At 40.9% G+C, this 144,179-nt stretch overlaps 1 pseudogene; it reads left to right on the forward strand.

Moving 5' to 3' along the window:
• Positions 1-28,592: 28,592 nt before the first annotated feature.
• Positions 28,593-78,161, forward strand: LOC139218347 (uncharacterized; annotated as a pseudogene).
• The last annotated feature ends 66,018 nt before the right edge of the window (positions 78,162-144,179 follow it).

The following is a 144,179-nucleotide window of genomic DNA, read 5'->3' on the forward strand; positions in this document are numbered from 1 at the left end:
ATGTGTCTGAAACTTTAACCTAACCCTTAAAATTGATGACTATTATAGAGAACAATCATTTCTCTGCAGGTAAATATTGCTTTTCTGACAAAACTGGCCTTCAGCCCCCAATCTGACAGTAACAAATACATTTCAGGAAGCAGTGAACACCACATCGCCTTATTTCTACCTGAGTGTATAAACTGTGAATATTGATTTACCTTTGGCTGGCCTGCTTAGGAGGTGAAAAAGCCATATTGCAAAGAGAAATACTATTTAACACAACTGCCACAGTTATCAAAAGGAGGACATTTGAGTTTATAAATTATTATGCTTTAAATACAGATGGTGCTCTGTTTTAACACGAACATTGACTGTTATGGGGATTGTCTACACTGTAAAAAATGTCTGTAAAATTGACAGCAAAGTGCTGTAAAATCATGACATCATAAAAATGTAAACAGAAAAACAAAGAAGCCCTGTTTATTTGACAGTTACATTTTGTAAAATATAGAACAAAACAAAACTGTTATTTTTAAAGTCAAATTATGTGAAAAGAATCAAATTTCTTTGTAGAATTTAAAGTAACGTAGACAGAGAAAACCTGTAATGCAATAAACAATACAATGAGGTTAGAATTACAGCATTAAAGTGTTAAAGTAATGGGTAAGCCCTGTTGGGAGCTTCATTTTTACAGGGATAAACTGTAACATTTAAGAACATTTATTCATGTTATATACCTTTTAAAATAATTAAAATATAGGTCACTGAAAAAATGAAAACTATCATAGGATTAAAAAAGTGTATTTTTAACAAACATAAAAGAGCAGAACTGATAATTGATACTTGATACTTGGCTAAAGGTTTAAAGCTACCTCTTTGTGTTTTTTTTATCACTTATACATAAATTATAATACTACTGTCATTAACTACAACAGATACTACTGAATTCACCTTGACTTTAACTAATACAAAACATATAGCAGGCCTACTTTAGCCAGTCCTGGTTAAAATCACATAGATAAATAAATTAAGAACATATAGTGTGTCTGAGTCATCCTGTTCTGTTATATTTATCACCATTCTCAAAATCCTAATTCATATTATATCCCTTAATAAAACTAACATTTATCACCTTCACTACTTTTACATTTCTCTTCTAAAACCAAAAATTCCGTTTCTTGATCTGTCGTTTGAACACATCATAGCACTTTTTTTTGGGATGATATGCAGTCGTTCCTCATTTGATGGAGTTGACATTGAATGCATCATATGCGACGTCTTTCCTCTCCTGAAGATTTCAGCTTATCCTCCATCAGTCTGCCAGCATTGGAAGCGACACAAAGCACTGGTAAGTTAAATTATGCTTTTTAAACTTAAACCGCTTCATCATTGACTCCGTTGTCCTAAAGATAAGATACTAGCTTAACATTTTTCACTTTTCAAATTTTGGCGCTCACTGGATGCAGACGTTATGTAAGCTTGTGGTTTTCGCTGTAGCTGTGTGTAAATGCTTTAGCAGTGTGATGGTCATCAGAGGAAGGTAAATACTTGGTTGGCTTTTTTATTTGATATAATTATTTGCCATTTTCACAGTATAACTATCGACTCGTGTTTTTTCCTTGTTTAATTGAATGTTGCTGATGTTTAATGACACAGTTATCAAACGCTGGTGTATGCTGTTCTTACCTTAGTTATTAAAAATGATTACCTGTGCTTTTTGCAGTAAAACACTTGAGACAACTAGGGGTTATGTGCTGCATTATAGAGTTCATAGGAATGAACCACATTGTGTTTTCAAATGTGTCAGCTATGACTGCAAGCGAACATTTTGTACGTATGCAGCTTTTAAAGCTAATTTTTATCGTGTTCACAATGCTCCAGATCCCTCTGTTACTGCTAGAGCTGTTGTTACACACCTAAAATGTGCCATTTCCATGTGTGAGCGCCAGTTTCACACAGTGAATGAACTTGTAGCCCACTTAAAGGAGCATATTATTGAGGGGCGACCTGTGACATGTCCTGTAGCTGGTTGTAAAAATATTTTCACTGTGAAATCCTCCTTTACAGCTCATATGTCCAGGAAACATAGAACATGCTTGATTGATAGCATAAGTGACATATACCGGGAAACTATCCCTCAGACTACTGTTGTCAGTGCATGTGAACATGCTCCTCAGAGCTCAGATGATGCACCAACAAATGAAAACACTGAAATGCCAGAGAATTTTAGTGATACCTTTCTAAGGAATATGTGTTTGTTCTACTTAAAACTGCAAGGGCAGCTCCTTCTTCCAGCTTCAACAGTACAGACGATTGTTGAGGAGATTCAAAATGTCCATGAGTTGGGTCAGGATTATACACTAAACAAACTACACTCACTTCTAAAAAATGACATGTGCCTTGCAGATGATGCTGTTGCTAAAATCTGTGATTGTGTCAAAGATTCAGATCTGTTCTCTGTTTGTCATCAGGGACCAATGAGAACAATATATTCAAGAGCTCAGACATTCAAAAAAATGTTTAAATACATAGAGCCTGTAAAAGTACCATTGGGAAATGATGAAAATATGACACCACGGTTTGCTTACTATGTACCAGTTAAAAAAACACTAAATAACTTATTAGAATCCCAACTCTGGAAGAATTCAGTGTCACAACAGTCTTATGAAACAGATTCAGATGTTTTTGGAGACATAACTGATGGACAGAGTTTTAAGCCCAACCAGTTTTTCAGGGAGAACCCCGGATCCCTAGAGCTAATCCTGTACCAGGACGCATTTGAGGTTGTCAACCCCCTCAGTTCCTCTAAAGAAAAAAACACAAAGTTCTTGCTGTCTATCTGTCTGTTGCAAACTTACCTGTCCATGTGCGGTCCAGTACTGATCACATGTCCCTTGTTTTGTTGTGTGTAGAGAGTGACATAAAGCAGTTTGGATGGCCAAAAGTTTTTTTAGAGATGTTAGCGGATTTAAAAGATTTGGAGGAAAGTGGAATAAATGTGGGGAGTGAAACTGTGAAAGCAGCTGTTTACTGCATTGCCGGTGATAATTTGGGTTCACATGGCATTGGGGGGTTCACTGAAAACTTCAGTCGTTCTTGTGAAATCACACGACATGAGTTTGAAAGTAATGATCCTAATGTCTGTGGTCCACAGCGCACCCCTGAAAGCTACAATACTGCTGTTGGTGACCTTGGAGAGGACTGCCAAGAAGTCAAAGGCATAAAGGTAAACTCAGTCTTTGATGCTTGTTACGGCCCTGGCCGTTATTGTTCTGCCATGTGTTGCTGTCTTCTGTGTTGTCCTTTTGGTTTGGTTTTTGTTGTTGTGTCGGAGTGAGTGCTCTCTTCTTTTGTAGCAGCTGTGTTGGTCCTGCCCACCTCCGACCAGTGAATGGTGTCGCGGTTCCATTGGTTCCTCCAGCAGCAGCCAGGGATTTAAATCCAGGGAGTTCCAGTCCCCGGGAGAACCTCGACTTGACAGCAGCTAGATTAGGAACTTGATTGTGAACTTTGTCCTCAGATCGATTTTGTTTGTTAGTAGTGCTCTGAATAGGTTTGTAGTTTGGGTGGTGGTTCTGTTTTTGATTGCTCGTTTGTTTGATTGATGTCTTTGGTAGTCACTGTATATATATTGCACTATTTTGGTTTTGTTCGTGGAACTTTTTACCTGCACGTCAGGCCTCTTTCTGTTTACAATAAATTGGTACATTTTGATTTGGAGACAAAGTTTGCTTTTTTCTCACTTGTTTATGTTGTGTCCCAGCTCCCCTAGACTGGGTCGTAACAATGCTCTTAAAGCTTTTCATGTTTGCCAGCCTGGACTCCCACCTTGTTTGGGCCATGACATCTTTGAGGGTATTTTATCCTATGATGTTGCACTGTACTTGAAGTACTTCATTAAGAAAAAGAAATGGTTTACATATTCACTTTTAAACCGACGGATTAGGCAGTTCAAGTACAAAGAAGCTGATGCTCTCTCAAAGCCATGCACTGTCAACTCAGATGCATCCAAGCTCTCAGGTCAGGCCATTCAGAACTGGAACTTTTTAAGGTTGCTGCCTGTATTAATTGGTGACAAAATTGAAAATGCAGAAGATAATGTGTGGCAGTTAACTCTCCAGCTTAAAGATATTGTTGACATGATTTGCGCACAAAAGATTTCACTGTCACAGGTAGCCTATCTTGACATTATAATCCAAGAATATTTGGAATCACGAAAGTGTTTATTTCCTGGAAGTCCACTAAAACCAAAACACCATTTCCTGCGACACTACCCAGCACTAATATTGAAAGTTGGTCCTTTAATCCGAGTGTGGACTATGCGTTTTGAAAGTAAACACACATACTTTAAGAGATGTGCCAGGCACCTGAAAAACTTTAAAAACATCTGCCTTACTTTGTCAGAAAGACATCAGATGTTTCAGGCATTTCTTTCAGCTGGAACTGGACTCGGTCAGCTTCTGCAAGTCATGGACAGTTGTACTTTTTATCCCAATCTGTACAGTGATACAATCAAACACGCAGTGAGGGAATTTGGCTTTTCAGAACATAATACATGTGTTTCCACAGAAGTACAGTACAAAGGTACATCATATAAAAAAGGCCATTTCCTTGTCGCAAAAAATGAAGAGTCAATGGAATTTGGAGAACTTCTGATCATTTTAATTCAAAATGATGCAGCTGTGTATTTTGTGATGGACATGCACAAAGCTAGCTACCATTCTGACTATCATCTGTACTCTGTGACAAGACAGAGTGCAAGGTTGCAGTGTCTTAACATAGACAACTTGGTAGATTTTTATCCGTTACCATCGTACATTTTCAACGGGCACCAAGTCATTCCTCTGAAACACAGTGTGTTGTCAAAATAAGCACAATCTTGGCTTGTTTGGTAGGAAAAACACACTAAAGATACACATAGTGTATATGCTGAGACAAAATGGCAATATTTGAAAAGAGAAAGTAACAACAGTTTGTGTATTTTTTAATTTTTAGATGCTGAGGAATAAGAAGTATTTCTTTTTATTTGAATACCGATTATGCACAATATTACTTGACTAAATGCTGCATTACTTGTGTCTTCTGGTTCTTTTGATCCGAGGTAAAGTATCATTTCACTTCAATTACAGAAAAGATGGACTTGGAGCAAACATTTCTCCGCATCGCCATCACTGAGGTCTTATCTGACCTTCCAGAAATGACGAAAGACATCCTGGAGGAGACCTTACAATCCCTTAGTGTGGAGACATATGATGATTTTAGATTTATTGAGGAGGCAGATTTGCTGTCAACGTTGAGACCGATTCAAGCAAGAAAAGTTCTTGCAGCTTGGAAGCTAAGATGTAAGTCAGGAATTACAGCACAGGCTGCAACCCCTTTTTAAACTAACCTTCGTACAAGTTAAATTTAACACAGAAACATTTGCATTTTGACTCAGAATTTTAACTCTTCTTGGTTGTGTGGTTTTCAGGCCAGACTCCCGAAACAAGCAACTCATCTATTTGTGCTTCTCCGGGATCTCCCACATCTTTGCCAACCTCTTCACCCCTAAGTTCACCCTCAACCTCTTCCAACAGCAGCCCAAGCCCCGGAATAGACTGGGTGAATAATTTTATTATACCATGGAAAGCAATGCCAGAGGAACTGATGCAGTCCCTTGAGAGTGAAAAGCGATCAAGTCCACGGCTGAGGAGAGAGATGGTCCGAATTGTGGTCCGTGAGATGATGCAAAAACATTCTTGCATAAGTAAAAAGCACACCGATGTAGTTGCCCAGAAGATGGTGGCAAAATATCCGAAATCTCTGCAAGATGTAATAGAAGGGGATATCATTGGGACAGGGTATCATTCTCTAGCCAAACAAATGCAAAACAGGATTGAGAATGCCAGGCGATCTACTACTGAAATGAAAGCATCGCTCTGAAGACTCTGAAGAGGTCCCTCTAGAACAGAGAGCAGTGGTCTAGGACACGTATGGGTGCATCAATTGGGAAGTAAAATTCCCGCCCCTTGGAGAGACTCTTGAGACACAGCAGGAGAAGAAAGAACAACTGAAGAGGATGTTTCAGCAGTGTGATGTGAATCCCCAGGAAATCAAACGTCTAATGAAGTTGACTTTCTACATGCAGCGTAAACAAGTCAACCAGGGAGAAAATCTGAAATGCCTCCAGGAGGAGTGGCCATTTTGGTTCTGCGAAGTTGGCATGGCAGTCCACTTTAAGGCACTCACAGGAATCAGTCTCAAAGAAACCTTCACACAGAATGTGGATCTGAAAGGGAAACGGCTCCTGGATTACTTGAATACTGTTTGTGCGAACAAAAGCAAAACATTCCTCCAGTCCCTAATGAAGATGAAAATGGCAAGAGGAGAGCTGATTGGTTGTTCTGAAGATATTAAGGAAATGGTGCTGCTTCTCCTGTCCTACTTTGATGAGAAGGAAGAAGCAATGTTCTGTTATGTGGAGGACACTAGCCTGGCAGTGGAGGTACAGATGGATCAGATTCCCTTGACCCCCACCATTGTTGTGTGTGGTAAGTTCACATGTCCTGCTTGTCATTCCTGTATTATCTTTTGCATTTAACGTGTTCTTTTTCCTGCATATTTGTACAATAATTCTTGTTGCACAACGTTGCCGATTGTGGTCTTAAGCAAGTCATGTAACTTTTTTCTTCCCTAATGCAACATAAAATATTATGACTTAACTAACCTTTAAGATTGAGAAGAAAATATGCTCAGTATTTTTCTAAAATGCTTGGAACGTATGCATTAAAAAATTTTTTCTTTTTGTTGTAGATCGATACATCGTGCATGACAACATCCCCTCCTTCGTTTCCATCCTATGCTTGCTGTTTGGGAGCTATTACTGCTTTAACATCCATTATCCATTGCCGGTGGCTTCAACCCTGGAGTTTCTGCAGAGGTATGTCCTATTGATTGACTTTATGCACCATTTTAATTTATTTGAGCTGACATAAATCTAATGTCACTGCTGTATGGGGTTTATAGGACTTGTCATTTTTTACTGTTTTACAAGGCAAAAGATCTTTTAATAATAGCTTTCAAAAAGCTGTGCTTTGAATTAAGCTTTTTTTTTTATCATCATTTATCATTTAGAATTTACAGTTTAGCCTGTAAAACTGTTTACATTTCTACCGTAATTTTTACAGAATTATTCTGGCAACCACAGCTGCCAGATTTTTTTCGTAAAAACTACGGAATTTTTTTTACAGTGTATTACACACTTGCTTTAGCTGGCAGTGTATAAGTGATGTGGAATTGGACATTAACTTTACTCTACAATCAATTTTGAAATCAGAGTTTGAATGTTCACTACTGGGTTGGTGATAATTATAACTTATGTGTGTTACAGTGATACAACTCACAAAACCTACGTGGAGAAAACATTTTTTCAAGCTGGTTCAAACTGAGGAAAAAACATCCATCCATGGTGGGGTACACCCTGAACTGGTTGCCAGTCAATTGCAGGGCCAACATATAGAGACAGACAAACATTCACACTCACACCTAAAAAAAAAAAAGCAGTCTCTTTCCATAAGTCAGAAATATAAAGGAAAATTCTAAAAAGATACAAAATACTGAATGTATATTTAAATCTTAATACACAAAAATAAAAAACTCTTTTAATTAAAAAAAAAAACCCAACTATAGACCTATATCCAACCTTCCCTTACTCTCCAAGATCCTTGAGAAAGTAGTAGCCAATCAGCTGTATAATTTCCTAAATTCCAATAGTCTATTTGAGGATTTTCTGTTAAGCCTGGAGGCGAACAGAACCAGAACCCGCACGCTCGACTCAAAAGTATCAAAATAAACTTTATTAAGAAAAGACAAAACAAACAAGCACGGTAGCAAAAAGCTAAGACTAAGGAAACAAAAACAACTCCGTAAAAGCAGGAGCGAGAAACAAAACAAAATACAATAAACAGAAATATTCAGGCCAAAGGCAATCTGTACAAAAAGTAACAACAAAAGGAGCAAGACAAAGCTGGAAAAAAGTATCAACACAAAGCATCAATTCAAGACAAGGTCCAAGGAAACAGGAACGCTGGTTGACAAGACAAAGGTACATGACAAACTGGCCCAGGACAAGGGGAGACGGAGACTAAAATACACGAGGTAATGGGGAACAGGTGGAAACAATCAAGGCGGGGCCAGACAATCACAGAGGACAAGACACAGGAGGACAGGAAGTAAAATATCTGAAACGAGAGGAGGACAGGGAATTTCAAAATAAAACCGGAAGTTACAAGAGGCGAGACAATAACTAAACTCGAGATCATAACATTTTCAGTGGAGTTTTAGAGCAAACCATAGCACAGAGACAGCACTGGTGAAGGTTATAAACGACCTTCGCATCAGACAGAGGATTTCTCTCTGTACTTGTCGTGCTAGATCTGAGTGCTGCATTTGATACCATTGACAATCACATCCTATCACAGAGACTGGAACACTTAATTGGCATAAAAGGAACCACATTAAGCTGGTTTAAGTCCTATTTTACAGTTTGTACATGTTAACAATGAGTCCTCTGTCCACACTTAAGTTTGACATGGAGTTCCGCAAGGTTTGGTGCTTGGACCGATGTTATTTACCTTATATATGCTTCCTCTGAGTAATATTATGAGGAAACTGATAAAAAAAATTTCCACTGCAGGTGATACCCAGTTATACTTATCAATAAAGCCAGATGAATCCAATCAGTTGACTAAACTAGTCTGCCTTAATTGATTGATTGATTGATTTAATGAAATTAAATGATCTATTCAATTAAATAGTTAATTAATGTTGAATGTAAATGCAATTGAACAAAATGCAGGAAACCAAACCTACACCCCGTACTAAAGGTTGCACCTAATTGTATTGTCAGGATTATAAATATGTTAAGTGGACTTGACACCACATAACTGCATTTCAGGAAGCCAAGAGTTGGGAATTCCATTGCATTTTTCCTTTTTTCCTTTCTTCATTTCCTACAGTTTCCTACATCCCAACATGCCTGGAATGTAACATTTATTGCAGCTGAGGGCCAGAGAGGGCCACTGCCCCCCATGGTAATTACACTGATAGGCAGGTATAGAACTGAGTAATAAACCAAAAAAGTAGGGCTGGGGAGCTGTCCTCGATACTTATGTTGTACTTTTTCACAGTACATGGATTCACTGTCTTGCTCCATTAACGATGACCTTTCCTTTCATATTTTAGAGATGGTTCAACTGACTAATTGGACCCATTTTTCCCTGGACATGTGTGTTCCTGTCAATTCCCAGCACAACCATACCATAGTCTTGCTGTGCCTTTGGAGGTAACTTGATGCAACATCAGGAGTTAATCAGGAGGTTGACTAGAGGACCACTGCTGGTCCCATCATGAGGATAACTGGGAAGCAAGCTGTTTTCTCACCTGGAATTTGCATAGTTGCAACTGCATAGCAGGGAATCGGGAATGGCGGGCCTCGTTGTTGCAGAACAGGAACTATCAGAGGTGGATGACACCCACGTGAGATCACCTTAATGCTGCAAATCTTTATGACATTACACTGGATGGAAAACCTTGGAAATGTGTGGCAATCTTGTTTTCCATGTCAATCATCCTCTATGTTCATTTCTGCATGAGAGCTTTGTTTGCTACGTTGTGAGCCAGACAGCACTCAGACTGTAGCAAAGCAAGGATGAGATCAAGTGTACACAGCAAGTAAAGAGATCAAAGCAGCGTCTTATGTGGAGGACTTGACTTCACAGAAACCTGCTCTTACCATGAAACCAACCGCATGCTGACAAGTAAATGGACACCAGCTTTTCAAATGCACTTTTCTAAGGAGGTGATGGATGAATTCTTTTTATCATCCCTCACCTGTCAATTCCCATTGTAAGCCCACACTCTCTCTAGGGTTTAGGGGAGCTTGTCTGGGATTTTCCATATGCAGTGGACCAATTTTAAGGTACCCCCTCCCTGTGAGACCCTCATTGGCTGAGAAGCTGCACAAACCCCGTATAGAGAGGATTCTTCTGTAGCTGCCAGTAGGCATGTAAAATGTAAACTATGATTTTTAAAAATGCATGAAAATTAGTTAGCAAGCAGAGAGGTCTAAAGAGTTAGCTAGAAGTCATGGGTAAACAGCTAGAAGTTATGGATTATTTGCTGAGATAGATACCTAAAATGACTGAAATACATATCTTCAAGGTATGTATGTAGTAATGTATAAGGAGAATAACATTTAAAATCGGCCTCCTTTAGCAAAAATGGTACGTGTAATAGATGTAGTTATTCGCTGTTCTGGAAGCAAGGCTGAATTGAACAGTGAATTGGAAACGTGGTTCCACCGGGTCGGCCCGCACCGGACCAAGCATAGCTCCTACACCCTTGGCAGTTCCGAGCAGGCAGGAAGCCAGGGCAGTTGGGTGACTGTCCGAAGGAAGCACAGCTCTATGCAAAGGCCCATCGTCCACCACCCAGTTCATGTCTCTAACCGATTCTCCCCATTCAGCGATACACCCGCTGAGAAAACGACTCTGGTCATTGGCAGCTCCGTAGTCAGAAACGTGAAGCTAGTGACACAAACAATCATAGTCAAACTTTGCAAAGACAATGTCGAGTCGACTCCCGTCAAGTTTTCTCTGGTCCCTGCAAAATCTGACCGGTGATGGTCATTCAATCACTGGCTGTTAAGGTGGTGCCCAGCAAACGAGGTGGGCTTCATAGACAATTGGCAGGAAGACCTGGTCTGATTAGAAGAGACGGCATCCGTCCCACTTTGGAAAGAGCAGCTCTCTCATCTAGAATTTTGGCTCACTGTATTAGTCCCAAAACATGACAATCCAGAGTCAAGACCAGAGCTGCAGTCCTACACGCTTTGTGCTTCCATTAGAACAGTTACCCACCCAAAACCCATGGAGACTGTGTCTGCCCCCCAACCATTTAAATCATTTAAATCTATTAAGTCTAAAGCTAAAAAGAAAGGTGTTATACAAAGAAATTTAATCAAAATTAATACCACCACTGCCAAAGTTCAACAGGAAAGGAGAATTCAATGTGGATTTTCAAACATCAGATCTCTGCCATCCAAAGCTGTATTAGTAAACGATCTAATCATCATATTGATTTATTGGGACTTACTGAAACCTGGTTGCGCCATGAGGAATATGTAAGCCTTAATGAAGCCACTCCCACCAGCCATATTAATGCTCACATTTCTTGAGACACGGTGAAGTTGCAGCCACTTTGAACTCTAGCTTATTAATCATCCCTAGCCTTAAACTTAATTATAACTCATTTGAAAGCCTTGCTCTTTGTCTTTCACACCCAACCTGAAAAGGCTAAAGCCAGTTCTATTTGTAAGAATGTACTGTCCTCCTGGCCTGTACTCTGAATTTCTTTCTTTCTTTCTTTCTGAATTCTCACAGTTTCTATCAAATTTAGTCCTTCATACAGATAAAGTAATTATAGTAGGTGACTTTAATATCCATGTGGACAATGATAATGATGGGCACGATTTCATTATTGGACTCAATTAGCTTCTCTGAGGGTGTAAATGAACCCACTCACTGTTGTAACCACACCCATGACATTGTTCTGGCATATGACAATGAAATTGAACAGTCTTTCCACGAAACTATTTTATCCTACCATTATCTAATAATGCTCGATTTCCTATTACTGGACTATGCGCCATTTGCCAAAAAATATTTTCACTAAATACCTATCTGATAGTGCTGTTGCCAAATTTAAGGAACTGATTGCATTAGCATTTAAGCTAATACCATGTTTCAATACAACAGAGGACTCATATGTTGTTCTTAGCCTCTCCCAGCTTGATTATCAGGTCAATAGTGCTGCAGGCTCATTGTGCATGATTACAGCCCTCAACAGGCTCTGATTCAACCTCAAACTTAGGAACCATGGAAACAGCTGTTAGGCCTGATGTGCATTTTGACTGCTTTTCTCCAATTGATCTTCCTGAATTGGCTTCAATGATTTCCTCACCTAAACAATCAACTTGTCTCTTAGATCCCATTCCAACTGGGCTTCTTAAGGAAGTCCTGCCCTTAATTAACATGTCTCTTCTGGATACGATCAAACAGTTGTTATTAAATTCTGAAAAAGTCTCTTGATTCAGGTGTATTAGCCAACTATAGACCTTCATCTAACCTTCCCTTTCTCTCAAAGATCCTGGAGAAAGCAGCAACCAATCAGCTGTGTAATTTTCTAAATTCCAATAGTCTATTTGAGGATTTTTAGTCAGTTTTTAGAGCGAACCATAGCACAGACATCACTGGTGAAGGTTACAAACGACCTCCTTATGGCATCAGAGGACTTCTCTCTGTACTGGTCTTGTTAGATCTAAGTGCTGCGTTTGATACCATTGACCATCACATCCTATTACAGAGATTGGAACAGTTCATTGGCATAAAAGGAACCACTTTAAGCTGGTTTAAGTCCTATTTATCAGATCGATTTCAGTTTGTACATGTTAACAATGAGTCCTCTGTCCACACTAACACGCTTCCTCTGGGTGATATTTTTGGGAAACACTCCATTGATATTCATTGTTATGCAGATGATATCCAATTATAGTTATTAATAAAGCCTGATGAATTTAATCAGTTCACTAAACTCCATGGCAACCAAGGTAGTTCTGCTGCTAAACTCAGACAAAACTGAAGTTATTCTGCTTGGCCCTTAACACCTTAGGGACACATTTTTAAAAAATATAGCACCTCTGGATGGCATTACTTTGGCCACCAGCTGCACTGTAAGGAATTGGGATTTGTCCCGCATAAAACAACGACAAGAACTAGGAGAAGAGATCATATTTGTCCCATACTAGCTTCTCTGCACTGGCTCCCAGTAAAATCCAGAATAGAGTTTAAAATCCTTCTACTTACCTACAAGGCTCTTAACCCTTGAACACTAACGTCAGGTGATTTTCACCCACGTGACTGTGGTTCCCAGCTCCATTCTTTTTTTATCATTCACACAGTTGTCAGTGATGCAGAGAGACTGTGCCTTCACCGGGCAAGGCTCACATGTCCCAGGAACGGCTGGCCCGAAGAACAACAGTTCTGACTACTGACAACTGTGTGAATGATAAACAATAATAACAACTAGTGCCATGTGTGTAACCCCTTATGTTGCTGAATTATAAGCCTTCAAACATGCTCCATGGTCAAGGTTCAAAGGTAAGTATTCCACAGCAGGAGCCATGAAGAACAATCATACTGTACAATACATAATGTTACTCACCATGTCGAGACCTTTCTTACAATGTATTTGGTTGGTTTAGCTATATGACAAGTTTTTCTCATTTCTGGGACACAAGGCATCCCAGACCTAGTTTCAAAGAGCCATTTGAAGGCCCACTTCATGAAATGAAATAAAGTAACCCAATATTAAAGTTTAATTTTCAAATGTATTTGCAGAGTGGAATAGAAGGCTAATTGTTATGAAATGATAAAACGTAAAAAAAAAAATATTGACAGTACAAAGGAAATATAGACTGTACTATATGAAGGTGACATCCATCAATTATCTATACTGCTTATCCGTCAGGGTCGCAGGGGAGCTGGAGCCAATCCCGACATGTGACATGTTGATAAATAATTAAATAGTGTAACAGTGGAGTTTGGATACATATTTATGTACACACACACACACACACACACACACACACACAAAATGCACAACTATTGAAAATATCAAATATCTAGTACAGTGGAATTAGTAGTAACACTACATCTAGATCATTTATGATGTCATTCAATATAGTTAAACAATATAAAAGTATCATCATAATAATGAATGTTTTTGCAATGCAAAGCGGACTGTGTGCAACTCCATAGAAACGGCCAATGAGGCTGATAGATAATGACGCTGCTTCCGTTATGAAAAACAGACGACAAAACTGTTGATTGTTTCTAGAATCAAAGGAAATAATTAAATCTGATGGTCTTATTGATCGTCACTGGTGTTGTTGAGCTGTCAAGGACACTGTGGACAATATCAAAACATGTATAAAACATGATTTCCCAGGAATGAAGGAGAAATAAATGAATAGGGATGGTTATAGCATGTCCACGGACACGAATTAATAGATTACATTTCATGACTATTTCACTTGGGACTGGGTTGGCATTATATAAGGCTTCATGCTATAGAAATCAACAATTTGACACAAAATACTGACTTAGAAGATTTTATTCATTTAAAACATATTCTAGCTCTTCCACTATCAGAACTGCGGCAACAGCAACAGTCTGTTATACAAAGCAAAGGTCTGCTATACAGAATCAACTATTCAGCAAAGCTGTGTAGTAAATGAGGTTATTGGACTATAATTAATGAATGCATACGTTCATCACTTTAATGTTGCGGCTGGTAAAGGTGGAGCTCTGTTTAATTACTTTGTAGACTGCTGGGTAGTGTAGCCTATAATAATATATCAGAATGTATAAGTTGATTTATAATTTGTATTAATAATCTATAGCTGCAAAGTAAATAGTAATTAAAATGAACAAACAAAAAAAAAATAACGTGGGTTATAAAGTAGAAGATAAAGTAGCATGAAATGGAAATACTCGACTAAGGCACAAGCACCTCAAAATTATACTTAAGTACAGTACTTGAGTAAACCACCGCTGATGGATGACCTTTCGTTCAACTCTTTGCTGTTTGTCTCACAGCTGATTAGAGAGACTTGCATATCTGAAAGACTATTTATCCCCCTTCTTGTTTCATCTCCATCTGAAATTTCCTGACACGCCGAAGGGGATGTGAATCAATGTGAGATCTGGGGAAGAGTATTACTGTGATAAGTTTATTCCAAAGACATGAAAGGGAATGCCATAATAAGCCGTCTGCCCCAAAGTATTTTCGACTGCGAGAGCGCGTGAGAATTTTAATCTCACAGCTGTCTTCTTTTGTAGACCCGGCCCCTGCCGACAGATGACATCTTTTGCGTGACAAATGAGAACTTTGTGGCGTATCTAGGTTTCATTTGGAGTCAGACGTGCGTTTTGTAAGAGGAACAATGACTGTTTAGCCACAACTCCTCGTGTCTCTCCACGTAACAGATAAATATCTAAGAATACAATTTAATTTAGAGCGAGATCTCGACAGGCAGTAAGTGGGTTGATTTGCGTGCAGCTGTAGTTGGGGGGATTTCATCGCTTCGGCGTGCGCGCTTTTGTCAAGTGTGACAGCGGCACCTCTCACACAACTATTATAAAGCAAGCGTGGGGGTGACCCAGCAGGAGAAGTTTTCACTGGCATGAAACATGCTTTTTCACATTTCTTCACACTCTGAGAGAAAGACCGTGAACCACTGAATAGAGATGCACACAACAGATTCCACACGTGTTAGAGAGAGCAGCATGACAAAGGAGATAAGCGAATGAAGCTGTGTGGTGAGTGATTGCCGAGGGAGAAGCCAGATGCAGAAAGTTCTGCGAGTGAGCTTGATCAACATTAGGAATAACGATCTATTATATACTGCCGCTGCTCATAAAATCTACTGTAAACACTTCCATGTGTCAGAACCCTATGCTTAGGAAGCTGGGGCCGCATACAGCCTTCCAAGGTACAACTGAAAAGAGCTTTCCGGTGGCCAGTTGAACATCAGCATTGCTTCAAAGAGCGAAAAGCTGATTCAGTTATTATCTATTATCTAAATCTGGACTTTCTCTTACATAAGAAATGTGGTTACAACAGTCCACTCACACTAAAGTATTTATACTGCCTAGATATTAATGTTTTAGACAAGATAGAACTCGGGGAAGGAGGTGGGGGTGCTGCTATATATGAAAAATGGCACTGAAAGTGGTTTAAACTCCAAACAATCTTGCCACAGTAAACATCAATCATTATCCAGCCTGATCTCATGGATGTCCTATAAATTGCATGGCTTTTTAGGGACATTTCATGTGTCGTGTGTGCACACTTTAAGCTTTTCATGTGCCATTTTCGGCCGTTCTCATTCTATAGTCAAGCTAGCAATAATATTGAATTACGCTTTCAAAATAAAGCGTGCATGTTGAAGTGTCCTTGCTTCTGCGCGTGAATGTGATGTGATGAGCATGGTAGCTCCTGTCATCAGTATATGAATGGTGTCTGAATGGGTGAATGTGAACATAGTGTTACACTATACTGTTATCATCATGCTTTATTTTAAGTGAGCATTTATCACCTCAGTGTATCTGCAGGTCGATTCTGTGAGGAGAAATCCAAAAAGCAAGTTACATGAGCAAGATACATGTGAATTTAGTTATTGTGCAGGCTGCAAGCTACTGTACATGCCCTGACCTGGAGGGGGGGGGGGCTTTTACGCATCTATGCCCAGCGCCCATTGTCTCATAATTCACCTGTGCCCTGGTCAAACAATAGATATTCCCACTGCATACTACAGTAGGGCTTTTCTGATGGTTTCAAGCCAAAACACCCTCAATGCAGGAGGGGGTTCACTGCTGACTTCAAAATAATGTCCAGATCCAAAACACACTGTCCAAACCAACCACATAACTTCCTGAAACTAAATATTGGTATCCATGCAGCTTCAAGGCTTCAACGACCAGGTTATTTGGTACTATCTGATTATTCATACCATTGTGCTTTGACACAACAAACCACCGTCAGAATTCAAATGCGTTATCTTATTGCGTTGCCTACCTCACAGCATTTTTCCAAATGATTCCTTCAGCTCCAAAACCTCTGTGTTATCTATTTGTGTGTTCAGTTTTACTGTCGGGCACATAGAGATAACAAGATGACGTGAAATGATGGAAATGTGACACTTCTGTGTCGTTTATTCATCTGGGTCTCATCAGTAGAATGGAAGCTTCAGTCTAAACAAACAAACCGAGAGCCTCCTTATTAACATATCCTCCCTTATGAGTACATCACCTGTGGTAAACATGTTAATGGTCCTTATAGCTTCATCTTTTGTGATACTAAAGTCTTTAAGTTATGTAACCTTAATTTTGTACAACAAAATCAGCTTTGATTGTCTACAAGTATCACTATATTATAACAAATGGTTTCTGCAATGTCTTGTTGAATTTATTACATATCATATACTGTACTGTTACTCCCAAAATATAGGGCTGACGGTGTATTTTGGTTTGGAGGACTTATTTATTTCTCGGGTTGAGTCACTAGTTCATCTATCATTGGAGACTATAGTATTATAGCCTGTAGGGTAACGATTCAATTTGAAAATCGTGTATATTACAGTGATGATATGTCAACATTTTATTATGATTTAAGATTCACCCATACTAATGACTTGGCTGAAATCCCTCTGCTTGTGGTGATTGGCTTTCACCCAGAGTCTATGACAGATGCAAAGCTTTTTCCGACTGACGTACCACTTCTGAGGATGCTGATAAAGATAAATAACTTCCATTCAAGAAAATTTCCTGCTTCATTAAACATGGCAAATCTATTAGTTTGGAGAGGTTTGGAGGAGAATCCCACAAGAGATCAGCTGAATCAGATCCACTGCACTAATCATAAAAACAGGGATAGTGCCTCGCCAGCCCAACGGCATCAAAGGGGATAGAAGGAACTTAACATGGCTCTTTGTGCATGAATAAACAGGATGATGATTCACTCTGCGTACAGATAAAAGCAGCTCACAAGTGCTACCCTTTATTTTTTCACTTTCATGGTTATGAGTCTATTCACTTGATGCCCATAACCTTTGCCGCCAGTCTGGCTTTGAACATTGTCTGATGCTGTGTTACGTTTCCCCATTAAAATACCATAAAATCTCTAATACAATGCATTAACAATACAGGATTCAAAATGGGCAATCATGGACAGTTTTGTCTGCTCCTCTGATGGCTAAATGGTGCCTTTTGTGACTCGGGAGGCAGACAATGTGACCCCTGAGCTAAAAATCATTGTTCATTTTTAAGAGAGACTTACATTTGGCAGAGGAAGGGAAGGGGAATTTGCTACAGAAGCTGCTCCTTTTCTTTTCACAAACCCTATCTACATACCCATACCATAAAGTTATCCCTCTGGAATACAGGGCAAGGCATCACAAACAGAATAACTAAAATCATGATGATGATCCTGGACCTCCTGGCCCTGCACCATTTTTTTTTTTGCCTTTAAGGTGAACATTTGGTGGTGGTAATGTGAAACTTTGGGTTCGCCGACTGCTTGTATGTTCAGAGAGCAAGGGCTTTGGTCCAAATAAGAGCACCCGCAGAGGTGGACGTGCAGCGGCATACCTTTCGTTGTGAGTATATATTGACATTTCACACTCCAGTAAATGAGCAGGTCCTGGCCCTTGGCCCTCGGTGTGGGTGCAGTGCCACAAAGCAAATTAAAGGCTGTCAGGGGAAAAGACAGGAAACAGTTATAGCCTCTCTGTTAGGTTGTTTGTTTTTCACAATACCAATACAGTCAAGCAGGCCAACAACATAGTTTGTATGCTACATAAAGACGGAATTACTTCTTCGCTATTTCTGATAAGCTGTGTATTGTATCCCTCACAAGATCTATCTATCTATCGATCGACCTGCTCACAATGCGCAGTCAAAAGCAATAGAGGAGCATCAGCCCAACCTTTGTCCAAACACACACACACAAATCACACATTGTGTGTGTGTGTTTATGTCAGTACACTGTGTTGCTCTCTGCATCACTGGCCACAACTTTAGTTATGATATGAATCAGAATGGGCTGAAAAAAAAAAACTGTCAAATCTAATTTACAAAATGAAAGTCAATGGTGGCTTTAACTCAGGGATACATAAAACCAATTTTAAAGAAAATTGTGCATAGACCCAAGGAGGACAGGCTCAATACAAGTGAGTGGGAAATTCATCTGTGCATCTTCCAAAAAAAAAAAAACAATTGGTAGTGCTTGAAGCTTGGAGACTTGGCAACTACTTGCAGGACTAGTTGGCAAACTCCTGTATCAGGTAAGCTAAGTACTAGACTGTCGGTCAAAGGAACGTGTTAATCAGCCACAGTCGCTCTCCAAGCGAGGTGGATTGCTGACTGTCAGTTTACAAGCTGGGTAGCTTCATTAATTGATTAATAAGTAGGAATGTAACAATACACTCAACTCACAGTTGGATACAATTCACAAAACTGGCATGAATTTCATGCATTGAATTTCTGTGACTGAACATTATCAGACACATATTTTATCATGTTTTCTTTATCAAATTAAAGAATCGATTTTGTGGCGACCCCGTCTGTCCCACTAGGCGTCCCCGTGGTTTTCTGTTGCTTGTTCCGTTCATTGTCCAGGAACCAGGACGAAGGTCATCATCAGCTTCATGAGCCACACCTAGACCTGATGTGGTTGCTCATATGAGCTCAACCTCCTTCCAGTGCCTCTCTCTCTCTCTCTCTCTCTCTCTCTCTCTCTCACGTTCTTTTTGTTAATAAACCGCTGGTGTGCTGGTGTGCTGGTGTGCTCAGTACTCAGTACAGTATTGGGGCACCAATAAATGTTGGGGTTTGCACCATTTCTGGGGCTATTTCTTTGGCTATCACAAAATAATTGATAATTATTAAAGATAATCAATAATTATATTGATTAGTGGGACTTCCACAGCCACAAAATCCACAGCCTAGTTGAAGGAGTTCTTGACAGAGTATCTGGTCGCTCCTTGCTGGTTAGCAGCTCGGTGCTAACTTGCTGGTGTGCTCCTGTTGCTCTGAAGATCAGCTGGCAGACTTCAGGTCACACCTGCTGGCGCTGATAAGCTCCGTTCAGGCAGGGCTTCGTGTCGCTGCCATGAAAAAGGCGGTCTGCTCTGGTACGGGCCACGCTGGGGCTGGGGCTGGAGGAGAAAGCCACAGGCCTGTAAATGGACTCTCAGGGGTCCCGGTGAGATGAGGTGCAGCGCTGAACTGGTCTCCAGCAGAACCCAACGGGTAACCAGAGCTGGACCCTCAGTGCTCCAGAGGAGAGGCGTGTGAGAGAGAGTGTAGTTGGGGAGTTCTGGTTTTGTTGACCTGGTCATGTGTCACACATTGACCAATGGTGGCTGTAAGAAAAGGACTCTGGGAAACTGAGTTCAGAGAGGGAGCCCTTTGTTCAAAAGACAAAGAAACACGTAGTCCTCACCAATTTGGTGGAGCCCAACGCCGCTATTGATCACTTCCAACCTTGTGTGGTCTCCCATTTCTGTCACAGTTTACGAGCTGGGCTGTGACACTTTTTACTTGACAGCAGGTAACTTGACACACTATTCAAAACAATGAAACTGAAAATCTCCTTTGTGAATAATACAATACATATCTTCAATTTCAGGCAGAGGCTGAGATCTCTGTACATTCACAATGCCCCCTGCTGTCGAAAAAAAAAACAACCTTTCGCTAGGTGGCTGGAGAGGTAGGCTTTCCTCCAGTTGATTGGACAGCTTGTGAAGGAAAATGGATGTTTCAGTTCTGTACTTGGGCAGTTCTGCCTCAATTGCAGTAAAAGTCCCCCCAAGGAAATATTCCAATGTTGTTCTCGTGGAAGGAGGTTATTCCAGCTAAGCTCCATATGCTGTGTCTATCTGGTCAACAGGCTGCAGGTGTGGGGCTGCTGGTACCTGCTCCCCCCCACAACTGTTTCCTCCACAGTGGAATGGATCTGTAAATGGCATAGATAGAAAAGACTAAGTAAATCTAGATATAACAAAAGAGACAGGAGCCTCATTTTGTTTTCACAGACGCAAAATTTGCAAGACCTATACTTCTGGAAGACATTTTAAAAATATATAGGCCATAATAAAGCAAGTTATTAAAAAAAAAAAAATCCCTGCACACATTCAGACAAAGATAATAAAAGTAATATCTGTTTGAGTTGCAACTGCACATCTTTCCCCCTTCAGCCTGTACAGCACTGGTCCTCCTATAGACAAAGCAGAGTTCAGAATCTGTGATACAATGCAATGCACTCTAGCAGGTAGTTGTATTCCCCAGAGTATCTGCCTGAAAGGTTGTCGAGTATAGCTCTCTTCGTGTTGCTCACGGTTAGGGAATCTTACTCATCGCATGCTGTTCTATGCTCGATCGTATGCTTTAAGTGCACGATGTGAGACAGAGTTGGTTTATTTCTTTTTTTCATCGCACAGCGTGGTGGTGGATTTTTTTCAGAGGTTTAAAAAGTCTCACAATGTCCTCAGCATCACTGATGTCTGAGCCATCCAGGGTATCGATTCTCAGGAATATTTTCGGACATCTGTGTTTAGAAGAGCTGCTTCCACAGCTACTTTTCTGTTCAAGATAGCATTTGATCATATGCAGAGCGGCGGCTGTGGAGCTGTACTGGAAGAGGACCCCAACTTGCCTCACTCGACCCAGCAAAGACCTGACACAGGATGAACTCAGACACACTTGGGTGGCCAAGTTTTTAAACATACGCCAGTTCCCACACACACACTTTTCATCTCGGTGTTGATTTTTTGATTGATTCTTAATAAATCAATGAAGAGGTGAAAAGTTTATGTGCGGGAAGTAACTTTTTTCTTTGAAATGTTTTTTTGGGGGCGGATTTTGATTCCCTTCACCACAAAGGAGATATAGCAAATGCTGGGCGTGTTGCTTCTACCCAAGCTTAATGTATGGGCAAAACTTTAATGGGTGGTGCTAGCCTCTGTCACTGCAACATCCACAATCCTCGCATTGTCAGTAACAACAGCAATTTTGAAATTTGCTTCTCCTTCTGTAAAAGCTGATTTCAACACTTCAGCAACGTTGAAATCGCCGTATGTTTCGAAAAGAGGGTAAGTTTGAAGAACAAGACACGCCGATGGGACTGAAACTTGTGTCGTGTAAGCTGTGCTGTGAGAGCAGAATGATAAAATGGAGATGAACAGAAAACAGGATGCTGGACGCTCATGTTATTGAGGAAACAACAATGGGCTCCAAAAATGGAACAGAGCTGAGGGGGAAATACTTAAGCACTGAAACCCAGCAGCTTTGAAGAATGCTGTCATGGACCACAGGCTTGCCATGTTTCACTCTTTGAAGGGCCCAGCTGGAGCAGCTGGTCTGAGAAGGATTTACCTCAAAAGTTTAAAAATGAGTGGAAGGAAACATGTTGATGTTGATGAAAAGAACATGTATTGAAAGGTCTTGCACACACACACAAACACACACATCATACCAATCTGATCTCTCTAAAAGATGGACTGGCAGAAATTTTGGTACAGACATTCATGTTTCCCAGCGGATGAATCCTAATGACTTTTCTTTAATGACACCATGATTTTTACAGTTGTGGTTCACAATGTGTTGCTTCGATCCACAATGATTTGTCTCGTTAATCCATCTATCGGATGCTTAGTAATCCACCTGTTGGATATGATCCAGATTTACAAAAGATTCAGTGCAGGAATTCAAGGTTGTTTGTGAACTTCAACAGTCCTGACTTTTCATCTAGTGCGCTCATGAGGTCAAATTTTATTTTTGCCAAGCGCTTTGGTTTACTGTGCTTTACAACAACCTTTACTCTAATCGCTGACATGATTTAAGTAGATTCTTTATCTTATTTTTGTTTGTTTGTAGCACGCTAACTAGTAAAACTAGCCGACCATGCTAGTTTTTTCAGATTGCTTGTTTATTAGCTAGCAATATAATGTAATCTGTCTCCTCAATCTTATTAATCGAACCCACTTAATTGACCAGCAAACACGCTAGGTAGCTTCTTCTCCTTGGTATGTGTAGTCCATACACCGCAAACCTCTGCAACTGGTGATAGAAGGAAAGAAGTTGTCACAGGGGGAGGGACCCAAACGTACATAGTCGAGGCGAAGAGAAGGGCATGAGCAACATTATCTGAAACTACTGAATTTGAGGAGTTACTGGCTGGCTAATGGCCAGATTGATAAAAAAATACATTTGGCCCCTCTCCCAACAAATAAGATTCACGTGGAGCCATAAAACCTGTTTGACCCCTAAAATGAAGATAACATGAAGCATTTTTGACTGTCCAAATGAATGCCATGGTCATTTGAATTGTTTTAATTCATATTCATATACCAAAGTTTCTTCTTTGCCATTCATTTGTCAAAGTTAGCTAGAAGGTGCGAACCAATGGCTCCAACCACTGAATTTGAAAAATGGGATTATTTCTTTCTCTAGAGCAAAAAAGATCTGCCTCCAAGAAATGTTGTGTAACTAAAACATTAAGATACTGGCCGTACACACACACACACACACACAAAGAGCTGTGGTTGTTGTGGTTTTTGGCGACTTGGATGATGTATGAGATCTACGAAGCAGCACATCACAACAAACTGATACTGACAAGGGCAGAGTACAGCCAAATTTTTTGAGGGGGGCACAAATTGATACAAACGTCCACAACATAAATCACTAGAGAATATAGACAAATAAAACCATCTGAGAGCTCCTTTCCACTACAGGCACCTAAAAACATCAGGAGAGGGCAGATTTATTTCTACAGCTTGATCATCAAAACACTCCTATCAGTCAGATATCACTTATCTATAGGGCACAGTCCCATCACTTTTAATGTCCATGACTGAGACTAAAACGTTTGGACGCTAAAACTTCCAGACGCTGTTGTTTTTGTCTGAGAATCGGCGGTAGCCTGAGGTGCTAATGGAGCTCTGTCTCATCCCTGACAGACTGTGACGGCTGCAGATATGCAGTGGCTTTTCAAGAAGAAGAAAAAAAAAAACCAAAAGTTTGCAGACTTTGATAGTGCTGTGGCCGTCTTGACAGGCAACACCTCTGTCCTTGTGAGGACGCCGTTCATGCACTTGGTTCTGGCTGATGCAGTGTCTGGCCAGGTCTTTATTGTCTCACTTTATTAAATTAGCTGTCAATAAGCTGACAAGACTGCCTGTTTCCCCCTGCAGCATAAGGACCGGGAATGAATCAGGGAGCTGTTGAGAGGGGGCTTCTCAAAACAAGACTTTGTCCTCAAAACTTAGCTGGGTTTTTTTTAGGTCATAATTTTAGCATTAGTCTTAAAAGAGTGTGTCTAAACTGGAGGTTTGAAACCTTTCAGGGTGGTGGGGGGTCCTTTGCTGCTGTCTGTCAGGAGCACAGGATGAAGGACTGATGTTGCTATAGAGCAGGGGTCGGCAACCCGCTCTTTGCGGCTCTTTCATCCCTCTACAGTGGCTCCCTGTTGCTTTTGACGCAAAACAAAACAAAAAAAGGAATAAATATATTATTTAATTTTATTTTTCAGTGGAGTACCTCTTGTTTTGGAGATCGAGGTGATCGTGTAACATTAAAATGAAAAAAAATACTGTTTTAATATATTGCCAATCAAAAATATGCGTCACATCCTACATGCGTTAGAGGTCACCGCAGGTGTTTGATCTAGAATTTTCAACCGGCGGAAAGATAACAATGGAGAAACTTGTCAGAGGAAAATAGAGTGTTTAATTCTTCGTGGACAGAATTAATTGCGTTCACTGCCAATGATGCTGGCTTACCTGTTTGATTGATATGTGGAGAAAGATTAGCTAACAACAAAAAAAATGTAACGTTGAGAGACATTTCCAGAACAAACACACAGCCTTCGCTGAAAAAAACTGCAGATGCAAGAAACTACTGCGGAAAGCTGACGAACATGAAAGAGTTTACATTTACAGTACAAAGAAATCCACGTACTTATGGCAGCGAGTGTTCTCCAGCATGAACTCCATAAAATGCAAACAATGCCTCGAGGATGGCAGTTTGCAGTCCTGTGTGAAGTCTTACAGCCCTGATATGCATAGGCTCTGCAGTGATGTGCAGGAACACAAATCAGGCGAGAAAGCTATCATTAAGAAGGATCTAATTTATTATATAGGAACCTGAAATGGTGTTTTATGTTTAGGCTCGATGGTTGATCGCTGTGTGTTACTCAGAAAAACGAGGATGACGGCACGCTGAAAGGGACTTAGAATTAAATGTAAACTGGCCTATTTTTATGTTTGCGCTTTGTAAAGCTAGCACGCTGCAGCTATATGCTTTTTTTTTTTTTAAGTGGGCAGCTTTTTTGTTGTGTGTTTTTTTTTTCTAATGTCCACTGTGTTTTACAAACAGCAATAAAAAGTCAGGTGTGCTCATTGTGTAGTTATTTTTCATGAATGCAACAAACAAAGGTATAGTTCTCTTAGATGTGGCATAACTATATATAAAACTTTATGTGCGGTGTTATCTTCATTTTAGGGGTCAAACTAGTTTTGTGGCTCCACGTGAATCTTATTTGTTGGGAGAGGGGCCAAAATAGCTCTTTTGATGTTGAAGGTTGATTACCTCTGCTGCAGTCACAGAGGGAGGAGTTTTGGGTGGATGGATGGGTCAGCAAAGTTTTGGACTTTGATTTGGTTACCAAGATAGCGCCCATTGACTCGAGTGAAAATTGTCCACCAAGCACATTAGCCAAAAAAGTTTTCTAGGTTCCACATTGTACCCACTCTGTACACGCAAAGTAATGTTTGTTTGGGTCTACCAGACTGTGTCCACTTTACAATGAGAAGAATGCAAAACTCTTGCTGTTTTATAATGGTCTTCTATGGGAAAAATACTTTTTTGGGCTGCAGGTGTCAACTGGGACAAATTGGCAGCAAAGCTAAGTGGCAGGTTCCGGAAGTTTGGGAAAAGGCTGTGACTGATGAAAGAGGACAATGAACCAACTCCAAACGTCCTAGATTGAAAGGAAATACAAGAAAACACTGTATTAGGGGACTCAGTGGAGACTCTGCAGGTCAACCAGGCTGAGTTTACCAGCTGAACTCATTTTACCCAACAATCCTGGATCCTTGAATTGAACGGACATATCTCCACCTGGCTATAAATGACCGAGCATTTTGCAACCCCATCTTGTAAAGTTCTTTTGTCCTGCATGACAACTTGCAGCTGTGATTAATTACCACAAAGTCAATGTATGTGAATAATCAATCGATCAATAAATCAGTGTCACCTTTTGAGCTGAAAGACCGCAATTCATTTCATTGTGTAATCAGCGTGGTTACTTGATGACTCAGAAACAGTCGCCTCATTAAATACATACAGACTTGCTGAGTGTTAGAGTGCCTCTGTTCCCTCTAATAAGAATGATGCATGAAATTTGCATTAAAATTTCTTGCGACACTAGATGAGGTGTCACTGTGACAAACTGTGGGAAACACAGTGACAGTACAATTAATAATAATGATAATACGAACAATAATAATAATAAAGACGAATAACTTAGATTTATACGCTGCCTTTTAAGAAACCCAAGGACGCTTTCCACAGAGAGCAAGAAGAGAAAGGAGGAGACGGAGCAGAGGTTGTAGGCTGTGGTGAACAGGTGGTGTTTGAGGAGAAATATGTGCCAAGATGGAAGGGTTGCGGATGTCGGCAGGGAGAGCGTTCCAGAGGGTCGGGGCTGCAACACTGAATGCTCTGTCCCCGAAGGTGCTGAGACGAGTGGAAGGGATCGTGAGGAGGCCGGAATCTGTCGACCAGAGAGTGTTTTATGTTCATTGTCAACTGTTAAAGACTAAAAACACAGAACATTAGAATAAAAAAATACCGTTTTAATATATTGTCAATCAAAAATATGCGTCACATCCTACATGCGTTTGAGGTCACGGCATGTATTTCACAAATAAGACAGACAAAACCAAAAATCAAGTATTGGTCAGACCATGATTTATGCGAGGCAGAAAGTTTAGTATCTGACCCAGTAACCATTGATTGGAATTAATCTAAAATCCTATCAAACTCCTGCAGATATATTGCAGTCATTTTGTGTTATAGGGCAATAAAAAATTTTCTTTCTCGCTTTAAGTGTTGGAAGTCATGATTGGAGCAATTTTGAACCGTGACAGAGCAAATTACCTCTTATATTGTTGGCTTAGTACAGTGAGCCTTCACGTTGACAAAAGAACTTATCATTCAGAATCTTCCTTTTTTTTCACTGTGTGGTTGTATCATTTGCATAAAGCTGTGCAAATTTATAAAGCCAGGATCATCAGCGACAGATTCATACATGCGGGAAGCCAGGGGCCACGGTGTCATAGATGAGACAGAGGCGTCAGTGGACGAGACATGCTTAATGTTTTTCTCTGCAGGAATGAAGATTTTTACTAAAGTGAAGGTAGCACAAATCTATCCGGCTACAGAAAGCTGCACATAAACCCCCTGGAAGCCTGCAGTTCTCCCTCTGTCTCATTTGGGTAACATCCAGATCGGCTGCTGATTCACTCCCAGTTAAGTGATGATCTTAAGCAACTTCACTAATAATCCTCAGCTTCCTTCAAACTGGGTTCTTTCCATCAACAGGTATCCAATGCCTAAGTGCCTGCAAACCAAGGTGGACACGCAATTATTCTTCAAAATTGGAGAGTTTCTTCATCCTGAGAGCTCCCATGTACACCATATCCACCTAGAAAAGAAAGGTAATAATGTGTGCTGGTCCAAGGAGAGCGAGGCGAGCCGTTATAGCCACTCCCTCCTCCCCTTAGCTAAAACTTGCTACCACACTTACCTGCTGTACCAGCCGACCATAGTTCACCAGTGACATTTTGAAGCAATATCTACTTGGGGATCTGAAAATCCCTCATGTGTGAAACATCCAGCAAGCATGCCTGCTGCAATATTACTTTTTTGTCATCAGGGTTGATATGATAAAAATTTTGATCATGCTAAGGAGTGTAATTTGGCCCCCTCCCCAGATTAATTTCCTGTTACTTGTTAATTAATATGGCTTGCTGATAAACTTCTCTCTTTGGCTGCTTTCCCAAACAGAGTTGACCACAATCAGTCAGAGGAATGCATTACCACAATACAGGTTGGCAGTCATTCATTAGTCACTAATCACTGTGAGTAATACCGCTGTGGAGGCCCTCCATTATGAGAATATAAATCTCCTATATTAATACTGCATTGCAAAAATGGCTTATTGGCTAACTGAAAGGTCAGCTCAGAGTCAAAGTCACATCCACCAGGCCCTGAGTGAACAATTAGATCTGAACATTAGCATAATACAAAATATATTGGAGGAAGGCAGCAAAGTACAACTCTAGTGAGGCCTCTTCGGCAGGTGAACAGTGGTCTTCAACAGGTACTAATGACACATGAGTTAAAACTCAATAGCTATTTGTTATGTAGAGAGGACAAAGCTCTGTGCTTGCACATAGCAATCTCACAGGTCTGTTTTGCTATCTTTCGCAGCATTCATGGCGGTAAACAGTGATTAAAGGTGTGTTTTTGGACTGCGCTCTAACAGATTCAAACAGCCTAGTTCACAGTTTTCAATGCTTTGTCTACAGATTTGCACCTATTCATTGATTGAGCGTCCTACTTGTAAGCGTGTTTTTCGGTTTATCAGAGCTTCTGTGTACCGTGCTGTCGATAGCGTCTTGGCATTTCAGCTTTAACTAAATCTGCTTTATACTTCTTTGTTACTTTACTCTACCTTTTACCAATTATGTTCTACAGTTTAATAACTTTTTCTTATCAGCTAGCTTAAACAGCTAACATAGCTAAACACTCGGTGATGGCTTCTCTCTCTCTTCCATGCATAGCCACATGTCATCATTCAACCGCAAACAATGTGGGTTTCATAGATAATTGGCTAATTGGATAATTTGTCTTTTTGGGGAAGACCCGGCCTGATTAGAGGAGATGGCATCCATCCCACTTTGGAAAGAGCAGCGCTCTTATCTAGAAATTTGGCGGATTTTATTAGTCCCAAAACTAATTAACTCCCCCATAAAAAATATTTCCAGGACTGCCTTTTGCCATCTACATAATATTGCTAAAATCAGGCCCATCCTGTCTATAGATGATGCAGAAAAATTTGTCCACTCATTTGTCACTTCTAGGTTGGACTATTTTAATTCCTTATTATCAGGCTGCCCCAATAAGTCCTTAAAGACTCTCCAGCTAGTCCAGAACGCTGCTGCTCGTGTTCTGACAAGAACTAAGAGAGGAGACCAGTAAAATCTGGAATAGAATTTAAAATCCTTCTCCTCACCTACCAGGTTCTTAATGTTCAGGCTCCTTCATATCTTAAAGAACTCATAGTACCGTACTACCCCACTAGAGCACTGCACTCCCAGAATGCAGGTCTACTGGTGGATCCTAAAGTCCTCTAAAGTAGTGATGGAGGCAGAGCACAGATAGTCTAAGTCCCATAAATCATTGTTGGTTTCCATGACCCCAACAAACCCCCCATACTCTTTTCATTGCTTTTAAAACTTCCCATATTTGGTATTTCTGATCGAGTTCTTTTTCAGACTCGTAGTCTGATAAATCAATGCCTTCCCAAACCATTCTGAATCACTGCGGCAAAAATGATTCAGGGCGGCACCTGCTATAATTAAAGTTTGGTTTGCTTTAACTCTTCAGAGTCACGGACCGCCCGTCGGCGTCAAAGACACAAACACAAAGAAAGGCAAGCTAAACAGTTTTAATGGGAAACACAAAGGTAAAATGAAAAGTAGTAAAAAAAACGGCCATTTTACCCCAAGACTCTGGAGGGTTAAGGTACTTGATTTGGGGAACAGCATAATGGTTAAAAGGACCACAAGGGAAATATATGGTTGTGATTTAAGGAAACTAATGTTGGGTTTTGAGCTTGAAACAACCTCCCATTACAAAGTCACATTCTGTTTACCCATAAAGCAGAGGGTGACATAGGAGTGGATTTTTGACGTGTCTCATCCCACTTTCACAAAAATACTTCTGCCCCATCCCAGTCTTAGAAAAAGCCCCATCCATTACCATGTTGTGGTTTTTAGAGGGTTAGTCTGCTAAGATTTGTGTATAGTGAAGCGTTTGACAGGCACATTACATGTCTTACAAACAGCATACAGAGTTTTAACATCGTCACTCTCAAAATTTTATGAACTTGTTTAAAACATCAGACTTAGGGTTAGGGTTAGGGTTAATCACACTAACTCTGTCAGTGTGAAACATGACTATTGTCCTTTTTCTGTGTTGCAGAATAATGTTGACATCCCACGAATATGACACCAACTCCGTTGTTGGCATGTGAGTGTTGGTGGCTGCACCATGTGTCATCAGATCATGCACTCATCAGGTGGCTGCAATGAACCAGCAACCTGCCACCAGAGCAGACAGGAGAACATTAACAAATGAACTAGCATTATGTTCAAAATAAAGAATATAGCATTTATTTCTATTAGAATGGCATCTTTACATAAAAACAAACCTACTGTTGTTATGCTCCTGTGGACTTCCTGTCTTGTCCCAGTCACTTGATGAGTAGTGAAATCTGCAGGAATCCAAAAGGAAACCTGAAACAAGGTCAGCCTCTACCATGAATCCTGATCACCTCCTCCTCTTTATGAGGTTTTGTGGCTCTGTCACGAGTTCATACTAATAATCAAAACTGACATGGACACTAGATGACATTCTCAGTTAAATAGCTTGAAATCACCAGGATTAGGACTGCTTTGACTTTGTATTGGCTGTTATTGTCTGTATTGGCTGTTATTATTATACCCTGCGCCTCATCATTGTAAAGCAAATGCTTTTTTTGCTTTTTTTTTTATTGATTTGTTAAGGTTGTCAATCATTTAGTCTCATTAATCTCTTTGACTGAGGTTGTTTGTAAACCGAGGCAGTTTAGAGATAATCTTTTTCACCGTCTTTACATCTTATTTTATCATTAGATCTGTGTGTTTTAGAAGAACTTTTCTTTATTTCTCTGCTTTTCATCAACCCCCTTCGAATTTTAATCACAGCGAGTCTTTTCTTTGACCCACTATTACTTTGGACGAAGGTATAATACATCTACAGATAAAAATTCATCGTGTTAGCTTAATGTCTACTGGTTAAAGAATATTTTAAATTCCTGACTCTACTAAACATCCATAAACCACACCAGTGAGGCAACATTTATCGTTCCTGGAATCTCTCTGTGAACCGTCAATGATTTTAATATAAAACGCCGCTGATCACAGTGTAAAAATGTGGATATTAAATAGTATGTGGTATAAAGTATTTGTAGATAGCAGGGGTACTTTGACAAACTTTGATTCTGTCTTTCAAATAGAATGACATTTCTCATTCAACACGTCTACGATGCACTTTTTTTTATGCATTTTGTAATGCATGCATTTGAATGTATTTGTATTCATGCAGGTGGTTGTAATGGTAGATGTTTCGTGTGATTGGATTTGTGTGTGGCCTCACATATATTTTCTCTTTACCAGAGAAAGGAGAGACGACCTTGAACCTGACCTTGAGGGAGGGCTGTGATGTTTCAGCAACACTGTGTCACGTCATGACTCTGCAGCCACAGTGCCAATATCAAAAATATTCAAAAATAAGGATCACTATATATGGTGGATAAAATGGGAGAAGGCTCTGTCGTATTTTTTGTATTCTGACACTGTGTCTCTATGTAATGATTTCATTGTTACTGGGTTTAAAGTGAATTCCCCCCTTTTTTTTTTTATGGTAATACCATAACAATTGGGATGGTACAATGCCATAACAGTACCATGGTGCTGTACCATCAAATTACCATGCCACTGTATTTGTATAATACAACAATATGTACATGGTATTGTACTATACTATTGTAAAATACCAATAAAATACTAACATTAAATGAACAATGATCTAAAACAAATAAACATTAAGTGTAAATGTGATTTACTATAGACACCAATCATTTATCAGTTTCCTACACAAATACTGAAGCACTGATTTTTCAGTTTTATAATCAATTTTAAGATTTTACTGATTATTTTTAAAGCAGCCTCTGGCAGGGGTATGCTGTCTGTTCCTAAGTCCTGGCTCAAGACTAATGGTAGCTGTGGAGCTCAAACATCTGAGGCCTGCAGAGTCATCTTTCATTTTTTTAAAAACGTATCTTATAAAAAAGTCATTAATGCTGCCACCACTCCATTTTTCCACTTTTATTATGGCTGTTTTTAACTTTATTACTGGATATTCTTTAATCATTTATTTTGCATTATCTAAAATGTCTGATTCAATTTACCTCATGTCTTGAAAAGTTTTAACCCCGTCTTTAAACATGTAAAGCACCATGTCATTTTGTTTTCGAAAAGTGCTGCATGTATAAATGTGTCATAGATGCTTCCACAAGGTAATGTTTGTGTCCTTCGCAAAAAAAAAAGCACACATTCCTCCTTCTGAAAAACAAACTTTCTCCTCCTACCTTAGCTTAGTTTGTTTGTCACCTGTATTATAATGCAACAGCTTGAGCTCTTGCTACTGACGAGGCTCGGTCACCAGTTATTCAATCTGGAAGATGAAAATTGGAATCGCATGAATTCTGCACACCTGACACGTGGCATGTGTTTTGGGCAGCATGCGTAAGTTTTAGGACTGATTTACACCTTGATGGGATATATTTGTTTTTAATATTAAACCCAATTTATCCATCTGTTTGTCCAATTAGTAAGGTAGTAATGTATCATACATGACATAATTACCCACAATATGGCAGGTAGCAAACTTGAACTGTTTTGTTTTATTGTGGATAGTAAGGATTTAAGTCATATATAATACTTGTCATGCATAATACTTTACTTAAAAAGTCCCCCTTTCACTCAAAATCTCACGATACATGGCCCCATTCATTCTTTCCTTTACACGGATCAGTCGTCCTGGTCCCTTTGCAGAAAAACAGCCCCAAAGCATGATGTTTCCACCCCCATGCTTCACAGTAGGTATGGTGTTCTTTGGATGCAACTCAGCATTCTTTCTCCTCCAAACACGACAAGTTGAGTTTTTACCAAAAAGTTCTATTTTGGTTTCATCTGACCATATGACATTCTCCCAATCCTCTTCTGGATCATCCAAATGCTCTCTAGCAAACTTCAGACGGGCCTGGACATGTACTGGCTTAAGCAGGGGGACACGTCTGGCACTGCAGGATTTGAGTCCCTGGCGGCGTAGTGTGTTACTGATGGTAGCCTTTGTTACTTTGGTCCCAGCTCTCTGCGGGTCATTCACTAGGTCCCCCCGTGTGGTTCTGGGATTTTTGCTCACCGTTCTTGTGATCATTTTGACCCCACGGGGTGAGATCTTGCGTGGAGCCCCAGATGGAGGGAGATTATCAGTGGTCTTGTATGTCTTCCATTTTCTAATAATTGCTCCCACAGTTGATTTCTTCACACCAAGCTGCTTACCTATTGCAGATTCAGTCTTCCCAGCCTGGTGCAGGTCTACAGTTTTGTTTCTGGTGTCCTTTGACAGCTCTTTGGTCTTGGCCATAGTGGAGTTTGGAGTGTGACTGTTTGAGGTTGTGGACAGGTGTCTTTTATACTGATAACCAGTTCAAACAGGTGCCATTAATACAGGTAACGAGTGGAGGACAGAGGAGCATCTTAAAGAAGAAGTTACAGGTCTGTGAGAGCCAGAAATCTTGCTTGTTTGTAGGTGACCAAATACTTATTTTACCCAGGAATTTACCAATTAATTCATTAAAAATCCTACAATGTGATTTCCTGGATTCTTTCCCCCCATTCTGTCTCTCATAGTTGAAGTGTACCTATGATGAAAATGACAGGCCTCTCTCATCTTTTTAAGTGGGAGAACTTGCACAATTGGTGGCTGACTAAATACTTTTTTGCCCCACTGTATGTGCCTGCTCTTTTTCCGCCATGTTTAGTGCTTCTGTGCTGTCTTTCAAACCAGCCTTTTTCCAGCTACTGGTAGGATTTCTTGATATTAGCCACCTCCTCTATTTGACAATCGTACATGCCGTGTATGGGCTTGCCCCTCCGGGAAGGTTCATCCTACTCCTCTGCTTCATCAGGTTTTACGCTGCCTGAGGTATTCAGGGGCCATCTTCCTGGAGTATTTCTGGATATTGGTTGTTTTGTCCTTAATGTGTGTTACACAACTGTTGTGTTGGATCCAGAGTACCCTTTAAAACACCAAAGTCAAACAATAACACAAACTAACTAACCACTCAAGGCAGTGGCAGACCAAAAACTCCTGTGTTATGTGAGGTAGAACTAATGTTTTTGACATTGTCTAGTGGCTTTGAACAAAGTGATATAACAGCTGATTCTGCTTAAACAGAAAGGATCTCGCTGTCATAGTGACGGCAGTGAAAGTGGTCATTTCCTGGTATTCCTTATGTTTTTCCCTTTGCCCTTGGGTCTCCAGTCTTACCATATATGTTGTCAGTGTTCTCAGTGTAGATGGTCAGTACTTGTACGGCACCTTTCTAGTCTTTCCAACCACACAAAGCGCTTTCTTACGACATCCACATTCACCCATCATTCATTCAGGGGGAATCTAAGTACGTGGGACTATTCTTTCAGACACGTTACAACTCCAAAGCACAGCTTTAGGAGCAAGTTGGGGTTCAAGGATACTTCGACATGAGGACATGCAGTAAATGGTAAATGGTGTGTATTTGTATAGCTCCTTTCTAGTTATTTCAACTACTCAAAGCTCTTTACATCACATCCTCATTCACCCATTCACACATCATTCATACAGGAGGAATGTAATTTGGAGGAGACTATTCTTTCATACTCATTCACACACTGAAGCTCAGTTCAGTGCCCAAGGACACTTCGACATGTTGACTCTTCGACATGTTGACTCATAGGAGCTGGGGATCGAACCCCTGATTGAGGGACGACCCACTCTACCACTGAGCCACCGTGCTTTGTGGTGAAGGTGGGGCATTCCATTCACTGTACCAGCTACCAGTTTGCTCTTCCTTCCACTCACATGCCCTTAGCTGCACACCTGTGATCATCTCATCAGCCCTGCAGCTTAGCTACACAGTCACAGTGCTCACTCCAGGTCACTTTGTAATTGTGCTCTTCAGAGTTTTTTTTCCCAATATTTTGTTTGCATGTGACTAACCCCCGTTATCCCTTTGTCGTCAGGATCACACTCTCCGGTTTTGCCTGCCAGCCTTGCCAGCTCTCATACCAGCCACACTCCCAAGCCTCACTGGCTTCCATTCCAATCTCACCCCCTCGTCTGCCTGCACACCAGCCCTCACACAGGCCCCACGCTCTCTCTCCCTCTACCATCTCCATTATGCCCTCTTCCCCCAGCTCACACCCCTCATCATCCCTCCACACCTTTTCCCCTGCAATAAACCTTTTGAAACTCAACTCCAGACCTCGTTGAGCACAACACTTACAGGTCTATCTCTGCAGGGATCTTTGCCATAATGTTGTCAAACAGTTTGAATAACGATCTGAGCCTGTCAGGGGCAAAAGCAAGCACTTTCACTTTTAGGGGCGCGGTCGCCCCAAAGGATTACATTACAGCCATTGAAGCCAATTGGCGCATAATTCGTAGCTGCCATCTGAGGTGTTCTACTGGACCAGTTTCAAAACTGCAGTAATGAAGTTTTACTTTAATCAGGCATTGTTAACTGGGAGATAGTTGAATGTGGAACATTTTGTGTTTATTCCTTTTTAATCCATCGTTCCAATATTACATAGCATGCACAGGAGAGAGACAGACAGACAGATATGATGGTACAGAGAAGTGATGACACGTGACAGGGACTGATAGATGCGAACCCATAAAATTACGATGACAGCATGTGCAGTGTCATCTGCTCGGCCATCAGGAAGCCCTGATTTAATTAATCTTTAGTCAAATTTAGCTCTTTCTTTTGTTGCCCTGACACCTGTTTGCCAAAATCAGTGTGGTTCATCAACAAAAATCACCTGCTGCCATTTCATCTAGTTCCCTCAGATGTTGGTTATTTTACAACAAAAACAACAGTTTCTTCTATTTTGCATGTGCGTGTGTAAGCGGATTACTTGTTCCTGAGCTAAAGGTGGCCTCGCTGCTTTCCGCACAGAACAGTGGGAGATGGCAGATATGACAGACAGAGATTAGAGGATTATGGTTTCTAGGAGATGAAACAATCATTAAATGTTAGCAATTCTCACTGTTTTTAGGAAGTGGACAGGAGCAGGTTACAGATCGTTCAAAGCGTGGATGGCTGGGTATTGCATTCTCTGCTGGTTGCTTTACTTTGTGTCCATAAGATGACAATACCGCAGCATGTGTACCGTGACAATACTGTGGCGTCATCAACTGAGCGGGTCAATAACACTGTGACACACAAATCTGAAATCTTATAAGCACAAATCCCTCTCAAACTGAGGTTTTCAGTTGGTGAATGTGTTCCAGGCCCAGTTCACTTTGGACATAGTTACATTGTTAATCCTCAAAGTTCAGTTCTGCTAGAAAATTGGTTAATATGTGATATAGCTTCTTGTACACTGTGTTTGATCAAAGAGGAAGAATTTATAATTTTATTAATTTTTTCATCAGCGATAACGCCCCCTTTGTGTTCTCCAGTGGGGATAAATATTTTGGTCCGAACCATACTTTCAAGGATTCAAGGAACTTTATTTGTCATACCAACACACATTTACACATGGGGAGGTACGAAATTACGTTCTCAGGTCCCGGTTTAAGCCACGATAAACATATAGAATAAGATATAGAAAATAGAGGCACTATATAAAATAGAAGTACTGAAAGAACAGTGGAGTTGCCCCCTCTGGTCCATTTAGAGACGCCTCAGCATTGGCTTCACTTCTCAGACTCAGAAGCTGCGTCCAGCTTCTTCTATACAGTCTAAGGTACCAACTGAAGTGCGTATGAAGTATTGTGAAGTGATCTGCACCAAAAAAGAGTCAGCTATATCTTTTCAACAAGCTGGTGGGCTAATATTGATAGTTGTTACTTATGCCATGCCACATTCATGACAAACATGGATGTGATGAATGGTAGAGTTGTGAAACAACTGTGACGATTGCAGAGATTGCTGTGTGAGAGTTACAAATACTGTGTGCTGACAATATACTGTAGCTCTGCATTCTTTAAGTATGGGTTTAATTACCTTGTAATTACATAAAAGTAATTATGACTTTACACTAATTGTACTAGAAACCACTATTACTCAGATTTAGGTGGACATCTTCAACATCTTAATGACTTTAATTAAGCACTGAGGTAGTTGACAGTATACTCTATCTGCATATTGGTCTTAAAATCGATTCTGGCACAAATTAATTTATTTTTTAGCATATAGAAGCTTCCTGTAGATAGTTAAACTTCCCAGTTAATCAGCCGTTAAGTAACTAAAGCACTTACTAATTAAAGAACCCCATTAGGAGCTGAAATCTTGCCAATTAATGGGTCCTTCCTTAAGTACAAAGATTTAGTTCTTTGGTGAACCACTCGACAGTCAACATAGGTGGCAGCTGTCAACTATGTTTCTGAACTTTCCTCTGTCCTTGTTTTGTATTTAGCATGTTGAATAGTTGACAGTCCACACTGGAAACGCGATACATGATGCATTTGAGTGCATTTACTTACTCTTGTATACAATAAGAATAAGGACCTTCATCTTCAACATCATATGTGATTGTTTGTTATGATGGACGTGTTAACAAAGGGCTGCATTTTGGCACATTGGAGCAACATTAGTGTTTTGGGTTCAATCTGAGCTCGTTTGGTTTTCATCAACTACTCAGAAATATGTTTTGCTCTGTGAACAGCAGCCAGTTGCTACTATGAACCAGGTTGACGAGAGCTGTGAGACGGAACCACAACAGGGAAGTTGCAGGCAACTGAGCCAAAACAATGATGTGAAAGAGGCTAAAATGCTCCACAGGTTAGAATTCTCCCTGGATTGGTCACTACAGCGAACCTTGTCAATGACTCCTTGGTAATTATTAAAATACACTGTTGGAATAAACTGTTTTTTACCTCTTCTCATGAAATGATTGTGACAATGTGATTCATTCTTGATAAATAAAGTGTATATCTTCTCTACTTTATTGATCAAACTCTTCCAAACATATCACAGTGAAACTTAAATCACAATTAACCTTTGCAAACTGTGTATTCAGGCTTTAACAAATATTGGGGGTATTGAACAATTATTCCAACTTTATGGGCAACAGTGTGTATATAGGAACAGCTTTAAGTAAAAATGCAATTAAACACTGCAGTCAAGGCAAAAAGTGCTTCAAGCTAAAATAGTAAAGACTCCCACACACTAAAAGATAGATAAATGCATGCCAGACTGCTTCTTCATTTTTTCATGCCAGTAGATTAAAACCTTTAGTGGGAAAAAAAAAAAATGCAATGTTTTTTTTTTCCACTGGAAAAACCCTCCTGAAATTGAACTTCTTCAACTGTAAACTACCCAACATGACCTTTCAGTGCTACAAACACTCTGACAGCAAATGTGCACTACATGCTGTTGCGTACAGATGCACCATTAAGGTGTGTTCAGACTGTTTTTTAACCCAAAGATGATGATGCACCAACTGTCCAGATGTATGCTGAAGCCTTCTTAACTTGTCTGCACTGAGCACACACACAGAGCAAATCTGTTTGCACTGACATAAAATGCAGTTGTCCTTACTCCAAATGTCCACACTCTCAATAATCTATAGATATATAAACACTACAACACTTTGATTTTCTTGTGTATTTCTTCTATTTATACGAATTCACTACTTGTTGATTCCTACAAAGCTACTGAGAGCAAAACGACCATTATAAGATAGCTGGCGGACAGACACAATATGGTAGCAGTGTTTAGAATCTTGGATTTTCTTTGAGTGAAGGGAAAAATAAGAGGTCCTAAAGGAAATAATAGCAGGGAAAAGACCTTATTATCACTGCAGCATTGTTGTAGCACAGTCAGTGCTACGGAGCACAAGGAAGCAAATCAAACATAACGCTCTCAGAAAAATCTCTCAGCTCTCAGGGCCACAGGCAGTCATGATCCACGTTGTAAGCAAATATTCTTTAGTCCAGCTGCTGTTTACAAGGTCTGAACACATGAAACACTTAAGAGTCTAATCATTCCACTTCAGTGAGCACCTCTGCTCAAAGCGTCGGTCAATGTCACTGAATTGAGTAAAACTTCTGTCTCGACAATCTCCCTTGTATCTCATGTACTGCACTCTGCCAAGGTTGCATTGTCTCCGCCGTGGAATGACAAATAGTCGGGCTGCTCTCGGCTTCACCTCTCCGGGGATGGAGCGGCTCTCCACTCTCAGCAAACAGGGACTTTGTTTTAAATTATGATGACACAGAGTGTGGGCAAAGAAAACAAATTCCACAGAGTGATCGGATGTGCACGCCGCTGCCAGACCAGGCGCACTTCCTTGCTTGGGTAACAATTCCAAAAAAGAAAAAAAGGTTGAAGCAGCTTGCCATAGCAGCAGAGTGAAGCAGAAAATAAAAGATGCATGTGCCTGTCTGGAGGGCTAACAAGCAAAGGCAGTGTGCTCACCTGGGGATATAAAAAAGTGAATTATTGAATATGCGATTGCACAAACGTGACTGAGCAAACAAGCATCGGATAATCATTGCTGCTCTGAGGATGCCAGAGTCAACAAGACTCATGTCAATTATTACTGGCGTCAAGTTCAGCAGAACACAAGTGAAATGATGGTTTGGCTTAATTGTCATGGGGTAAATTACGCCGCCTCATAATTGCTAGTGGTATGAGCTCTAATGTTTTTAAGCGGGCTGTTTTTCAATCATTAAACCACAAATAAACCACGAGGCACATAATTGAATCTTTCATACTTTATGTCATTATTGTTATTGGTGGTGTGCGAATAAAACCCACAAGCCCCACAGTGGCTGTTATTCTGAGTTTTAGGAGGGAAAATTTGAACATTTTGTGGAGTGAAGTGTTTATTTGTAGTTGTTATTGTGTTGATTTCAAGATTGGGGTAGATTGTCTTTGCATCCCACAATGGGGGGGGGGGGGGGGGGGGGGGGGGGGGGGGGCATCATAGTGTAAGGGAGTGACATCCCAGGTCTCAGCAAGCAATTTTTCAAGTTAAATCCGCTCCTGCAGTAGGGCCAGACGAAAAAACAGTTTGTTTCCAGACACGGTAATTGTGCTGATCTTGATGATGGTCGGAACTCCAGGAAAGCTTTTAGGCGTAATGTCTTTCCAAAAAGCTAAAAGTGGAGTTACCCCCTAACGTCCACTGGATGTGACTATGTTGTGGGAGTTGATAGTGATTCCTTTCTTTGCTCCACTGTCTTTATGCTGCAGCTCTATTTTTGCAAACACACTTACATCCCGAATGCTAATTCCTCTGTGAATGTATATAAAAGCCTTCATTTTGTGTTCTTTATATGTTCAATGATGCGTTTAAGTTGCTATTACTGCCTTTATGTACATCGTTTTTCTTGTTTGTAGAGTCTGTAGAGCACAACAGGAACTATTTGTTTTCTGTCTACGTGGATGCACCATACAGGAAATACAGAAAAAGAGGATCATATTTAGTAATGTTTTAATGACTGTTTACATTTTCTTTCTTTGTAAGACATCTGTGAATGAACTGTGAAAAGGGGCACGCTCAGCAGATGCACGATGAACTTGACAGCACAGACAAACGATGAGACTGATAAGTCAAAGATGGCTTATTGACCATCGGTCCCCATCAGCAGGATTCCCTACCCAGCAGCACTAGCGTTCGGGGACAGATGCAGATTCAGCACCCTGGACAGCAGTCGTGGCACCAAGACTTGAGCAAGCGTGGGGGAGAAAATATTCTACAGGGTTCTCTCTCAAAGCAAATGTCTGAGCATCACACAGTTACTATACAGGAAGCTGAGTATAGAAAAAAAAAGGGTATCACAGACAGATGCATGTATTATTTGGCGATTTAGTTACTGGACTAGATGCATTAAGAGGCAAACGGAGAGAAGACATGTGCACGGGATCTTGATTTTCATGCCACACCCCCTTGCATCACAGACTGAAAAATTCTGAAGTATCAGCTGCTGCACTTACTTCAGCATGTTATCTGACATAATGAATAATATTCAGCGTTCATTGCAGGAAAATCAGCCTGCCGGTTCCTCCCATAAGTTGCTACCAGCAGAAAAGCTAATGTTGACTTTAGTCTGTCTGCACAGTGATCGCCATCATCACTGTAGTTTAGAGACAGACTTAAATACTCCGTAATGCTCATGCTGACTCTTGGTGAATATAAAGACCACAAAAGTTCCCTTGCAATGGCGACATTTGGTAGGTGTTTGTACAAAACACAATATAGCTGGAAAGAGATCTATTTATCCCGAGACCCGAAAACTTACTGCAGCCATAAACCTTCGCTATTTAGCATCAGACATTTGTGCTGAACCTTGACTTTTTTCCCTGGGAATCTGCAAAGCTGCTTGGCCCATCTTGAAAGTGCATGAATAGATGCTAGAGCAATTAAAAAGTGTGAGATGAAATCATCCCCCGCTCAAATGTTCTGCTCTATTCCCTTGTCAAGGAAACGTGGCCTCTCCACAGTAATCCAGCGTTAATAGGACGGGTTCAACTAGAGTGTCAAGAGCAGCCAAAAGCTGGGGATTTTCAGAGCTGTCTGACAGCTAACCCACTTCCAAAAACCACTCCATAAGAATTGGGATAATGAAGCTTATACGGCAGCCAGAAAGTATGGCGCTGGAGCAGTGAGGAAAACAAATAAATACACTTATTGCTATCTTATAATTAGTGCTCTCGGTTCATGGAAAGTGTTTTTCATGTACACAAGTGTTGGATAAGGGAACACTGAGTGTACGACAAGCTGTTCCTACCTCGGCCTTGGAGTTGGAGTTAGTGTGTGTGTGTGTGTGTGTGTGTACACAACAGCCTTTCTGCTTTCTTCCTCCATAGGAGCAGTTTGTGTTACAAAAAGAATGGTAATATAACAGCTGTAACAGCACACAGTGTTAAAACACATCGAAATAATACAGTAAGTTCCTCTAGATGGGTGTAAAATGTCATTGGTAAAGAGCGATGTACACACTGCATACTAAGATTCATTACAAACGTAGGGTTTCCCTAAATGAGGCATTTTTAATGGGCCGTCAACATGCACAACAATACCATGATATGTGAATTTGTTTTCCAAATCAAAATAGACTGAGAGCATTCGTTGTTGCTCAGCTCTTCCGTGTAGCTCAGGTGCTACGTGCATTAGGTTGGAGGTGCTCAGTGACATCTCCAAATAAGGAAAATCGAGGGGATAAGAAAAAGGAGAGTGTGTGTTCACTTCCAAGTGTTACGTAAAGTGCGTACGTATTCTATGAGGCGATGAGAAACTCAACATTTACATTCAGCAAACTGGATTATTGTTATAATGTACTTTACATGGCGCTCCCCACTCCAAGCTGACAGCCGATAGTGGTTGTGTTCTTTGTCCTCATGTTTGATAATGTTCATATGTTCATAATGGAATGAATGACCCGGTGAGAAACTTTACATTACACTCGGCAAATTGGATTATTGCTGCGTTTTACTTACTTTACTTCAATGCATAAATTTCATATGCATTTTATATTCACGGTTTGTTGTGTTCTTGATCAGCAGTTTGTGAATGGAGATGCTATGGCATTCGGTGTACGTTTGAAAGTTCAGGTCCTGGGGAGACACCACATTTCTTTCTTGAGTTTGGAGCTGAAAAAGTTGGTATGCATTATCAATAGGTTGCATGATATGCTTCATAACTGGCATTAAAAGAGAGGAAAGTAGCATCATTACAGTATTAATACAATATTTTATTGTAGTTTAAAGGAATTTATATTATACTTTCATTTGTCTCTTTAATTGAAATGTGCCATACAAATAAACTCGTCCTTGTCCTTTTGCCATTCACAATCAACATTCAAAGTTGGGAAACAACGTGGAGCTGCTTCTCCAGAGCCCCTGCAACCCAAACCCTGCTGTCCCAACCTCTGTGTTTTTGCAGTGGAGGAGGTTGAGTCAGGGTTGACCGGCTTACATCATGAGTAAAAAAGCAGAGAGCATCATTATAGCGACTGCAGGCAGGCAGCAGGAAATATAGAGCATACAAATACAAACTGAGCTATGGAGTTATAGGTCTCACTCACAGAGCGCAGGCAGAGGTCTAATTTGGAAATGACACTTTTCCAAACTAGACCTCTGCCTGTGCTCTGTTTATACTACTCTATACTCTATTTTTGCTTTGCTGTTAAAAACCGTTGCGCTGGGCTCGTATAAAAAGACATTTAAGCTGATCAATTCAGCCGCGCCAGTTTGAATTCTATGTGCTGGAAAATCGGATTTGAAAGTTAAGCAAGTAAAAGTATTTGGTAATCATCCATCGTTTTATAGGCAGTTTTTTCAAGTACTAAGAAAAGTGAGATTGGTTATACATGTGGGCCTTTAGTTATTGATCAGAGATCAACATTATTAATCTTGATTGATCAATGGCTTGACGAGTGGTCTTTGGGCTTTTAAAAAAACATAAGAGAACCGCCGGGCTGTGAAAACCTTAAAACGTGGTGCCTGTTAGAGCTGTAAATGGGTACAAAACAGATGATTAATTCCTCTCAACATGTGAAAAACACAACTTGTATGTAACATGATCTGTATGCTGTCTTCTAGCCTCAATTAATTTATTGATCGCTTCAAAATAAAAGCTTAGCAGATTTAACAGCCAAATACACTGAACAGCACTGTTGAGTGTACTATGGAAAGAAGTTATAATGCAGTGGGATGTGATATATATTAAGTTATAATCCTTCTTAAATCCTGGTTGATAACAACAACTGCAAAATCAATACTGCGGCTCCCAGAATTCTGAGGGCAGCAAATCCTTGTCTGACAACAACAACAAAAAACCCCCAAAAACTCTGGTTATTTTCATAAAGAAGTTGGTCAATAATTGGCTTTTTCCATCAGTCCATGAGCAAATGTGATCTGACAGTGTGCAGCCTTTAATCTACTGTCAAAAGACTGTCTCGTAGACACATTATTGATGAATGATCGCTGTCAGCGGTAATCTCTGTGATAAATACATTGCATACATTATCACAGTGTAGCATCAGGTGTAGCAGTTATCACAGTGTAGCATCAGGTGTAGCAGTTATCACTGTGAGCATCAGGTGTAGCAGTTATCACTGTGAGCATCAGGTGTAGCAGTTATCACAGTGTAACATCAGGTGTAGCAGTTATCACAGTGTAGCATCAGGTGTAGCAGTTATCACAGTGTAGCATCAGGTGTAGCAGTTATCACTGTGAGCATCAGGTGTAGCAGTTATCACAGTATAACATCAGGTGTAGCAGTTATCACAGTGTAACATCAGGTGTAGCAGTTATCACAGTGTAACATCAGGTGTAGCAGTTATCACAGTGTAACATCAGGTGTAGCGGTTATCACAGTCAGCATCAGGTGTAGCAGTTATCACAGTGTAACATCAGGTGTAGCAGTTATCACAGCGTAACATCAGGTGTAGCAGTTGTCACAGCGTAACATCAGGTGTAGCAGTTATCACAGCGTAACATCAGGTGTAGCAGTTGTCACAGCGTAACATCAGGTGTAGCAGTTATCACAGGTGTGAGCATCAGGTGTAGCAGTTATCACAGTGGAACATCAGGTGTAGCAGTTACCACAGCGTAACATCAGGTGTAGCAGTTACCACAGCGTAACATCAGGTGTAGCAGTTATCACTGTGAGCATCAGGTGTAGCAGTTATCACAGTGGAACATCAGGTGTAGCAGTTATCACAGTGTAACATCAGGTGTAGCAGTTATCACAGTGTAACATCAGGTGTAGCAGTTATCACTGTGGAACATCAGGTGTAGCAGTTATCACAGTGGAACATCAGGTGTAGCAGTTATCACAGTGTAACATCAGGTGTAGCAGTTATCACAGTGTAACATCAGGTGTAGCAGTTATCACTGTGGAACATCAGGTGTAGCAGTTATCACAGTGTAACATCAGGTGTAGCAGTTATCACAGTGAGCATCAGGTGTAGCAGTTATCACAGTGGAACATCAGGTGTAGCAGTTATCACAGTGTAACATCAGGTGTAGCAGTTATCACAGTGGAACATCAGGTGTAGCAGTTATCACAGCGAGCATCAGGTGTAGCAGTTATCACAGTGTAACATCAGGTGTAGCAGTTATCACAGTGAGCATCAGGTGTAGCAGTTATCACAGCGAGCATCAGGTGTAGCAGTTATCACAGTGTAACATCAGGTGTAGCAGTTATCACAGTGTAACATCAGGTGTAGCAGTTATCACAGTGAGCATCAGGTGTAGCAGTTATCACAGGTGTAGCAGTTATCACAGTGTAACATCAGGTGTAGCAGTTATCACTGTGAGCATCAGGTGTAGCAGTTATCACAGGTGTAGCAGTTATCACAGTTATCACAGGTGTAGCAGTTATCACAGTGTAACAGCAGGTGTAGCAGTTATCACAGGTGTAGCAGTTATCACAGTGTAACATCAGGTGTAGCATCAGGTGTAGCAGTTATCACAGGTGTAGCAGTTATCACAGTGTAACATCAGGTGTAGCAGTTATCACAGTGTAACATCAGGTGTAGCAGTTATCACAGTGTAACATCAGGTGTAGCAGTTATCACAATGTAACATCAGGTGTAGCAGTTATCACAGTGTAACATCAGGTGTAGCAGTTATCACAGTGTAACATCAGGTGTAGCAGTTATCACAGGTGTAGCAGTTATCACAGCGGAACAGCAGGTGTAGCAGTTATCACAGGTGTAGCAGTTATCACAGGTGTAGCAGTTATCACAGTGTAACAGCAGGTTGTTCACTTGCTTCTGAGCGATCAGCCTCAACATCGTATGCTAATCAGTAAATAAGCAGTTTTATATCTCTGTAGCTGAGCGGCATGGAGAGGTCTTTACTGTTAGGGATCATCTGGATAGATTAAACCTACTCAGTAGGTGTCTACATTGGCTTAATCTATGCTTGTTTTATTTCCATCTGACATTCTGGCTAGCTAACGGTTTTCCTGCTTTTAATAGTCAGTCAGAATGCTGTTCCATTTTCAACCCTGCATGGATCTGATTTTTAACGCTAGTTGTTGGTTGTGTTACAGTTCATATTATCTAAAGCATGTTCATTGTTTTAAACTTTACGTCAGTCTTAAAGTACACATTATTATTATTATTATTATTATTCTTTATTCACTTATTTACAGGTTTTTATTTTGTGGTAAGGGTATTTATATTGTATTTCAGATTTTTTTGTATTTGTGATTTGTTAAGTATGTAAATTTGGTGACATGTTACCTTACAAATTAAAGACAATGATAAAAGCAATGCTGTTCGATTTCTTTTGTAAGTGCATATAAATCGCCGATGGAGGAGGGCGCCATCTAAAATCTCGCCTAGGGCGCCACATTGGGTAGAGCCGGCTCTATCTAACTATGTTCATAATGAGAAGAATGCAGAGGCTTAATGGAGTATAGGGCTTGAATCGGGCCCCTTCCAACAGGGTCTGAGCTTTACATGGCTCACACACAGGAGGGCAGCCTGTCCTGACCAGCTCATTGATTTCCTTGCAGATTCTTCTTTTTGGTGTCAAATTACAGATATACTTCATCCAACTGATCTTAACTGTTGAACTCAATTCTCAAAATTCTCTCTTTTAAATTGATTACTCTTATTTACTACACTGTTGCCCATAAAGTTGGAATAATTGTTCAATACCCCCAATTTAGTTAAAGCCTGAATACACAGTTTACAAAGGTTCATTGTGGTTTAAGTTTCACTGTGATATGTTTGGAAGAGTTCGATCAATAAAGTTGAGAAGATATAAACTTTATTTATCAAGAATAAATCACATTGTCACAATCATTTCATGAGAAGAGATAAAAAATATTCTATTCCAACTTGATGGGCAACAGTGTATTTCCTGCTCATTTATTACACTTCACTCAACATACATACATTTGATCAAAATAAATGGGTAGTTCTGTTCATACAGGGCAACTCCTGATTGTAATGTCTTCAATAAACCAACAACCCATACTTACACGGGTTGAGCACATTCAAACTGTCATTCAACTTGGGATTTAGAATATAATGAAAAGTGACTTTTAGTGCTCTATTTTCACGAAGGCTCGCTTTTCTGTGGTTGTTTAATGGCTCTTGATGAGTTTCTATTTTGGTGATTTTGCTGAGGGTACACCTTCAACAATTCTGTGGCGCACTGCAATTTTGATGTCAAGACTGCAGCTTGTGCTATTCGCCCGCTCGGTGCAGGTCAACAGCACTGTGCATACAACACATCCGTGTTCTGACACTTTCATCACTTTAATTGGTGGAGGCGCACCAACATAACCCTCTCCAAAATGACAAAACCCTCACTTGCGGAGCAGTCAAGTGCTCTGCGGGTGTGCTGCGCACTTCTGTGTCATAATTCAGGTATGGGGCAACGAGGATGACAACCCGAATAAAGACACTCAGATGGAGCAGGGAGAGTTAAGGGCAAATTATACATTTTTATGTCTGCGTCGTCAAACAAATGACAACAAAATACGCTGTTTATAACTGCCCTTTAGAAAGACTAATCGACACCTACATCAATGTTTGTGCCTTCCCAAACTATTAGAAATCGCAAAGTCCATTTTAGAAGTAACAACACTTCGTTTAGATTTAGGTTAGGTTTAGCGAAATATAATGATTTAGATGAAAACAAGCACTTAGTTAAGATTAGGGAAGCTTCATGGGTTAGGTTAGAATTACAATTTTATTGAGATCATGATGGTTACAATAAAAAACACTTGGTTAAGGTTTAACCCTTTGTAGGGCACTCATTGAAATACTTAGAAATGTTAAATTTCAACCCTAGACCATTACTGGTGGTCATTACAAGACTTTTTTTTACTTTTGTGAGTTTTTCAAAAAACTTTTAATGTTATGGTGAAAATCAAGGTCAGTGAAGTTACCATATATGGTTTCTTGCCGGTCTGTCATGTAGCCTGATTGTCGCTGATTGACTTGGAGAAATCTCGTAGTTCTTCTGCCTCATGGTGAGGCGAGGGGCGGCATTTTGAACATTTTGAACCACTTCAGTTACCAAATATGGTCCCTTGCCCGATAAAGGGTTAAGAACAATGAGTCATCTAATACTGTATTAAGGCAAATGTGTGAGAGAAAAGCTCAAACCTAAGCTTTCACACCATGAGGCAATGTGTGGCCAATCATTGCCACCCTCGGCTCCATGCGTTAAGTAGACATGATTCTAATTATGATTGTAAATTATTGCACTCAGCTTTTCCTTGATTGCTCCATCAGAGATGGACTCTTATATGTTGTTAGAAGGTCTGAAAAGTGTCGGCTCGAGGCTTTCCGAGGCCTTAAGGCAGGAAGAAGGTCACAAACCTGTTTCAAAACACAGGTTGCATGCAACAGGCAGTTCTACGGGGAACAGGTGAAAGGGTAGAAATTACAGATGTAGATGCAGGCATTCTGTTATGTGGAGCTAAGTGAGCAAACAGAGGACTGGTGTGACTTACGAATGAATCAGTTGTACGTGTGGAGGTGAGTGCGGGCATCAAGTGACTGGGTAAAGTTACACAAACAGATACATTGGGTATACCACAAAGAACACAGAGGCCATAAGGAGGAAGAAAGACACCGTGACACCCGCCCTGCTCACAGACGTGTGCCGATATGCCTTTGGCTCACTGGGCACGGTGCGCTTGACAGTGCTTTGCTTTCCCACCTTGTTTCACAAAGATAGAACCTTTGACACCTCGCTCGTCTTTGTAAAGAACTTGAACCATTTTTTTCAAAATGCATTACAAAGTTCACACAGTTTAAAGGCTGATAAACCGATGTTCCTTTCGCACCACTGTAAGAAGGTCTAACGCGACATGCAATGCAGACATATGTCTTCTCGAAATCATTTTTTATCAGAATGAATGCCTGTGAAACTGCAGCCCGGAGTCACAACGGTGAAGATGAATTGTGGTGAGTGGTCCCATTTCATTAAGACATTCTGCTTTACTGATTACTACCCTTTCCAAAAGGGAGAAAGAAGCAATCATCATCCTGAGTGTATCACGTGTTCCACAGGAAAAGTTGGCTCTCCAGTGTAGTTAGCGGTAGTTTGCCCTCAGACCATCGACTGCTCTGCTCCTTTAGTGATGAGAGTATGGATCTTGGGGTGGGGGGGGGTCTATGCTATCTGTAGCCTACCTTGCTGATTGATAAACTTGGATTCCCTCGAAGACAGAAATCATTGTCTGTCTTTGATGGTTCTGAGATTACACAGGTGTAGTAGAGACGCCACTCATTACGAAATTTCCTCCGGACTTGATGTGGATGCTTAATATGTGAGTGCTATGAATCGAGAATGCAGCGTCAGGCTTTCAAAGGCATGGATTTAAGATTTACTGTATTTTCTGTCCAGCAAATCATGATGTGGTAATGGCTCACAAACTCATACACATATGCAGCTCTCTAATGACCTAATGGGTGACTGTTCAACCTTGAGCTAATGGAAGGTAGTGCACACTGTTTTAGCCTCTAACAGTGAAACCACAGCGTCCCTTTTAACGCTTCCACCTCGACTGAGTGAGCCAAGCATTCTCGATGACGACACATTGGTACTCTGGATGACTCGTGGAATCCCGCTAAGCCCGACGACCTTTGATACGATTTGAAAGCTAATCCTCCTCTGCAACATCTTCATGAAAACTGCCATTGTGCAGGTCAGTTCCCAATTAAAAGGGTAAAAATAGAAGGGGGCATATCTGTTTTATTCGGAGCACATTACTCATTCACAATTAAATCCCGTCCCGTCAGCTTCTTCGACAGAGCTTTGCTTTAACAAAATCAAATCAAGAAATGAAAAACTGTTTTGGATTAACAGAATAATGATTCAGGTAAGGCTTGCAGCTTGTATTTGAAATCCTGATAAAAATTCTACAGCTCTCTTTTCAGCAAACAGCTTTCAGACGCTCATAATTCTACTTTTTGCTCCTACAAGGCCCTCTCCTTGTTTAAACACAGTTCAGGGAGCCTTGACGGCAGGGATACCCATAAGAGATGGCATGTCAGGGTGAGGAATAGGCTAACTAATGAGGACTCTCATAATCCTTTAGCTCAAGCCTAATGGGGCATTTAAAGGAAGACAATGCATCTTCTGGCGTATAACCCCTCTCTTCCTTAACACTCATTTGTAGGAAATCATGTTACAAGGGGAGCACAATTAGCCAAAGCAGTGATAAAAAGCCACAGAGCTATTCTTACGAAAATAATATCACACTTCAGAGCGTGCATTAATCAGTAGTGCTACTACATTATAATACTCAAAGGCATAATTCACCCATTTGAATCCATTACCATTAAACATGACGATGGAATGTCCTGTATCTCAGGTAGGAAATTTCCATCTGTTCTCCAACGGCATTTTCCTTGAATAAGAAATATAAAAATATAAAAAAAAGTATAAAAGTAAAACACTGCATGCATATTGCACTTATATTTACACCTGTAAAGATAAATTGTTGCACTTAGATCTATACATTTATACATTTTGTGCACTTCCTTCCATCATATTCATGCATACAGTACACCACCCACCTCCATACATACACACACACTTGCATACTCACATACCTTCCTATATGCATGCATACACCTACCCACATAACTGCAGACATATGTATACACGCACCCACAGACATACTGTACGTACTCTAACAGTCATACGTGCACATATACATTCATCGGATTGTCGTGGGGCCTGAGTTCAGGAGCCTTATGGTATGAGGGATGAAACTGTTCTTGAACCTGGTTGTCCTGGTTCTCTGGCTGCGGTACCTCCTGCCCGAGGCCAGCAGGGAGAACAGGCCATGTTGGGGATGGGAATTGTCCTTTATAATGTTGGTGGCTCTGTGTATAATTTCCTTAAGAAATGTACTCATTGTTGCAAAATGTTGTTAATAAAATCATTTGTTCTTCTTCACTGCAACAAGCTCACATCTGCAGTGGGATGTGTTTGATAATAAGCTGAACATTAGCTACAGCTATACAGTACAATAATTAGAGCCCATCCATTTTGCTTTTGGTGCTTGGTGCTAGACTCCTGCTTCCTGGCTACCAGCCTGGAGTGAAACGATCCACTCTCACCCTGACAAGATGTCGCAGTCACAACACACTGGGATCTCCCAACTTCTCAGCAAACCCCCCGCTGTCCTCTGTCTTCCCATTATAATACTACGACCTCATCCCTAGTAGATCCATGTGCCTGCCCCCTGTGTGTTCAGTCGATGAATATGTATGCCAGTGAATAATAACAAGAAAATCTTTGTCAAATCTCTACTGACTGCCTCGGCTGTGGTGCATGTATGAGAAACCCAAGCTGCAAACTTCCTTTTCTTTGCCCTGCATATCTGTCTTGCAATAAAACCATGAAAAATCCCCTGGATCACATATTTGTAGACCAAGGTGACCAAGGCTTTTGCAGCACAGGTGCTATTCAATTGATATTTTCGTCATACCCTACCATGGGAAGTCATTTGTGATTTGACTCCTTAGAACACAACTTCTGAAATAGCACTGGGTTTTTAGGAGTTGCAATTTTTTATATCTGACCCATTAATACCAGAAATGCATTTACATTCACTGTAGTTAAGCTTTATTGAAGTTGAATGATGTGTGTCGTCACAAAGGCATGTCACATAAGCCTAATAGCCCTCTGCATATATATATATATCTATGCATGCATATGTGTGTGTGTGTGTGTGTGTGTGTGTGTGTATGTATAGATATATTCCTCCTGCCTCTAGCTATTTTTCTGAATAATGAGACCAGTGGTATTTCACTTTATTGAAAGGTCAGAGTCGTTTAATTTAGACATTTCTGTCTAACGTGAGTTAGTTGGAGAAAATGAGTCCAACAGATACCGTACTGTACGCGTTTCCACCCACATGAATCCCAGATGCATTATTGCAGCTGGATGTTCACCTGAGTGGGCAGTTGAGCTACATTGTGGCAACCTTTTGCTCTAAATGACTGCTTGTTAACACAGGAAGAGCGACAGTGGGAGGTAAGGAGTTCAGTGAGAAATCTTGACGGCAATGGCTGAACCCAGTGAGGGCTGTCTGTCCCGCCTGCTGGAACCTACTCACGAGACCCCTGGTGAGCGCCACTGTGTTGGGGTTCTCCCCAGTGATCGAGACTATGGGTTGCTGGGGGAAGGTTCTGGTTGTTGTGTGTGCTTATGCACCAAAGAGCAGTTCAGAGTATCTGTCCTTCTTAGAGTCTCTGGATGGCATTCTGGAAGGGGCTTCACTGCTCCTTCACATCGAAAGGAGGCAGTTGACATGGTTTGGGCCCCTGGGCGCCTCCCTTTGGAGGTTTACTGGACATGTCCCACCGGGAGGTAACGGCAGACCCAGAACTCACTGCATGGATTACATACACATATTACATACCAGTGGCGGACCGTGCATTTCACACCTAGGCCTTCAGTAGTGCTCCATCTGAATCAATCCACCCCTCAATAACTATTTTATGGTTTTAAAAACCATGTTATTATGCAGAAATACAGTATAAAGAGCCGTTGCATCGCAGATAGATAACTCCTGTAGCCACAATAAATGCCTTTATTGAATAAACAAACCAGAGGTGAACAAGTCTCCTTCTCCTGCAGCTACAGCTGCGACACACATAAAAAACATCAATAATAACCTCATAAACTTACAATATTATTTAGGAAAATAGCAAAAAAAATTTTGTAAACAAAATCCATCCTCCTCTCTTTCCTCAAAAACAGTTCAATTACTCTGTCGTACAGATTATCTGTGTGCTTCAGTTCAACGGGTCTGAATACGGTGACGTTCCCGTACGCCTGCTAGAGGGCCCTGGTGCCACCAACTCAAAATCTGATTGGTTGAAGCAACAGTTTCATCGACATTTATTTTGTGTTAGAGGGCCTGCAGAACGGATTGTGAAGGCCTTCGGGCAGACTTCTTTGACTTTGACCCTGCCTGGCAACAAATGATGGCTGAAATGTGATTGGTTAAATGCTTTAATATGAAAATACATGTCTGGAAGCAGCACAACCATCGGAAAAGCTATGAAAGGAAGCGGACAGACCATTTGGAATTATTTAATAAGTATTCATGGACAAAATGTAATTAACATCAGTTTGTGATTCAGATAAGGCCTTGCAGGCCCTGACAGCCCACCACTGATACATACACATGGCAGGGAGGAGTTGGATGGTGTTGCTCTGGGGGAGGACGCCTGGAGTGCCCTGCTTGGCCTGTTGCCGTTGCGACCCTTACCCAGATAAGCAGAGGACAATGGATGGATGGAAAGATGGATGGAATAATCCTTTGGCTGCCTCGTTACCTTTTGAAACTTGGAAATCCCTTCACTCTAAACATGAATCACATGTAGACATATGGAGTCATCCAAAAATCAGTTGTTTTTCTTCTACTGGTTTGTGAAAAGTGGCAGCTACGTGACACCCCAGGATAACTACTGCTGCTGCCTGTGTCACAGTACCACACTGATAAAAAAAAAAGCAACTCTTGATACTCTCTCACACCTACCATGTGGTGCCTCTGGAGAGGGTGATTAAGGCAGCTCCATACTGGCTCTGTTTGTATGGCTGGGACATCACCTAACAGGCTTGATGAGAGAGGAGGCCAGCAGGTCCATGGCCGTGTGGATATTGTGTCTTCATTATAATCCACACAGAGCTCAGGGGGCAACATTGTTTAGGGAGGCAGCGAGCGTCTCTTAAGGCTAATCCGCAGAAGTGCCAACAGGAGCCGGCTGTCTGGCCGGTACATCCATGCATTCTCCTGTTACACAACAGCCCTCTTCAGTGGGGTGGAAATGAGGAGACATTGATAATAAAACCAAAAAGAAACTAATATCCACCTCTTGGGATTGCAAATGTTCTCTGAAACATACAGGTAGTTGGGGTACTGCTTAACACAACACAGCACAGCACATCTAAGCTCTCAGCAAGCCACCTACTAATTAAAGTCGTAATATCAGGAGTCACTCAACATCTCGGTGAAAGGTATATTTTGTTTGTATTTGCAAGAGTACACTGTTTGGAAACAGTGCTTGTTAAAAAATGCATGAGGATTTAATGGATGCGGTAAGCTGCCATCCTGCCCATACAGTGATGACAGCGCACATTTCCTCTGAAATAAACTTTCAAAGTTGATTAGTACATGAAAAGAAACAGTGTTTTTTTTTTTTGAAGGAGGATTTAATGCTTTAGAGGAGTCTCGAGAAGGCTGGGACAGAGCAAAATGCCCCAGGCTGCAGAACGTTTTTTTGAATGATGCAATTAACTATCTCTTAATTTGCGTATGTCTTATGGCTCGAAAAGCCAATTATAGCCACCGGCCAGAAAAAAATAGTTTCAGTGAAGTTTCTGTCTCAAATGAAAAACTGAATGATGTGCAGCTATATGTGTCTTTAAAACCTGGTGTTCAAATCAAGTCATTCCAATCTCTTGTTAATTGCAGCGTCATTTGAAACAGGACCGGGGCAAACGAACAACGTGTTAACAAAAACATGGATCAGTCTGGTGATGATTACTCTTACGGTGATTACTCCATATGGGTTTCATGATCACCTCATTACTTCCAATAATTCACACAAACATTACATTAACTGTTACTTTAATCAATGTGTATTTAACATGTATGTAAGATTGTAAGGGAAATGCATTCAGAAGTATCTATTAGTGAATCTTGATACCTTCTCCCGTGCCTATTATATAAGATGCTCTGGTGTCAGTATCGATAATAGAGATTTTGTCCCTGCTATCACTTGGAATTGGTCCAAGGCCAAATTTTATGGTATCACCCACCGTTAAGTCTCCTTAGCGAAGAGCGAAGACAGAGAGAGAGACAGAGAGACAGAGAGAGAGAAAACAGCTGGGGGCGTGCTACCCACTATCTACTGTTTGTAATGCACGACTATATGATTATGAATACTTTTTACAACCTCACTTGAAAAAATTCAAAGTATCCATTTAAAGAGCAACTTGCAGGTTAGAGACCGCATCCAATCAATGTATAGGAAAATGATCTAAGAAGTAGATTTTCATAAAAACATACTTATATATTCCCTGCTGTGACTCCTGGAGTCATTTTTGTGAGAGAATTTTACTTCCTCGTGTGAAAAAGCCGAGCCAGAAGTGAAGTAACATAAGGGAGAGTGGCAGAAATTAATGTATCTGAAACTAATTTTGATACTGAGGAGGTTGTAAATATAAATTCATACGACTATGACGGACCATAGCCGTACAGTTGGGTGAGTGATCAGCATTGGGTTTTAGACTGATAATGCTACATGTATATATGTGTGTGCGATAGCTGACGCTGTGTTCACATCACTACATTGTGAAGTTTGCTATCATGTAAGCAGGCTAATAAAATAAGCATTGGTTGTCTAATACCGGCCAGGAATGTCGATGCTTAGCCATAACAGAAAGTAAGACGCTACTATCAGCCTGTATCTTGTCTTGCAATGCCTGATATAACTCCACAGCTATGTTAGGGTTTACGTTGCTTTGGCGGGGGAAGAGAGAGATTACTATGCGCCACATGCTGCTTCTCATTACTGAAATCATTGTGCTGATATATTTGGAAGTTAGCAAAAATGAGAAAACCAGACTTCCGGTGCACAGAGCACTTTTTGGTTGACTTGCGTCTCTGACAGGTCATTTGGCCACCGCCCGCTGCCACAGCAGAACCAGAAGTTTTAAAACTCATATCATCATATCGCCGGGAAATTAGTGCCATAAATAAGCGTTTATTGATTAACGGATGAAGCAGTGAAGTCCCATTTCCTCACCTGCACTAAAGCTACACCCAGGCACAAAGCTAGCAACTCTCCTTCTACTGCTGGGAAAACTGTGGACTCCATCTGGTGACAAGTTAAAGTTTGTGCCACCTGCACATGATGATATATCCCTTACGTTATGTCATATGACACGTTTTGAAAAGAGTTTTTAGGAGCTTTGCGGGAAACAGACACTTTCTCCTCGGACTTTCTGCCTTTATACCTTGTAAAATATATTAAATCCTGCATTATCCGTAAAAATGATCATTTTCAGACAAGGTTAGATATAGGTGTCGGGAAAAAATTAACCTGCAAGTTGCTCTTTAAGGAAAATACTATTTGCGATCTTGCAATTAAGGCATTGCACCTGTGAAAAGATAAGATGCACAGCATTCTCATTATTGCGTTACATTCATGACAGTGTGAGGTTCACCTAAGGTTTATTACGTTTCTTATATTTTAGCATGCAGAGTGAAAAGCATGGAAGGAATAAGTAGAACCGGCTATTATAAATCACAATAAATAACAGCTCTATTGGAGCTGTTCATAGTCAGAGATGCAGTTCACCAGGTTTCATGATTTCACACAGCTGGGTTGAGGGGGAGGATGATGAGAGAGAAGTAATATACGAATCTCATATTTCTCTCCCTTAACAATTTACACTGACTTTCCCTCTCAATCACAGAAAGCAGTACACCATCTATATAAGCAGTAATAACCTTGAACATATCTTCTTCTTTATTAATACAGCTCAGTCAGGACTGAGCTTATTTGAGACCAAGCCAGCGACTGATTAACTTGTCAGGGAACCTCAGCTCAGCAGCCGCGGCATGTGGGAACTTTAAAGGCGTACAGTGTATGTATGCTCCAACAGAACAGAGTACACTATGCCTCCTATATATTTTAGCAAATGTCAAGCAATTTCAGGACCTTCAGTCTTATTAATGGAGCAGGCCCTTTCTTTCAAGTTAGGCCTCTTTGTTTATTCTTGTTGGTCCATTGCTGAATTGTTGGTTTGTGCAACACTTTGATCAGAAGAAAGATATCTCCATAACAATAGGCCACATTGCAGTGGCATTTGATATGAATGTGCAAGTTCCCTGAGGTCTTTGGTGACCACTTAACATTTCCTTTAGTGCCATATTGGGTCACAATATCTGATTGGTCAACACTTGTTCACAGCAAGATATCACATCAAGTATTTTCAGAGAAATGTGCTGTGAATATTCATGGTCCTCGAAGCATGAATCCAAGTCTTTTGTGACCTCCTCATCTTTCCTCTGACACCACAAAATTTAATGTGCAGCCATGAATTTTATCGGGCATGTTCATGCTCCCCAGGGACGCTCAATCCATGAACAACTACATCATTCCGATTTGGTGAGTGTACTGAATCGTTAGTGCTGAAAGCCAGTGATTTGGTCAGTGACACTGACTTTCTTCACTCCGGCAACACTCTCACCATCTTCAGTTCATCTGGCATATACAGTGCGTTACTTCCTGGTTAAAACTACATTGAAAACTGTGAAAACCACATAAAGAATCCTGATGTGATAACATTGGTTGCTTATGTGGGTATACTGAAGGCAAAACTTGCACTGAACCGAACCAACCAACTGGACTGATTTGAATCAGTAGAGAAGTCTGTATTTGCCACGTCAAGACAGCTGGCTTTTCAACAACTCCTTCAAACTAAGTTTTTTCATAACAATCAATTCACACCCTTTCAACATCATTCGTCACCGCCTTTCAAAGCCTTTCACCGCTGAGGTTTCGGCTTGGTTAGACTTTAGGACAAAAAGTACAAAGGGAAGACTCAGAAACATTATGATTTGGATTTGAACCCACAATTAGAAAGCCTTTGTGGTCATGATTTCACTGAGCACCTTCATGCTCATTTGAATGTAATGATCTAATGAAGCCCTTTTTGTTCAATGCCTCATAATTAGTGCTTTACACTTTTAAGTTGTCAGTACATTTAAAACGAAGACAATGTTGGATTATTGAACGTTGTTCAACACCTCCTGGCCCTCCCACCACTCTGCCATCGGAATTGGGCTTTAATATTGTGTCTCTTCTTTAGGATAGCAGGCTTACAGAGTTGTAGAGACTTTAGATGTGCACAGACGACATTTAGTTTGAAAAAAAAATGTTGCATGTAGTTTGGCAATGCCATCTTTCTAGATATTTTTCTTTCCAGTGGGTCTGTGAAGGTTTTCGAAAGGTGTAACCTTGTGGCTCGAATGGTTCTGGCCCTCTGAGGAGCTGAGGGACTGATGAGATGTGTCACTCTGACAGCAGATTGTGAGTGGCCACTGCTGCTGCCCTTTATTAGTGATAACTTGAAATAGAGTAGCACTGAAATCATGTCAAGGCTGACCTTCACCTTGACCAGAAATGCACACAGATGTTATTAATTCCTTGAGGAAGAGGGATGGCGCTCTGTGGATGTGTCGCGGCACAGAGCTCATCACAGGTGAAATATTTCCCTCAACAAAATTGCCATACTTTTGGTGAGAATATGAGGAGCTGCTTTCAATATGGACGTTGAAACTGCTGCCTTTCTCGATGATGATGGTGATGACAATGTGGGTGTGGTGGGAGAGGAAGTGGGGCCATGAGCTGTAAATAAAGGAAGGACACGAGGCTGTAGAATATAGACGAGGCAGTAAACAGTTGTTGGGTCTGTCTGTAATAACAGTCTGTCATCACTTCAATGGATGCAGACGAAACCACATGCAGCTAAAATGACGAATTCTATGAAGCTTTGAGTCTGGAAATTGGTCTGACTGAATGGTAGGGGAAGGGGTCGCCGAGAGCCGAGGGCTGAGGGGCTGAGGGGCTGAGGATGTGGATCTTAAACTGTATCAAAGAGTGAGGGAGCTCCTGGAAAATCTCTCGCAGAGCCAGAGAAAATTAACCTGCAAGAGTCCAGTCCCCATTACTGCATCACTGGCAGAGGGTCACCATCTGGCAGAGATCTATTGCACAATTACCTGGGGCGCTACAGTGACAGTCTGCAAAATAAAGGCCCCTCGAATGGAATCATAGAGGAGCAGCTGAATTCTATAACCAGGAGCTGGTCTGAAAATACAGATGTACTCCGGCCTTTTTTGAAAGCACCAATTTTCCTGCAAACTTGCAGCTTAAAAGCAATTGCTTGCCTTGCTGTCGCTTCATTGTTGTTGTTTGAAGTGTAATTTTTTATGATACATTTCTTGGAATTTTCTGGTCTGACTACAGCACAGTGGTAGTTTGAAAAAAATTGTACAAATTAGAACTCAGCCAAGGCCAATAGTACCAGTCTTCTATGATTAGCAAATCTTAAAGCACAGCCATAACTTATGTCTGGATATATTTCTAAAATTATTAGAATTATGTCCGAACGTGTTGTATGTTGAGTTGCCCCGCAATGTTGATACCAGGGGTTACAATTTGTTTGATGTTATTGCCTGTTCTTGAGTCAGATCTAGATCTGCTCCAAAATGCAATGGCTTCTTCCTTGACCCATGCTGAACTCTTCCACCACGAACTCTTCCTTTATTTACAACTCACGGCCCCACTTCCTCTCCCACCACACCCACATTGTTCATGAACATCTGCTCCATAGTTTTTCTGTCACCCTGCTCGACACACAGTCGAATGGCACCGTAAAAACCTAACTTCATTGGCAGAGAGAACTAAAGAAGCACCTCCTTAAGAAAATCTGTGTGATTGCTGCACGCATGTTGAGATTCCAATGTGGTTCGGACTGTATAGATGTTGGGTTGTAAATACAGTGGGGTTGAATGGGCTTTAATGCTTAATGTCATCATAATGGGATCATGAAACAGATCAGTTTGGAATACTGATCATTCCAAAACATCAGCGGAGTTTGTACTATATACAATGGCTGACTAACTATAATCAATGACTATGGGATTGTTTTTAATGGCCCTGAATCTCAATCAGCTCTTTACAATCAGCAACGTGGTCACACAGGAACAGCTTCCACATTCCACATAAGAAATCTGTCTGCGCTGTTTTATCTGTGCTCTTTAGAATCACGTTATAATGACGAGTACCATTTACAAAGTGTTTAAAAGTCCGTCTTTACTCCTACTGCATCAGCCAGCACGTTTCATGTTGTCAAAAATCACGAGTTAGTAAAAATGTGCACTGCAGTGTTTGCTCCTCTAATTAACTGTGCAAATTCATTGAAATATTAGAAATGCAGGAAATTATAGGCACGCATTAATATATGATGATTAATATATGATGCTAGCGTAAACTAGCTTTGGCTTACTGGTGAGAAAAAGACATGTAAGAATAATCAAAAATGCAATTGCCTCTGCAGTAGTACAAGATGACAAGGCAGAGGAATGATAAAAGTTACAATTGACAACTGTTGAAGACTGACTAACAGGACAGAGTTTTACCAGTGGTACACATCCCGGATCATAAATTAAGGGAAAGTGGAGCCTGCTGCTGTCAAAAGGTCTGAAAGACAAAGTTTTCTCTCCAAAGTAAACCTCTTTGAGGGGAACACGACAGTTCTTTATGCCTCACTGGTAAGCCAGATTTGCCAAGTACGTCAGGCTGGAAATTTGTGGTCTGAAACCGTATCCTCTGCAATCTGTGTCAGTCAAATCCATTTGACAAGTGGCATTTGAGACAGAGGGCTTATTTCTTCGTTTTGCACAATCACAAAACAGTTTTGTCTGGAAGGAAATGGTTTCTGATGAGCAAGGTAGGAAAACAATATGGTTGAACTGACAAGTCTTTATCTGGTATCTGTCAAAATGTTTTAGAGCTAAAATAAGACCAAATGCAATGTGTCATTGAATAATATTTTAGGTGACAAGTTGTTGATTGGAAAAATCAGGCAGATGAAAGCTGGAACGTGGCAAAATAGATTGGATTTGATAATCAAATAATCATTTACTTTCCAACTGTTGAATTCAAATATGGAGCCTTAAATTTCCAGAGGAAATTAATATGTAATGTGCTGAATATAATATAAAGAGATGAGATAAGATAAGACTTTATCGATTTGAGGGGAAATTAACATGCTAAAGAAACACAAACAGGCTGAGAGGTGAGGAAACAGAAAAAGAACTATTTCAATGAAATTCATCCCAAAAATTAACATAAGAGATTAAAGAATAGAATAAGACATTAAATATTTATATGTTACCATTTTATATGTGTGCGATAAATGTGCAAACATCTTGATTTGTGCTTTGACTCTGAGCTGACGGGGTAAAGGGTTTGTAAAACCCTGCTTTCTCCAGCTTTCTGTCAAAAATAAGGTTGTCCCTTTAATGAGGTGACCCAGCAAAAGTAGTAAATGCCCTACTTTTGTCTTATCTAGATTGTATTTGTATCTTTTATTTCTCAGCTAAAATAGCATACGCTGGTACAAAATGCAGCTGGGACAAAATGCAGTTCTTTGGCCTCCACAGCTTACATCACTTCTGTTTCAGCTGCCTTCCATTCTGCTCCCACTCTCACAGAACTTATGAAGCCATTCATAGCTTCTCACCTGCTCTATCTTAGTGACCTTTTGACCCCATAAGTACCTGTTTGGTAACCTGAGGTCCTCAGTAGCAGCTTACGGGTGGGCCATGCCTTTGCAGTTAAGGCCTCAAGGCTTTGGAATAGCTTGCTCAGAATAAGCTTGAGGGCAGGATGTGGTGGGAACAGGGGGGGCATTATCAACCTAATCCGACTGCGCCTTCAGGCACCCTCAAATAATTAATACAATTTAAGAAAAGTAGCTTTAAAAAGCCTAAAAGTAGAAAATCAGTGTTTGGTGTTGCAAGTCACCAGTCTTCCCTTGGTACCATCATGGGGGGGACAGTACCTCTTTTCCTAAAGGCTTTAAGCCAAGACCGTAGCATATAGCAAATACGCCTCATTGGAATTAAGCTTTCAATGTTTTCTTCAGCCACTTCAGAGCTGATTTTTAGTTTAGCTGTTTTAGTTGTCTAGAAATAACCATTATTTGAAACGATATCCTGTTTAAATTAAATGGCATCAAACCTGATGACACAGTTATCAAACAGTGGATATCTCCTTTTGCAACAAAGCTCAATATTTCATGGTTATTCATTTAAATCTGATGTGTTTTAATGTGGCAGAGCCCAAGCTGCTACAGACGTGTAACTGATATATATATATATTTTTTTATTTCTTAGCCCACACTTTACCTCTGATCTTTACCTCGTTGATCAGAGGAAGTTCTGTCGGTCTCATAGTCACAACGGCATGAGTCTACGGTGTCTGTTGGATTTAAACTTTCAACGAATATATAACATGATATCATTGTAGCTGGAATTGATGAAATGGATTCTTGACATGTTTTATTTCTGAGGACACAACACAGTTACTCTGGTTCCCACCTTGGGGGGCCTTCAGCACTGGCAAAGTCAGCATAGATCAGAACATTTGTATTTTTAGATGAACATGAAACCAGATATTTGCTGCTCCGCAATAATATGTTTACTCGTTAAGTGTTCAGTTTCCATGCTGTTAGTCTGGTTTTCCCTTTGCTGATACATCTTTTGCTCTACCGGTTGTCAATGTAAGTCAATCAGTTCAACAATATATTAATTATTGGATGAAACTTTGGACGTTATATTTTGCAGATATTTACTTACCTGACTTCCTCACTCTTGTGACAGCACCATCGGGAGGTTCATATTTTTGCTCTCAAACACTTGAAAACACAAATGTTAGCATTACATGATGCTAAGCTAAGAGATAGCAAACATTATACCTGCTAAACATCAGCATGTTGACATTGATGGTGCCATGCCAACCCTATTCCTAAGTGAGACAACATTTGTCTACATGCAGTATGTTGTACTGAAAACACACACACACACACACACACACACACACACACACAAATCTTAGTAGGTCAGTGACTGCTGGCCCTCTCCATGCTGATGCCTTTCACTAAATAAGGTTTGAGCTGATAGTACCACTCTGATTTTAACGTTTACAAGTGCTCTGACTGAGTATTTGATCAGCCAACATCTAACAACGTGGGTGAATTAACAACTGCAGGGAGTCTATTTTTGGAGCAAAGGGCTTTCAGTCCAATGGAACATTTTACAGACTATTGGGGTTTCATAATAAACTATGGGCAGTCCCCACATTGCCATTGTGAGAATGTTAGCATGCTGACTCTCAGCTCCAAGCTCAGCATCACAAAGCCACTAGCATGGGTGCAGCCTGTCTTGTTGATCTTTACTTGGCTTCTGCCGCTCTGACACTTCCCTTGGTTCTTATCCTATGCATTTGACTAGCAGTAGTTAGTATGCTTATGCTTATGTGGCCAGTGCTTTCCGTGTGCATGTAAAGCAATGAATGGATTGCACTCAACGACATTTATTAGACATTCACAGTTTATTTTCATTTAAAAGCCACAGTGAGTGTTGACTTGTGGCCAACACAAAGAAATATGTCTAATAATATATCTTTTCATATTACTTACTCATTTTCACATGATCAGTTCTCACAGTGGCTCTATGACGGAGTCAGCTGAGGTCAAAGCTTCGATAAAATATATCCCAAAAAAAATTGGTGATTGGCTGATTGAAGAAGTTTTGTCAGAATTAAAATTGTTCTTTGCCAAAATAAAGTTGTCCGTGAGCAGCATCTTTCTTGAACACGGACCCTGGTTCTTTTGTCTCATTTTCCTGATAAACTTCACACAAGTTAAAGTGGGCTGTACTCTCTCTCTCTCTCTCTCTGTCTGTACAGTAACACAGAACAGGTCCCAGCTTCCCAGCAGTTGGGAGTTGAAGTGGCACTGCTTTCTGTGGAAACAGTGGAGCATGAAAAGCTCTCTCCCCAGGCTACAGGCACACAAGACTGCAAGAGAGCGCGAATGTGTTCTGTCTGGCCACATGGTGCCACAGGAGAGGCATCTTCTTTCAGGGAGTTGGGTCAGCATGTGGAACGAACTCACAGCAAAGAACTGAGCATTATTGCAACAGGCCAGCCGCAACAGCACTGGCAAGGGTGTTCACTCGGCGCTGCACTTCGCTGAAGTCAAGTTCACCATAGGAATGTTGTTTCCAACTACACTTAGACAGACAGTGGAGGAGCCAGGTTGTGCCTGACGTTCACGGATTTCTGAGGGAAACTCAGTAGGACTTGATTTAGAATGAGATGCAGTATTTTATTCAACATAGCTAATCTACCTGTAATCAATAGCCACCACACTTTTCACAGCCGTGCAAATGTTATATCACGTTACCCATCAGTTGCAAAAAGGAGCTTTCCATCGTCAGTAATACCTCTGCTCATACCCACTGGGAGAGTCAGAACACCCTCTCCCTTATGTGTAGTGGTAGCCGTGAACTCAAGTATATTCAGGCATCCTCGAGATGGTTTGCTATCGTTCAACGGTGCAAATCGGCACGCCGAAGTTCCCTGGTGTCGAACTCGACAATTCTTATGAAATCTTCCGATTTGTGCGAAGTAACTGCAGACCTGAACGGGAATCTGCTGATCGTGGTGATTCCATTACAATGATCTGATTTATTTTCGCACTTTTAAAATGCTTACAATAAGAGCGTGACACCAGAGTTACTTCATTTCCTTGTAGCATGTTAATTATTACACACTATCATTTTAAAGTGTTGGAAACTCACTCGTTAAAAACAGAAAGTTGATACTGGAGAATTTGCAAAACTCCAAATTTTGAATCTCCTATACGTGTCAAGTTCTCCTACTAGTCACAGCGTTAAAATACCAGTAATACACTGATTGGGGGGGGTGGGCAAGCCAATCCCAGCTGACATTATCTCTTCACAGCAGACAGTTTGACTTGTGAAACCCAGATGTAGCTAATAACAACATTAAGTGCTCACTGCACTGTTCCATTGTCATCATTAATGTTGTTGTTAGTCACATCCGTGCTCTTCCTGCTACGACAAGTCAAAATGCCTGCTGGGAAAAAAAATAAAAAGCTATGAATCTGATTAATGTGGAAACGAAGACACGAAAATGCTCTGATGTTAGTGTGTCTATAAAGATTCAGGTTAGTCAGATTTAGTCAGAAAGCAAATGTGGGCAAATTGTTACATGTTACATCATTTTCATTTTGATATGTGTTGCATTATTATTTTGGACAATGGGTGGTGGTAGTTAACGTGAAGTGAGAACATTCTCACATCGCCTCTGCAGTAATGGCAACAAGAAAACTTTTCCATGACAGCAGAATTGCTTATTTATCTACTTCTGTAACTTTTTTTTGTCTTCTTTGTTTCCAGCTCTGGTTTGGTTGTAAATGGGCCGTGTACACAAACCAAATACAATAATGCACCACTTTTCCATTATGGCCTGGAACATGTGATCACAGCCCATTGCCAGAGCACTCGACGTAAGAAGCATGAGGGAGTCAGCTGAAGAGAACAAGTTTTCTCAGGGCACAAGGTTCTGAGTCATACCCACGATACATTTCAACTGGATTAGTCCACAGTACCTTCACCAGTGTCCTAATGAGCATGTTGTTTTGTGAGGCAGGACTCAACACTGTTGCACTGAAGTATTTTAGACATATATATATATATATATATGAATTTGTCTGAGAAATAGAAATCATGTCTGCTCATTCCTCTAAGCATCTCGCTGTCTGAGTATAGCGCTGATGACTCATGAGGAAAGCCACCGTACTTTCCCACATCTTGACGTGATATTACTGATGCTCACACATTCAAATGTTACTCTGCCTTGCATTAAAATACATTTCTGGTCAGTGCAAAATCCTTTTTATTGATTTTTATTGTAGAGCTTTATTCAAGTGTGAACAATTGCTGCAGTTTTTTTGTTTGTTTGGTTCTTTGTGAGGAGGCTTTGAGGGGGCTAAATTTCATTCTCACATATACAGCCTCCCCAGTTGTGGGATGGCCGTTAACATCCCCTCACCCGTGACCCGCGGACAATCTTCCCCCTTTCGCATCAACCCATCTGACAGTGAGCTGGATAGCAGGAAGGCCTCCTCGGTCCTTACTCCGTGCTCAGTGGATTCCCCTACACTTCCTTCCAAACAGACCAGGTCACTCTCTAGAATATGTGACACCTGAGTTTCAAATCAGCACAAGAGTTTCGTGCCTCGAAGCCGTATTACAATCTTTTATGTCATGTGGAATGCACTGAGATTATTTTAAATTCTGTACCTAATGATTTAAAGATTAAAATGATACAAAACAAAGTTCCCAAAACAACTAATAAAAACCTTTCTGGCAATATCTTTGTTGTTGTAAACAGCTCCCCATTAAAAAGACCCACACAAATACTAACAAGTACTGTTGATGTGCGTATCACAGCCTGATATCTTATCCCCCTGTGCCATAGAGCTCGATTGTTGTCCAAAAGCTATTAAATAGAAATCACTGAGCCACACGTCTTTACCGTTAATATGCACACTATACTTTATTTTGTCCCACACTCACCATCCTGCTGTTCCAAATACTCCCTAGGACTGGATGTGGAACAGTCCACCGCTGAAAATAAAGGCACTATTTCCTCCTGTTTGACTAACGTTTGCTAAAAACTACAGTTTTACTAGTGTTTTTCAAAACCTGCTAATTATTCTACTCTGCTAATTATGTGACATTTGCATAAAAATGCATATATTCCTTCCTCAAGTGTTAGTACTTTTTTCCTTACTGTGTATCTATAATATTTATGCAGCTGTAACGATACAATTTCCCAAAATTTTCTCATTGTCTCATGGAAGTTCATGAAATAGTCATGAAATTTTAATCTATGAATTTTTGTCCGTGGACATGAATTTCAGACCCATGTATTTCTACGGGATTATCTTTTCATGCCTACATCATGTCTTTTTTTCCTATCAGTGGGACTGCTGTGGTGTTTCTCATTTTTCTATTCGTTTTCAAACCATAACCCTGCATTACTCAACATTTAACCTTTTTCCTCTCTTTATTCTGTCAGTCCACATCAGCCCGTAGCGGTTTATTCTCTGACCGTCCATTTTAATTCACTTCTCCTTCCATCCTGAATAATCAGGTTTTTCTTTTTGTCAGTTTTTAATAGCAAAAGCAGCTTGACACTCCACTTTTCCTCGCTGTCGCCACTTCCTGTTAAACATCTCTCAAAACAGAAACACCACAGTGTCCTTGACAGCTCAACAATACGTTGGACTACTGTTAAAGCCATCAGTTTGAATTTCTTCCTCCTGGATTCCAAATACATTCAAGCTTTTCAGACCCTGGATTATCTACACACATCACCGCAATTGTGATGTTGATTTGTGCCAAATTGCATTGTGCAGCTGTATGTAATTGTAATTTTTGATAAGACAAGAGCTGTCTACAAGAGTTGGTCGCGTGTGTGTAAGCCCTTATGATGCTGAATCATAAGCCTTCAAGCATGCAACATTACACAGCAGGAGCCATGTGGGATCTTCATATTCATCTATGTAACTCTCCAGGCTGACACCTTTCTAATGATGTATTTAGTTTAACTCTATGACAAAGTTTTAATTTTTTAATTAAACCATCCCTGGTCTAATTTCAAAAAGCACTAATAGCTAATAAAGGCTAATAGCTATAAAATGGAAAACCTGAAATGAAATATTGACCGTACAAAGGGAATATGGACTGTACTATGGATAAACAAATGTAAGTGAAGGTCTATGGAATATATGAAGGTGACAAAAGCAAAAATCAAATGTGATATGTGGATGGATAAGTTTTGTAACAGTGGAAATTGGATGCAATTCATTTTAAAGTCCAGTTTGATGAAATGTACGAAAGTGAATTCTATGAAATCATCAACAGCTCCACGATCGCAAAATCTCTCACTTCATACTTTCGATGATATCGCCGTACCGGATGTGTGCAGCGACTTACTTTAAAAACTGACGTGTAGGACGCCGTTCTGTTCTGTTCTTTCTGTGTAATAGAGACTTTATGAAGAGAGAGATTTTATTTTATTTTGTTTTCTCATCTGAGGCCTTTGGTCTACAAATGTAAAAAACATAATATCTGCACATAGTTGTTATATTTCACCATTCAAAACTAAAATAACATCACGGTTTAGGGATAAAGTCTCACGGTTATATGTTGAGTAATGTAACAGATATCATTTAAAAACGAATATAGCATGAGAAATCACAGCACAGTGCTCCCAGGTCCTCCAGAAGGCCTACTGACGACATGTGATGTGATATAGACACGACAAGATAATCCCATGGAAATGCACTGAAACGCTCAAACCAATGCTTTTTTCCCCCCATTCTCAGGGACCAAATGGGAAATTCGTATCCATGCACATTAATTCTTAATTTTTGATGATTTCATGAACTTCTGAGAGACTGGGTTGCTAAGTAATAGAACAGCTGTAGGGTTCAGGTCTGTCTTCCATCCCGTCGTTTGCTGATGCATCTTTCTTCTCCTGCGGGCAACTAGATGATCAGACACAACCTTGAGTGCAGCTACAGTGGAGTTTGATGCCACTCAGACATCAATAAGGTATGTCAGGTATATAACATTTGATAGCAGAGACGGCGGCTCCAGTTTGACTTTTTGCTCAGCTGGAAAAACAAACTGCACCGCACTCTCTCCGTTTACAAAGACGTGGCACAGGCAAGCCTCTTCTCTGGGGATCGTCAAGAAAGCCAACCTCAGGAAATGCAGGAAATTGCTACTTGAAGTAGAGGTAGATGAGGCAGCTTGAGGGAACTTGGTGCCACCAAAAAAAAAAACATTACGACATTTCGTCACTCCTGGGACACTCACATCACAAACTGATGATATATAACAGTGTTAGAATATCCGCAGGTGGATTTTTTTCCATTCACCTGAAAGCCAGTAATGCATGGCATTAACCTGGATCTACATTTTTTTTTTTTTTTTAACAAGGTTTAGATAAACCACATTCTCCAGAGACCACATTTCTTTTTCAAGGGTTTGTAGATAATTTCCACAAGAACTCCCAGGTATGCCTCACTGCAGCAGTGATGGCTCCATTAACACCACCAGGCCCATTTAACCCAGTTACTGCTCAAACAGCAAATGAATGTTTCACTCCAGTGTTCATGGGGGCCTAACGCCACGTTTCAGGGCTTGGTGAGATTAATGGCATCAGTCATAATGTAGTAATATGTACCTCTGTCTCAAAGAGGGCCAAAGCTAGAACCCCCATGCTTCATGGTTCTCCAGCCGCTTTCTTTCAAGGACATGTTATAGTAGAGCGAAGCACCGCAGCTAATGGACCTTGAATGTGGAATGTTCCAAAAGAGTGGGCTCCTCACTCCAGATTGTGGCAGGCCCTGATTACAGAGGTGACAGCATGGACATCCAGAAGAATTACTGTGATTGTTCTGCTGGAGTCAAAGGAAAGGGGGGAGGGCCCCAAGGGACAAATCACTCTTTATCTAGTCTATCAGATGATTTCATAGTGCGTATAGCAATAACAACTTCTCCTTTAGGACCTTGAGTAGTGTGTGCTGCACCGACACAACTCAGAGTGCATCATTTTAGCTGCAATTATTATCATATAAGCTGCAACTAAAAGGCCATAAGAAAAAAGAAAATAAAACATCAGAGCTCTACTACCCACACAGGCTTTCTTTTTCGATCTGAATTAGCCCTCAGTCCGTATATTATCGCGCATCGTTCACTAGCATCTCCTGCTACGCATTTCTCTAGAACTTGCTTTTTGAAGTATTCACTGAAGGAGCGAATACTTCAAGTGCAACACAAGCTTGCATTAAACAGCAGACACGTTCTTCGTCCCTGTTTTATGCCCGCAATGCACATCAGTCATTTTCTGCCGGTCCTGTCAGACGTTACAATACAGAGAGAAGCATCAGTTCGGTATCAGCAAACTGTTGTGCTTTAACAAGTGGTAATGTTCAATTTGGCTATCAGAAATAATTAATAATTATCAAAGATAAATAATAAATATTAAAGATAAATGAACTTTGAATAAAGTCCACCTCGATTGGGGCACCACCTCGAAGAACGAGGAAAAGACAGCCGTTTTAATTGATTTAGTCTCATAAAAATACTAAACTATCAATTTGGAATTATGTTTTATAATTGATTTAATAATTACTACCTTAGCTTAGCTTTGTCCCTCGGTGGCCTGTTGGAAACTGTGTGAGATAAAGGTGCCAGGTTAAGAGAGGATGGTTAGTTTGTAGACCCTGTGTCTGTGTGAACAACTAACATCAACTAAACTTAATGGCTGCACAGTAATCTACAACACATCACAATAATCAAACTCAATGAACATTAAAGTCAAGTCAATACATTAACAGGGGTAAACCATGTATGCAGTAATGCTATGCTAATTATGCCCAGTTAGAGTTTGTTACCAGTCCTTAAAGGGGTAGAAGAAGTGTCCTTGAGGGTGCTGCTTTCTCAGCTTGTTGCTGGAGGAAAGGTGTGGTTCTTGTCCGTTGCTGTGTGGTTGCAGGCTGGAGGAATCTGGTCGCTCCTTTGTTCCTGTTAGTTAGCAGCTCTGTGCTAACTTGCTGGTGTGCTCCTGTTGTCGGTTCTGGTTATCAGTTAGCAGACTCTGGGTCGTGCCTGCTGGCGCTGATCTGCTTACTTCAGGCAGGACCTTGTGTCGCTACCATGAAGGAGGTGGCTGCTCTGGTACAGGCCACACTGAGGCAGAGCTTAGCTGAGTTGAGCTTCTCTCCTCTTCAGGAGAGCTGGTCTCTCCTCTGCAGGAGAGACGTCAGGAAAAGAGAGGGAGATGTCTCTCCTCCAGGAGAGGCATCAGAAAGAGAGAGTTCAGTGGGGGTGAACTGGTTTTGTTGGCCTGAGGTCATAAAATCATGTGTCCCCTCCGGCCAATGGTGACAGTGGAGCTGAGTGCGGGGGTGATTTCACACCTATCTGTGAAACTGGGGGACATTGGGGAAAGGAGTCCAATAGTTCCACAGACAAAGAAACATGCGGTTTCACCATATGCTATTCACCGTTTAGTGAAGCACAACAAAACGTTAGCGCAATAAAAAAAACATGCATAGCTATATCTTTAAAGATTTACAAGCGGACCTGTGACAGAAAAACCAAAAGCAGCAGTCATTAAAATCCTTTTATTTATTACTATGAGAAGAATTTATATGTTTGACGTTTTTGCAACACGTTAAGCTGCCCAGTAACACATTGAACATATTGAATGATTCTACAGAACACAACGTACTTCCATTGCCAAGATTCATGCCAATGCAGGGAATAGTGTTTAGCAATGGTTGGCGTAATGGATGGAGCGATCCTTTGTATAGCAAAGCAGCAAATAAGGGTATAATAAGTTATCTTGCTTTTTAACACAATGTTGTTTTGGTGAAAGCGACAGGAATGATGGGCATGCAGCAGCCTCATAACTAATAAGTATAATGGCTGGAAACTGACAGTAAAACAACAAAGACTGTTTTATTAGTACACTAGCTTAACTGCTATTAGTGACACACACCAGTTGTCTGGGTTTTGTCAGTGTGTGTAGGAGCTGAAATGAGCTCTTTGCTGTCTTGTGCCTTGAAGTCCGGAAGGACATGCTGTAAGCCCTCTACCTTGTGAGGCAGGTCATGCGTGCTCCCTGATATACTTTTTTTTTTATCCTTTTGGTGATAGCGGGGATTACAGATCTCTTTTTTTATTTGCTAGCCGAATGTCATTCTTTTCTTCCCCCCCTCAGCCTCAACCGCAGCGCATCCCAGAATGACGGCAGCTTTGTACCTTATTATTTTACCTGTTGCCTTTCATTTACCTGGCCACTTCAAAAAGCAATGCATAGTCAACTCCCTTCCTGAGATGAGGTCAAACACATATGGAGCATTGCCCACCACTCTTTTTATTACCATAAATGTCAGTAGTTCTCTTCATCCTCCGCACACTTTTATTACACTGGTGGAAATGTCAAATGTATTTGCTACAGTCATAACACCACGATGGCCCCTAAGGCTCAGGAAATGCACTATCACAAAGAATATTACATTTTTTTTTTTAGTGGCTGCTATTTGTTGTACTGCAGGAAGCCTGAATCAATGTAATTTGAATATTCATGCAATATTCTTGAATATGAAAACTAAAAAACTAAGCACAGAACTATTACCTCATCTGTATTTCTAATATTTCTTCTGCTAATGGGCTGCAGATCCTTACTCTTTACTTTGATCATCCATTGAACTCCCACTCGGAGGTCATCAAATATGTATACCTCCCCAACTCTGTCATCCCAGCAGTGCATTGCAATGACATGTTAACATATGGAATATGGCCTAGAGGGATTTAGTTGTCATGCAGCAGCTGCACAGGAACTTTGCTGTTCTTCTCCCTGCTTGGATCGGTCTCAGTGCTGCATAAGCTCTTATTGAGCCAAGGCACCATCTCTCTTCATGCATAATGATAACCTCAGAACGCATAAATTGAATTTGTTTCCTGACACTTTTCTGCAGTTTTGCATGTTGTCAACACTGTGGCAGTCGCTCACATCTCTGGCAGGGCCGACAGAGAGGCTTATTAAGGGTGACATGGTGGGGAAAGAGCACTGCTGACAGGACTCATTCAGAAGTCATTGGCATTCTTTGTTGCATGGTTCTGTGGCGAGATTAAGACTGGGGTCAGAAAAGGATGTATACTCTCTCCATTCTTGTTTTGACTGACCATCAGCTGGATAATAGGTAACTACTGAAGGAAGAAGGAACAAAATCCAGTGGACACCATGGATAGAGTTGGATGACCATGACTTTGCAGACGACGTGACACCAATGTCACATAGCCACCATCAGATGCAGGATAACACTAGGAGCTATCTCTTCACAAATAGGAGGATGAATGCAACCAACACTTAACCAATCACACTCACACTTGATAGGCTTGAAGAAGTTGAGTTTTTTACCTACCTACCTGCGGTATCAGTGACAAGCATTGACATACGTCAAATGAAGGCTAGGCAAGCCAAGAACAGCCTTTTTACAGCTCAAAAACTTCTGGAGCTCTAGAGAAAAAAAACTTAGAATGGTGGATACTCCAAGTTGTCAGATAATGAACTGAACTTTGGCGATGTGGTGTATGATGTCATCACTGAGTGGTTATCCCAGCCTATGTACAAAATCCGCCTGAGGCAAAAATCCAGGAGTAGTCACTTTACTAGCAATATACTACAATATATGGTGGACATTTATCCAGTGTCCGGAGTGGAAGCCCATTATCTGTTTGCACACAATGAACACGACACAAGGGACAATGAACACAAGTACTAAAAGTTGGGGTTCAGTGTCTTGCCCAAGGACACTTCAACATGCTGATCGACCTTCCAATTGAGGGACGACCCACTCTACCTCTGACTCACAGCTATTTAGAACTACTTTTATCTAAAAAAAAAAGGCCCAGTGAAAATTGATAGTGTAACACACAATTTTCTGGGAAGAGAGAAATTCCGGACCAGACCAAAGCCAACAATGTGTTATCCTGTCATTCAGTACTTTCTAGCAATCCTACATTCATATATTCCTGTGTCTCTCAGCCTCAAGCCTACTGATTCCTACTGAAGACATAGATCTTAATAAAAACAGCTCACAAATATACTGTTTCATTCTTAAGAAAGGCTTAGTTATTTCCTAAAACAGCTGGTCACTGTAGTTTTTAATAAATGTTACTGAAACAGGATAAAATAGTGCATTTGTAAGGGACTATTTTCAGTGGCAGATGAACCCACATTTGGTGTTGTAATGAGTATTCATGGTCAAAATAAACTACAGTGAACGTGCAGGGACGAGTTAATTAACATGTAACCAAGTGCAACGTTGTGTCTTAATCAATATGTGTTTCAATGTGTTTCAATCAATAACCAGAATCTCCAGACCTCTTGAAAGGTATTCGTGTGTTGCATGTGGTGACTGCTGCCCAAATTGGCTGCTGATCCTTAAGATTTCTACTCTCAGATTACATCACCAGCAGACTGATGAGAAAAGATGATTGATCCGTACAAAACCAGAAGTGTAAAACTGACAATTTGAGGTTCGGGGGAGCTATGCTCTGGAAGTACTTCCAGGCACAGGTGCATCTTTCCCATTGAGGTTCTTGGGTTTGGTACTATTGCGCCTCTACTGCACTATAACCTGTATGCACCAACTCTGTCTGGCAACCCAAGTGGTAGCCATAGACGATGAATAATTTCTCAAGAAATAGTTCCAGCATTTAACTCCACCCATAACATATATTAAGCTAAAGAGCTAAAATGTGTCATTAAGTGAGCCCTAAAGTTATTGGTGTATTTTCAAACTATGGACTGAGCTAACTGGTTCCAGTCTTTATCCTAACTAAAGCTAACTATGGCCTGACTCCAGCTCTGTACTGGACTAACACACAGAGAAAAGATTGATAGAGTTGTGGTTTATACACTTCTTTTTGTGTGCTGGTTACACTAACAACACACAACATAAATATTTGTTTAAAGAATATAGTATTTTACAAAGCTGGGCTAACTGCTTCTGTCCACTCTCTGTGCTAAACTAAGCTAATTTCCACCTGGCCTCATGATCTCACCTCGCCCACATCTGAGCCTGGTTCTGTTTGAGGTTTCTTCCCATTAAAGGGGAGTTTTTCCTGCCACTGTTGCCTAATATAATATCTGAAGCTGCTCATGTGGGGATTCTTGAATCCTTAATGTTGAATTCCTGAATCGTTGGGTCTCTCTCTTAATTAAAGAGTTTGGTCTAGACCTGCTCTTTATGGAAAGAGTCTGGAGATAACGCCGATAACGCAAGCTTATCATCCACTGTATGGAAAGGAAGAGAACAAACATAATTCTCACATTTTTTACTATTTCTGAAATGTTTGGGATTAGAGCTTTGCTAGACTGGGCCTGAATCAATGGGCCAAGTTAATTATTTCACAGCTGTTCTCACAGCAAAACTGATATTGTCCACCCTTAATTAACCATTGCAAAAAAAACTGAATCAAACAGAAATGTGATTTCCTTGATTAATTGATGTTAACATCAGTTTGGAAAATGTCTTGGCTTTTCATCATATATACACATTAAGTTCAGCTTTCAATAGTGATGTGTGCAGAAAGAAATACATTATCCCATAGCAAACCAAGAGAACTTACATTGAGGGATGGGCATGATGACTCAGTACAGAGTTGATAAATAATGTAGTAGTGGGTGAAAAAGCTGTATCATCCATAATCTCATACATTATCTATAAAGAGTCAGATCCTGCAGTTCCAACTTACTTTGCTATTGACATGAATGCTGAATATACAAATTAGATGTCATGGCACCTCAAGCAAATGTATCAAGGTATTATTGCAAAGTCAGAGCCTGAACACGTTAAGACATTTTTTCAGTTGAAGACAAAAAGTGTAGTCTAGACTAGTCCTACCATAATCACCACCAGGTGGCCGAGCTGACAGAGGAAACAAACAACTGCAACCAGTACCACTAAAGAACTGATGGAAGCAATTTGATGTGCAAACAACATACTTGCTCATAATTTAATCAGTGTAAAGTGTTATTTGGTTGCACAATAACTTGCTGATCGCATTTTCTCTGGAAACCCGTTGTATGCTCCTCCACAGTGAGTCTATGGCCTTAATGACATATTAATGGCATTTATTGCACTTTTCTCAAGATCACAAGAGCTAAGAAAAAGAATCTCAGTGGGAAAGCAATTTTTGTAAAAGGCAGAATTGTTGAATTGTTTTTAGTTTTTGAATAAAAGATACATAATATATTTGAATACTTGCACAAACACACTTATATCTTACATGTACACAAGTATATCTGTACATGCAGGTGCTGGCAGAAAAGGGCTAGTACAATGGCCGCTCCTAAAAATTGAAAGTAATGCTGCAGCCATGCTAGCAGCTCTTTGAGGCTGTACTTAGGCACAATGGGGTTTTTAGCTAAATACTATGTCAGCATGCAAACATATTCACAATGACTATCATAACATGCTAACTCTTGAAACTGGTGGGAATTTTATTATTTTGTTGGTCTTTGGAAAAAAAAATCATTTTTCACCTAATGTAGGTGCTAGGGGAAAGGTTTAGAATTCATCCTTTGGAGACAATGAATGCCTACATTAGTTTCCATAGAAACCCATCCCTAAAGTTAGAAAAGAGATATTTTAAGAAAAACTGAAACGAAAAGTTATTATTATAACTTATTGGAATACATCATTTTGGAACCACGAGTGTCTACCAAACTTGGTACCAATCTGTCAAGTAGACGTTGAGATATTAGAAAGATACATAAGTGCATAACTGAAAAAACAAAACAAAAAAACCCACAAAGTATTGAAAACTGAAACAATTTTCCTACATTGCTGCACCACTGACATCTCTAATTAAGTGAAGAACCTACCACCTGCAGCAGTCTAGATTAGCTAGATTAAGGGTGCTCTGAAAACCTAGACTGCATCAAAGCACAATGGTGGACTGGGTGGACGAAGCAATCTATGGCTTTTTCATATATGAAATTGTATTTGTAAAAACATCACGTAGCCTAAAGTGGTACTATGTTGCAAGATACCAGGCCATCTTCAAGGTCAAAGAAGAACCATTTATTTATATAAATGAAATAGCCTAACAACGCATCAACATGATTTGGATAATTAAACCTGCTTAAACAATATTAAACCTGAGGGCTGTTATTCTCAATGCTCACAAGGCCATCCACAAAGTCTAACTACTCCAACAAAGTGAAAGTAACATGGGTGATGATAATAAACATCATGGTCAGTGATGAATAAGAATAGTTGTTCGGCATGCTTGAGAAACCTCCAGGCATCACAGCTTTAATGAATTTATGAAGTAATTTTGTCGCTGAAATGTGGAGTTGGGAGGACAGGGGGGAAGGGAGCATTTAAAACCTGAGCTCGCAGGAGAATCTGGAGGTTTGTCAAGTAGCTACAACTACAACTGTATGAAAAGGATATGAAGGAGAGAAGCACATTGTTGAAAGACAGTAGATCCCTAATGACCATTTTGTCCCGAAAATAAAGTAGATTTAATTAAAACTAGAGAGCGGTCCTAGAAATAGATAGTTCTTAGCTGAACAACGTTGTTTGGATTCGTCATATTTATCTGTCAGAGGCGCCTCACTCCACTGATAAGACTGCAAAAGCGATTAATCTTCGGACACCTCGGCAACTAAGTTAAGCTATTAACCGACGGTACTGTACTGTCTAGGATAATTAACAATGCATGAGACATTATTACAGCATAATGCATTCATCAGACGCTGGCCTTTCTGCTGAACTTTAACTAGCCCAAATGATTTGTGGGAACAAAGCTCTCATTTGCATGGCTATTTAGATGTCAGTGGAGTTAAACTGTCAGAACTATCCATCAAATCCAATGCACGATAATGTTCAGAGTTATATGTGCAGATTCTATCAACACTCGTTTATCGTTTATCTTCCCCTCCTGACATTGAGCAATCAAACTAGCACATTAAGATACAGTGTATTGTTAAATGAGTTGAATATAACGCACTGTGCTGTATGCATACAGCAATAGGATCAATACCACAGGGTGAAATGATCAAGATGAACAGCCCAAAATAGTTCAATTCAAACACTCCGTCGTCCCACCTTCCTCCCTCACCAACTGCCTCCTTGAAATAAAGCTCTGGTTCACACTAAATGTCCTCACATTAAACAATGATAAAACAGAAATGTTACTCATTGGCTCTAGATCCACTCTCAACAAATCCGACAGTCTCACCATTCCATTTGACCACTCCTCCATCTCCCCCTCCCCTCAGGTGAAGAGTCTGGGTGTCATCCTCGACAGCACGCTTTCCTTCACATCACATATCAACAACACAACCCGGTCAGCCTACTTCCACCTCCGTAATATACGGTTTGTTATGTACATGTTATTTGTTACATCAGTGCCCTATCACGTGTCTAACCATGGTTTTCTCTTGTAGATGTATTTTACTGCTTTTTTACATCATGGCCAGGGGACTACAGATGAAAACTAGCCTTCTGGCTAATTCTGGCTTTTTTAACCATGTGTAATCATGTGTTTTATGAAATTGTATTGTCCCCTTTCAAATAAACTAAACTGAAACTGAATATCAACCGCCCGCGCCCCTCCCTCACCCCTCACACCATCGCCATTCTGGTTCACAGCTTAGTCACTTCCCGACTCGACTACTGCAACTCCCTTCTGTTCGGTCTCCACCAAAAAACCCTTCATAAGCTTCAACTGGTCCAGAACTCAGCAGCTGGCATCATTTCTAGGACGCCATCCACTCATCACATCACACCCGTCCTGCAACAGCTCCACTGGCTCCCCATCACATACCGCATCCAATACAAAGTCCTACTTCACACATACAAAGCCATCCACAGCCTCGCCCCTCCATACCTCTCTGACCTCATTCACGTCTCTGTACTTGCCCGCACCCTCCGATCCTCTTCCTCTGTCCATCTCTCTGTCCCCTCTGCTCGCCTCGTCACCATGGGGGGGGCGAGCATTCAGCCGCTCGGCTCCCCAGTTACGGAACTCACTCCCCCTTGACCTCCGCAACACCGACTCCTTACCCCTCTTTAAAACCAGACTCAAAACCCATATTTTCAAACTCTCCTACTCCCTCTGATCAGTTTGCACTGTTTCCGTATTTTATTGTTTGTTTTTATACCCGCTTTTACTTGTTGTATTGCACTTTTATTTGTATTTTGTACGGCGACCTTGAGAGCCTTGAAAGGTGCCCTAAATAATAAAAAAAATGTATTATTACTAGACCATTTTGAACTCTTGAATTTAGGTACAATGCTGAACTCTATGAGCTGCACAGTTTTTGTATGAGATTTTAAAGGCTTTGTTTTAACAACCAGACTAATTATCTGTCATTGCGGCAATTGATAATGATAATCCAATCAGCAAGCGTTAGGTGGATGTTTACTTGCAAATCAATTTGGCATTTCAGAGACAGTACAAATTAACTCATTTAAAATTCAAAGTCAGCGTGCCAAACAGATTCATTCATCATACACTAGCCCATCTTTTCCCATGTTCTATTTTCAGGCCATGATAGCTACTGCAGTCGATACACATTGCCATCTAACAATCAATGCAAATATGCATCATTCCCACTTTGGGTTGTCGGTTTATTGGGCTCTTAATAGCCCGTATATTCGGGACGGATGTGTGATGACACCTATTCAGTGCCCTGATAACAGGAAGATTGGCTGTAAAAACGCAAATGTCATAGCGTAAAAAGGAAAACAAAAAGCTGAACCACAGCCTGCGAGGGTTTAAAGGATGTTAAATAGGGTCTGATTTCTGTCAAAAACGAGCACAAGTTAGCTGAGCAGCAAGTAAACTGCGGCTAAATCGGGAGCCTTAGTGTGTCGGAGCATCTTAACATCATGTGGTGCACTGGGAGAAGACATCTGTGATGACTTAACAGGACGGACTGCTCTCCCACACCTGACTGAAGAGATCATGTGACTTTGACCCAGACAACACAGATAACCGACGAAACTGCAGATTTATTTTTGGTGGAATGTTTTCATTTTACGTTCGGTTTTTAATTGTAAATGAAAGCGATGCTTTAGGTAACTTTAAAGTATTTCAAAATCTAGTATTTTTGTCTATTGTAGGTAATACAAGAGCAGGAGTTTTCACATTAGCTCATGTCAACATGGAAATAATGTTAACTATGCCGCCATGATCTTTTCATTGGACAGTCGCAGTGGACGTCTCCATCAGAGCTGTCAGGTCCATCCTTTTCCCTTCCGGTCCCCACCCGTCTGCTCACCCTATGAGTAACCTGTCCTCCTGCCAGGTCTCTGTCAGTCCCCAGATATTGCAAGTGTTTCATCAGAGTGGTCAGCTCAGTGTCTCTAATCCCCGCAGTGAGTGGGAGAAGCTAACGGAGCTAATTCTGTGATCCAGGATTACTGTAGGCTATAGGCGTTGCAGCCTCCCTCTAAGCCCTGATCCCCTCCTCTCCTCAGCACAAAACCTGGTCCTGTCACTCTGAGCCTGCTGCTGGTCAGCCTGCACAGGTAATCATCCATGGACAGTGATGCTGCTATAAGCTCTCTGATCGTGCAACCAGGTGAAAGTACAGAGAGAGGATTCACATTATGGCGGCACTGACATCTATCTTAGCACTAGATTCAAACATCAACAAACAGAATTCAGAGCCACTCCCCAGTAGGTAGGCAACCACACCTCTTCTTCTGAGATCTGATTTGATTATTGATTGAATGATTCAGCTCTAAAGCACCATGTAGCCTTCAAGTCCTGGTTCCATTGCGATCAGGGACCTTCTGGCCAGACACCTCCGTTAGATGCATACTCCTGTCTCTCCCCATGCTTCCTGTCTGTATCTCTACTGACATTGACTTGAAAAGGGGTTGAAAAATTAAAACATGTATTGTCATCAAAATATAATTACTCTACATGTTTAGCATTAACATTTTAATAACATTAAAATTATATCTTGTTTAACCCCTTGAAGGTCCTCAGAAATAATCACGTTAAAGATCCTTACACACATAAATGTGTATGCATAAAAACAAGCCATAAAAATGTTAAAAATCTTTCTTTTTTTAAAATTTTTTTAAAATAGTTTTTTAGACCAGCATCAGCCCTAATCATACATATCAAATTTTAATTAGTTTTTTAAAAAATTAACCCTTAAATTGCCATGTTTTTGTCATGATGCGCATCATTTTATGGTCTAAAATACACAAAAAATACATGAAAAAAATTGAGAACTCTGAAAAATTCACCATCTTGCAAAATTATAAGCAATATGCATGAAAAACTGATAAAATATGCTAAAAATAAAAATCATAACACACTAGAAAGTGCTGAAGACCCTCAAAGGGTTAAGTTATCGTGGTCAACATATAAGCAAAACTAATTTTTAGTGATGCGATCTCATGTAGGTATGAACCCAAGGAGTATTATCACCAACACTGTGGTTCCCCTCAGCTATGGGGTGTTCAGCCATCTTATTTTTCTTTTAAGTAAAGGATCTTAATACGTAATCTCCTGACAATTAAATTAAATTAAAAAATATCCTGCACCTTCAACAACTGTCTTGGATCATGTGGGGCCTTCAGCGGTGGCAATTCTATTACAGCCTTTAAGCTGTGATCAAACCGAGTTCATGGCAAGCTAGTCTGATGTGTCACTGTCACATCTTTTTTTTCTCTCTGCCTGTCGATTGGCCGTACTGGCTGTCTGTCATGCTGTCAAAACTGGTCAATCTTGTTGTAGGTAGATAACATCAGCCCACATAAAGCGTTTGATTTGTCAGCTTCTTTTGCTGGAGTGGTAAAAGTCGACAGGGTCTCAACACGCACGAAGCAGCTACAATGAGACTCAAATGTAAATGTAAAGTAGAGGAACTTGTTTGCAATGAGTTCCATTAAAGCGATGCAACCTGTGCAGCGCACATATCTTTGCTGCAGTTAGTTGCCTCCCAGCAATGTGATTATTCAGGACTGTGATTAAGCATTACTTGTCTACTATAATTTGATTAGATGAACACAGAGAGGAAAAATCATTGCCATTGAATTAACACCCTCATCAGAATTGTCATTCATAGCAAAATGAATGGTAAAAAAGCTGCACCATGAAGAAGAAGGCAGTCAGCAAAAAAATCTCACTTGAACATTTTGTCAATGCAACTGGTACTACTGCTCAAAACTCATGCATAGCTACAGCCAGCACAGTCAACAATCCATTTCACTGAATTATTGGTGAAGAGTGCTCAGGCTTCTTTATGTTCTAGCACACCGCACATCCGTTTGTCTTATGGACTGCTTACTTTGCTCTGAAGATTATGGAAGCCCAAAGTGGTACAATTCAAACATTGAATTATGAAATAATGCATGCTTCGTTTGTATTTGTTGCTATGATTAACTTTCTGTTACTAACAATTTGGGTCTCCATAAAAGATCACCTTTGTCTTTTGATTTTAATGATGTGTTTTACAGAATTGTGCTCACTTTTTGCTACCGAAGCAGAAGATAATTGATGGATGGACAAGAGAAAATTTTGGTTCTTGTGTCCTAATGGTCAATGAGTAATCCAGATTGTTGTGGTAGATGTTTAATTGTCCTGATCCTACAATTCCCAACACAGTGCAACACAACAACATCTCTCATTAGACCCTTCATGCCCAATAAATTGCCACATCTCCTCAACACCCAGTTTATAACGGAGACTTTCTATTATACATTCTAAGTGTTAAACCCAATCTGATGACGCTTTTAATGTTATTGTCCACATTTTCACGGTTTGAGATGTACTGATGAGGAAACTGATTGTCATGTGTAAAATTGAAAGAAAGAAAGAAAGTTTTCCATCCATCCATCCATTTGTATGCAGATAGTTCTGGTTTTCTTTGTCCACATTAACTAGACTAGTCACTAAGATTTATGCCTCTACAGCATTACAATGTAGGATATCGCACAAACAGATTGAACCTAAAAAGCAGAAGCAGAAGCAGCTGAAGAGGTTATTGAAAACAGGATAAAAGAACAACACATTTACTGTAAAAAAAAGCCTTTCTGTAAAAGTAGGCTTTGGTTGGTTTGGTCTGATGTGATAGTATTGATGTAATTTTATTGTTGGATGGGTGTAAATGCAAACGTTGTTTGACATATGGACGTATCCACATATGACATATCTTCCCATCTCAATAAACAAATAAATTCAGTTCACCTACACTGTATGCATGTCATGTTTTTTTTTACCCAAGAAAATGTACCATGTAGATCAGAAATAGCAATAGGGCTTAAAATTAGGGAAGAACAGAGACTCTTGAATTTGGCCACTGATATCAAATTCCACGATATAAGTTTCTTTTGCAAATCAGAACATAAACGTCGTTTTTCCATCTCTGTCATTACATTAGGACAGACAGAAAGACAGACAGTTTTTTTTTTATCTTCAATCACAAAACTAAATTTGGAGATCTGAAAACCTGGACAAGCAAACCTACCAAATGTGCTACTAACCTTACCACTACTACTACTACTACTAATAATAATAATGAATATTTATGACACTGGTGTCATATGCAATCACTAAACAAACACATTCAGTTGTGCTAATTATTGTGTTTTCATTTGATCAGAATTATTGTAAAACGTGTGTTTATGAGCGCTTGCACGTATAAAACTGTTTCAGAACCTGTTGAAACAAACTGAAGACCCAAACCTGTGAATTATGGCTCAGGTGTACAGAACTAGAATTATTGTACATTAGGGGCACAAAACGTACATAGAGGAATAATTTGATTTTCTCTGACAAGCATTATCAGGGTGTTCAGTAAGCTCAGGACTAATTAGCTCACCACTCCTTTTTTCCTGTTGTATTTAACTTATTTTCATCACACATTCTGTTTGCATTAGTGTGTCTAGTAGATGTGGCTGGAATATCATTCCTATAGTGCCAATGGCCACAAATGCATTCATTTCAGGAATTATAGTCCATTTGTAGATGAAGACCATGCTCAAGCTCAATACAATTGGTGCCTTTTGGGTTTTCAGACAATACAGGGGGAAAGGTTGTGTGAGTGTGTTATGCATGTATGTGTTATATATTTTTGGAAACTCATAGTTAGGAATGAGACCATTTGGGAAATTACTGCAACAGAAACTTGCAGAACGAACTGAACTGCGCTGTGTGAAATGACTGCAACTCTCAGAATAGCAGATGAAGCCCCCCCCCCCGTTAAAGTGCACAGGATGCAGAAATAAATCAAAGTCTAAGTTGCAGGGATAAATGAAGGAGGAGGAGAACAAAGTGGGTGGAACGTCGCACATTGTAGTTCTCTGGACCGGGGCCGCAGCGCACTACACAACCTCATGATGTGATAGGAAAATAATTGTCTGCAGCTGTTGCGTCCTCTCAATAATGCGTCTTTGTGTTGTTGTTTTTTTTTTAAAAAACGTGAACTCGCTTGTACATTTTACGTATAATGTTTATGCATTTGCTCTGCTTCATATGAAATGTGAACAGAAGGCCGTTGCAGTAATAGCACCGGTTTTAGGCAGGGTAATTGAATGGAAATTGCAGCACGGGCACCTCAGATACTTTATTCCCAGGGGCCTCATGGAGCATTTTCCTCTAGTCTACAAATGGAAACATCCGACAGACTCTGGGGAAGCACATCTGAAATTCATCCATCAGTTCTCTCTGGTGTATATAAATACCCATGTGGAGCAGTCACACACAGGTTTGTCCTATAATACGGGGCTCGCAGATGGGAATGGATGGGCATGATTCAAGTAGGTGGTAAAACGCTGCGAGTAAAAAGCACACTGCTTGGTTTTTTGGGCCTATTTCCCCAAATAAAAGCAATCAGCGAAATATTAAGCTCGCTGATCCACATTTAGGGAGCGGGGAGCCGTATCCCAACGTGGCTTTCTCACGAAGAGCTCTGCTGTTGAGAGATGAATCACACAGGCAGCCGCGCTAGCGAGCAGGTATCCTCCAAAGGTTCCTCTCTGTGAAAAGTGATACTTTGACATTTTAGATTTACTTTTTCTTCGTCGGGACTTTGTAATGGAATGAGATAAAAACATTAGTCTGCCTCCCCGAATGAAGAAGACAAACAATGTTAACAACATGCTATAAGCGTAGCTCAGAGTCAAATGCACAAAACCTTTCCAAAAAAAAAACCACTGTAAAAGAGGAAACGCATCAGAGTAAATAGCATAATGTCAAGGCCTCGACTCATTTGTTGCATTTTAAGTTGTTTAACCTTTTGCTGTGAATATATCAGACGTATCAACAGACAGACCTTTGAAACAAATTGATTGGCATTGTGAGAAAAGAGGTGTAAAAGAATGAATCGCTTCAGGAAATGTCAGATATCTATCACTGTACATGTTGGAAACACACGGACAGTGTCTGCGAGATCACAATAAGGTTTCTGAAGGAAGCTTTTCAGCCTGTAGATGGTGTTTATCACTCACTGAAGGCAAGAATCAAACAAAAGGATCTGCACACTGCACCCTAACAGCTCCCAGCAGCTTGAGTTCCTGAGATCTTCATCAAGGCAGTGTCATCACGGAAGCGGAACAGAACAAACACCTTCGTCTCAGTGATGTACATGATTGAGGGACGTCAACTCCCGGAGCCGAGAGTCAATTTACTACCGAGCCGGATGATACGGAGCATAGCTGAACAACACCGTCTGACACTTCCACATGGGGGGCTCATGTGTCTCTCAGAGGAGGGCGAAAACAACTGGAAACAATATATCACATATATTACAAGAGAGGGTTTTACAAGCCTCAGTTGCAAAAAGTTGAAAATATTGCAGCGATCATTGTATCTGTGTAAGTAAAGTGGAATCGTGTCGCAAAGTGATCTACCAGGAATGTTCACGCACAGATGTCAAGCATGTGCTCATGACTACATCTAAAACAATATGTTGTTTAAGGGGAAATTGAATTAATGTCCAAAGTTCAAAAATTCATCTCCCAACGCCTCTAAAGCGAAATAATTTTAATTGCATCTTGTTCGTAATCAGCGCACAAACAAATATGTAGAAATGGCAACTTGTGTCTTTAAGAGGAGTTACATGCTGGAACTATTTTAACAATTTATCCACTCCTGTGGACACTCTGTGTCCTCAGCTGTATTGCAAGTTGCCCCAGGTTTAGATTTGGTCTCTGTACAAGCACAATGGTGCCAAATCTAACAACCTTACTGTGACAGTAAGACTCACAGCACAGTCCCCGCACCTGGCTATGTTTGCTAACAAATAGTTCCCAGCATGTACCCCTCTCCCCCTCCCCGCCCGCCTCCTCCCACAACTACAAATTTTACGATTCTGTTGAAATTGAATTGAATCTTTGGGCATTCTTTCAAAGCACTAATGATGATGTGCAGAGGTCTTGAACGGTGTCCTAAACAAACATCCATCCATCTATCATCTATAGCGCTTCTCCGTCAGGGTCGCGGGGGGAGCTGGCACCAATCCCAGCTGACTTTGGGCGAGAGGCGGGGTACACCCTGGACTGCCAACCACAGGGCCAACACACAGAGACACACAACCACTCACGCTCACACCTACAGGCAATTTAGAGTCACCAATTAACCTGCATGTCTTTGGACTGTGGGAGGAAGCCGGGGTACCTGGAGAAAACCCACGCAACCGAGGGGAGAACATGCAAACTCCACTGAGAACCTGGATTCGAACCTGGAACCTTCTTGCTGTGAGCTAACCACTGCACCACCGTTGTCCTAAACAAACATTACAACATAATCATAGCATGTACATGAAATGGTGCGTATGTAGTTCACGTCAAAAGCTCTATAGGCTAAAAGATACTACCAGTTTCATGTTTCTCTTATCTGCTGTTAAGAAGAAGAAGAGTTGGTAGAGTGGAGAGATGGTAACTGGTTCCATGCAAGATCTTGTGTTTTTTGGGTTCATGCTGTTGGCAATTATGTCAGAAAAAACAAGCCGTTCCACTTCCTTGAAAAAAAAAAAAAAGGCAATTAGAAGATTTATGGTGTCATAATGTGGGGTCTTCATTTCCTCCCTCCCCCTTCCCCCCCCATGGGTCATCTGCAAAAGAAGGGAAACCTTAACATTGCACATGCACTCGTTCACACGCCACAAAACGTGTATGCATGCAAATCCAGTTTTTCTGTGAAAATGGGGCAAACATATATAGTGTAGCGTGCCCAGAAATCAAGCCTGGCTTCGGCTCATGCCACACCATTATACATGCTAGCTGGAGAAATGATTCACTGTGGATTGCATGAACACTGATATCATGAAACATTTATAAAGCTCATTCAAGACAAAATATCATCATCCTCAGCTGCAGAGATTCCACGGACGTGGTTGTCGTTCATTAACCGCAAACCAAAAGAACAACTAGGTAGGATAAAACAGATCCTCCCTGTGTTTCATTCTTTATTTTTGATCATATTGCAGCATAATACATATTTGTCTTGATATCACAAAAAGAAAGTCTCTCTTTTGCAATCGGAAAGTTAGTCTTTATATTGTATGAGTAATTGTTTCTTACTTTTGAATGATTACTTTGTCCCACCAATTATCTGTACCTGTTATTCGTGTACAGAGTTTTACTGTAACACAAAAACAGGTGTGGCTGTTTGCTAGACAGCAGATGAAGGTGCCAGTAGTCAGTACTATGTTTGCTGTCTCATCCGACCACTCGTGTTTCTCGCCCTGCGTTGGACCTGTTTTGATGATGGCCCAATTTTTGCTTTCTTTGCAACCAAGACAAAGACATATAGTAGATGAAAATGTTGTATTTATAGGCCTACTTATATAGTTATATGCTGCTATCTGCTTTTATGATGTTTTTTTAGGCTGTGTCCTTAAACGCTGTTGCTTTTTAAATGTATTGTGTTTTTAATTGTTGCGCTTTGAGATTTGTACCTCCAAACGTAAAGTGCATTATAAATAAAATGTATTTATTATCATCATCATCAGAATGCTAGCACATATTGTTATTACTATTCTGATCTGTATTACTTCTTTTTCTTTTATGTTTCTTGCATTGCTCTCACTATTACGCCCACAACAATTCCCAACCCGGAATGGACATTATGAAGCAAAGTAAGTAATAATTAATTACTTATTTATCTATTATTGTTCCATTGTAGTACATTAATCAGCTAACCTCTAGCTTGTAAGGACACATGGAGTCAGCACACACACACCACAGAGCTCCTTTACAGCAAGGTCACAGCACAGGACAAAGGACAAACCAAGGTCCATTAACAAGGTTCAATTTTCACTTGGCAGACAGCAAAGTGTTGAACATCATGCAGCCAGTGTCTTTCCTCCCAAAATGTATTAGTAAAATCAAGAGCTGTAAAATAGCTTACAGCGGGCATCCAGGCATGTTTATTGTTGATCAGCTCTGCCAAGCACTACAGAGAGATATATTATGAGCCTGTCAAAACACTCTCACTTCATAGTCCCAGACTATGTCTGCAAGCATGAGTGACTTTAACATCAAATGTCTGGCAATCGTCAAATAAAGAACTGAGGACACTGTGGGTGTGTTTACACAAGACATGACCTCTGGGGATGAACCACTGAAGTAGATGATTTTCTCACGACTTTATTTTCCAACTTATCACATTACACCAAGCTGCATTGGTGGAATGACTTTGTTTAACCTTTTTCCTTCAGCAACAATATGCATATCAAACTGTTACTGTGAGTTTTCTCTTTTTTTTTTTTACAATAATGTAGACTGAGAACAGCCTGTGGGGGGAGAGCCAAGAAAATCAGTAAAACCAACTCCAATAAAAATCAGTCAGTAGGTGAATTATATCGGACTTAATTAGTCAACATGGAACTTTCCCATAAAGGAGACCTCTAGAGTCAGAAACCTCCAGATCTTTAAAGGGTTTAAAGCATAACTTTGGCTCTCTGTTTATGTATTTTGGGTTTAAAACAATTGGTAAATTATTATTACAATTGTGAATTAAATGATTTGAGTTGGCTCAAAAGGATTACATCACCACAATTTTAGCTCAAGTTCACAGCTAACGAGGCGATCTACTAGATCGGTTCCAAAACATTTAAAAACATATGTAAAAACGAGAGAGTCAAGATTCAAAGTGTTTATTGTCATATGTACAGTAGGGAAACATGGTTCCATGTACAATAAAATTCTTTCATTGCTGTCTGCAATGAATGCCTAACAATTTAAGTATAAATAGTAAAAAAAAAAAGATAAAATAAATAAAAGGCAATAAAGGTAATTTAGAAGGCAGCATGTGAAAAGAAATACAATAGAATCTAAATTGTGCAAAATGAATAGTGCCAAAAAAAGTGTGCAATTACACGTGCAAATTAGGGATGTGTAACATCTCAGGTAGTCCGTGGTCGATTCTAGACTCCTGTTATCTGTTTAGGAGTCTGGTGGCAGTGGGAAAGGAAGAGTTCTTCAGTCTAGAGGTCCTACATTTCACGCTTCTGTACTACAGCCCAGATTTAAAAAATACAAAAGTTGTCCTTTAAGAAATGAATCAAACTTGTTTCTGTGTATCACTGGCTGCTCCAACAGAGCAGGTGTAGAGGTCAAAAGTGTTGTTCAATCATTGAGTTTCAGTTCAGGACCACAATCTCCATGCTTCACAAAGTTCTCACATCCTATCATACGTAACAGCCGGGATGTTTCTTCGTCTTTACATTCGGCTTGACGTGACATGAAAGGAAAACTATACTCGCAAGTTCTTCTGCAGACATGGCGTAGAGATCCAGTTTGCCGCCTATGCATATGCAAGCGATGGAGCCAACGCGCCGAGCCCCTCATTTGAACACATGCATAATTGAAGTGAGGTTTTTCTTTTTCATATGCTGCTGTTTGTTCCGCGGTGCAGAAGGAAGCCCGCCAGCACCGCCACAGCTGTCTGTCTCTGGTGGATTGTTTTTGTGGGGTGACCTCACTGACTCATCAAAAAGCTCAGAATAGCTGCTCCCGTTCACGGTGGTAGTCAGATGTTAATGTGCCTTTGACGGATCGTGTGCTAGCTTTGAAAACTACTTTAAAATTATGACTCTGCTGCTTGCATCTGAAAACCTCCACAGCAATAAAGTGTATTATGATGCATTGCTCCATTGCAAATACCATATTCGATTAAAAGGTTTATACCCCTCCGGTGGAAAGTGAAGCAGCTTTTTTATGACATGTGGCTATACAATAAACATAAAGCTGCCTAGATTTAATTCCCGGTAATAACGCTGCATGACATGCTTGAGGGAAGTGATGTTGAGAAATTGACATTTGCAAGCAAAGCATGTCGAAATACATTGCAGATGCTTTCATTTTGCTGATGTTGGTTTTGGGAAAAATGCTTGGTCATAAAATCTGGTACACACCGCTTCAGCAGCAGTACATCAAGCGGTGAACCACTAGGCAAGCACTCACTGATGATCCAAAATGATAAATGGTAACGATCTGTCACTTTTCTATAAGCTGACCTCGGGAGATGTAGTGTAAATACAGTTAGGCCTCACGAGCTATTTTGGTGAACTCCTGCTATATGACGATAATAGCTGTCATTATCACCTCATATCATTATTATCCCATAACCCTCACATCATTGACTCCACCAGCCACCAGCTTTGGACAGCGCATGGCCTCTGTGTCCAAGTCTTTGTCTAAGTTGTGTTTTTTTTTATCTACTTACACTGTATTCACACACATTCTCTCTGAATACATCACAAGAGAGACCAAGCGGAAATAAAGAGTTCATATATTTGCCCGAGGCCACGGTAGTCTGCTGGAAAACTGGTTCTCTCACTCAAGTGAGTTTGTGCCCCGAGTGAAGCAGTTCGAGGACCTTTGGGTTCTCGTTCATCGTGTCGTGATGGTAAGACGAAAGATCAACAGGCAGATGGGTGCAATATCGGCAATAATGTGCATGCTGTAGCAGGCCTAAAGGCAGATTTAGTGGTGAATGGGCAATTTAACTCTAACCTGTGGTCCTGAGCTTTGGGTTGTTGCCAAAAGAACAAGATTTTAGCACATGGGGCTGAAATTTGTCATCTTTTGCTGGGCTCACTCTGAGAGATAAGCTGAGGAGCTTTCAGAAAGAGCAAAGAAACTTCTCCTTTGTGTCAAAATGAATCAGTTAGAAGGGTTCAGGCCTCTTGGCTGCCTCATTTTAGAAGTTTTCTGACAAATCTAATGGGAAGCAAACCTACTTTTTTATTTAACAATCAACCTAGCCTGTTGTTTTTGTGGTGACAACAGTCTCATAGACGTCTTACTGTGTCTCCTTCTAATGCTTTAGAATTCTTGAATTGTCCCTCACCGGCCCCCTTGAGTTGGACCTTTTTGTCTTGGGAGAAGCTGTGAGCATCACGGGGACACAAACACATATAATATCTCAATGAAGAGATGATGCAACATAGATGCTTGTACCATTTGAAAAGCCTGAATACTTGGATAGACCGATGAGTCTGAATATTTACCCCAAAGCAGTAGCATAACCAGTAATGGAAGAAGCTAAAAGTATAATTATGTGCTTCAAATAGCTGATTTTTTTTTTGGATCACTTGTAGCTGGGAGGTACAGTACTGTTTGTTCTCTTTGAGTAAGAACATGCATAATTAAAACCCTTTAAACCACGAGGGGAGCAAACTAACTGAGAGTGATAAAGCTTGAACAGGTACATACATAAAAAGAGGTAATTGTCTATATGTGCTATTTCATTTTTTGAGAAAATGATGGATAAGACTCTCCACAACTCAAGTACCATGTCTGCCCTTATTGTGAAAACAATGTTGCTTAGTATTTATAGCATGTCTCAGAATTCCTTTTAATATATTCATCCTGCAGCATATTCTTGCTACTCAAAGAGCCTATCTAATTAATGCAAATTTCCCCCCATCTGAAGTCGAGTTGCCAGAAAGTTGAAAAAGTCAGCTTAGCTGTGATACAATCAGCTTTGCTGTAGGATATATGCGTAGGATGCACAACAAGCTGAAACTCTCTAAACACAGACATGAGTTGCTCAGTGTGAGAAGATCTCTTTGAAAAATGTTTCATGTGTAATGAGTGCCATACTGTGTAATAATATCAGAAATAATTTGCTCTGGAAATCATCCGTTAGACAAACAAGCGAGGGAACACACCAGATATTAGATATGCTATGTGCATAATATGTATTCACCTCAGAAAACATTAAAGCTACACCAACCTTATCAATATCAACGATGTATCAGATGATCAGATGTGTAAAACAGTGGTGGAAAGGAACAAAGTACATTTACTCAAAGACTGAATTACAGTGGAGTAGACGTATAAGTAGCAGAAAATACTTCAGTACAGAGGCAAATATAGTTATTTTGCAGATTGATATAATAATACAAAATGTAATCAACAAATATATATGATGCACTATTATAGGAGAGGATAAAGGGAGACATTCAGAAGCTAGACGTTTATATTTGAGCTCCACCTTTACATTAAAGCAATGTACACATGAATGCATTTATAATTCTAATCGCATTTTTATAAAATATTCTTAAATGGGCCATTTTGCATAACTCATTTCTTATTATACCCTTATTTCCACACTGTGGCATTGCTGTGTGTAAAGGATCTGAGTACTTTTACCACAGCTGTAATGAAATGAGTGTCACTGGTAATGATGTTCCCACAAAGAATTATCTACATAACTCTGCTGCAGTTTCCACAGCACACTGTGGTCTCTTATAGCCCCTTTTAGGTCTTAGCTCATCCAGCAGCAGGCTAGTTGTATTTTACTTCAGTATTTCCATTTTATGCTACATATATATATGTGTGTGTATATATATATATATAGACACACACACACACACACACACATATATATATATATATATACACACACACACACATATATATATACATATACATATACATACACACACACACACACATATATGTATACGTATATATATATACATACACATATATATACACACACATACACTGTTACCCATAAAGTTGGAATCAAATGTTTTCTACCTCTTCTCATGAAATGATTGTGACAATGTGATTTATTCTTGATAAATAAAGTTTATATCTTCTCAACTTTATTGATCAAACTCTTCCAAACATATCACAGTGAAACTTAAGCCACAATGAACCTTTGCAAACTGTGTATTCAGGCAAATTGGGGGTATAGAGCAATTATTCCAACTTTATGGGCAACAGTGTATATATACTTACAAATTTTAATTTCAACATTTTATGTTTCTGTACTGATTTAACAGGACATGTGTGATCTGTTAGTACACGTATTTTTCCTGACCGATCAAACAGGACGGCAATAAATGACTATCACCTCGTAACACACATGTGGTGGTGGCACATAATGTGCTGAAATCATAGACTGGCATTTTACCATGGTGAGTGAGTCTTTTCACTTTTCAGTGGGTACCCGATCACTTAGCATGTTAAAGTGGTGCTAGTGTGCATTGTGTATGTGTATGTGTGTGTGTGTGTGTGTCCTGTCTTCTGAGCAGGTTCTCCCTGTCAGCCCAGACTGAAAACACCTCAGGATGATGGAGATAAACAATGTACTTGACCGACTTCTCACAAATACCTCTCTGACTCCAGAGTTGTCCTCCCTCATTTGCAGCCCGACCGGTTCTTGCGGTGGCGAGGTATTATGAGTCATCCAGGGGACTGCCGAGAGCTGGAGTGGGCAGTTTAGGCTTCCATTCCACTCTCAAGCTAAAGGTATTTGACTGAGACATTACAGTGATAGGCCATAAGTGCTGATGGTTAGACTGTCGCCGAGTGTTCCAGTGATGGCTTCTATCTGTCAGAAAGCATCTTTGATCATAACTAGAGGCCATCTGTCTGTGTACTTTTGCTTCTGAAGTTATCAGTTTATTGCTATTCTCATTCATGGTGCTATAAAGCCTCATCGCTGAAATAGTGTCCTAAGATTGCTGTGTGTGATCTCATCTTTACCATGATCACCACATTTCAGGGCTCACGGAGTAGCACAATATATTTTGAATATCATGTCAGTTTTAAGCTTTTCGACCACTCTCATTCCGTGGTCCAGTTAACAATGATAAATGTAAAATGCACGATTGCTGGGAAATGTTTCAGGTGACGGTTGCAATGATGGTGACGTTTTAGGCCCCAAAAACTACACACAGAAACTGCGCGGTTAGGTTTAGGAAAAGATGATGGTACGGGTTCAAATAAATTACAGAAGTGAAGTTAAGTTACATCAGTTAAAATAATCAACTCTGACTTTCAGTTTCACCCAGGAAATGAACCCCCAGTTGTGACGAAGACTCTGTCACTGATAGTGGACGGCACATGTTTCAGGGTGTGAACCAGAGCTGATGCATAGTGCTGGCTTATATAGAGGCTCCAGAGGTGCAGCAGGTGTGCTGATGGTGGAAGGTACCATCTCTAACCAGGTGATAGGTGATGTTACCTAACTGATGAAGCTGTGTGTCAAAGCGTTGGGGTTTATTTAAGGCCTTTGACTGGGAAGTGGTGATGCCTATAAGTAGTGATATTTGTGTGATATTTTTGGTTCATGTAAGAACTGGCAGTGAAGCTGATTGTTTAAAGGGAAGATAATTGATTGATCAGCGGTTGGTTGGTCCGGGGGGAGGGGCTTAACATTTATAAGCCTCTGGCCACCAAAGCACGCGAGGAGTCAGTGTGAGGGGGGGTGGAAACCAGACAGGTTCTTTTGTTTGGTCTTTTTGTTTTGCTGTGGACGTCCAACTTTCTGTTTTCCTCACAGTTTTTGTAAATAAAAGCACCTCAATAACTTTTGCAACTCAAGCCATCTTTGTTATCTTTTCTTAGACAGATGACCCACCGGTTTTTGCAACACCAGTCTTCTGTGTTTGCCCCATCCATCCATCCATTCACTCATCCACCCACCCTGACCTCCTCTCTGCACAGACCTACACACACTTTGCGGCCACATATGACGTGCGCATGAAATGAAAAGCAAAAATGCACCGTGATAACATGCAAAATGAGGAGAATAGTAAAGGAGAGTAAAATAAAATGCAGCTCTTTTACTTCTGGAGAATAAAATTGGCTCCCAGTGGACAGACATTCACATTTACAGGAAACAAGGATCAAACACTCAACTTTTTGTGTTTCTGTCAAAGCTTGGCCACCTTTTCCTCAAAACTTCCTGCTTTTCAAAGCGGTGACTTCCAAGAGTCTAGTTCTCACCGTGAGGTTGTTTGATACCATTGTACCTGTACGGTGACTAATACTGAACAATGTGCTCATAGACCAAATCTGGCAACGCACTGCTGTAGCCAGAGGTACTGTACAGAGGATGTATTCATGTTAGTCAAGAAATAGTTCCAGCATGTCACTCCCCCCTTTGTTACATTCCTGTTTGTGTGCAGCTCCAACAAACAAGTAACAACATGTTCATTAGTGAGCTTTAGAATTGCTGGCTAGGTGACTTCGAGCAGGACCAGGCTGGCTGTTTACCCCTGCCTTCAGTCTTTATGCTAAGCTAAGGGAACCACAACCAGCACTGTAGTTAACCCACATGTGTGAGCCTCATATTTATCATCTCACCTCACTCTCAGAAAGACCCCATGTTAGTCTGGCATTTGTCTTCCATTCAAAATAAGTCCGGTAGTCACTCTAAACCAAGTCATTTTCAAACACCGACGGTAAATTCTGCCCCCCCTCATAGTGCATCAGCAGGTCTACAGTGATAACGGCTCCCAAAACACTAACACATCAGTAAGAAACATGGCAAATGAGCTGCCTGATGAACAAACTGTACAGCCAGCGTGTAAAGACTGAGCACTGCAGGCCAGAGGGTGGAGTAACAAATCAATACAGAGACGGGGAGAAACTGGAAGATCTTCAGAAGACGTGACTGGATACAAGGCAGCCCGCCCACACACACACACACACACACATACACACACACACACACACACACACAGGTATATTAAATTACCATAGCATTCTATTTCTAAGTGATCCCATTATTCCTCAGCCTCAGAACAATTACATCCAGTGAATGCATTCAAAGACTCAAATGAAGTGTAACAAGAGATCAGAAACACTTTCTGCTCGTCTCTCAGGGCAGGAGAACGGCTCCCTGTGAAACACCTTCAAACACTCAGCTGCCTCCCCCCATTCATAACCACTGGACTGAGAGTGAGGATTGCATCTCAAGGCTCTGGCATTTAGTCTCACCTACGCCCGGGGAAGCTCCGATCAGTCGTAATGCTGCCGTTCTGATTTTCCAGCTGCAGCTCCACGCTTGTTTTCCCTTTTTGTCTTGAGGCGCTTGTGCTTATGATGAAATAGTGTAAAAAAGGCATAATGTGTTTGTTTCTCATTAGCATGTACTCCTTTCAATATTTTGCCATTCTCCTGGTGTATATTAATGACTGATCATTAGCAAACACTTTTTTTTTTCTCTGTATTTATTATATCCAGACAAACTGAACGAAAATTTAATTCATAAAACATGGCGGGAGGAAAACATTCCTCAGCTGGATGACTGCGCATTACCCAGAGGTACAAATGTAATTATTTGAGATATAGGCTGCTTCTAAGTGACACATGTATAGAATAGAAGAGTATGTAGTTAGATGACTCAAGTTTGTTGCCTATGCATCTTAGGGTGGGGCGGGGGGGTGTTTGCATGCCATCTTATTACTTAAATTAAACAGTGATGATTTGACGAGTTGCTAAAAGTAGCTAAGAAAAGCATTGTGTAGCACATACTGTCTACTGCTTTTATCAATTGTATGTAGCAGGCACTTTAAAATGCACCACTGTTTTTTCAATTTTTCATTTTTTTTTTCAAATTTGCTAATTCATTTCATTTGCAACCAGTCAAGATAAGAAATAATCCAGTTCTCTATTCAAATAGGGAAACTTTGCTAAACACATAGTGTGTGTATGATATGAAATATACGCAATCTGAGTGTATTGCATATTATATAGCTTTACATTAATGACCCAGAGGCTGCGTGGGAGCGGGAGTGTGGAATTTTTTTTTTTAGAAAGACAGGACAGCAAGTCATTAGAAAAAAACACTGCACTAAAATGGCTTGCTTATTCCTCTGACCTTACAGTCGGCAACTCAGTAATGGGTAATGTTTCATGGTCCACGGCTGAACACAGTGTATTAATACCCAGCGAGAGCTTTCATAGAAAATATGCTGTTCATATTGGAGAATCAGTGGACCTGTTGGTTGGTAAATGTTTTTCCAGAGAATTGTTGAAAAATAAATCAGTCACAGCGCATTCATCACAGCATCTGACTGTTTGATGAGGAGAGAGTTTGCAGTGATAATCCTCCAGAAGGCTGCCCTTTCTACTGCCTGAATGGTACAAGAGGCAGCTGCTGTGGGTACGTCTTTTTAAACAGGGCAGCTGCCAGGAGCCCCACTGTTCTGACCATCTGCAGAACTGCTCCTCTCCAGCCTGCTGCCCACCCCCACCATGCCCGTCCCCTCTCCACATAAAGGGGCAGGAGACTGTACGCGTTCTGCAGAGGCTTTGCTAATGTGCCACAAATCTCCTAGCAACCAGGGCCGCCATTGAGAAGGTTCACCGGAGAACTGGCCGGGTGTGAGTGATGGCTCGAACAACATGACTGAAAAAGAAAGGGGCACATAAAAGATGGTGATGCTCTGGGTGCAGATCAATGGAATAGTGTTCTGCTGTGAGTTACAACGGCAGGCCGCTGCCATTAGTATTCTCAGAACTGCCATGGCAATACTTCTCCTGCACTGGGTGTATAAAACTTTACCAGTTCTAGTTGATATCCTGAATCCTGAATGTTCGTGGTGCCACAGCACATCCCTGCAGAAGAATTTACCCAGTTTCTGTTTGAAAGATACTGTGCTCTGGTTGGAGCCTAGTAGGCGAGACATCAGGGGTTCACAAGATGATGCATTATGACACATTTTTATATCATTGTTAAGTAAGAAAGCACTGAGTCACCAAACCTACAGGTAGTGTCGGCACAAAACTATATTTTGATAAAGGAATGGACACAGTTTATCTCACAGTTTGAACTAAATCCTCTGCACCTACACGCTGTCAAGCTGCAGCTGGAGGACTCTTCTGTCAGCATACAGGAGTATTCTGACTATGTGACTGGGTTCATCAGCACTTGTGTGGATAACATCGTACCCACCATACAAGTCGAGAAGTTTCCCAACCAGAAACCCTGGATAAACAGTCACGTGCGTCACATGCTACGTGCTCGCTCTGCTGCATTCACATCTGGCAACGAGACAGAGTACAAAGCTGCGAAGTACGGACTGAGAAAGGCCATCACAGCTGCCAAGAGGCAGTACAGAGAGAAGCTGGATGGCTTCTACTCCTCTGCTGACTCCAGACGCATGTGGCAGGGCCTGCAGCACATCACGGACTACAGGAGCAGCTCCAGTATCACCAGTGCCACGGACAGCCTGCCCGATGACCTCAACACTTTCTACACCCGATTCGAGACCTCCACCCCCCACACAGAGAGGAGGCTCACAGACACCAGGACCACTTCACACACACACACACACACACCCCCCCCCCACCGGTCGTCTCATCAGCTCAGGTGAACAAAGCCATGAGGAAGATCAACCCCCGCAAAGCTGCAGGGCCAGACAACATTCCTGGACGAGCCCTCAGAGCATGCGCTAACAAGCTGACTGACGTTCTCACCTCCATATTCAACCTCTCCCTCAGCCAGAGAACTGTCCCCTCCTGCTTCAAGACTTCAGACGCCATTGCTGCAGTCCTGCACACCTCCCTCTCACACCTGGAGAATAAAGACTCCTACATCAGGATGCTCTTTATCGACTACAGCTCGGCGTTCAACACGGTCATCCCCCACAAGCTCACCCACAAACTGTTCTCACTCGGACTGCACCCCCCCCCTCTGTGACTGGCTCCTGGACTTTCTGACTGGCAGGCCCCAGTCTGTCAGGATAGGAAACAGGACTTCAGCCAGTATCATCACGAACGTCGGCACACCTCAGGGGTGTGTCCTCAGCCCCATCCTCTACACCCTGTTCACCCACGACTGTGTTGCCTCCCACAAGGACAACACCATCCTGAAGTTTGCAGACGACACCGCTGTGATAGGACGCATCACCGGTGGGGACGAAGCATCCTACAGGAGGGAGGTGGACACTCTGGTGACATGGTGTGGGGACAATAACCTCACCCTCAACACGGACAAGACTAAGGAGATGATAGTGGACATGAGGAAGGAGAGGAGCCCTCATCAGCCACTGCTCGTCCGAGGTCAGGAAGTGGAGAGGGTGAGCAGCTTCAAATACCTGGGGGTCCACATCAACGAGGACCTCACCTGGACACTGAACACCACACAGCTGGTGAAGAAGGCCCAGCAGCGGCTGTATTTCCTGAGGAGGCTGAGGAGGTTTGGCATGTCGTCAAAAATCCTCACCAACTTCTACAGCTGCGTTGTTGAGTCCATCTTGACCGGCTGCATCACCGTGTGGTACGGCAGCACCACCATCATGGACCGTAAACGCCTGCAGAGAGTGGTGAAGACTGCGTCCAAGATCACCAGGACTCCCCTGCCCTCTCTGCAGAGCATCTACAGACACAGAGTCCACCGGAGGGCTGCCTCCATCATCAAGGACCCCACCCACCCCCAACACAAACTGTTCACTCTCCTCCCCTCAGGCCGGAGGTACAGGAGTCTGAAATGCAGGACGTCCAGACTCAGGAACTCCTTCTTTCCCTCCGCCATCAGGCTCCTTAACAGCCGATAGGAGTCACTACTACCTCCAATGACTGTACTTTATTTTAAGTTGCACATTTTTGCACACATGTAAATATATTTATATCTAGCAATAGTAGTTTATATTTATATGTTTTTATATTTTATTCTATCCTCCTCTTTTTCACTCTTTGGCATTCAGTGCGGATGGCAAAGTAAGATTTTCATTGTACAGGGAAACCCGTTTCTGCACTGTACACATGACAATAAACACTTTGAATCCTGTCATGTTTGTTTTGCACAGGCCATTGTTTTAACTCATCAGAAAAATGCAGACAGGTGGTTTGAGCGGTGGTTAAATTTCACATTAGCAGTCGTTACATGTGCATGTCTCCGGTCCCAGAACCGCCAGTTCATGATCATTTAAATCAGGGAGACGGTGAGTTATCTTGAGATTATTTGGTAAACTATTGCATGCCATTCATAGTTATTCATATTTATAATATTGGATGTCGTGGTGAGATTGGATACTAGTTTTGCAGAGACTGATGAAACCAAACCTTAATTTACAGTTTGCATGGAATAGTAGAGTGAAGATGCCACTCTTCCCAGTGTCACTTTGCTGTTTAGGTGCATTAGATTATGTAATTTATGCCTCACAGTCTCAATAAAACTAGTAGAATATGTGGTCTCCCCACAAACCTGAACCAGTGGTAATTCTTTCTCCTTTGAACCCAGATTTTAACCGTCAGTGCATTCTTGTTAAATGTGGTCGAGGAACACAGTTGAGCTGCGAATCATACCTAATGTGGATCTGTGCCAAATTTTATGCAAAATATAAGGGCACAAAAATAGTCAGAGAGAGAGAGAGCAGGGCAATGAGGGGCTAATCAGTGGGAAGCAAATCAGTGTGTTGTGTGCAGCTCTACAATGAAATAAAATATTACCCATTTTAAAAGAAGAAAGAGATAAAAAAGAGAAAATCAATTTATGGCGGCCAGTGTTGATAATGTGGCGGCCCACCACAAATACATCATTGTATTGGAAACACTGTAAAGTTATGTTACAAATATAAAAATGCAAACTATTCACATGCAGAATTACTGTACCGCTTATGTTGTGTTGAAGCTGGAGAGTAATACAGGACTGGGAAGGTGTTCTAAATGTTAAATCACGAGGTTGTGCACGTCACCAAACATCTAACGACATCAGCATAATCAAACAGCTAGCTGCCACATTAGTTCCATCAGTGTCAGCTAAATAACCAACCCTGATTGATTCCGCTAATGCACACAAGAAAACGTGACAGAAACATGCGTTCCTGCACGGATTTGCATGTTAGGGGTCAGGAGAATAGAACCCACCCTAAGAGGCTGCTAGAGCATGTTCTTCGTTGATGAACAATTACTTTGATATATAATTAAGCAGTCTTGGTGTTTAATGTTTAACAAGAGCGTGGTGTGTCGGGAAGTACTGTAGATGGGCTGTCATGGAACACCTCTCCTGTTGACTCTGTTGTGCTGCTGAGCTCTGCCATTATAATTCATATATAATGGCCTCAAGCGGTCCACCATGGACTGGTGAGACCGACACTCCCCTGAGACAGCACTCGTGAAGAAGCATGCATCAGTATGTCGTAAGATTCTCATTACTCTCATTTGAATTAATTACCTAGTTTGCATGTTCATGTCATGCTAATTCTGCATGTATATTTCCTGTGAGCTAAAAGCTTTGATAATCATAGTACCTGACGTGTAGAAGTGTGTAAGAGAAGCCTGCACTGAAGTAAACGTGCTGTTACATGACCAGTACTTAAGAAAACAATTGAAAGTGCTCTGAAAGGAATAGGTAGTAGTACCAGGGGAGCCAAGCACCAACTACTGGTCGATAGAGCGGTCATCCAAGACTGCAAGACCAGGCAGACCAACCCGTGCACCGCCTGGATTGACTACAAGAAAGCGTACGACTCAGTGCCACACACGGATATTTGAATACTTGGAGAAGAGAAGTCAATGGGGCTGTGGAAAACAACTCCGGGGGCCAACTCAAAGCCAATAGCACAACATACAAGTGCAGCAAATACCAAGGTGATGCACTGTCCCCGCTGCTGTTCTGCATAGGCCTGAACCCCCTCATCAACAGTGGCCATGGACACCGGTTCCAAAGCGGAGCAACCATGAGTCACCACCACTACATCAAGCTGTATATCTACTCACTGATCCACGTCATCCGGATCTACAGCAACAACAACGGAATGTTATTTGGACAAAATAAGTGTGGTCTGATGTATCAAAGAGAAGGAAGATGATCAGAACCGAGGGAGTCGAACTACAGAAGGCAGCATTACAGATGTTCAGGACAGTTACAAATACCAACCATGAGTAGGCCTGAATAGTTGGCCGAATGTGAAGAACAAGGTCCAAGCCATCAACACACAAGCCCTGCAAGTCATCAGATACCCTGGTGCTATAATAAGCTGGCTAAAGAAGGAGATAGAGGCCACAGACATTAAGACAAGGAATCTCCTCACAATGCAGGGGGGGTGTCATCCCAAATCCAGCAGAAGGCGGTGTTGATAGATGCAGCAATCCTGAGCAACAGCAGCATCACGAAGAAGGAACACAAGAAGCTTGAAAAATACAGAGGGCTGTGCCGTGGAAATTTTTGTATTGTATGAATAAAGAAGAGTCTGCTTTCTGGAGTATAAGTTTGGTTTAATTGTCTTGCAAGAGGAAGAGACAAGTTATCACAGAAGTTGATACAATGTTCTTCGCCGAGCTAATCTTGGGGTGGGAGTTTTATAATAAGTTTGCTCCTTGGTGTTTGCGTCAGTCTACGCTGGTGTTATCCCTCTGATTGCCTTATACAGAGGAAAGGCATCCTGTCATTTAAGTTTGGAGAAAAAGGGAGTTTTGCTCACACAGAAGACTGAGGCAAAGTTGAAAAATGGGAACATTGTCTGATCTTCAAGGTCAGCTTGATTGGAATTCATGGGAAGACACTGTTAAGACCATATAAGGTAAACGAGCACATAAGAACTGATAATCATGAGAATATATGATAACACACAGAGTATATGGTAAAATTCTATTACAGCTGAAAGAGGAGCTGGAAAAGATGTGGGGAGAGTAAAGGCAGCATTGGTGCCTTTGGTGCGCCGAGTGGTGATCGGCGCACTTGGGGCTGTGACCCAACAACTGGGAGTGGCTCCAGAAGATTCCATGTGTAACATCTAACATCTAGATGCAGAAGAGCTCAAGCAAAAGCTCGGGCTGCAGTAACACTAAAAACATTCAGGTGAAAGATGCTAAAAATCTCAGTTGAGGTCCTCACTTTGTGTTACTGCTGTCATGTTACACATACATGACTGATCCATTGTTAATATCAAAATATTATAATAAAATACAGTCCAGCTTTTTCACATTTGATGTGTACATGTTGAGCGTGCTATTTTAGTAGGTCCACAACAGTGAAGAAGAAAAGCATCTTGATTATCGGCAGCACAGTGAAGACTCTTTAAGATTCTTTTAAAAAATGCACTTTTGAACCAGAATGTTCCCCTGGATAATAGATTCATTCTGTGCCCCTGCAGCAATGACCACCAGCTTCCACCTAATGCCACGCAAGCATACACACAGCCACACACAAACACATACACTAGGGAAACACAGTTTAGACATAGCCCGGTTTTGAAATTCCATTGATTCAGGTCAAAGTGTGTGTGCAGCATTCAGGGCAAAAACAGGAAAGGGATTGCATCAGCTGCTCAGTTTCTCTATGCCTCACCATCACCCTCATCCCAGATGCCCACACTGCTGTTTTAAGAAAAGAAAGCCTGACTTGAGTTTGAACAGGCGAGCTGGAAACCTAAACAATACACCACTGAGTGTATAATTCACTGTATCCAGCAGGCATCTATCCTATTTAAGCCAGAGCTCTGGGCTTTCTACTGCAGGACGTTAATCGCTTAATCTTCACGTCACTTCCACTGCCACTTCTCTCAATTATTCCCAGGATGCTCCACTTGCCATACAGGGTGCCTGCTATTTTTACGCCGCAGCCTGCCAGCCTTTTGTGAAGCACTCTGGAGATATCAACAATAGGAGTTGACAGGGAAGTGAAAAAAACAGGCTATTGATTCAACCTATCTCTTACGCCTTTTCAATTGCCTTTAAGTACTCGTGGCGCCTGTGAGGGTCTGGACTTGTTCAGGAAATCACTTGATTCAAGACAGCAGCTATTGTGTAATGTAAGAAAAAAAAGGATGCCTCCCCTAAAAGAATAAAAAAAAAAAAAACTAACAAAGGAAACTTAGCCTCTCTGAGCAATCATCTCAAAGTACTCTTCTAAAAAAAAAAATGTGGCCATGAACTTGTCTTTGTTATGAAACTGCAATTACATCCCATTAGTGTCAAGTGTGGGCACCTTCACTCTAATGTATGCTCACATTACTATCTTAGATTAAAGTGTTTACAGTAGAATGTGCCAGCAGGAATAACAGTGTACGAGCATTTAATAATGACAACTCCGAAACAGCTTTTCAGTGACATCCAAAGGGAATCTGCGGTTCATCGCATATGTTATATGAACCAGTTAAGTGTTTTTTTTTTTATTAATAAGCAACAACGTTTGGATTCAGTTCGGAATTTATTGCTTTCAGATTACAAATGTGCAGCCCTATCTCCTACTAAGTAAGTTTATCAACTACTAATTCACTTCACAGCTGGAAAATAATGTAGTCTATGTGTCTGAAGTGAACTTTTTTCCCCCCCTAATCCATGAGGTATGTTATTACATCATATTTGTAGTTGATCCAAGTGGTTACATTTTTTTTCTACCTGCCTCATGCACGATGACATGCACCCCTTAACAGTCTGTACTGGTATCAGAAGAAAACACAAGCAGTCCGTCCAGGCAAAATAATCGCAGCTCTTGCTTTCTTCATTTTAGTATCTCTGTAGAGGAGCAGCTATGTCTGGAGCAATGCTGCAAGCCTCTAACATTTAACTATAAATCAACTTTCTTACCACACAGAGGCAGGGCACTTGAGAGGCACTTGAGTCTGGTCTCCATCTCAGTTACATCCTCAGAGATGTTTTCTTGTCTTGTTCTCAGCCACCAGTCTTGCTTTTAACAGTTGCTGTTTCTCAAAGTTAACACTGTAATACACAAACTTTAGGGATCTCTTTGTTTGTCTTGGACATGACTTGTTTTTTTTGTTTTTTCTCCATATGCTGCCTGTGTTCAGTCAATCTGGAAACTGCTCAGATATGGGCTTTTTCACCACAGTCTTGCACAGAAGTCATAAGGAAGAGGTTTGGATGATTGGTTGGTGTTGTGAGTGCTCCCATACTGTAAGCTTTAGGCTGAGAAGGTAAGAGAAAGATGGTGGTTTTGGTTTTATTTTTGTTGTGCTTTGTCTCCTTTGCCCCACACCCCAGGGGGTCTGGCCATCACCATTTGGTCTCTCTCCCCCACCTTTGTGGGCCCATCTCACATTCCTCAGCCTTATCACACACACACACACACACACACACACACACACACACACACACTCTCTTATTATGTGTTAGTTTAGTCATAGAGACTTAGTTAGATTGTTTGATTGATTTTGTTTCTGTAACAGCAGATGTCTTTAATACCTACTCTGCTTCAGCTGTACTTGCAACCAAAGTACAAGTCCTTCACCTTAATGAATAACAAATGATGTCCCTGCGTTTTGCTCTGTTTTAATAAATGTTTTAATACCTGCTGTCTCCCTTAATGTTGTACAAGGGTGAACACTGCCAACCTCTACACTGTCAAGAACTCCAAAATTAATTATAAAACATAATTCCAAATTGATAGTTTAGTATTTTTATGAGACTAAGTCAATTAAAACGGCTGTCTTTTCCTCGTTTTTCGAGGTGGTGCCCCAATCGAGGTGGACTTTATTCAAAGTTCCATTCATTTTAATAATTATTAATTATCTTTGATAATTATTAATTATTTCTGATAGCCAAATTGAACATTACCACTTGTTAAAGCACAAAATTTTTTTTATAGTTTTCCTCGTTTCTGCAATCACGTGTACCATTTCACACCAAAGCTGTAATCGCCCGCCTTGCCCAAGCAACCATATTTGGGGAGTTCAAAATGCCCGCCCCTCGCCTCACCATGAGGCAGCAGAACTACGAGATTTCTCCAAGCCAATCAGCGACAATCAGGCTACATGACAGACCGGCAAGAAACCATATATGGTTACTTCACTGACCTTGATTTTCACCATAAAATTGAATTATTTATTTATTTATTTATTTTTTTTTAAAACTCACAAAAGTAAAAAAGTCTTGTAATGCCCACCAGTAATGATCTAGGGTTGAAATTTTGAATGTCTTAGTATTTCAATGAGTGCCCAATAAAGGGTTAATTGCTAAAAAAGTGTGGCTAGTCTGTGTGTTTGAAACTTGCCTGACTGTCTGAGAGCTCGTGTTTCTTGGCCCTGTTTTTTTTTTTTCATTAAATGGGAAGAATACAGAAATAAGCCCACTTAGTAGAATATTCTGGAGCTCTCAACTATTTCTCACGGAAGAGAGAAAGTATAATGAGAGTTTGCATTTTTCATTGGCACAGTGGCCAGTTTGCAGATATGTTCACTTGAAATATTTCAACATTATAAAGAGAAGAGAAAAACATGTCCTATTTTTTCTAATTTCCTAGGATATGTATTTGCTGATGCAAATGAAATTAGCTGCATGTGAATGTCATTTTTAGGAGATGGAGCCAATGCAAAAATCGAAACAGTGTGTGAGGAGCTGAATGGCATCACTATAGATGGCAGCGGGAGGCTCCTGTATGGACTTCTGAATCCCTCAAACAAAGCCTTGCATCAAGTGGGAACCTGATAGCGTGGGATTCTCATCAGGGCTGTTTACCATCTTAAACCCTCTGCTGTCCCTTTGAACACGACCTCCACCCTGCGCTCCACGCAGGCCTCACCTCTCCCCTCGGCCCTCTAATGTCTCGGACTTTTATTACCTGGGCTGATGGGACATCTATAAAAAAAAGACTCTGCCAGCGAGATGGCAAACAGGTTTCTCTCTCAGTCCTCATGTGTCTTCTTGAGAGAAGCTTAAAGAGTAATAGAGCTTGTGGGAGCCCTCTCTGTTACCCAGGGGATGCGGTCTGGCATCATCTGGCTGGAGGAAATTGGTGGGGAATGCACGGTGTGACAGGTTCATTGATGGCAGCCTATTATATTGGCTTCCTGCAACAGAGCCACATGAACATCTGTGCATGTCATTTCCAATGACCCACCTCAGGGCCACAGTACCATTGCAGGAAACTCCCTGGGATCAGAGGCTCTCTTTGGTGGTACCAGCAGTCGGGCTCCACGTAATGGCTCCACGTAATGGCTCCCGCAGGGCGGAGAGTCGCAGCTCACTCTCAAGAAAAGCCTCTCATTGTGCTCACTGGCTCAGATACATGTGGCCGAGCAGGAGAAAAAGTTTCTTTTACTGTACTTTGTATTGATTTTTTTTATGTGCAAGTGTTTACAGCTGTGGTGACAAAGTGACAACGCTGACGGTGTCTGAGCAGATATACAGATGTGGCGAGCTGTAACAGGCGACAAATTAAATGCTTAGGGCACCGAAAGGCTTCTTGCATTTTTCCCCCGGCTGCATACTTCATTATCATTATACTTCAAATCTAGAAAGTGGGAATATACCATAGAGGGGAGTGCTTGCTATCATGGGGAGAGAGCAGATTGCCTCTATTCAGATCAGTGCAGTGCTTGTCACAGTTGTGATGACAAACAGGCTGTAAGAGAGCGCCTTGCACTCATTTGTCAAACTTGCTCTGACATCAAGAATGCTTTGGCTTTCAGAACTGATAAGAGCCGTGGTGTAATCCGTCTTCAAGTCAGTTCAAAAATACAATGGGCGACTGTATGCTTTTCATCACCGTGAATGGATGAATGATAAAGAAAAAAATACTGCATGCTTACAGGCTTAGTTTCCTCCAAGCCGTTAGTATACAGCATGTTATCATATATAAAGTGAACAAAGTAAAATAATTGTTTTTTCCTTTATAGTACCTTTATCAGGGAACTTTAATCCACATAAATCCATACAGGTAAAAATATTACACACTTCAATTAAGGTCGCCAAATAAACCAAAACCTTAGCAAATTAATCTGTTATTTAATGCAATGCTTCACCACAGGAAATAGAATTGAGAGTCAATTCCAGTGAACATCCTTTCACTGCATTGTGAATCACGCTGGCATTAACGCCTGGTTTGCTGTGTTTTTGTCATGTTTTCAACAGGTGCTGAAAAAAAGGCTGCTATTTGCATACTAAACATCATCTTTCATCTTTCCAGACAGATGTCAGAAAGCTTTACTTGACTCTCTGTCTGTTAGCTGTCTGGGGCTGCACTCATCAGCTGTCATCAGTAAAATAGCATTCTTTTGCTCTCATGTTGAACTTGCTTACCTCCCTGCCTCAGTTTATTCATACCTTAGAACCTGCCTCGCTGACATACGCCATGGAGTGGTATCTTTAGCTTTATAAGAAAAGGGGGTGAAAGGGGTAAATGTGATGAAGATTTACAGCATTGTTCGTGCCAATCCAGCCGTTAGCTGACTTAGAAAGGATAGAATACTGTGTGGTGGCACAACCAGAGAGCTATAATGGAATCTTTTGGGAGCATGAATGCACGAGTACGAGAAACTTTGTGTTAATCTCCTACAGGAACGACCACAAGGAAAACCTAGGCATTAATTAATTAATAGAAATCCAGCTATCATTTTACAAAATGCCCAGGATCCAATAAGTGACTAAAGTTGTATTGGAATCAGTTAATTATTAGTTTTTGCATTGTGTTAAGCACCACCTAATGGCGAAAAGAAAAGTAGCTGCTTTGAGCAGGAAGTTCTTTTCTCCCCATGGACTCAGAGTAAACATGTGTGCCAATCTGATTGAATCCTGGCAGTAAAGCCCAAAGAAGCAACACTGGACTATATGCATATGATGTTAGCTAGCTGTATTGCTAAAAGACGTTGCCTGCAACAACCGTTAGTGAGGACAGCATGAAAGTCAAGTCGATTTTATTCATGTAGCTCTAAATCAAAATTCACAAGTTTGCCTCAAAGGGCTTTACGATTGGTCAGGAAGAGCAACAGAGGAGGGACCCTTCTCCCGGAATGGACAGACATACAATACAGAATACAGAACATACTGATATAACAATGGCAAAATTAGAATATGGAAAATCAGAATGACAGCGTTATAGAGTGCATATGTGAGGAATACAGATGTTGAGCAGCTTTAAAAACAGACTGGACCTCCTCAGTCAGCTTAATTGACCTGAGGATGAACTGTTTTCATTCGACACCTTTGCTGTTTCAGTATTGATCAAAACAGTTCCACCAATCTGTTTGGCTCAGTGGCGTAGCAGGTCGTAGCAAATGTCTTCATTCTAAACTCCACATCCTTTTACGGCCTTTGGAGGTGCAGCTTCTCCTTTGATGCCAAAGAAAAAAAAATGATGACTGCGTTATGCATCTCCTGCTCAGCCCAGGGCAGAGTTGCAGATGCTGTTAGGAAGCACTCCTCCGGCTTCGGCCCAGGGAGAGATGCGGTGGGAGAGCTTCCCAGTTTGCTACACAATCAATCAGAGATTCTGCTGGCTGATGCATTATTAAGTTTCCAGGGTACGATAAAGTTAGATGACCTTCTGTGCATTCTGCAAACCCTCCCTTTTCAAGTCTACAAGGCTGTTCAGCTACAGTGTAACACAATCCCATAGAAAAAGACCTCAAATTCTTTAAACTTAAAGAAAAGTCTGTAGTTTTTATGGTAATCTATAATTCACCAATCCAAAGGGGAGCACAATTAACCCCAGAACACTAACCTAACAGTTAGTAACAGCATCACTAATGTCGGGTATATTTTACCTCATAAAAAAATACATCTCATTAAAATATATTAAAGTACAACAATACATGGCAAATTGAAGTACTTTTCTTTTATTTTCCCCTATACAACGTCTCATAAAATGAAAAAAAGGTATCATGCCAATAAAAAGGCTCTAAAATTAGTGAAAAATTAGGGGAAAATTCCTTTTTAAAAAAAAAAAGAGACAACCCAATGAAACAATGAAAATCTCGTGATCACAATCGCATGGGTGAAAATCACCAGACGTTGGTGTTCTAGGGTTAAATATAAGAAATGATAAAAATAACAGAATGCAACAAGTACAGGTTTTCATCATTTAACATCGTTTGCAGTGTGAGTGTCAAGTTAGCAATCAATATTCAACATCCAGTTACATAACAGCAATAAACATAACTTAGACTTTTATAGCACCTTTTCTAAACAAACTTAAAAAGTGCTTCACAATAAAAACAAGCAACAGGTAATAATACAATAAGATCCAGTCACCATTAAACAAGATAAAAAGAAAAAACACTCCATACCAATAGCCATAAGAGAGAAATAGAACAGATTGAAAAGAGGATACTGCCTCTTTAGAGATGCCGGAGACCTTTAGTGACCAGTGGGCATCAGTGGGGTTAGGTAGGTAGTGTGTTTAGGAAGAGATGATGGTTTGGGTTCAATTTTTTTCATTAGTTATTCAAAATTGTTCCATCCACTGTTTCTTAACTTTCAGTACAGACACACCAGGCAATTTAAAAAAGTGAAAATCACTTCATGTAAAAATAAAGCATTCTCTCCAGCCTTAATAATAAAATGAGGCTCGATCACCATCCCCTCTCACACTGCAGATTTATACTGCAAAGTGTTAAGTGCTACATTGTAAATTAACAATTAAATATTAAATTGGCTATCAAGTACAAATGGATAAGTCCATAGAAGATAAAATGTAGCCGTTAAGAGTGCACTTTACTTTAGTCTGGAAGTAAAGGAACTCTGTTATTTCTAACAAATATACCTTAACTTGACTTGATAGTTTCTTAGATAATATGTCTCTATTTCTTTGCCTTGACTAGTATCTGTACTTATTTCCTGAAAAAGAAATGGTATTGCTTTATTGGGAAAGCATGTGGAATGGGCTGCTGTTGTTGGATCCAGACGAACCATTTAAAACATGAAATTCACACAATAACACAAACAAAGAGCCAATAAAGCCAGCGTAGACCGCCAACCCCCGTGTTCTGCAAAGCTGTTTCTGGTCAAACAAGAAGGATCTAACAGATCTATCTCCATCGGGATCCTTTCCATTATGTTGCAGCCATTGTAGCCTGACTGACTGGCTGGCTGATTACACAACACGGAAAGAAAGTCTGACATTGGCGAGAGTGAACGACGTACGGTAGTTTTACACTGATGTGCTGATGCTGATGTACCGCAAGTAGCAGATTAGTTGTTTATACAGCAGTTTAGACAGCAGGGAGAAAAGACGTAGGTTTAACAGGTATTTGTAAAATCTTTTGTTAACACAGGGGAGCATTGAATTATTTGTGTAAACACGGAAATCCCATCTCCTTACATCCCCAACTGTGCTGCATTCTTGGTGGAAGAAAAGTTGCTGTTACGATACCTTGTGTCTGGATGAATTAGTAAAAGTGACACAGTAGTTAGCAGATCAATTGTTGCTCCACTTCACCTGTGCTCAAATGTGTGCACAGTGCTCAGTTTCCAAAGTTATAGACATCATTATATCTTCATACATTAATACTGACATAAAAACACTATTTGGATAGATGTTACTGTGCCATTCTCTCCCCCCAATGCAGAACTAGGACAATTTTTTTGAGTGAGACATCATGCTAACCCTGAGAGGAATCATTTATTGATACACGTCAAACCAAGAGAGGGAAGAGGGTATGTGGGCTTAACTATGAGACCGACCGAAAAGACAAAAGGAATCTTTGATGAAGTTCCTTTGAAGTGCCTTTTCCAGAAATTCTTGGAAATACATATTGATGAAGTCCAAATTGTCTGGCCTGAAGGGAGAAGGCAGTCGACTGCTTTGCATTGCATTATAAATATTCACCAGAGAAGAGGACGTGGCTCATTTCTATGTGTGAGTGGAATTATTACATTAAAATTATTGGCTCAGAAAAGGGATAATTAGAGATGAGGGAAGAGACCAGCGCCATCAGGAGGGATCATTTCCTTTAACACCAGAAGGTGCTCTCATCACTCACTCAAAACATTTGTTTCAGTGTTCAAATTCACAGTTATCATTGTGTTATTAACGTGAATGCCTAAAGGCAGCCATTTTCAAAGTGTACTAAACAAAGTTATCTGTAGAATCCACACTGTACAGCGGAAGTAATATGTCACAATATACAGACAAATTAGTATTCAGTGGACGTCTATCCCTGTTCTGAAGGGAGTAGCACCTTCATCTCTGGAGAAGACTTAGAAGTAGTTGAAAGTTTGGCAACCTCCTGGTTTCTGTTTCCATACATCTGTCTCTCATTTTATCAGACTACCTACTGTGAGTGCAACTTGTGAACATTGATTGATTTTTAAATCTGCACAAACCAACATTTTTGAATCAAATAATAATGCATAATGTGAATAGTGTCACTTACAGTGAGAATCCCAAAGAGAGTGATCACCTACAGTGGGGCAAAAAAGTATTTAGTCAGCCACCAATTGTCCAAGTTCTCCCACTTAAAGAGATGAGAGGCCTGTAATTTTCATCATAGGTATACCTCAACTATGAGAGACAAAATGAGAAAAAAAAATCCAGAAAATCACATTGTCTGATTTTTAAAGAATTTATTTGCAAATTATGGTGGAAAATAAGTATTTGGTCAATAACAAAAGTTCATCTCAATACTTTGTTATATACCCTTTGTTGGCAATGACAGAGGTCAAATGTTTTCTTTAAGTCTTCACAAGGTTTTCACACACTGTTGCTGGTATTTTGGCCCATTCCTCCATGCAGGTCTCCTCTAGAGCAGTGATGTTTTGGGGCTGTCGCTGGGCAACACGGACTTTCAACTCCCTCCAAAGATTTTCTATGGGTTTGAGATCTGGAGACTGGCTAGGCCACTCCAGGACCTTGAAATGCTTCTTACGAAGACACTCCTTCGTTGCCCGGGCGGTGTGTTTGGGATCATTGTCATGCTGAAAGACCCAGCCACGTTTCATCTTCAATGCCCTTGCTGATGGAAGGAGGTTTTCACTCAAAATCTCACGATACATGGCCCCATTCATTCTTTCCTTTACACGGATCAGTTGTCCTGGTCCCTTTGCCGAAAAACAGCCCCAAAGCATGATGTTTCCACCCCCATGCTTCACAGTAGGTATGGTGTTCTTTGGATGCAACTCAGCATTCTTTCTCCTCCAAACACGACAAGTTGAGTTTTTACCAAAAAGTTCTATTTTGGTTTCATCTGACCATATGACATTCTCCCAATCCTCTTCTGGATCATCCAAATGCTCTCTAACAAACTTCAGATGGGCCTGGACATGTACTGGCTTAAGCAGGGGGACACGTCTGGCACTGCAGGATTTGAGTCCCTGGCGGCGTAGTGTGTTACTGATGGTAGCCTTTGCTACTTTGGTCCCAGCTCTCTGCAGGTCATTCACTAGGTCACCCGTGTGGTTCTGGGATTTTTGCTCACCGTTCTTGTGATTATTTTGACCCCACGGGGTGAGATCTTGCGTGGAGCCCCAGATCGAGGGAGATTATCAGTGGTCTTGTATGTCTTCCATTTTCTAATAATTGCTCCCACAGTTGATTTCTTCACACCAAGCTGCTTACCTATTGCAGATTCAGTCTTCCCAGCCTGGTGCAGGTCTACAATTTTGTTTCTGGTGTCCTTTGACAGCTCTTTGGTCTTGGCCATAGTGGAGTTTGGAGTGTGACTGTTTGAGGTTGTGGACAGGTGTCTTTTATACTGATAACGAGTTCAAACAGGTGGCATTAATACAGGTAACGAGTGGAGGACAGAGGAGCCTCTTAAAGAACAAGTTACAGGTCTGTGAGAGCCAGAAATCTTGCTTGTTTGTAGGTGACCAAATACTTATTTTACAGAGGAATTTACCAATTAATTCATTAAAAATCCTACAATGTGATTTCCTGGATTCTTTCCCCCCATTTTGTCTCTCATAGTTGAAGTGTACCTATGATGAAAATGACAGGCCTCTCTCATCTTTTTAAGTGGGAGAACTTGCACAATTGGTGGCTGACTAAATACTTTTTTGCCCCACTGTAACTCTGCAGGTCCTTTTATCAGTCTGCATTTTTTTTAGCTTGGTCTTGCTTAGCGTTCAGCTTTTAATAGCATTTTATTGACAATGAAGTCCACTTATCAGATCTGAATATTTTTTGAATCCTCTACTTTAGGCTTAGCTTTCAAAACCAGCCACTTATTACAGTAGAGATATAGATAACTATAAGTCAGAGATGGCCTTTTCACAGCTGAGAGTATAGAAACAGTTTTTTCTTTCCTGTGACAGCCTAAATCTTCTTCATAACCTGCAGTTACACCTGCATTAGATATTAGGAGTTTCTTGCATAGTCAGACCTATCTCCACACTTTGTTTTAAAGATGTGACAGCACTGCAAAAAGGAAGGTCTGGCTGAACCCATTATTGTTTGGGGGAGGGGGTTATTTTGGTGGAACTTTGCACGCAGGGAGGTGAGCCTAAAATGGCTGAATCCCCCCCAAAAAAGTAAACGCCACATAAAACCGTAAAAGATCAACTATGTAATAGGAGTTTTAATAGGATAAAAAAAAAAAAGACAAACAGTACCTGAGTGGTGGTGCAGAACATGGTTAAACATATGATACCGCAGCTCATGTGAGGTGGAATGCACCGGTATTTTTAAATAAACATGAAGAGAAGGCTGGGCCGAAAGGCAAAACTCTGGGTTTACCAGTCAATCTACATTCCAACCCCCACCTATGGCCATGAGCTCTGGGAAATGACTGAAAGAACAAGAACGCAGGTAGAAGTGGCCAAAGTTAGCGTCTTCTGCACGGTGTCTGGGCTCAGCCTTGGAGAAAGGGGGAAGGGCTTAGGCATCCAGAGGAAGCTTGGAGTCGAGTCTGTGCTCCTTCGCATCGAAAAGAGTCATTTGAGGTGGTTCGGGCATGTGGTCTTCCAGGCTCGTCCCACTAGGAGGAGACCAACTTCACAGAAGCTTGTGACAAGTAGAATGTATCAAGTCGATGTGCTGCTGCCAGAATAACATGTGCCAAATAAACTCTGACTGACTGACTAGCTTGTAGGTTGTTGGGGTTTTACATGTCTACGGGGACTCTGAAAACTGTAACACACAGATAGCAGAAGCAGAGGAGAATTCCAACTGAAATAATTGACCAATGAAATAAAGAGCATCTATGTTAACACTGTAAAAGTTAATCTATCAAGTTCATATTTAGTCATACTAGTGGTGTAGCTTTAACCCCTTACTGCCTGACTTTATTTACAATTATATAAAAAAAAGATGTATTTTTACATTCAAGCAGATGCTAAATTAAGTGGATATGGATGTGTGTGTGTGTATGTATGTGTGTGTGTGTATATATATATATATGTATATACACACACACACACACACACACATAGAATATGCATCAACCGGCATTAGTGGGATACAAAGGCCACCTCAGCTGCATCAAGACCAGAAGCGGTTTACAAGGGGTTAAGGATGGCAATGTTGGTCTGTCAGTTGGTTGCTAATTAGCAAATGTCAGATGTGTTAGCATTCAGCTCAAAGCTGCATCACCTAAACAGTAACCTGGGGGAAACCTTGGCTATCAAAAAATTAGGAGATGGGTACGCCCACCAACTGAGGTCACACTCTTATGATTTTATCTCAAAATTGGAAATTTGTCTGCAACAGTAAAATCACTTGAAATGTCATTTGGTATAAGGCCAGACAGATACCCGACTAGGGACTAAAACCCCACCAATTCCGCACCATAGACAAGACTGACAGTCGCTAACAATTACAGAACTATTGCAGGGAGAGTCAAAAGCCATTTGCAGCAAAAGGTTCTATTGTCAGCAAAAAAAAAAGCTCATACAGAACACTACCCAATTAGAGACTAGCTGGTGTACATAGTGGAGCATTAAGCAGTTAAAGAGCCAGATATTTCCCTGGGGGTTGGTGGAGACCAAACGCTAGCTAAAAAGGACAGTGAATATTGAACACTGGACATTGCTCCAAATTAACGCTAATGTTGCACTGTATCTTCTGGTCACGTTTTCTAACACATTTCCATTCAGCTGCTACATAAAGTTATATATAATATTTCATTTGTCGTGTCATTTTCAGTTTGTTTGTTTGTCCCCGAGACTCAAATAATCTCAATCTTAATTCAAGCAGTTTTTGAATAACAGCTGCAGCAAAAAGCAACATGCTCTGATTATTGTGAATCCTGTTCTAAATTCCCACGGCACAGTTATTTGTAACTCAAGTGTTTAGCAACTCCATCTGTCTCAGTGGTCACTTATCTTTACCCCACAGTTCAAAGTGCTGTATATCTGAGCTGAGAGCTTCATGTCTTCGGAGAGTTCAAAGACACACTGCACTCATTATTGGGCAAATTATACCTTAAGACATGCCATCCATTTTGAATGTGGCCATTTATTAGTTTTATTTGCCGTCTCCTTGAAAATAATCATACACACAGAACAGAAATGGGAATAGCAGCACAGCTTTCAGAGGGAAGTCATTTCATCAGTTCCTGTGGCGCCTCTTGATCTAAATCATAGGCAAATGTCACATATCGCTAAATCTATGAGGCATCCGAGTGAAACATCATCCAGAGAAACATACTGCCTACACAACATGGAATCTTTCGGGACACAGTTGCAACAAGTATGAGTGACAACTATGATCATGCTAGCCGCTCCTGTTGCGACTCTTTGTGCTTTCTGGTGTTTCAACATCTGTGATGGGCTGCAGCATCTTTGAGTTGCCCAGCATCTTTGACTTTTCCCTTGTCTGGGTTTCATTCAAAAGTGGCAGAAATTAGTCAGCGTAATAATCCTTAAGACATGATTTATGCCACATGAATTATATTGTCGTCAAATGTCGAATCACAATCTTTGTTTAGCAAAGCAAGTGTGCAGTACATCCATCCACACACCAGTGGTTTGATGGAAACAGTCATTGTCTTTTCTGTTAAATCGGTGCAACATTTATATCATTTAAGAGGATCACATGGTTCACTGAATTAATGCAGATCTAAGGACCTTTTTATAAATCATCTTAAATATAAGAATGTAAAAAACTGTTTACCCAGTGCAGCTAAGTCAGATATTACTGAGATCATTTATACTAATTCTTTTAAGTGGAACCTTCAACAACAAGGGTGCTTTTGTTTTGTTTTTAATAGTTTATTAATAATTTATTATGAGGGTTGTAATGGCGTTTCATGCACCATAATAATCAATTATTAACTTCAAGCTAATTTATTTATACAGAGCCGTTTATCAAAGGCAAGTCCCAAGCAGTGATGTCCTTCTCCTTCTCATGTCATATTGCATGTGAGCTTGAAATTAGAACAGACACATTTGTGAGCATTGCATAATAAGCTGTGCTATTTGCTTCTGTTTGGAGTGGGGTTAATGGATAATGATAGGCATGCTGCCTCTCAATGGACTGGATTAACATGACAGAGGACCACTGTACTGTACTCTTAAAAACCAGTTACCTACAAACTGAATATCAAATTTCATTTTTATCTGCTTTACTTGTGCATATCTTTCATCTGTATTTGTCATTTCAACGACTAAAAGCACTTTAACATCACATCCTTATTCACCCAAGTTGGGGTTCGGTGTCTTGCCCCAGGACACTTTGACATGTCCCGAGACGCTGACTCATAGGAGCAGGGGATCAAACCAGCAACCTTTCCGATTGATGGACGACACCACTCTACATGTGCGCCACACCTGCCTACAGCAGTTCCATCGAGTTGATGCAGCATCAACATCACCCGCTGCTTTGTGAGAGCAGCATTTTGAAGCCTTTTGACGTGTGATGCCATTGGAGTTCCTGTTCATTATCATCTAAGCATGGGCAATGAGGCGGTAAACAGGAAGATGGATCAAATGAAAGCTGATTGGAGCAGATTGTCAAAAGAACCTGTGAATGAAGGTCCACACATCCCAAATTGTTATAGCACACTAGTTTAAAAGCACTAATGCATGGAAGAGCTTGGGCCTGATAACACTGGTCACAGGGTGCTAAAGCAGTGCTCATCCCAAATGAGTGGAATGTGCTGCTCACTCTTTCAACTCTCCCTCGATACTTTGGTGGTCCAGTCATTGTGGAAAATGTCGGCTGCTGTCCCAATTCCTAAAATCCCTCATCCATACTCTCCTAATGACTACAGCCCCATCTCTCTCACCTCACCTGTAGTTAAGTCACAGTGGAAAAAAATCATTAAAACTAACATCAGTGAACTTAGTAAATGAACTTAGCATCTTTTGAACTCCCCACAGTTTGCTTATTGTGCTGAGAGAGAGAGAGAGATGATGCCACTGTTAAGCTTTTGTACCTCCTGCATGTTTATCTGCACGGTAGGAAAACACGCATCCGAGTCCTCTTTGCTGATTTCTCATCTGAATTTAATGCACCGATCCTGGCTGACACAGTTGACAGAATTGGGAGATTCCAAAGGGTAAAGGTGGGCAAAACCACCTGAGGTGTTTGTTACATCTATTGGCACTCCACAGGGCAGCGCGTTGTCACCACACCTGTACATACCGTACTTTCCACTGACAGCTGTCACAGCTGATGCCCAGGACACTTCTTGAATAATTTCAGCCTTAGTCAGCCCGTTGAAAAAGGAAGAATTTGAACATGGTGCAGTGCTGAAGGGGGCTCGTGGACTGGTGTGAAAAATCTTAACACATCCAAGAACCAAGGGTTGAGGTTGTGACTTATAATTGGGCTTTATTTTAGATCACTAATACTGGAATTAATGTGCTAAAGCTATTTTCAAGAAGGGTCACCAATGAATGCACTTTCTTAAAAAACTTTTTTAAATGTTTGACGCCATTCTTCCGCTGTTTTCTAAGTCTTTTGTTGATGGCATCCTTCCTTACTGCATTGTTTGCTGGCATGGAAACTGTGAAGCAACACATAAGAAATAGCTCGGAAACACTGTCAAGACGTGTGGGAAAAAATTAGAGTTGCAGTAGACGGACATGCACCACCAGGACCTAACCAGACTAACAGTGAGGGCTGACAATTTCCCCCAGGATCATTTCCATTCACTAGCAGTAGAGTTTCAGCCACTACCCTCTGGGTACAGGTACGGATACCCCAAAATAAAAACCCACTGGGTAAAAGATTTTTCATTTTTTATGGTAAAACAGTTATTTAAGATGTGGTAGCCTTATTGACAAAATGTATGTGTGCATATGTACTGATTACTTTAGCATATGGCTGGGTGCAGGACCTCCTTAAGTAGCCCAGTAGGAATGGGGTCTAGGAGACAAGTTGACGGTTTGGATGAGGAAATTATTCAGGAAGATCAATTGGAGAAAAGCAGTCCAAATGCACATTAAGCCCAACAGCTGTTTTCATGATTCCTAAGTTTGAGGTTGGATCAGAGCCTGTTGAGGGCTGGAGGGGATGAATTTAGTCTCTAATTATTTCATTAAAGAAGCTCATGAAGTTGTTGCTACTGGGCTCCAAAGGAATACATTATTTTCTTCTATCAATGAGGAGTAGTAGAGGACCTTTGTATAGGTCTTGCCAGATTAAGTGGGATTCTTCTAATTTGGTGGCACACCATATCCTTTGACATTTTCGCGAATTTTGCTTAAACTCGCGGATCTGGGAATTATACCAAGGAGTTTCTCTCTTTCCCAGCTGACATTGGGCAAGAGAGACTGGTATAAGTAAACATCACTAAAAGAAACCCAGAGGGGCAAGAAGCCGAGTGGGATTAGAAACCAATCATCAAGATTCGTCAGCTATTATAAATTATTTGGATGAGAAAGCAAAGGTGAAGTGTCAAATTATCAAAAGCTATTTAGATAATCTGGTTCAACTGAACAAATCAATTAATGTCCCTGCAAAGACAAATTGCACAAACTGCATGGCATATTGCTCTGCTCCAAGGCTGGAGGTTTAGTTATTCCTTAGTTATTAGTTATTATTACAAATGTCAGTGTGTTCTGGATAAAACTGGAACCAATCACTGCAGGTCTGGTTTCATTTAGGCTGTAGGAACGTAAAATGTGTTACACCAAATGTTCAGTCACAGTAGGGACTACTTTACATATTGCATCAAACATGGAGCCATGTTTAAAGCCGTGAAGGTCCTCTCCAATATTATTTCATGTGAAAATGAAATCAGCCTGTCTCCAAGGTCAGACCAAGGCAATATGTTCGCCAGCGCCTCACAGCTACATCTTGTATCAAACACTGGCAGCCTGGATCACTTTGACCCGCAGCATGGCCCAATACATCACATGCTGTATCAGAATATACCAATTTAATTTAGGTATTCTCGTGGGGAAAGTGCGCAGACTTAATAAAACTAAATGTTGTTGCTCAGTCAGCCAAAGAAGATCCCTCACCACGTTTACAAGAACACAACACTAACCCAATCAGAGCACCCTTGACCATTTCATTTTCCACTCACATGTAGCTCCTGAGTCCATGTGTGGGGGTGCGGGTATATAAATCTGAAAATGTGAATGTGTGGCTCAGTGGCACTCTTGTCTTGATTAATATGCAAAGCACAAGAAGCAGAACAAACTCCTGCTTTTCTCCGCCTCTATCACCCCCCCCCACACACACACACACCCCCACACCCCCACACCCCTCCACAACCACAAGCACTTACTGCACCTCATCCCTGCATTTAACATTGAATAACCATTCAAATAACGTCTGTTGAGGAATCATTCTGCATAAAGCACCATCTGTGCCGTGTCGCCCGTCTTTTTCGCTGCCGATGTAAACAGCGGTGCGCTAGATCACAGGCAAAAATCACACACCAAAAAAAAAAGCTTACATCCACAAAACGGGTCAACTGTAATTAGTAATCAATTCTCCCTCTGCACGACCAAAGCCATGCCATTGGGGAATATTTGCTGAATAATTTGCAAACATCAGTAAGAGGGGAAAAGAGCTGATTGGAGAGGTGACATTGCTGATTAAAAAAAACACTGGCTGATGGAGCTCGGGGTGTATGTGATAGGTCATACCTCATCCCTTTTCACTGAACCAGGAAATACGTGAGAGCCCAATGTCGTGAAAAGAAGAAAAAAGCAGCGGAATTCATTGGAACATCTTTAACCTGTCTCCTCGGCTATCAAATTAGCACTTTGCCTTCCTCATCCTCCTCTTGCCATATTTAAATGTATTCAAATGAGGAGGAAAAGGCCGATGCAGGGTGGGACTCTGGCAAAGTAATCAGCAGATCCATGATAATGAGATATTAGTGGTGCAGCTCTCATGTCTCTGGCAGTGTGTGAACTCGGCTCCAGCTCAGACCCCCACGCTCCGCCAAGCTATGATTAGCACCGGAGAGTCGCACCACCAGCACATTTATTGATTAGAAGTGTAATGTGGATGGAATACAGGTTTTTTCCATGTTTTAGTAAGCAGCTGCTAAGAAAGTGGGGAAACCGTGCAGAACCCATACATTCATAAACTATGCAGCACTTGTTTCAATGGCGGGGATTTGATAAATAGTGTCATAGTTCTACATATAAACTTTTCATGAAGCCAATATGCGATGTGTGTAGATATTTATGATTGGGATGAATAATTTAGGGTCTCCATCGTGTTATAACCCTCAGGGAGGCAGGTAAGGGAAGGTAGAGGTGAACCGGGTCAGTCACAATTGATTTATCAAATAAAATCCTAGCAAATTCACAAAGACTTCTTAGTTTTGTGATGCTGAATAGATTTTGTAACTCTCCAGATCTTTTTTTGTAAAGGATATATCTTCAATCTCTAATGAAAATGCACTGCACTGATAATAATAAATGGAAGAATTACATACTGGAGTGAAACTTTATTTGGGAATCATCATGGATTAGATTTAGGACTTAACCCTCACTTTTTAAAGGGAGTATCTGTGTAAAAATAAAACATGATTGAGAAGTGATTAATTGCAATGTGTGTAAGTAAGAGAAGAACCACTCATGATATTTATGATGTGTAGTATTTGTAGTGTTTGGAGATTTATCTTATTCAATTCAAAAACTTCTTCAAGAAATATTTGAAAATAATAAAATAGGGCCACGCCAACCATGTTAGATCAGGGATCACCTAGAAATTACCTGTCCAGCTTTGTCATAATTGGTAGCAGGAGAGAAAAAACTTCAATTAGTTGTTGTTTAAAACCAAATGCAATGAGCCATAGCTTCATTATCACAAATGTGTCTGCAGCCTTTAGTCAATTTACGTGATGCAAAAAAGTTGGATGAATATGTTAGCATTAGTTTGACACTGGATGAAGAGTAAAGGTGTTAAAGTCAGAATGGTGGATGAGCATGTACGGCATTTTCTATAAACTCAAACCAAGTCTTTGTGACGTTTTTAACCGTAGATAGAAATAATAAGCTTGGATGTTAAAACATAATGTCACTGAAGACAGTCCAGGGTTTTACAGAACTGTCCACTGTCCACATTCTGACAGCAGGGTTGGGATGATCCATAATATGAGCACAGCACAGGGTGAAGCAAACGGAGGAAGAGAAAAATCCCAATGAATATTTTGCACCGTACATGGACCCAGGTGATCAGAATCAGTAATGCGTGGAATGTTAGAATTTTAATTTCAGCTGGCCCTTCCTCCAGCGTCCTGCAGACACATACTGTGTTTCAATCCAGCAGCCACTTGCTCTGAAAGACAGAAGGGAATAGACGGAACATGTGCCTCTGCAAAGATTTGCCTTAAATGTAAAAAAACTAGCATGCAATAAATTCTGGGATAAAGAAGACAGCAAAGGATACACTGATGATACCCTTCAAATTCCAATAATAAATAGGCAGTTGATCCGGCTGCATTTGAGGGAGTGTTAAAAATGTGAAAGGCATTGATGGCGTGTTAAGACAAATTCATCTTGAAATGCAGATTAGCAGAAGCCGGTAGTGTAACCGTATGAACAGATGGCAGATTTCGTTATAGATTCAAAATGAAAAAAAGTAGATTAGAATCAGATTAGATATATCGTGGTCCATCTTGGTGAGAAAGCTTCTAACATTTAAATGCATAAGACCAGTGCTTGAATTGAAATGAGGAGATTTGAGAGCCCGATGATTGACAGGAAGAGTCTGAGGAAAGTTAAATGTAGGACATGTTCTGGGGACTGTTGACCCTTCGACCAGTGCTCTTGAATAAGTGAGGTTTTGAACATTTCACAACCAGAATGAGAAACACGGGGTCTGGCCTTGGATGGGAGGTATGATAGAAATTCAAACTTCTCATTGAAGGGAATCAGTGAATGTTAGATATTTCCTACTGGTCAATAACGTTGTAGCTTGGAAACAAAATTGTCTTCCTCAGGTTTAGCATCTGCAGTTTTTGCTGAACCGTACTAGGAGCTAAAGGCTGTGACAGGAAAGTCCCCCGACATTATGGAAGACCAACCATTTTTTCATCTGCTCCGGTTCCAGGTTTGACTTTTAATTTAAGGTTTCCATTTATGGGTTTACATAGCCAGTTGGGAACACATGTTCATATTGACGAAGAGGTCACGTGTAACATCCACCACAAATATCATATCAAAAATCTGATCTTTGGTGCAAAATTACACACTTTAACTAGGTTATAACCAGTTCAACCTGTTTGTACTTCGCGTTACAGTGACACATTAACTTGGTGTTTCTATGGTGAAAACTTTCAAGCACACTGGTCAGTTTGATGAGGCAGGTTATTAAGTTAGAGATATTATTATTATGTTTTATTATTTGTAAAACTCACAAAAGCAGTGGATTTTGTTGGTTTTTTTTGGGTCTAGAAACATATATTTGTTTCTTTTTAAAGACAACATTTCAACCAGCTATGTTATCCTAACACGCAATATTCATTAATAATATCATTTTGAATGTTCAGCTTGTTACACAGTAATAGGCCCATGTCATGGAGGCTCCACCTTGACTGTGTTTCACATGAAGAAATATTAAATGAATATGTTTTGAATAGCCACTCAAACAACCTCCTAATATGATATGATATATATAATAATATAATATATATATTATAACACAAATACCAACAAATTCTCACGTATTCATTGGATCCCAGTGGTGTGTGGGATCTGCTCAATGTTTGTGAAAGAAAGTACTCAATGTTTGTCAGACTGCTGTGGAAGATAGTGTCTCATGCTCCTTCAGCGATGTCTGTCCTTCATGTTTAGGCCTCTATTAGATTATGACAACTCAGATATTTGCTTAAATGTAGGCAGATGGTGACCACAAACAGCTGATTTCAGTCAGAAGTCAGAAGTCTTCCCTTCTTCTGTTGCATTCAGAGGCAGCTGTCTGCCATTAGCGTAAGTCTGGACCCTGGTTTCAGCTGGGGCTCTGACAGATCTCTTTATCAACTGTCAGGGAGGGGCTGAGAAACGACTGACATGCTATCTCGCATCTGGAGGGCAGACCACGGGGAAGAGCAAACTAACACCTTTTGCCTGAAACCTCAGCAAGCACACAAATACCTCTGAGCTGCTCAGACCTCCAACCTCTGCTGTGTGTGGTTTGTGCTTTCCTCCGATTGAATTATAATTCAAGTTCATTACAGCTTGCATCTTATTGTTGAAGGTTTGACCATCATTTCTTATAACTTTTTTTTTTTAAATCGGTGCATCATAGCATAACAAAAAGGCTTTGGACAATTACAGAGCATTATATCATAAATACAGACATTAGGACATTCAGACAAGACAGTTCACTTTGAACTGGGAAGTTCAGTTTTGCTATTATTGTGATGTGAAATTAGGCTGAGTGTGTTTGTAACGAGGACAGTTAAAGAAAATGAAAAGAGGGAAAGAAAGGAAGTATGAATAATAATGATAATGATGACGATAATAATAATGATTAGCCAATTCATTTAGTTATTGTTGCTACAGTGAGCCACCCCCAGACTTAATGTTTCAAAAAGGAACACGAGCTGACCATTTTAAGCATTTGTCAATACCTCATTTAATGTAATTTTGAATAATTTCCAACTAAGTTACAAGATAGTAATTTAGTAATTATGGGTAGAATTGACAACAATTCTAAATCAATTTTTTTTTCCAATTCTATGTTTGCTTGTAGACAAAATGCACGTTTTGCATTTGTGATGTCGCTCATCTCATATCTCAGCACCGAACTCCAGCCTTTCAACAATGTAACTACGTAGGTGAGGTCGTGAGGTACCATTAAAGATTCACATCCTCAGTAAGAAACCAATGAGCTTGAATGTGAGAGCCACGGACGGGGAATGGAAGCCTTAAAGTATTGAGAGGTTTTGACCTTTTTAATGAGATTTGTTGACTGTAGGAAACTACAGACTAACACGAGCCTAAGCATTTAAAACGGCATCTGTATATTTATTCTTGCCCATCAATGGTGTCACAGTCGTCCCTCTCATCAGCAACACCCTGCAATGTATCTTCAGTCTTGATTTACAAAAGCACTGTCTGTGTGGGAAGAGAGTGGACTGCGTTGACCCACAGCTCCTCTATCCTCCCTCCACATAACAATGTCACAGTAGTCATAAGCAGTTGAATAATTTCAGGTTCTGTGTCATGGCTGCCAGGAGAGGTTTCACCACTATCAAAGATGATGCATGCTATTGTCCTCTTTTTTTTTTTTTTACACTTCACACAAGCTAAGCCGCAAACAAACCCAGCTTCTAGTTCCCCCCTCTTTACTATCAACTCACAATTCCTTGTGGTTTGTATGTTCTTGATGACTGCGTTGCAGATACGATAGGTGAATTACAGCCTGATCGCTGCACTGAATTATGTTCTGAACTCTCCACGAGCTTTGCAACAGTTAGATGTGAATGTTTAGACTTGTGAGTTAATGAAACTGTGAGCAGACAGACAAAAGATGAGATATATATATATATGTGCATATATCTTTTTAATGTGCGCATGTGTTGGCGTGTCATTTGCATGGCATAGTGAATACAGAGCCTGACAGCAAGAAAACCACACATGGCTACAGCAAGGCCCCCGTATAGTGACAGCTGGAAACAACAGAGGAACACATCCTACCACTGCAAAACGCCTCTTACAAATGATCCAGATTCCATGACATGATTATGTGATTATATAGGAGTTAGGTTTAATTTACAGTGGCATGTAAACAATAGCTCAACCTTGGCTGCATGTGTAACTCTGGCTCCCCTACCTGGCTGAGTATAATGGAGGAGGATCATTGAAGCTTGTAGAACAATAATGATAATTGATTGTATTGTTGCCATCCAGTTGTGATATGCGAGCAGATCTAATGCGACACCTTGATGATCAGTTAGAGGAGCGGCGAAGCTTTGTGCTGCTCATTCCGCAGTGTCCAAGGGGACTCGGCGTGATAGAGAGCGTAATAGCTCCAACCAGCTTCTCCGCCCCGAAGAGGTGAGGGGAGAGGACACTAAATCATGTTTCCTTCCCACTCGCCTCTTCTGTTCATTTAGAAGCGGAGGACTAATTTATTCAGCCTCTCTGCGGGTCCCTCGGCTTCTCCTTTCTCATTTCACTTCTTACTGGTGAGAGCGCAGAGAGAACTCCATTCGTTTAAGGTAACATACGCAGCAATAAATCCTGGCTCGGCATCTGCGCAGCCTTTCTCAAGACAACACCGGAGCGCGCCCCCCCCCCCCCCCCCCCCGGTCTAAAACGCACCTGCTTTCGCAAACGCTTACACGAACTCAATGCAAATGTTGTGTGGCATTAACACACGCCGATATGGGAGTACAGCCTTCATCGCCCCAAAATAGCTGTTTGTAGACCATCGCCACTTGTGAAACACAATCAATGATGCATGATTTTAATCTAATTCTCCCTGTGTAGAAGGACTAAAGTGCAGGGCGTGCGAACACCATTAGGGCTGCTGTGAATCTGCTCCTCTGATCGGCTCATTACCGTCTACCATTCTGTAATAATGTCGAGCCGTGATGTTTGCTATGTGGGGTTTTTTTTACACATTGATTTATTCCTCTGGTTCCAAGAGTTCACTTGTAGAACTAATATCAGTACCACTTCCTGATAAAGCACCCCTTCGTAAAAAGGGTTGATTAGTTGTAACTAATTGCTTTACTAATGGTTCGAAACACTTAATTAACAATTTGCACTTCACTTTAGATCAGTTATAACCTGTTAATAACGCCTTCTTTCACTGTTTCTTTCAATAGAATAGACCTTTCCCTGTCAACAGAGTCATTAGTCATTCATGATCCTGAAGGATCAAGAGTTTCTCACTTTCTCACATAAGCCAACAAGTCTGCGGTATACAAAGCAATGTTTGCGATTATAAATGTTAAAAATGACATTAACAAAGGGAACACTGACATATCACAACACAACAACTATTAAATAGACTGTCAGACATGTTCCCCTAAAGAATTAAGCCAGTTGACTTTGGTGACATTTACTTTAGCACTTCTAGTCCAGTGTCATTTTCAGTTTTTAGCAAAATACTTGGACAACTATTGTGGAAATTGTACATATATGAATTGTAACACTGTGGTGATCCTCTAGTGCCCAATACGTCGATCGTGACATAAAAAAAAAAAGGTATGTATCCTCCCTACGGCGTTTGCGACTTGATTGACGTACAGGGCGGCCAGTCTGAGAGCTCTTCTCTGCTACGGGTCACAGGCAGGGACATGCGCGGTCAAACTCGCTAGCTACTGCAAAACTCCAGCTTTAGCCTACTAAAGAAGGGATACTCTGGGATGGGGAACAGGATAGGAAGGGATATTCGACAAAATTCAGTGCAAGTCATCAGAGTATGGTAGTGACCATAAATGTATTGAATGTTGCAGTTACTCTTGTCACTTGTGTGCAGTATTGATGGTTCCATCACTGTTTGTCACCTATGTTCTTTACTGCTGTCAGTTTTTATGTGTAATACCAAGGGTTACATTAGCTGTAGTTATGCAGTGTACGCCAACATATATTGGATATATAAAGTATACTCAGTATATATAGAAGTTAATATATGTTTAGCATTTTTAATGTAGGTAGATCATTTTGACCTGGTCATTTTAAAAGTAGCTCCCGAGCCGAAAAAGTGTGAGCACCCCTGCTCTAGTGCCATCATTAGGCCAATATTTTGTTTTATGACTAAATTCCTACAAAACTAACAACATTCCCATTAGCCTCAATTGTGCTGTTTAGCCAAAGAGGCATGCACATCCACGAGAGCAGCAGGCCTTATGGCTGCTACCTTAAAAGCACCTTTAGTCTCGTTTGAGCGGTCATTATCCCAGCCATAGCTGTACGCCATAAAATCCAGTTGAATTTGAAGACATCATTCTTTATTGGCAGCATTTAGCCCAAATGTGGTAGTGACCAACCCATTCTCATTCCCAGTACGTAACATACGGCCCCTTTTGTCATGCCCTTGGATGAACGAGGCACCCTTCTGTAGAAATATAAGGCCCTCATTTGAAAGCCTGATCTAACTGAATGTCCTGTATAGGCAACATCTAACAGCTCCTCAACCTCCTCACGTGGACTTCCATGCTCTTTTTAACCGCATTGCCTGTTTTGACTCATATACACCAAAGTTTGTTGCTATCAGACACTAAAGGAGGTGACAAAGTGATACCCTAGGGTTGACTACGCACTGTAATGACCTATCAAATGAGTTTGTTCCATTTTAAGCTTGAAACACCGAGAAGCTAAGACTTCCCATCTCCAACAGTTAGCTGTGTATAGAAAGAAAAAAACGTATTAATTTGATTAATTTCTTAATCAGTAGCTACCATATGGATACTACCTGCATACTAATTAAAAGTCAGCCTTTGTGTGGTGATGTGCCAATGTAACACTTGTCGAGTTAAATCAGGTGCCTCCTATTTTAACGGTTTTACAAACCCTGAGAAATGTAGCCTTGATTTATGGTGCAAATAAACAACCCTGTTGTCAAAAAAAGACAGTTATTCTTGAAAATCTGAATATCTGGAGCTGCTAATGTTGACTGCCTTTCCTGGCCATGTCCTCCTACGGAAATGTTTCTGAAAATGAACGACTCCTATTTGAAATCCAGTTAGCTTGCAGAATACGGATGTTGAATGAGATGTGGGATACAAGAAATCTCTATCATCTAAAACATGTTAATGTCTAATAAGAGATTTGTTTGAATGAGGCTCTTCTTCAGATTCGAAAAAAAGGAAAATATCCAAAGCGTTTATTAAGTCCTATCTCTTTTTAAACTACTAATTCAGAGCTGGCTCACTAAAAGTAATGACACCGGGAGAATATAATGGACTTTTAAGTGGTCTGGACATTCAGACTGAACTGGACCTCGGCTTTAATTTTACAGAAAGAAATGACACAGCGTAGATGGGTTAGCACTGAAGAGAGAGATTTTCACAGCTTAATGGCCCTCTATAAATAGAAAAATTACCTTGCAGACACCAGACAAATCACTACAGCGGCCATAAGCTTACTATACCTAAGCTCTCCCTGGGGACCAGTGAATAATGATTATGAAAATTTACCTAATTGTCTCGATCTCAGCATGTCTTCTAAGGTTCACAGGACTACAAACAAACTGGTTAATGTGGTCCCTAGAGGCTCTCAGGTGAAATCCAGATTGCAGAGTATATATGGTGGAAATAGATAAAATAAACTCAACATTCACTTAAAATAGAAGGAGGGCTGAAGGCTGCATGTATCTGCCAAGTGCACTCAGTGATACATTGCTAAGGTTCACCACACACATCATTTCACCACAGACTAAGCCTCAAACCAATCACCACAATTGATAAAGACTCTATTGGAGGAAAAAAAAACACCAAAATGTAACATTTGGATGCAGACCCATGCTAGCTGTGTTGCATGATTTCTCCTCTGAGCCCTAGAGACAGATGTTGACGGGGGTGAGACGGAGCACAGGCCATTGCATTCAGAACCCCGCTGGCCGAGCTGGATCAAGAGGAAATAAGCCATCAACTTTCACTTTTGCTAGAAGCTTGTTTGTGTGCCGAACACTTCCTGAACCACCTCCTCCCACTCCCTCCTCACTGAGCACACTGTACGTCCAGACCCCATCTGGTGCCCGATGGTTGATTCTTCACATGCTGCTGCATTGTCTCCCTTTGGCCAGAGAAACAAACAGTGGTTTCCCCAGAGGAGTACTTTCCCTGCTTGGATCAAAACCAACCCAAATGGAAAAAAAAAACAATGCATCCAGCTCAGAAGCAATATTTTCTCCAACACACACACACACACACACACACACCTTCTCTGCTTTTATGTCCCTGCTGAGGTTTGAACTTATGGTTGCCAGCTAATGTGTAGTTTATGACCTTAAGGGAAAGGAGTTGAGCCTGAGGGGTTGGGGGGATCATCTGCCCAGGCGTGGGTCACCTTAAATTCTCAGGTCAGTGCATTTATTTCCCCCAAGGTGCCTATCATGATTTTACACACTCCTATCTTGTGAGGTAATTACACTAGGTACGTGGGAATGGTCGGATGCCAAGACAGAGCTCATGTAACCGACTGCACTGCACAAGAAATATGCTAATATTCTTACTTGTAGCCACACACTTGTAGTTTATTGTCTTAAGATACATGCACTTTGTGTGCACTTGTTTATTGTGCAAATAAAATCCTTACATATGTGTGTACTCTCCACACATTAGAGCAGTGATCTGAGCTGTTCTGCCTCTTTGAAATACTGTTTCTGAAAAATGTGACATTATTAATTATTAAAACTTCATTAGGTCTTCGCAGTATTTAACCGATGGATTTTAGGTCGACTACAGGGCAGTAAACTAGCAGAGAAACAACAGCTGACATAAAAATGACCCTTCTTACATTTAACAGTCATTGTTAATACACACCAGATAAGAGCTACATACATCCGTGTACTCCCGGTCTGAAGCTGGTTGTTAATGTTAAGACAATGGTGTTCTTCCAGTTTTGTGTCAACAGTTTGTCTGTCACTTTCCCATTTAAACATTACGATTCCTTAGGAAATGTCCTGTGAAGGACTGGATAGACCAGAGCACTGGCCTCAACCCCAGTGCCTTTGGAATGCCGACTGTGAGCCAGATGTCATCAGCCAACATCAGCGTTGGGTCTCACAACTGATCTCGTGTCTGTGCTGTTACAGCAGCACATTGATGCTCATGCCTTAGAACTGACATATTAATATTAATAATTATTGCCAAGGTGCCAGTTGCAGTTGAGGTTCCGACAAAGATCATATTTTTTAGTTATGTACCAGTCACCCTTGCAGAGGACTCCTGTTTTTCAGAACACGACTCTTGGAATGTGTTCTTATTTCCGTAGAATCCTTACCAGTCCAACTTTTCAGCATATGGTAAGCAAACAAAAAGCATTCAGTTTGAGACTCAGCGCGAAAGTTGGCTCATGAACAGAAAACCAAGTGATGCCTCTAGCAACTCCCAAAAAAAACCCACAGTGATTCTCCGGAAACACTGGCGTTACCTCCCATGGACAGCCTTGGGAGCTGGGCGCTTGGAAGGAGGATTTACAGTTGAGGATGAAGAATAATTCAGAGGGTGGAACTATGAATGACAGACTTTTTTATTTTTGGGCTCTTTGCCAGCGGTTACTCTGTAGATGGACTGGAACTCTTCAGCAGGTGAGTAGATGAATTTTAATTTGAAAGCCTAGCATAGATATTACTTCACCTGACTGCTGGGCGCGTGTGCTTAAAGGCACTGACAAATTGTACATGGTCACGGGTATGCACGTGCCTGAGTGCATGGATATGTATGATATTCTAACACTCACACTCAAAACGGGCTGATTCTTTCTTTAAGTGATCTAAAGGATTTTCTATCGCCACTCTCAGATGACCGACGTCCAGAGATTGTCCATCTTTGTAATCTCGATTTGTACAGACTTGTGTTTAGTGTACAGCACATCTTTTCTGCAGTCTGATGGCTTTCTCATATTTTATGTATTCATATAAACATAGAACAGCTCATATTATGAAAACAGCTCTCTCTCTCTCTCTCTCTCTCTATAATACACCGATATAATTTCAGGTCCAGATAAGCCATGCAGTAATGGCAATGTTCATGACACTGAGGTGAAATACAGCACCAGAATGCCTGGCTCCTGCTGACACACTGAAGTCTAGACTGATATATCTATGGGTGCATTACATTTTTCCTTCCTCCGTGTCAGTTGTGCACTCTCAGACCTTATTTCAGACAGTTCCCAGCTACTTGACTCCTCGGATCCTCGGTACCACAAGGTCAGACACCACCTTGGGTGCTTATCAGCAGACAGTGATGGGGCCCCTGAGTCAAAGAGAGGTCGCATCATCGGGGGGGGAGACAGAACGGTGAGGGGGGCCCCTGGTCTTCTGCACTGACACTGAATTATTGAGTGGCTACCTGCTCCATAATCACCACTCCACCAGCAAGGGCCCATAGCTTCACAGTCTTTGGGGGAGGGAGAAAAAAAAAAGCTAGACAACATTACACTCTCTTCAAAGGCACACATGCACTGTGCTGCTTTGATGTGTTTATGTGGAGGGGGCAGCTTTACCTCGGGCTGTGGAGGTATGAGAAATTGAGAGAGAGAAAAAAGAGAGGGGGACAAAGACATGCCATGTTGACAACTTTCTTACCCTTCCACTCAAGGCCAGTGGGATGAATTTGCTGAGTGGTTTAACACCTTTTGAAATTAATATAATTCTAAACAAATTCAGTCTGTGAGAAGTGGCGAACAGCTCAAGGGATTAGAATGCTTTAATTTGTAAAACAAATGGCTAGAACTGGATCCAAGAAGCTGCATGAATCGCCTTCTCAACCCACAACTGCCTCACTTTGCAAATGAAAATGGCTTTATGGAGGGTCATACGGGGTTCACACAAGTAAAAGTGAAGAGAAAAATTCTTTATTCACAACTTCTGGAGTGATTAAAAGAGCTTGTTAGCCTGAATAGTAAAATATTTATCGCTAAGACTGTCCTCATTGCTGTAACGCCGTACTGGAGCCTCAATGTTTTTTCAAACCAACATGTGTTAGGACTACAGGGTTATTTGTCTTATGAACAAAAGGGGCTCCTTTTGTGAACTCGGTTTCCCAGAGTTTTCCTGGTTTCCCTATTGGTCGAGGTGTGGGGCACGTGACCCCTGACATCCTCAGGTCAATAAAAAGCAAAGCGCCTCCATTATTCTCTTCTGGAACACCTCTTCTCCTGGGACCGTCTTCTGGGCTAGCTGTCCACCGTAGTGCGGCCTGTACAAAGCAGACCCCCATCTCCATGGCAGTGGCACGAAGTCCCGTCTGAAACAGGTTTATTTAATGCCATCAGTCAGTCAGTCTGCTCGCTGACTTTACAAGTAAAGAGAACCAAACAGAAGTTAGTGGCGACGGGCATATAGCAAGAAACATGGAAACATCTGACATTGGAATCACCGATCTATTGCGGCCTGGCTCATCAAACGGATATGTGAGCTAAGACAGCAGCACACCAATAGACTTCTCTCTTTCTTCTTTGAAGGACTAGTAACACAAACGGTAACTGTGTGCACAGCTAAGCATCAGTTTTGCCTTGTTGATGTGCAGGTTTTGATCAGCTTTAATGTTATTCATTGAGTTTGATTGCTGTGATGTGTTCATAGGTTCTCATTTAGCCACATTGCTAAGTTGATGTTGGTTCTGCTTCACACACACTCAGGATCTTGCATGCGAACTAACTATCCTCCATCTGTGTCAATCATGAAGACACACAAACACACACCCTTTTTGCTCTGAAGTGTATTTTTCGTTGGACTTCTTTGCTTCTTTTTTTGAAATACTTTTTTTTTAATGCTACACAACATTTTACAAAATCAAATACTGCCAATCTCTGCTCTGCCAAACTTTCCGAAATCCTTCAACTAGCTAGCTATTGTAATTATTAAATTAATGAATAAACATTATTATGGTGTATTTCAAAGAGACTGAATCGGTTAAATTGGCTCTTTTCTGAAGAGCTGGTTGACCCCCAGTTGGAGTTTAGATTAAGCCTTTTTAAATAATAGAACTATTAGCTACCTTTGATAATTATTAATTACTTCTGATAGCAAATTTCAACCTAAATGCCTCAGAAATGGCACAGTCCAACCATGTCTCAGAGCAAAAGTGTTTTCGAAAAGGCACAAACACTTTTCTCCTCCTGGCTGCATCGCACTGCCTCCTTTATCTCTCTTCCAAGAATTTGTTTGGCATGTTTTTGCAGTCTCAACACAAGTGGAATCTTTCAATGGGGATAGGTGGCAACACTTGGGGATAGACTGTCCTCAAAGGCATATGTGCTGTTGAAAAGACCGTTTGAGACCCGCCTGCGTAAAGGGAGCACGGTTGCCTCACCGTTCTGCCACAACAAGGATGTAAACAATAGACTCTAGTATCACCGTTTCTTTTAACCACGACTACAATCTGTCTTTCCCTTTACCCACTCGTTTTTTTTTTGCCTAAGCATGTTATGAGTCAGGTTTAATCAAACACACCTAACAGTGGCAGATAAACCTCTCCCTTGAGTGGTGACCATCTCGCCTGTAGTTAGTTATTTGGATTCTGCCATCTTTGTAGTCTTTCCTCGTCTCAGCCAGCACATGGCCGAGTCACCGTCTTGCCTTCCTGTTGCTTTCGCAACCCTTTAGTGCAAACTTTTGACTTTGCCATGTTTTCAGACGTGCTTTTGGATACACATGCTGATCTCCTTTAATGTTGTACACTGGTGAATGCTGCCAACCTCTATTCTATGAAGAACAAAGTCCTTCACCTTTACAAGCTATAGGTATGGTCATTTTGATAGTAGTTTTTAAATCAATGATTTAATCATACATCCAAATTTGAAGTTTAGTATATTTAAGACTAAATCAATTTAATTGCCTGCGGTGCTTTGAAGTGTACTTAACATCAAGACCTATTCATTATCATAAGTGTTAATTGTCTCTGATAATTACTTTTGAAAACCACGTTTAAAGGCCCCAGAAATGGTGCATCGCCAACACAAGCATGGCCACTTCACCAGGCTAATTCCATCCCCTTTTTTTTCCCACACATAAATTCAGTACTGTGAGGAACAAGCAAGTCATTGATATCATTTTATCAGCACAACATCGGCTATTTGAATATCTGTGCTGCAGTGATATTACATATTATAAAAAGTTATGAGTTCAGGAAGTCAGATGAAAAAGTAAAACAGAATTGGAATTTTTTAATAATTTATTCCTTTTCCACAACAAATAAATATGTGCAGAACATTACTATGTTCACGTTTATAGCCCAAGGCCTCAGGTGAACAAAACACAAACATGAAATAAAATCACTCTTTATAAAGTCTTCATAAATTGTCCATATATTCATTGTGCGTGTTTCTTTTATATACATGTAGCCCGTCTACCATCTGTGTGGAAAGGGGCCCTGAGTTCTTTTTCCCTTTTTAGTGGTAGAGTAACTCAAATTAATTCATTAACTTAAATGATTATTAATCTTTGGTAATGAGATAAACATTTCAACTCTAACTCCACTGTAGCAAACCTTTTATGAAAAAATAGTTGGTGTACTGTTATACATATGAAATAATCTTAGAAAACAATAAGCACACAGAAGCTATATTAAGTCATAATTTCTTATTATGCATCAAATAATAAGGATTCATTTAAACCGTTCAGTTCTTTTTTTCTCTTTTATTTACAACACAAAGGGGAACACTTTTCCCTTATTTACAGCAATACAGCACCTTCTGATTGTTACCTTCAGTTTCTTTAACACTCAAACACACTAAGCACCTGAAAACACTGGCTACATAAAATGAACGGAAGAGTCCGGGCAGCCCCCCCCATAGACATGTGAGGTCCACAGAGAGGCTATTTTTAAGCGCTCTTCTAACCTCTATACGTATAAACCTATTTACGAAACAAATACTTATACATTTCTTCACTGGGCTACATACAACACATAACTATGTAGATGCAGATGGAATAAAACACTAAGCAGGGTGAAAACACAGTTTCCACTGTATGCGCTACGGCCACGGACAAATGCGCACAGACGTAGGGACGCGGCCTTGACGTAGCTCAGCGCTCTTCAGATAATTATCTTGACGCCTTTACTCTCTGAAGGTCAATTAACGTGTTGGAGTAGATTTCTATTTACACAGCAAAGATTAGGTTTGTTTGTAACTCTGTGATGTCTCGTTTTTTTTCTCTACACGTCAGTTTTTTTTAAAGTAAGTCGCTATACACCCATTACGGAGAAATCACTAAAAGTATTAAAAGCTGCTGACGTCACTGCAGTGGCAGATCAGACACGTAGGGGATTGTTTGGATCCATTTTTGACACCTCTGACTGTGTATTGTACTGTGTTTTTAAGGCGCAGACAAAAGATATTGCCCTGCTAATAAGGGTGTTGGTACAGCAAAATGTACATTAGAAGCCCACGTCGAACAACACATCCTTTAGTTTGGGGGAACAGCTGAATGCTTTCCACAGGATACATGACGTTCAAAGTCACCCTTATTTTTCAGTCAAGATGACAAGATGTCTCAGATAATCATAGTAGCATGCTATCAGATGGGGCGAAGCAATTCAGATCTAATCACCACGCTGAGATAATGTTTCTCCCTTCGTCTGACATAAAGGTAAGACAAAGGAGGCCAGGTGATTCAGATGAGCTTTTCTTCTTTAGTCAATCTCCCGTAGCAAAATGGATCTCACATGAATTCACACATGGTGTGGAAACTTGAAGATTAATGTGACTATCCCAGTGAGAGACAGAACACCATGGCAACGCTTGCCGCTGCTGTCACGATGCTGTTTATGGTCCCGTAATTTGTATTGTGTTTGTTTTCTGATGGCTTTAGCTGCACAGTGGGGCCGTACTATTTGAGGAAGAGCAGAACCTGTGTCCCTAGTGTGTGCAGACAGGCAGCAGTGTCACCCATGTCACCCTCTCAAGTCCTTCATCCTCTTATTATTCGCCCACTGTGGGAGGTTCAGACTATCTTTCACTTGTCCCACCTTTTCTCCTCAAATTGCTGAAGTGAACCCAGTTATCAATTTTTTGCAGCTTTCTTATTCACAATAATTAACACCACCATTTAGGTCCACGTCTTTGTCCCATGATGCTTGAGGTGCTGAGGAAAGAATGTCAGTAAGACACAGCTATATTTTATATGCTGCTAATACCGCAGCAGAGTGATGGAAACCAGCCATTATGTGCATCTGTATCATTTACTGCAGTGTTCACCTTTTTACTTACATTACATGACTATTTCACAAACTTCTGAGACTGGCTTGTCTGTTATGTTTGTGGCGTGATCCAACAAATGCATTTCAGTTGCTAATCCACAGTCAACTTGGAAAGAAACCCTAAAAAAAAGTAAACCCTAAAGAACAGTAGCCTAATCTTAACCCTCCTCCCATACACACAGAGTATGTGTGTGTCATATTAAACTATCAATCCTTGCCAAACCCTTGCCTCATAAATTGATTATTGTCAGACTTAAAACGCCCATTTTATCAAAGTGACTTGTGTAGACTTCTGACAGCTACGTATCCCATAATGGTTGTTGTACCAACCAGTGGCAATAGTAGAAATGGCGGACAAAGCTGTAACAGTTTTAATTTTGAAAACACTACAATTGTTATGTTACGGGATGTAGTTTTAAGACTTTTATGAGAGTTTATAGTTTTTAAATGGTCGATTTGACAGCATGCACCCTACTTGAACATTTTTAAAGCGAAAACAAATGAGGCAGAGTTATAATGTAATATTATATTTTGCTTTTATTGTAAATGTATATTTTAATGCCGATAACCGGAGTAGATGCGTATTGAGAGCTGAGGTGAGACGTCATGAAGTCTGCTGCCATTCCAAATGCAGAGTGACCGTCCTGCGTCCTTCTGTCCTCCAGAGTCAAAAAGCACACATGTGCTCCCCCAAGTCTAATAGTGGGGGTGCCAGCAGCTGCTCTGCTTGCTCCATTGCTCAGGTGTGCATGTCCATTGGTGCACATCATGCACAACAGACGTAACAAGACAAAACAGGCAAGAGAGGGAGACTCGACGGGAAGTAGAGTAGAGAACTAGTGGTGACGGGGGGGAAAGTGAACCAAACACTGAGGCTGTGGGTCATTAAACCAAAACAATGAGCTGAAACGGGCTAAAACACTCAGGAGTGTACTATAATTATCACCCGTCTCTACAGGTTCTCTCAGCTCTCCAATCACTCAAGTTTACAGCTCAAAAAAAAACATGTGTGCAGAACTTCTTAAATCCATTGTGAACATGAAATATTGATTAGTGTAGCTTTACATTGAGTGATTAAATTGAATGTGTGATGCTTTGAGATGCTTTGCACTGAGCAGAATTAAAAAAAAAAAAAAAAGAAATGTAATTCAACCCGCCCATAACTAGCTAGAAAATAAATCTTAATTAATGTAGCCCACCAGTTTTCATGTTTATTAACCAAAGTTCTCCATTTTCTGATATTTTTCACCCAGCCGTCCTTCGGAGTATTCATTTAGAATAGTGACAATTACGAGACACCAGAGTTTGTGCGATTATCCCATCATCCTCTCTAGCCATGGTATAACTACATTAAGTGCTGTGGCCCGCTAAGTCTGCATGAATGAGGTTGGGAGACAATGGAATGAAAGTGACACTACAGTCGCAGATGATTTGTTAACCTTGGGGTGTAATGCTATTACATCAATTAGACGAGCCTCTGTGGGAACTGTAGGTGTGTATGATGAACTCTCCCCATCCCACCGCGTTCACATCAGTGAAAAAAAAAAAAAAAAACTTTATCACATTACTCACCCCTTTGACGTGAAGCGCTGAGAAAAAAATGACACAGTATCCTCTGCAATGTGATGGCTTCAAATGGTTTCAATTGTGCTGAGGTCCACCGCAGGAACAATAAGAAAGGAATGCGGACCGACCCTTCTGCTGCGCTCAGACCTCGCAGCGTTTGAGTGGCGGCGAAAAAGTGAGATATCTTTCTTTGTGTCGTTTATATGCAGCTTCAAGCAGGGGATCACATGCTCTCGGCCTTTAAAAGGGACTCTCCCTTCTGCAGTCTACAAGCATGGTCATAATTGATCAAGGGGGAATTATACATTGTATGTCGTTATGCAGGCACGTCCTGATGATGTATCAGTAAATACGTCTTTTCAATTAGAATGCATTACATCTTCTGTTTGCTTGGCTGGCGACGTTGGGATTTATTTTGAAACAAAGGCAACTTTCGGTTTAATTTTAACACATTTTTTTAAGTGGACTGTCTCTGTAAATAGATCACACCTTCTTCTAAGCCACCAAGGAGTCCGAGTAAGGAGTCTGGCGGACTGGTAGGAATGCTGACAAGAGCATAGAAAATCCCCTTGACATCTTATTTTAGGCAGAGTAACCCCAGCGGAGCCCACAGCAGGCCAGAGCAGCAGAGCCCTGGGGGCAGAGGGCCCGGTGATGAGGCCCCAGTGGCAGCTGATGTGTCCACATTTCCAGACGCGCTCATCTCCCCAGTAGTATCCGTCTCTGTAGACTCTCGGGCCAGGCGCTCTCTGAGCAATCAGAGGATTAAAATAATTGGGTGTGGAGTGAAACAGTACACTGCATGAGATCTGGAAGGGCGTGCTGGGTCTAATTAGGAGATACTTGAAGGGATTCACTGTGCATTCCGGCCATATGCACGTAAGCAAACACACACCACTCACACACACACACACACGGCGGCCAGTGCCTGGAGACCCTGCCGTGATGTGTAAGCACTGACCGCACGATCCCTCATAACTGTCATTAATTTGATGTGCTGCGGGGTTGAAAATAAGTTCCATCCTGCACTGCCATTCAGAGAGGTTGCGGGAGTCCCATTGCCCCCATGTTTGGGTAAAGTAATTAAAATTACTTCATATCGTGCAACTTTAATTCCTGCTGGTTTCTGACAAATATCAAACACCAGTTTGATTCCAATCACATCCGCTTGTGAGAGACGTCCCTATGGCAGTTTTACAGCCGCAATCAAAACTCATTTGCATGAAGTGCAAGAGCATCTCTGTCACTTTAGATGAGTATGTTGGAAATCATGTACATACTGTGAAGAGCAGCAACACTCAGAGTTGTTTTTATGCATCTTTCATTGTATCCCATGTTTTCCAAAAGCGCATTATTTTGTTTAATGAAGAAATTAGGAGAGAGAGAGAGAGAGAGAGCAGTAGAATGTAGAGTTCAAGGGTTTTACCGTCAAGGAAAAAGCTAATGTTATTATATATCCCATTAAAGCTCATTATTCACCTACAACCACCTTAATTCCAACTGAAGATGTAAATCTTTAAAGACAGGTCATGAAACACATCTACCACACACATCTCCTGTAATATTTTTGACTTTTACAATTTGAAGTGGGTCATGTTGTGTAGGTTGCATTGCTGCGTTGACCACTTACTTTGTCAATTGTACAATCGAACACAGCCTTCGGGATTGAGTCATAATAAACTACAGCGTGTGTGTGTGTGTGTGTGTGTTCATGGGAAGGGAGGAACATGTCTAACAGTGCGGCTCACTGATGTTTTTTTTGGACAACAACGGAGCTCTGTGGCGCAGAGGAAGAAGCTACATCACGTTTTAATGAGACACACACAAAACCTAGTAGATACATTCATTGTTGGTTTTGAAAATGACATTTGCTGACACTGAGAAAAACATTAACATTTGAATGTATCACAAGTTATGTTTCATATGCAATATGCATACAATCAAGTAAAAGATATGGCTTAAAAATCCCACATATGCTTATACATTTTTTTCACAAAATTATCCGGATATCATTGAGACAGCCTTGATGCTTTTACATGAAACATGCAGGAATTTGCCAAGGAGTTCGCTGTTTTGTTTTCACCACTGGAAGCCTTATTTCACACTGGGCTCTGGCTTGAAGCTGCCTCCTTGGCTTCAGTGAATAACCTCAAAGTGTTTTTTGGGGTTGGGGAGGGCCAGCGCACATACAGTTGCAGTGAAAGAACTGGCTGATTTGCTCACTTCTCAACTCAATGAGAGGCCCCGCCTTGGTCCGCAGCATTTGTGTAAGGAGAGCCTCGGGTATATTAATTTACCTCATTTAACCATCAAATGTCAGTGACAAGCCGGCAAGCTGCACGGAGAGAAAACTGCCTGTGGGGTTTGGGTGTAGGGGGTGTTCCACTTTTTTTTTTTACTGCATGACAAATCAGATGTTAGGGTGGCGTTTGTCATGCTCATCTATTTTTTTTTTTATTCATGTCTATGTGGATTTTAATCACAACATAAGACATTCCTTAAGGGTTCAGTATGCTAAAAAAGAACCATTTGTCCTTCTGAGTGGCCACACTCAAGTGCTGGTTGAAAAAGTCGTCACAACCTCTGTCATGCAGTTCAGTTTAAGCATACTGAGGCCTTTACTAAGGAAGTTTTCTAAAGAATATTTCTGTTCAGTTTCTGTCACCCTGACGTTTTTGTAGAATGAAACCTAGGCATATGAGTACGCAAAGACCTTGTTTCCTCACAATAATCGTAATGTGGCTGTTAATATTTTTTTTATCTGTTTATCACCATATCTGAATGTCTGAAAACATTTTTCTACAAACACATTCTAATGTGTAAAGAGATCTGTACCTGTGCATAATTTACAGAAATAATTTCCAATGTGTGAGTGCGTAGCAAAGATTTGCTGAAAGGGTTGGAGTTACAAAAAAAGTCTAGTTACACATTAGGTCTGAAGTTACATATCAGTCTATTTGTGGGCGAAAAAAGTGAACACAGAACACACTGCAGATGTGAATCATATCTGTGAGTACAGATCTATGTGTACTTAGTTCCTCGTGAATAGCCAGTGGGGATACTCAAGTTAATACATAATTCAACTATCCAATTAGGAATATCATTTCGCTATCCAATCACAGAGCCAGTGGGACAAGCCTTTTTAGCAGTTTTTTTTCCTGCAGTCTGCCAAGGGGTGGATCGCCTGTGGCCCAGGAACTCAAATAAGATCAGTAATCAATCAAATCAGATAAACAGACTAATGATAAACTAACCACTATCGAGCTGTCAGACAGCTCCCTTTCACTGGGAAGTGAATCTGTCGTATCATTCACTTCAAAGCTGTCAGACTCCTTTGACAAAAAAAGCAGTATTTTACCTTTCAGAGCACAGAAGTTGTTGGTCTACTACTGCCGTGATTGGTTGGTTTGGTTGTGTTATTGTGTGACTCCAGATTTTGGACAGGGTTAGTTCAGATCCAAGCAGGGGAGCTTAAAACAGTTAGTTTGTCATTTTGATATGGACATTGTTGACCATGATTGTCCCTCAACCACGTAGGTTTCATATCTAAACTCAAAGAAACAGGGTTAGACAATCTCATATGCATTTAACCTTAAGCATGCTATGGCCTTTATTTACAGACTTTACTCAGAAACAGTGAATGTTTCTGTTTTTTGTATTTTTCTTACTTTCTACAACCCCCCTTCCCTTAGGAAAAGCAGGTCAACAGCATGAGAAAATTTTAAAGATTTCCTATGACATATAATGTCCTCTGTCTTCCCTCTCCAACCATGAGGAGTCCTGCAGGGATGAGGTAATTGATTGTGCTGCTTGATGGGTGATAATATCTCGTTATGGCCATATGCATGGAGAGTCCCCCCAGTATTCTGTGCTCCCCTTGCCTCCATGCCCTTGATAAAGTCTGCTCCGCATTATCTTCACTGGGAGCTAACGGAGCAGCCGAGCCTTATCTCCAATGACCTCGCGGACCAGGCATTAATCACCAACTGCAAAGAAAGAAATTAGCCTCAGAGCAATCTCCACACAATCTCTAAATGATTAACTCTCAGCCCACTCACTTCTGACATTGCTGCACAATGCCATATGATTTTGAGGAAAATACCCTGCGTGCTTGAAAAAGAGGAAGCGCGGCGAGGCGCACATGACATCATAATTAGGCGCATTTGCAAACCGTTAAGAAGATGCTGCCACTTATAGTGTGCCTCTGTTGCCTATGTGATTGTTGCTGTGAGAAAGATATAATTAGCTATACATAATGAAACCGATTTGGCAAATTATTTAGCGCACTGTTTAGTACAGTGTTAATGAAATTACACTTCCCACATCCTTATCCTCCCTTCCATTAATGAGTTATAACAATTCATTATCTAATGTACGTCCAAGGGTTTGTTGTGTAGAGACAACAATTATGTCCATTAAAGAACGAGGCAATTAATAGGATGGTTTGGAGTGCGTCCGTGTCTCTGCTGCTGACAAACAATTTGTATTGAGGGTGGTAGCTTTATCAGCGCGCAACAAAAGGTCCATGTTTTGGAGCAGGCAATTAGAGCTCAGAGAGGAGGCCTGAGGAGGGAGGATAGAGAAATCAAGCATGCCTTTTCAACTGCGCTGGAAATCAAACCTTTGAACGCGGCATCCAAACAATCCTCCCACCCACCGACTGAGCAGAAGAAGTGTGATTGTTTAACATAAGTGACCCATCTCTCGGGTGAGCTCATTTGCTCCCTCCCCTCCCGTCCGTCTCCCTGGGCAGACCCTCTCGGCTGGAGCTCGTCTTGGCCACTGCTTGGCTCTCGGCTGGATGCAGACACCTATGATGGATGCTCAAAGCGTTGACCCTATGACCGATGAGCCAACGGGCAAACAACACAACGTCTAAAGTTCTCTGCCAAGTAGAATATTGATTTCATGTTCAGTGCACTTTGGACACCACCACCAACTCCACGCTACCCCCATCTGTCTTACATTGGAAGAAATTCAATAGAGTTTTCGTTGTGTGCTTTGCATTGTTGCTAAGGAGACAACACTTGAAGAGCCCGGAGTTTCGGAGGAGCGGCTAAACAATGCAGATAGGAGAGCAGAGACTCCCACACACAGCTGCTGCTCAGGGAAAATATGGTACATGCAAGGTGAATCCATAGCAGGAGCCTTGAAGAAGTGGGGAACAAATCAGCTGACCCTGCTGTGTCCCTTGTGGGTCTTGTTCAAGGCTTCGTGACCCGCACTACTTACCTTTTGAAAAAATGGAAATGGGAGCAACTAGCAAAGCATCTGTTCCGTCAAGCAGTGTAGATTTATTTCAGCCGAATCATTTTCTTGCTGTAAAGCATCAATTATAGATCATTCTGCCATTATAGCTCGAGAGGCTCTACATAGTCATTTATACGTACCTGCTCTACTGCAGATAAAGCAGAATGGGGTTGCGTATATCTGATGACTTGGTAAAATGAGATAGGAAGAAGTTACATCCAACCTTGCATTAGTAAAATTCATCATGGTACTTCAGAAATGATGTGAGTAGTTAGAAGAATCCACTTCAATCCTGAGGACCTTGTTGCCGCATTTTGCTTCAAAACTTGGATCCCCTTCTGTTTTAGAGTTATAACTCTAAAACAGAATACCAGCTGCCATATACTGCTGAAGACCTATCGCCTCACAGAACATACCGTAACATGTTGGATGTGTTGGGACTTCACCACGTGGGAGAACAGAGAACGGCCTAGACTCGCCAGAACTCAACCTCAGGTAAATGGGAGGTTTGGTCGGGATTCAAATCCTTGGGTCTGATCGAAAGAAGCCCACCAGAGTCCAGGAAGAACCCAGCGACGCAGCCATGACGTCAGCGAGAATACAAAACCAGCGTGCAACGAAGCCGCACTGCGACTGCAAGTTGCTACAGGAGGTGTTCTCTGATCAGATGCCCCCCCACACACACGCATATGCAGTGGTGTTCTGCACCACCTGGCGTCACAGACTGGTACATTCCAGTCTCCATTGTGCTCATCGTTCCCCCTTTTCAGCTCTTGTGGGCTCATCCGCCAATTTGAACTCTCACGTGGCGGATCCACTCGTGTGAGAGTTCACGCAAGATGGCGGCGTGAATTTGCCTTCTCCTCCTTGCTCCTCCCTCTCTCTCTCCACACACACTCACACACGCTGTATGCTTGCCTTTATCTCTTAGACTTATTAGTAGGTTGTACCAGTAGCTGTAGTAGTTCATTATTTGAATAATAAAAGGTTATCAGATTAAGTATTATTGATCCTTAATCAGTGTGCTTGGTTAAATAAACTTAATTCTACATTTAAAGGGCAGTTGTTTGTGATTATTGTGCACGTGCCATGAAAACAGCTGGTTACGATTGTCAGTGCTCGGTTTCAAGTCTTCCTCGTCCACTCTGTAAATGCAAGATAGTGTATAAATATTAGCATTCTTTGAGACTGAATTCACGGTATGGTTGTTGGTCCCTGATTCCAGGGTGGTGCCCCAAAATT

This window comes from Pempheris klunzingeri, chromosome 18 (assembly GCF_042242105.1).
Source record: "Pempheris klunzingeri isolate RE-2024b chromosome 18, fPemKlu1.hap1, whole genome shotgun sequence".
Classification (NCBI taxonomy): Eukaryota; Metazoa; Chordata; class Actinopteri; order Acropomatiformes; family Pempheridae; genus Pempheris; species Pempheris klunzingeri.